The 144,179-nt window shown below is 35.5% G+C and overlaps 1 protein-coding gene and 1 non-coding gene across 13 annotated transcripts; both read left to right on the top strand.

Annotated features, from left to right (window-relative positions):
* The first annotated feature begins 19,538 nt into the window (after positions 1-19,538).
* Positions 19,539-19,645, top strand: LOC132369426 (U6 spliceosomal RNA). The gene has a single exon (XR_009504401.1). It is a non-coding gene; the product is annotated as a U6 spliceosomal RNA (small nuclear RNA).
* Positions 19,646-60,299: 40,654 nt separating this feature from the next.
* LOC132368518 (sodium channel protein type 3 subunit alpha) lies at positions 60,300-143,869 on the top strand. 12 transcript variants are annotated; one of them, XM_059927181.1, is made up of 27 exons: positions 60,300-60,563; positions 65,911-66,029; positions 67,649-67,738; positions 72,671-72,799; positions 73,481-73,572; positions 74,368-74,640; positions 74,838-74,901; positions 79,661-79,802; positions 80,882-81,088; positions 85,248-85,263; positions 87,701-87,981; positions 93,836-94,196; positions 95,204-95,359; positions 96,710-96,948; positions 104,213-104,386; positions 105,364-105,720; positions 107,548-108,018; positions 118,931-119,051; positions 120,179-120,333; positions 121,071-121,244; positions 133,024-133,146; positions 137,160-137,432; positions 138,350-138,403; positions 139,232-139,369; positions 140,426-140,530; positions 141,886-142,156; positions 142,674-143,869. In XM_059927181.1, the coding sequence occupies exons 1-27, from the start codon at positions 60,300-60,302 to the stop codon at positions 143,867-143,869; spliced, it is 6,045 nt and encodes a 2,014-aa protein (XP_059783164.1). The 12 variants fall into 12 exon arrangements, with proteins under 12 accessions (XP_059783164.1, XP_059783174.1, XP_059783167.1 ...); XM_059927191.1 differs by lacking the exon at positions 85,248-85,263 and having other exon boundaries at positions 87,691-87,981; positions 93,836-94,036; positions 95,227-95,359; XM_059927184.1 differs by lacking the exon at positions 85,248-85,263 and having other exon boundaries at positions 87,691-87,981; positions 93,836-94,183; positions 95,227-95,359.
* The last annotated feature ends 310 nt before the right edge of the window (positions 143,870-144,179 follow it).

Raw genomic sequence — 144,179 nt, 5'->3', positions numbered from 1 at the left:
GTATAGGATGATCCTCATGTTGCTGCTGTCATTTGAATAGCTGTCTTACGTGCACGCATATAAGGTTGTCTGATGGCAAATTTCATGATTAATTTCAATATTAAAACCCTGCTTTTGTCTGAGTTTGGTCATCAGTGAAATGAACAAAACCTCTTTGGCTATGCAGTAGCCTTGCTTCAACTAGTAAGAAACATGAGAAAACATAGTAAGCCATTGCTTCTAAAGAAGAAAGCAATGAGGTTAAAAACAGAATGAATGCCAACAATCACAGTGTGTCTCCAAGGGTAAAGAGCTGATTTAATGCTCCTCTTTTATAACAAGCACAAGTAAATAGTTCTAATTCATGCTTTAATTAATTATATTAATGTAAGCACTAGTTGGATGGAATAAGTGTTTGTCTTTTCCATTCTTGTGTGTTGTGATTTGCTTATTGGTGTCTCAGCTCCATTTCAGATAGCTTAGAGGAATAATTCTGCTTATTCAAGCATGCTGGCAGAGCTGGTTCCAACAAGAAATATCTCTGCATCTCAGAGTATGGCTCAAAGGTATCTGCAGAGAAAATACCATTTTTATTAAATCAGGCAAGAACATTTGTCCCAAAGAGATGAATCAAAAAAGAAATTTTTTATAAAGCTCAGACCGAATGTTTTAAGAGACTATTTTCTTATGCCATGCTATTCTTTATGGTAGAACACCTTCACCATCTCTCTTTCATCCTTTCTTTTCATCTTTTCTCTTCCATCCTCCTCCTAAGGGTCGACTCCACAGTTACCTTTTTCTGAACCTGTCCTGACTACCCCAGCCCACATCGCCTCTTTTTTATAAACAGTGCATTTTTTGCATTGATTCTGACACTTAATAGTAGAACAAGTATATGGTCAATATTTTGATATATGCCTAGGCTAGGAAAAGTGTGGGCTTTGGTGTAAGACAAGCCTTGGGTGAAATCTCAGTTCAAATATTTACTTAACCTTTCTACTATCATTTAGCTCCTCTGTGATATCCACCTGTAACTACCTGGTAAGATTGTGACTATTAAGCTAAATTTAAAAAGTAGTACACCTAGCACAGTGTAGACATTCTATAAATGTTATTGTGGTATTTATACAAATGATACATAGACTATGATAAAGAAGGTCTATTCACATTAACTGCATTTTTGGCTAGAGAAAGAAATACATTTTTAGCAAAACTTAGCAAAACTGGGATCAAAATCTATTCATTGCTGAGTCTTCCAGCAAGACTATATCCTAAATATTCCCAAATAGACCCTTCTGAAATATTAACAGATTCATTTACAGTTGACCCTTGAACAACACGGGTTTGAACTGCATGGGTCCACTTAGAAACAGAATTTTTCAACGAATATGTACTGCAATACCACACAGTCCCTGGTTGGTCGAATCCACAAATGTGGAATTGGGAATACAGAGGGCAGGAGGACCGACTGTAAAGTTATGTGGGAAGCTTTGACTGCAGGGAGGATTGGCACCCCTACTGCCCCCCACCCCACCCCATGCTATTCAAGGGTCAACTGTACTTGCCTCTTACTTAAAAGACTATCTAATGCTTTAAAACGAAAACAAAATACATACAGGAAAATCAAAGTTTGGCACATCCTCACTCTTCATTGCTTCATACAATTTCATTTCCATATCCCAGATTCTCTCTTTCCCTTTAATAAGATCACTTTCCTCATTTCAGATATTCAGTCCTCTCCTAATCATTTACTTGTTTCCTAAAGAACAAATATAGAAGATGGTTTCTAAGAATTCAGTCTCACAGTTTGTGAACAACTGAATAATTGTTCTTCAGATTGTCTTCTTTTTTAACAGATAAATCTTTATGGAATAAAGTTGTCTGTTTCATGAATAAAAAATTTAGGAACCACACACAAAACGTGGTGATATATATGGATGAAGTTACATACACATACATACAATCACAAATAAACTATATATATTCTGTAATCCCAATGAAAACTAATAAGGTCCTAACTAAGGCAGAGACAACAGAATGGAAACAAAAATAGAAGAGACATTAAAATTTTATAATTTACAATATTTAAAAACAAGATAAGGGTGCCAAGAAAATTCCAGGGCGGGTAGGGGCTGGGAGCTGAGGCTCGGGTTTCTGAGGTCAGATCCCAGGAAGGGGACTGGGGTTGGCTGCGTGAAGACAGCCTGAAGGGGGATAGTGCACCACAGCTAGCCGGGAGGGAGTTCGGGAAAAACTCTGGACCTGCCTAAGAGGCAAGAGACCATTGTTTCCGGGTGCGCCAGGAGAGGAGATTCAGAACGCCACCTGAACAAGCTGCAGAGATGGGTGCAAGCTGTGGCTATCAACGCAGACACCAGAGATGGGCATGAAATGCTAAGGCCGCTGCTGCAGCCACCAAGAATCCTGTGTGTAAGCACAGGTAACTATCCACACCTCCCCTCCCGGGAGCCTGTGCAGCGCGCCACTGCCAGGGTCCCGTGATCCAGAGACAACTTCCCCAGGAGAACACATGGCATGCCTCAGGCTGTTGCAACATCACGCTAGCTTCTGCCACTGCAGGCTCGCCCCACATTCCGTACCCCTCCTTCCTCCAGGCCTGAGTGAGCCAGAGCCCTCTAATCAGCTGCTACTTTAACCCCCTCCTGTCTGGGCGAAGAACAGATGTCAGAGAGCGACCTACATGCAAAGGCAGGGCCAAATGCAAAGCTGAACCCCAGGAGCTGAGCGAACAAAGAAGAGAAAGGGAAACTTCTCCGTGCAGCATCAGGAGCAGCAGATTAAATCTCCACAATCAACTTAATGTACCCTGCATCTGTGGAATACCTGAATAGACAACGAATCATCCTAAAATTGAGGCAGTGGGCTTTGGGAGCAACTTATAGACTTGGGGTTTGCTGTCTGCAACAGACTAGTTTCTGACATTTATGTTTATTTTAGTATAGTTTTTAGAGTTTGTTATCATTGGTGGATTTGTTTATTGCTTTGGTTGCTCTCTTCTTTTTTTTTATTACTTTTGTAAATTTTAATAATTTTTTAAATTTTTTATTTTATTAACTTTATATATTTTATTTTATTTTTCTTTCTTTTTTTTCTCCCTTTTCTTCTGAGCCGTGTGGCTGACAGGGACTTGGTGCTCCAGCTGGGTGTCAGGCCTTAGCTTCTGAGGTGGGAGAGCTGAGTTCAGGACACTGGACCACCAGAGACCTCCTGGTCCCACATAATATCAATTGGCGAGAGCTCTCCCAGAGATCTCCATCTCAGCACTAAAACCCAGCTCCACACAACGACCAGCAAGCTCCAGTGCTGGACAACCCATGCCAAGCAACTAGCAAGACAGGAATACAACCCCATCTATTAGCAGAGAGGCTGCCTAAAATCATAATAAGTTCACAGACACCCCAAAACACACCACTGGACGTGGTCCTGCCCACCAGAAAGACAAGATCCAGCCTCATCCACCAGAACACAGGCACCAGACCCTCCACCAGGAAGCCTACACAACCCACTGAACCAACCTTACCCACTGTGATCAGACACCAAAAACAACGGGAACTATGAAGCTGCAGTCTGCGAAAAGGAGACCACAAACACAGTAAGTTAAGCAAAATGAGAAGACAGAGGAATACGCAGCACATGAAGGAGCAAAATAAAAACCCACCAGACCAAAAAAATGAAGAGGAAATAAGCAGTCTACCTGAAAAAGAATTCAGAGTAATGATAGTAAAGATGATGCAAAATCTTGGAAATGGAATGGAGAAAATACAAGAAACATTTAATAAGGACCTACAAGAACTAATGAGCAAACAAACAATGATGAACAACACAATAAATGAAATTTAAAATTCTCTAGAAGCAATCAATAGCAGAATAACTGAGGCAGAAGAACGGATAAGAGACCTGGAAGATAAAACAGTGGAAATAACTACTGCAGAGCAGAATAAAGAAAAAAGAATAAAAAGAATTGAGGAGAGTCTCAGAGACCTCTGGGACAACATTAAATGAACCAATATTCAAATTATACGGGTCCCAGAAGAAGAAGAGAAAAAGAAAGGGACTGAGAAAATATTTGAAGAGATTATAGTTGAAAACTTCCCTAATATGGGAAAGGAAAAAGTCACCCAACCCCAGGAAGCACAGAGAGTCCCATACAGGATAACCCTTAGGAAAAACACACCAAGACACATATAAATCAAACTAACAAAAATTAAGTTCAAAGAAAAAATATTAAAAGCAGCAAGGGAAAAGCAACAAATAACATACAAGGGAACCCCCATAAGGTTAACAGCTGATATTTCAGCAGAAACTCTACAAGCCACAAGGGAGTGGCAGGACATATTTAAAGTGATGAAAGGGAAAAACCTACAACAAAGTTTACTGTACCCAGCAAGGATCTCATTCAGATTCTACGAAGAAATTAAAACCTTTACAGATAAGCAAAAGTTAAGAGAATTCAGCACCACAAAACCAGCTTTACAATAAATGCTAAAGGAACTTCTCTAGGCAGAAAACACAAGAGAAGGAAAAGACCTACAAAAACAAACCCAAAACAATTAAGAAAATGGTCATAGGAACATACATATCGATAATTACCTTAAACGTGAATGGATTAAACGCTCCAACCAAAAGACACAGGCTTGCTGAATGGATACAAAAACAAGACCCATATATATGCTGTCTACAAGAGACCCACTTTAGACCTAGGGACACATACAGACTGAAAGTGAGGGGATGGAAAAAGATATTCCATGCAAATGGAAATCAAAAGAAAGCTGGAGTAGCTATTCTCGTATCAGACAAAATAGACTTTAAAATAAAGACTATCACAAGAGACAAGGAAGGACACTATATAATGATCAAGGGATCAATCCAAGAAGAAGATATAACAATTGTAAATATTTATGCACCCAACATAGGAGCACCTCAGTACCTAAGGCAAAGGTTAACAGCCATGAAAGGGGAAATCAACAGTAACACAATCATAGTAGGGGACTTTAACACCCCACTTTCACCAATGGACAGATCATCCAAAATGAAAATAAATAAGGAAACACAAGCTTTAAATGATACATTAAACAAGGTGGACTTAATTGATATTAATAGGACATTCCATACAAAAACAACAGAATACACATTCTTCTCAAGTGCTCATGGAACATTCTCCAGGATAGATATATCGTGGTCACAAATCAAGCCTTGGTAAATTTAAGAAAATTGAAATCGTATCAAGTATCTTTTCTGACCACAATGCTATGAGACTAGATATCAATTAAAGGAAAAGAACTGTAAAAAATACAAACACATGGAGGCTAAACAATATGCGACTAAATAACCAAGAGTTCACTGAAGAAATCAGAGGAAATCAGAAAATACCTAGAAACAAATGACAATGAAAACACAAAGACCCAAAACCTATGGGATGCAGCAAAAGCAGTTCTAAGAGGGAAGTTTATAGCAATACAATCCAACCTCAACAAATAAGAAAAATCTCAAATAAACAACCTAACCTTACATCTAAAGCAATTAGAGAAAGAAGAACAAAAAAATCCCCAAAGTTAGCAGAAATCATAAAAATCAGACCAGAAATAAATGAAAAAGAAATGAAGGACACAATAGAAAAGATCAATAAAACTAAAAGATGGTTGTTAGAGAAGATAAACAAAATTGATAGACCATTAACCAGATTCATCAAGAAAAAGAGGGAAAAGACTCAAATCAACAAATTTGAAATGAAAAAGGAGAAGTAAAGACTGACACTGCAGAAATACAAAGGATCATGAGAGATTACCACAAGCAACTATATGCCAACAAAATGGACAACCTGGAAGAAATGAACAAATTCTTAGAAAAGCACAACCTTCTGAGACTGAACCAGGAAGAAATAGAAAATAAAAACAGACCAATCACAAGCACTGAAATTGAAACTGTGATTAAAAATCTTCCAACAAACAAAAGCTCAGTACCACACGGCTTCACACGTGCATTCTATCAAAGATCTAGAGAAGAGCTAACACCTATCCTTCTCAAACTCTTCCAAAAAATAGCAGAGGGAGGAACACTCCCAAACTCATTCCACGAGGCCACCATCACCTTGATACCAAAACCAGACAAAGATGTCACAGAAAAAGAAAACTACAGGCCAATATCACTGATGAACATAGATGCAAAAATCCTCAACAAAATACTAGCAAACAGAATCCAACAGCACATTAAAAGAATCATACACCATGATCAAGTGGGGTTTATCCCAGGAATGCAAGGATTCTTCAATATACGCAAATCAATCAATGTGATACACCATATTAACAAATTGAAGGAGAAAAATCATCTCAATAGATGCAGAAAAAGCTTTTGACAAAATTCAACACCAATTTATGATAAAAACTCTCCAAGAAAGTAGGCATAGAGGGAACTTACCTCAACATAATAAAGGCCATATATCACAAACCCACAGCCAACATCGTTCTCAATGGTGAAAAACTGAAACCATTTCCACTAAGATCAGGTACAAGACAAGGTTGCCCACTCTCACCACTATTATTCAACATAGTTTTGAAAGTTTTAGCCACAGAAATCAGAGAAGAAAAAGAAATAAAAGGAATCCAAAGCAGAAAAGAAGAAGTAAAAGTGTCACTGTTCGAAGATGACATGATCCTATATATAGAGAATCCTAAAGATGCTATCAGAAAACTACTAGAGCTAATCAATGAATTTGGTAAACTAGCAGGGTACAAAATTAATGCACAGAAATCTCTTGCATTTCTATACACTAATGATGAAAAACCTGAAAGAGAAATTAAGGAAACACTCCCATTTATCATTGCAACAAAAAGAGTAAAATACCTAGGAATAAACTTACCTAAGGAGACAAAAGACCTGTATGCAGAAAACTATAAGATACTGATGAAAGAAATTAAAGATGATACAAACAAATGGAGAGATAAACCATGTTCTTGGAGATAAACCATGTTCTTGGATTGGAAGAATCAACATTGTGAAAATGACTATACTACCCAAAGCAATCTACAGATTCAATGCAATCCCTATTAAACTACCAATGGCATTTTTCACAGAACTAGAACCAAAAAAGTTCACAATTTGTATGGAAACACAAGAGACCCCGAATAGCCAAAGCAATCTTGAGAAAGAAAAACGGAGCTGGAGGAATCAGGCTCCCTGACTTTGGACTATACTACAAAGCTACAGTAATCAAGACAGTATGGTACTGGCAGAAAAACAGAAATATAGATCAATGGAACAGGATAGAAAGCCCAGAGATAAACCCACGCACATATGGTCACCTTATCTTTGATACAGGAGGCAAGAATATACAATGGAGAAAAGACAGCCTCTTCAATAAATGGTGCTGGGAAAACTGGACAGCAACATGCTAAATAATGAAATTAGAACACTCCCTAACACCGTACACAAAAATAAACTCAAAATGGATTAAAGACCTAAATGTAAGGCCAGACACTGTAAAACTCTTAGAGGAAAACACAGGCAGAACACTCTATGACATAAATCACAGCAAGATCCTTTTTGACCCACCTCCTAGAGGAATGGAAATAAAAACAAACAAATGGGACCTAATGAAACTTAAAAGCTTTTGCACAGCAAAGGGAACCATAAACAAGATGAAAAGACAACCCTCAGAATGGGAGAAAATAATTGCAAATGAAGCAACTGACAAAGGATAATCTCCAAAATATACAAGGAGCTCATGCAGCTCAATATCAAAAAAACAAACAACCCAATCCAAAAATGGGCAGATTACCTAAATAGACATTTCTCCAAAGAAGATATACAGATTGCCAACAAACACATGAAAGGATGCTCAACACCACTAATCATTAGAGAAATGCAAAGCAAAACTACAATGAGGTATCACCTCACAGCAGTCAGAATAGCCATCATCAAAAAATCTACAAACTATAAATGCTGGAGAGGGTGTGGAGAAAAGGGAACCCTCTTGCACTGTTGGTGGGAATGTAAATTGATACAGCCCCTATGGAGAACTGTATGGAGGTTCCTTAAAAAACTAAAAATAGAACTACCATATGACCCAGCAATCCCACTACTGGGCATATACCCTGAGAGAACCATAATTCAAAAGTAGTCATGTACCACAATGTTCATTGCAGCACTATTTACAATAGCCAGGACATGGAAGCAACCTAAGTGTCCATTGAGAGATTGATGGATAAAGAAGATGTGGCACATATATACAATGGAATATTACTCAGCTGTAAAAAGAAATGAAATTGAGTTATTTGTAGTGAGGTGGATGGACCTAGAGTCTGTCATACAGAGTGAAGTAAGTCATAAAGAGAAAAATACCATATGCTAACATATATATATGGAATCTAAAAAAGAAAATGTTTCTGAAGAACCTAGGGGCAGGACAGGAATAAAGACGCAGATCTAGAGAATGGACTTGAGGACACGGAGAGGGAGAAGGGTAAGCTGGGACGAAGTGAGAGAGTGGCATTGACATATATACACTACCAAATGTAAAACAGATAGCTAGTGGGAAGCAGCTGCATTGCACAGGGAGATCAGCTCAGGGCTTTGTGACCACCTAGAGGTGTGGGAGAGGGAGTGAGGGAGGGAGATGTAAGAGGGAAGGGATATGGGGGTATATGTATACATATAGCTGATTCACTTTGTTATACAGCAGAAACTAACACAGCATTGTAAAGCAATTACACTCCAATAAAGATGTTAAAAAAAGGAAAAGAATTTTCACAAGTAAATAACTAAAAAATAAATAACCTAATTTAAAAACCAGCAAAGGATTTCAATAGACATTTCTTCAAAGAAAATATACAAATGGACAATAAGTACAGGAAAAGATGCTTAACATCATTAATCATTAGGGATATGCAAATCAAAACCACAATGAGATATCACTTCACATTCACTAGGAAGGCAGTGATAAAAATAACAACAATAGCAACAGGTAAAAAAGACAAGTGTTGGTGAGGATATGGAGAAATTGTAACCTTTTGCATGTTGATGGGAATGTAAAATGGTTCAGCCATCTTGGAAAACAATTTGGCAGTTCCGCAAAAAGTTAAACAGAGAGTTACCATATGACACAGCAATTTTACTCCTAGATATATGCTAAAGAGAAGAAAAAAGCAATACATTCACCCAAAACATTGTACATGAATGCTCATAGCAAGATTATTCAGAATAGCCAAAAAGTGGAAACAAACCAGTCTATCAGCTGTTAAACAAATAAATAAAATGTGGTTTATCTCTACAAGGAAATAGTATTTGACAACTAAAATGAATGAAATACTGACACACGCTACAGGATGGATGAATCTTGAAATCATTATGCCAAGTGAAAGAAGTCAGTCACAAAAGACCACATACTGTATGACTGCATTATATGAAACATCCAGAATAGGTAGATCAATAGAGACAGAGAGTAGATTAGTGGTTACCTAGGGCTGGGGATGCAGGGGTAAAGAGCTAGGGGAAATGGAAAGTGACTATTGATGAATATGGGATTTCTTGTTGGGATTAATTGTTCTAAAACTGATAGTGATGATACTTGCACAGTTCTGTTAATATACTAAAACCCATAGCATTGTATACTTTAAATGGGTGAATTGTATAACATGCAAATTATTTCTCAATAAAGTTGTTTAAAAGTTAAATTAAATGCTTTGGGAAATGAATATACATGAGGTCTAAGTTTAGTCTATCAGTTTCTGGCTTGGATGACTAAAGACTGAAACCAAAGACTACCAAAGTAGAAGAAGCGTCATTAAGATGAATGATCTCACCAAAGACAACAGTGAGTAGAGTTATGTGGCAAGAGAAGTCAGGAGTACAAAACAATACAGAGACATCAAGTAATGGAAGAACAGTCCTTGTATTTGGTAATTTTAGGACACTGGTAACCCCAGGGAAATTGATTTCTGAGGAATAGTAGCAGTAGCCTCAAATTGCAGTAGTCAAGGATTAAACAAGGAATTTATCACTTTTTTTTTTCTTTTTTTTACTATCTCTGGTAGTAGACTAAGAGAATACACAGGCCAAGCACAACATATAGATGACCCTTAATCTTCTTCCCTTCTTATCCAAACTTAATATCTTTGTTTCCCTTCCTCTGTCACACTGTACCCAGATGTTAAATATTTACAGGCCTTTTTCCTATGTTCTTTCCCAGTTTGCACTCACCATCTTCAACTTAGAACTGGATCATAAATCTTGGCTCCAAAATTGCTGGGGTACATGCCACTCAAGTCTGGCATTGGGGAAACCAACAGAGTAGAGAGGACTAGGGCATAGTATGAAGAAACCACTGAAGCTCCTCTTTAACCCCAAGCCATGGAAGATGGGATGGGCAGAGAAATAAGGAGAGGAGAATGTAGAGATTATAATGAGTTTATTACATGAGAAATTAGACCACAAACTATCTCAATATGTTGGAAAAATAAGTTAAATATTACAAAAACAGAATGGTTAATAGAGATAAATATAAAGCTCTGGCTTGGATATAAAAAATATAAGTTTAGGATGAGGTGAATCAGGTTTAATAAAACTGTATCTGAAAAATAAAAATGTAGAGTTCTGGCTGCTTAGACAGAATAAATTTTAAACTAAAACGCTGTAGAGATCATTCTCTTTGGCTCTCTGTGTATCACTTTTATGCAAAGGAAATTTAGTTTAGCTAATGAAATATAAAACTCTTGGGGGATATTTCAAATGACATGATAAATAGGAAAACACCTTAAAAATTGCAAGTTAAGTTTTATTGTTTTTAATCAGAGGTAGAGCAAGACTTAAGAAGACACTGCCCAACAGTGAGATTGTCTTTGAGTGAGTGTTAGCTAAACATTTATCTGAATTTGGGCTAGAAAGAAGGGTTGTCCACTTATTTGGGTGTTCAGTTGCCACAGACATATTCCTTACAAGACAGAATCTTTAAAGGAACCATTTCTGGGGAAAGCAATTTTAGTGGCCTTTAGATGTCACCACGAGACACTCTCCTTTTGCTTCACTATCCTCTTCTAGAAGTGACCAGCGGGAAAAATCTATAGCGGATACTTGCTGCACTTGCAACTCTGCACACTCTCCTCATCTGCTTACACTCACACCCCAATTTCTCTTTAGAGATCCTTCTTGACCAAACTGTTGGTACCTGTAGTCCAGGTAACTCTGTCACTGCCACTGGCTTCTGTATTTCTCTGGCCACCAAGCCTGGTTCAAGATTGGACATTAGTCTCAATCAGAACCAACGGATCAAAATATCAAAGCTTTGGAACTGGACTAGAATTGTGAGCATATAAACATGTAATTCCTAGAGGCCATCTTGGCATAAGAGAGGAGAGAATATCTATGAATAAAGCCAATAGTGAGAAAAGAAAAGGCAACAGCTGGAAGAGAGATCAGGTCCAGATGATTTCATTTGATCTCCAGGTGCAGGCTTGCCCGAAGCTATAGCATATGCTGGACTTCCCAATCCTATAAGCCAATAAACTCTCTTTCAGCTTAAGCCAATTATGGTTGAATATTTTTTTCTATTTTTTCTATTTCACATAAAAATGGAGGAATAATTTTCCTCTGACGAGCAGTTTCAGTCAGGTGTTCTACAGCCCGTGTGTACAGCCATCTGCAGATGTGCATCATGTTGAAACTGTTGTGTTGTCAGTTTCCCTCCCTAGTCTATAAACTCCTTGAGGTCGGGGACTGTGTTTTATTCTTATTCGTGTCCCACCAACCACTTTTCAAGGAACACTTGTTAAGCAAACGAATAACTCAAACTTCAGTATTTTAAAACATCTAAATTACTGTCACAAATAATTCCTTGAACTTTGAAGGTGAGTTTCCCCATCTCAATATTCCTTTAACAGTGATATTACATGATTTTCACATAAAACACACTGAGCATGTCTCTGATCCATCATAATAATCAGTTACCAAGATGAATGACACAATTCTTACCTTGAAGCTTCTACCTCTAAGAGATAGAGCTAATCAGGCTGTACACTTTTATTTATTTATGTTTACAAACCTACCCAGATCAAGGGACTTGCAGCCTTGCATTAATATGACTGTGACTTCCTCTGTTGTGTTCTTAAATATAAATTAAATAAATAAATAAAGGGGCTAGATGAAGTAAATTAGTAGTATCTACCTGAAGGCTGGGAAACTGACACTCTTGAAACAGCGAGAATAAATCAACAGCCAATGTTTATCCAAGTGCTTACAACTGTCCAGCCCATGCAGAGCACCTGCCATGGTGTTAACCAGCATTTAACTTCTGTGTGAACGGCTGCCAGGCTCTACTTACTGCTACGAATTATTTTAGATTCTGAAGTCTGTGTTTGCATTATCAGCCCTTCTATTTGGCTCCCTCCTGAGCCTACCATAGCCCGTTCCAGCCCACTCACTCAGCAAGGCTGCCTGGCACAGGAGCAAAGCACTGTGCCGAGTCCGTGTATGTCCCACAGGATAGCCCACCCTCATCACACCTGCTCCACTCGAAGCTGAACAAATGGGTCCAGGTGTGCAGTGACCCATAGCAACAGGGACCAAAGCCAAGGCCACCTGTTTTGCTGGGTAGCAGAGGGAAAGATTTTGCTACAAGACTACACATTGTCAGTTTGGGGCAAGTTAACATCTCTAGCTAGAGGAACATTTTGCAAGGGAAGTAAAGGTACTAGTCTTTCCCAGATAGAGATAACAACAACAACAACTTGTGTTGCTAGAGATAACCTATTGCAAGAAAAATAAGAATGCAGTTGCCCTCCAAAAGACTTTAAAAGATACTTAGTGTTAGTTAACCACCATATACAAAAATAAACTCAAAATGGATTAAACACCTAAATGTAAGACCAGAAACTATAAAACTCCTAGAAGAAAACATAGGTAGAACACTCTTTGACATAAATTGTAGCAATATTTTTTGGACCTGTCTCCTAAAGCAAAGAAAATAAAAGCAACAATAAATAAATGGCATCTAATTAAACTTAAATGCTTTTGCAAAGCAAAGGAAACCACCAACAAAATGCAAAGACAACCTACTAATGTGGGAGAAAATATTTGCAAATGATATGACCGATAAGGGGTTAATATCCAAAAAATATAAACAGCTCCTACAACTCAACAGCAAAATAACAAACAAACTGAATAAAAAATGGTCAGAAGACCTGAATAGAGATTTTTCCAAAGAAGACATACAGAAGGCCAACAGCACATGAAATGATGCTCAACATTGTTAATCAACAGAGAAACGCAAATCAAAATCACAATGAGATATCACTTCACACCTGTCAGAATGGCTAACATCAAAAAGACCACAAATAACAAATTTTTGACTAGGATGTGGAGAAAAAGGAACACTGTTGGTGGGAATGTAAAGTGGTGCAGCCATTGTGGAAAACAGTACGGAGGTTCCCAAAAAACTAAAAATAAAACAGCATTATTTACACTTGCCAAGATAGGGAAGCAACCTAAGTGTCTATCAACAGATGAATGGATAAAGAAGATGTGGCATATATATATACAATGGGATAATATTCAGCCATAAAAATGAATGAAATTTTGCCACTTGCAACAATGTGGATGGACTTGAAGGATATTATGCTAAGTGAAATAAGTCAAACAGAGGAAGATATCACTTATATGTGGAATCTAAAATAAATAAAACAAACTGGTGAATGTAACAAAAAAGAAACAGACTCACAGACATAGAGAGAAACCTGTGGTTACCAGTGGGGAGAGGGAGGGGGGAGAGGCAAGATAGGGGTGAGGGGTTAAGAGGTACAAACTACTGTGTATAAAATAAGCTACAGGGCTTCCCTGGTGGTACAGTGGTTAAGAATCTGCCTGCCAATGCAGGGAACACACAGGTTTAAGCCCTGGTCCGGGAAGATCCCACATGCCGCGGAGCAACTAAGCCCGTGTGCCACAACTACTGAGCCTGTGCTCTAGAGCCCGTGGGCCACAACTACTGAGGCTGCGTGCCACAACTACTGAATCCCATGCACCTAGAGCCCGTGCTCTGCAACAAGAGAAGCCACCGCAATGAGAAGTCCACTCACAGCAACGAAGAGCAGCCCCCGCTCGCCACAACTAGAGAAAGCCCATGCGCAGCAACGAAGATCCAATGCAGCCAAAAATAAAATAAAGAAATTTAAAAAAATAAGCTACAAGGATATATTGTACAATACAGGGAATATAGCCAAAATTTTATAATAACTATAAATGGAATATAACCTTTAAAAATTGTGAATCACTATGTTGTACACTTGAAACATATAATATTGTGTATCAACTATACCTCAATAAAAAAATTTTTTAAAAGGATGCTTAGTGATACTTATCAAGGGCAAGATAAAAATTGTTTAGATACATCCATACAACTGAGTAGATCTATGGTAAATTATAGTTTTCTTACACAGAACCAAACTTTGTATGTTTAAAGTTACCTCTCTGTTTTTCCATTCTCTAGACTTAAACACTATATCACAATCAGCATTTCCCTATGGGATTTGTACTCTCAACAATTGTACCATTGCTCCCTTTTTCATTTGGGTCAATTTTGAGAATCATTATTCATAAGTGTGTATCCACCATTTTGTTTATTATTTGTCTCCACACTTAGCAATTAAAAATTTCTGATATGAGCACTCCTGCTGTCCGTGGTTCTTAATTTTAGCACTTTTTTTTAAAGTTGCTTAATTAGGTCTCAGATTAGAAATGCTGCAGCATTACAAAATGCATTGCCTCTTTTGTTATCAAAGGGATAATCATTTCTCTGAGATATTTTACTGTAATTTATTATATGGTTTTGTCCAATTTTTTTCATAGTTATTTCAAACATAAACTATTGTGTACAAGAGACCACATCAGAAAATTTAGAGATTACAAGGATAAGCAAAATACTTAAGCTTTCATGAAACTTACAATCTACTAGGTGATCTAAGATATTTAACAATCATGCTACATGTCTACACATAATAAATGCTATAAAGTGAGCAAATCAGCTCTTCCACTAAATCCTCTACTGTAAGAATAAAAGCTCAGTAACCACTGACATTCCCATCCTAAATTCACCAGATATATGATCTTGGTCAAGTTACTGGACCTCTTGAAACCTCAATTTCTACATCTTTAAAATGAGGACAACACCAACGCTTAACTCATAAAGTTGTGAGAACCAAATGAAAAAAAATCCATGTGAAGCACTTAATACAGTAACAATTACTGTGCCCACTAAATATAAGCCATTACATTTTTATGGTTAAATATTTGTATGCCAAAATATCAGAGAGGTGAAAAGACAGATAGACAAACCAATGAAAAACTGAGAAGTAAACTGTTTGGATAGAAGACTAATAATGCTGGGTAAGACCTTGGAAACTTCACTTCTGGTGATGGGGGAAGGAGGAAATAAGTCCTGAAAATAACAGTTTGAATTTCCTGCCACTTCAGTGGGATGGGGCATCAAAATCTAAATAGGTTTGTAGAATGTAAGGAAATGTGGTATTTCCTGAATGCCTAGGGTGTGGACTCTCAATTAGACTTACTCATATAGTCAAGGTTGATGCCATGGAGAGCTAACTCCCTGCATTTCTGGGTTGCATCATCTAGCCACTCAGCAGCCACTCAGGAAAGTAGATTCCCACACCTTGAATATTGTGGTGTTTGCTTCTAAGTCCAAAGGAGGGAAACCTGGCCCAGGTAAACATCAGGCTAGAGAAAGAAGAGGATGTACAAGGGACTGTGAGAAAACACCCAATTCAAAACTACAAGCAACCACCCTATCAACATTTTAATCCCTTCTGCTGTGTTTTAATTTTAACTACTTTACTTAGCACTAATCATCTTCTAACATATTACAATTTACTAATTTGTTATGATCATTGTTTATTGCTTATATCTTCTCCATCGCTAAAAACATAAGCTTCATGAAAGTGGAGATCTTCGTTTTGTTTACTGATTGATATGTTTCAAGCACCAAGAACATTTCCTGGCAAACAGTAGATGCTCAGTAATATTGTTGAATAAATGAATCCTTGAACTCTTCACCTTTATCTTCTGCCTTGATCCTATACAAGAGTCTGGAACTTTGATATGATGAGTGGAGGTGCCCTAGTAATTACTGAAGTTGAAATTACTATCAATCTAAGTTTTCATACACCTGCATATAGACTAAAATTCATATATACAACGTAAGTTTTATAATATATTTCAAATCTGTATACTTTTATCTATCTCCACTTCCATTGACTTATGCATATCATCATCTTTCTCCCAGATTTACAACAATAACACGCTATTTTTCTCCCTGCCTTTCCTCTTGGCTTCTTTCTAGTAGATGGAGTACCTTAAGAATGCAGCCCCTTGCTTCCTTTGCAGTTTCTCCTTCATCAGCATCTCCCAATTCCTCCCACACCCCCTGACCTTCACATTGTTTTCAATGACCCTTCTTTCTGCCCACAGCACATTGAAACGTTTCATTAACCTATTTATCTTTGTAAACTTAGTTATTTTCTGAAATATAAACACAATAATTTCAATTGTGATTAGTTTGACTAAAAAATAATTCTAGTTTCTTTTCTCCACTAATAAAGTGAAATTTCAAACTGCGAGTTTTTTTTTCAGCTAAATTCACCTCTTAAAATCGATAAACTAAATAAAAATATATCTTACAAAACAAGCTTATAAAGGATTACACCCTTTAGACTTAGACATATAGTCTATGCATGTTTCCTATCTTATTGTGTTAGCATTAAATAATGCTAAACAGCAAAAATTTAATGTAAGTTCAAGTAAATATTTTCAAATAATAAAAAAATAGTATATTAAATCAAGAATGTAATTCTTCTTATCTTAACCTAATCCTGCATAGATTGGGGCATAGTTACTCGCATGTACCAAATTTTAGAAGATAGAATGAGAAATTGTATAAGAGAATTATCTAACTACTTGCTTATAATTAGCAACAGACGTTAAGGTCTTATGGAAGAAACAACAATGTATTTTTCCCTTTAGCTTAGGGGATCCCATAGTCTGACAGTGTCACACTAACAAAGTTTGTGTAGGAAAAAAAAGGTCTGTTGCTTAGTCACAAAGCCCTAGAGCAGAAAGCATGTGTGCATATGGTTAAACAGATTATCCAGTGATCTTTCCTGAGAGAAGCAGAGCGTATCTCCAATACCTGACCTTATCTGCTTCACATCTGTCCTTTCCCCATGAAATCCCCTGGTAAATAATGGGCATTTACAAGCGTTTAAGAATATTTAGTCATCTGAATGGATGACACATTCTCACTTCTGACAATGTGAATAACAGTATGAAAGGTAATATTGAAAGGTTATAGTTAATACTTTGCACTTAAGTATAGGTTCCCACAAGTTATTACTATTGGTGAGGTGAAGTAAATTTGCTTACCCTCTAAAAATAGAGTAGGTTCTTGTTCTAACTCTGTTATTAGATGGCAAAGCTTTTCTCATTACTGGCTTTCTAAATGAAAGAGGTAAATGATATGCCAGTTTATACATAGTGACACAATACCATCCTATGCATAACAGATACTTATTGAATACCTACTCCCTGCCAGGCATTGTGTTAAGTAACAAAGAAAAGGATATAAAAAAGTAGAGTACTTGCTCTCAAGGAACTCATAGTCTGTTTAGGAGAGTGTTGAAGAGGATGATTGGAAACAAATAAGCCAAAATTTATAGTGTAGTATGAAAAATACTACCATATAATATGACATAATATAGTACAACCATATAATATAATCTGGGGAATGCAGAGGAGGGTATATAAGTCATTTATGGGGAGAGCAGAGCAGGATATCAAGTTCATTATCCTAACTGAGTCTTCAAGAATAATAGCAACTGGGCAGGTGTTGGAAGGAAAATGGGTATGAAAAAAGCAATAATGTAAAGTAATTTCAAGCTGAGGGAATAGCAATTAAAATGGCATAGTGGCCCAAGATACTTTTAGAAAATTGTAATTACATAGCTGTATAGCGACAACATGGAGGGTAATCTATATTTGGAAACCACCTGGAAATGGAGAATTTTTTACTGCATTATTCTTTTATAATAAAGATAAAAAATATTTTAATATTCCTGAACTGAAGCACACCTAAGTAATATTTTGACGGCTGTTATATCTGGAATATTTGAGTCCTTGATATAAAATCACATTGTCTACTGAGTAGACTTGAAACTGACAATAATCCTGTTTTTTAGACCAATTTTTACCACCATGTAATTTTTGTCTTTCTGTACCAATTTTTCTCAGCTAAAAGATGTGAAAAGTATCTACACTTCTCAACTTTTAGAGACATTATAAAGAAAAAAAGATGGACCAGATGAAAGTATTTCATTATTTTCTTTCAGAACAAAGAAATTATTCCTTTGTATAATTTACAACACCTTATATATCAAGCACTGGGCAAAAGTGAGTTTGTGTCAGTATCTATCAGCAGGAGATTCTGATCTAAAATGGACTACAGAGGTGTAAAGGGACAGAAAACAAAATGTAAATTAATTTACGTTTTGATAAAATAATAATAATTAATAAAAATAAATGCAAGCACAGTTGTAGGTAACTTTACTATTAGGGTGACTAAAGACAGAAGCATGGAAGCTGAGTATCAGCATGAATAAGGCCTTTTGGAAAAAGACATATTCCAGGATCTCTTTGAATAGCAGAAAGATCTATTCTAAACTCAACTTTAAAAGGGAACAACTGAGGAATAAATAAATATAAACAGTATGAAGGTACACATTTAGTGTATTTTTAATATTTTAAATGTATTTTTAAATTGCACTACTAATGCACACATATATAATTGTACAAGGTTCAAATAGAACAGAAATATACAGAGCAAATCCTGAAATATTCATACATTTACCCTTCATTCCCTTCTTCCCCTGAGACATGACAGCTGTCAAACACTTGATGTATCTTTTTTTTTTAATTTCAGTATATCACACATAAATGTCTGGCTCAATGAATTATTATGAAGTGAATTCTTGTGTTACTGCCACCAAGGTCACAAAACAGGATCTACCAGCCTCCAGAATGGCCCCAGTCTCAACTAATCCTTGCCAAAGATTACGTTATCTCAAGAGGATTCACTATTCTTACTCCTAATATTAGTGTTCATTTTACCTGTTTTTAAATGTAATAATAAGAATCAAAATGTTTTGTTTATGTGTGTCTACCGTCTTTCTGCTCAATGTTATATTTGTGAAATTCATTAGGTTTCAGGGAGTTGCTGTGGTTCTTTCATTTTCATCTCTGTACAGTATTATAGATCAAGAACATACCGTAATTCTTTTATCCATTCTCCTATTGATGGCTCTTTGGATTCTTTCTTGTTGGAACTGTTTTCACTCATGTTGCTACAGACATTCTTGTATACCTGCACACATGTCTATCAACTATGTACCTAAGAGCAGAACTCATTAGTGTGCAGGGTATGCTTATGCTCAGCTTTAGCTGATGATGCCAAATAGGTTTTCAAAGTGGTTATACTAATTTACATTTTGGTGCTTGCTTCAGCAGCACATATACTAAAAATGGAACAATACAGAGAAGATTAGCATAGCCCCTGTGCAAGGATGACATGCAAATTTGTGAAGTGTTCCGTATTTTTACAAGATTATAGCCAAAAACTTCCTTAACCTGAGAAAAGAAACACTCAAGTCCAGGAAGCATAGAGTCCCATAAAAGACAAACCCAAGGAGGAACATACCAATACACATATTAATCAAACTGACAAAAATTAAAGACAAAGAAAACATATTAAAAGCAGCAAGGGAGCAAGAGGGAAGAGATATGGGGACATATGTATATGTATAACTGATTCACTTTGTTATAAAGCAGAAACTAACACACCATTGTAAAGCAATTATACTCCAATAAAGATGTTAAAAAAAATAAAAAATAAATAAAAGCAGCAAGGGAAAAGCAACAAATAACATACAAGGTAATGCCCATAAGGTTATCAGCTGATTTTTCAGCAGAAACTCTGCAGGCCAGAAGGGAGTGGCATGATATATTTCAAGTGATGAAAGGGAAAAACCTACAACCGAGAATACTCTACCCAACAAGGCTCGCATTCAGATTTGAAGGAGAAAACCAAAAGCTTTACAGACAAGAAAAAGCTAACAGACTTCAGCACCACCAAACCAGCTTTACAACAAATCCTAAAGGAATTTCTCTAGGTGGAAAAGAAAGGCCACAACTAGAATCACGAAAATTATGAATGGGAAAGCTCATCAGTAAAGGCAAACATAAAGTAAAGGTAGGAAATCATCCACACATAAATATGATATCAAAACCAGAACTCATGAGGAGAGTACAAATGTATGATATTGGAAATGCATTAGAAATTAAGAGACCAGGAACTTAAAACAATCTTGTACATATATAGACTGCTATCTCAAAACCTCATGGGAAACACAAGCCAAAAATCTACAATAATTTACATTCTGATCAGCAGTATATGAGAGTTTACACTCATATACTGTGAATCATATACTGCTATAATACACTAGTATTAGCAGCCTCTTAAAATTTTAGCCATTCTGGTGGGTATAGAGTAGTGCCAGCAGGACAAGAGTGTTCCTCTAAACACTGTTTTGAAAATAATGGTCTAGGAAACAGGAAAATGAGGCTTGTGTCTGTGAATTTTTTCATGAAGTTTATAGATATTATGAAAAAGCATTATTTGGCTATGATGCTTATGATATCAAATTAGAGCCAAGTAAAGTTATAGTTCCACCCACAATGTTTCCAAAGATCTCAAGGAACTAGAGGCTGAAGGAATAGAGACCAACTCAAAGGTCCTAACTGGAGGTTACAGCTCTATTCTACTCTGAATTTTTGTGATTTATGCACAGTTAATATGCACAGATAATATGTTTACAAAGCATGGTCAGATACCATTGAGGTTCCAGAAGCCCTATATTTGTAGCTAGTATCTATTTCACCTAAACCTCAAGATCCACTTCCTGAAGACCTGAAGGTCATCTGTCATTCCATCTGCAGAAGGAAAGCCCAAAAGCCACAATGAAGCTTAGAATTATAGAAAATGATATCACCCTTCTGGTCACTTTTCCTTTTTCTTTTTTGTATTTAAAATGATAAACCCTGCCCACATAAAAGAATTTCTTTAGAAACAAAAGGTAAAGGTTTCTTCGTGGATATTCATTTATTTTCTCTTTGCTATGAGGTATATTGCCACAATAATTATCCTTTTTTTTCCTCACTTTGTTCAAACCAGTCATTAAAATGTGGTCCAGATTGGTTCAACATTCAAAAATCAATTAATGCAAAATGTATTCCAATATATATTAGGTGCAGACAAATACTGTTTGATTCCACTTATATGGGGTACCCAGAATAGTCAAATTCATGGAGTCACAAAGTACATCAGTAGATGCCAGGGGCCGGGGGGTGGGGGGTGCGGGGGGAGATTTAATGTTTAAAGGGGACAGAGTTTCAGTTTAGGAAAGTGAAAAATTCGGGAGATGGATGATGGTGAGAGTTGCACAACAATGCGAATGCACTTAGTGCCACTGAACTGTATGGTTAAATATGGTTAAAATAGTATGTTTTATATTATGTGACTTTTACCACAATAAAAAAGCATTAAAAAAAAACGGTTAATGCAAGCCATCACATCAACAGGCTAACAAAAAGGAATTAATCATCCCATTTATGTTGGATACTTAAATTAGGTTTCTTTTGTGGATGTTCCTTTGTTTCCATCTTACAACATGGACTAATAGCATTTTCAGCCTCCACAAAAATGTTATCCTGGGATAGGATATTCTTACCCAACTAGGCAGATTCATGGATGTTTTCTGGATGTCATGTCTTCCTCTTCCTTGACCTTCCTTCCTTCCTTCCTTCCTTCCTTCCTTCCTTCCTTCCTCTCTTCCCTCCCTCTTTTTTTTCCTTTCTTGGCTGGAGTGTAAGTTTAAATAACTTATTAAAAAAGGATATAGAGGGGTTAAAATTTCAGAGTTTACATAATCAGAAATACCTTTTTTTTGCTTCTCATACAAGATTTATTTGATTTTTCAGCTTGGCTGGGAATAAAACTATATCCCTACATGTTTTGATGGCCTCTCTTCCTTGCTTCTTACCAACAGTTATTGTTAATAAGTCTGATGGTGATCTGATTCTTGTTTGTTCTTTTTTATCTTTGATGTTTTGAAATTTTATAATGCATCTCAATGTGTGTTCTTTTTCATCAAGTGAACATTTGGTGAGCCTTTTCATTTCTGGAAATTTGTCTTGTACTATATCTACTTGGTATTTTACTTTAGGGACTGATACTCTAACTTTTTTTTTTCTATCACATTTTTATATCTTTGTGTTTTGTTCAACTTTCTAAAAGATGTCTTTATTTTCTTCCAAACTGTCGAATGATTTTCCCCTGCTTTATCTATGATATATATAATTTATGAGCGCTCTTTATATATTTTATTATTCCCCCAAGGTATCCTACTCTCACTTCATAGATGCATCTAGGATATTAAATATAGTATTCACATATTTATCTTAGCTCCATGCACTGTCTTGACTTTTCAAATTTACTAGTTTTTATGTTTGGTCTAGGCCCAGGGAACCACCATTCCAAATAGTAAGGTAGGGGAGGAAGGTAATGAGAGGGAGATATCTAGGAAACTTTAAAAGAGAATTGCTAAATCAGGTTTGGATATTTGGAATAATAATTGTTACTCATTGACAGATCTAGTGGAGCAATTAAAAATATTAGCAATGGCTATGTGAATCAGATAAGACAAATATTTCCATGATAACGTATGAATTCTATCTGTTAAATTTAGTATAATTCATACTTATTATAATTACATAATTCTGTTAAATTTGTTATAATTCCATTTGTTTATTTGTTATAGAACTTAATTGCTTTTCTTTTTCTTCCCCCAATTTCATTCCATGATAATTTTCCCTCACTGTCCTAAGAATAGTTTATACTTTAAGGCACACACACACACACAGCCTAGAATCACCTAAAAAAATCAGTTCCCCAGAAAACACTACCAGGAACTCTCTTGAGCATATGGATACCCAAAAGTGGGCATCAGAATGAATATACTTCTAAGTATCATTACTAGTGGAGAAATTAGTATGGAGCGCTAAGGACTGGCAGAGTTAATGAGCATTTAGTGAAGGGATAATTTGGCTGGGACAAGAGAAAAAGGTAAAAGTTCCTAGAAAATAGAAATATCTTATGACAGAAAACTTGCATAGCAAAACGGTAAATCGTCTTGAATTTTCACTGAATTTGTGAGTAGCAGTGGTCTAAATTAGTAGAAGTTCATTTCCTTTATGCTCCTCGAGCACTTGGTGCATATTTGTATCACAGCAGTTATCTTACTAGATTATAATTGCCTGTGTGGTTAAGATATGTGAAGTACTAACTGACGTACTTTTACTTCCTTTGATATTTCATTGTTTCACCTGTAAAATACAAGTAATAATACCCTCTATGGGTGAGGGTTAAATGAATATATGCAAAATGCATAAAACAACATCTGGCACATAGTACTAAATTTTTTTTTACTGTTGTTATTAAATTTCTTCACTATTACCAGAGGCTCTTCCTGCAGCCCTCCCCCAAAATTCTGGCCAGATATCAAGGCTATTATTCCCTAAGTGGAATTGTCATGGGAAACAGAAAAAAGAATCATCAGATTCTTGTGTTTCAAATTTAAAAGGTCTTAATCGCCCGTGTTTATGCTGTCTACAAGAGACCCACTTCAGACCTAGGGACACATACAGACTGAAAGTGAAGGGATGGAAAAAGATATTCCATGCAAATGGAACTCAAAAGAAAGCTGGAGTAGCAATTCTCATATCAGACAAAATAGACTTTAAAACAAAGACTATTACAAGAGACAAAGAAGGACACTACATAATGATCAAGGGATCAATCCAAGAAGAAGATATAACAATTGTAAATATTTATACACCCAACAAAGGAGCACCTCAGTACCTAAGGCAACTACTAACAGCCATAAAAGGGGAAATCGACAGTAACACAATCATAGTAGGGGACTTTAACACCCCACTTTCAACAATGGACAGATCATCCAAAATGAAAATAAATAAGGAAACACAAGCTTTAAATGATACATTAAACAAGATGGACTTGGGCTTCCCTGGTGGCACAGTGGTTGAGAATCTGCCTGCCAATGCAGGGGACACGGGTTTGAGCCCTGGTCTGGGAAAATCCCACGTGCCGCGGAGCAGCTGGGCCCGTGAGCCACAATTACTCAGTCTGCGCGTCTGGAGCCTGTACTCCGCAACAAGAGAGGCCGTGATATTGAGAGGCCCGTGCACCGTGATGAAGAGTGGCCCCCGCTTGCCACAACTAGAGAAAGCCCTCGCACAGAAATGAAGACCCAACACAGCCATAAATAAATAAATAAACAAATACTTTTAAAAAAAAAAAACCAAGTTTGTGCTTTTAAAAAAAAAAAAAAAACAAGATGGACTTAATTGATATTTATAGGACATTCCATACAAAAACAATAGAATAGGGCTTCCCTGGTGGTGCAGTGGTTGAGAATCTGCCTGCCAATGCAGGGGACACGGGTTCAAGCCCTGGTCTGGGAAGATCCCACATGCCACGGAGCAACTAGGCCCATGAGCCACAACTACTGAGCCTGCGCATCTGGAGCCTGTGCTCCGCAACAAGAGAGGCCACGATAGTGAGAGGCCCGCGCACCGCGATGAAGAGTGGCCCCCGCTTGCCACAACTAGAGAAAGCCCTCACACAGAAACAAAGACCCAATACAGCCAAAAATAAATAAATAAATAAATAAAATTAAAAAAAAAAAAAAAACAAAAAGGCTGATCCCTTAGACTTTAAAAAAAAAAAACAAAAAAACAAAAAACAAAAACAACAGAATACACTTTCTCCTCAAGTGCTCACGGAACATTCTCCAGGATAGATCATATCTTGGGTCACAAATCAAACCTTGGTAAATTTCAGAAATTTGAAATCGTATCAAGTATCTTTTCCTACCGCAACGCTATGAGACTAGATATCAATTACAGGAAAAGATCTGTAAAAAATACAAACACATGGAGGCTAAACAATACACTATTTAATAACGAAGAGATCACTGAAGAAATCAAAGAGGAAATCAAAAAAGACCTAGAAACAAATGACAATGAAAACACGATGACCCAAAACCTATGGGATGCAGCAAAAGCACTTCTAAGAGGGAAGTTTATAGCAATACAATCCTACCTTAAGAAGAAACATCTCAAATAAACAACCTAACCTTACACCTAAAGCAATTACAGAAAGAAGAACAAAAAAACCCCAAAGTTAGCAGAAGGAAAGAAATCATAAAGATCAGATCAGAAATAAATGAAAAAGAAATGAAGGAAACAATAGCAAAGATCAATAAAACTAAAAGCTGGTTCTTTGAGAAGATAAACAAAATTGATAAACCATTAGCCAGACACATCAAGAAAAAAAGGGAGAAGACTCAAATCAATAGAATTAGAAATGAAAAAGGAGAAGTAACAACTGACACTGCAGAAATACAATGGATCATGAGAGATTACTACAAGCAACTATATGCCAATAAAATGGACATGGAAGAAATGGAAAAATTCTGAGAAATGCACAACCTTCTGAGACTGAACCAGGAAGAAATAGAAAATATGAACAGACCAATCACAAGCACTGAAATTGAAACTGTGATTTAAAATCTTCCAACAAAAGCCCAGGACCAGATGGCTTCACAGGCAAATTCTATCAAACATTTAGAGAAGAGCTCACACCTATCCTTCTCAAACTCTTCCAAAATATAGGAGAGGGAGGAACACTCCCAAACTCATTCTACGAGGCCACCATCACCCTGATACCAAAACCAGACAAAGATGTCACAAAGAAAGAAAACTACAGGCCAATATCACTGATGAACATAGATGCAAAAATCCTCAACAAAATACTAGCAAACAGAATCCAACAGCACATTAAAAGGATCATACACCATGATCAAGTGGGGTTTATTCCAGGAATGCAAGGATTCTTCAATATACACAAATCAATCAAGGTGATACACCATGTTAACAAACTGAAGGCGAAAAACCATATGATCACCTCAAAAGATGCAGAGAAAGCTTTTGACAAAATTCAACACCCATTTATGATAAAAACCCTCCAGAAAGTAGGCATAGAGGGAACTTACCTCAACATAATAAAGGCCATATATCACAAACCCACAGCCAACATTGGCCTCAATGGTGAAAAGCTGAAACCACTTCCACTAAGATCAGGAACAAGACAAGGTTGCCCACTCTCACCATTATTCAACATAGTTTTGGAAGTTTTAGCCACAGCAATCAGAGAAGAAAAAGAAATAAAAGGAATCCCAATCGGAAAAGAAGAAGTAAAGCTGTCACTGTTTGCAGATGACATGATACTATACATAGAGAATCCTAAAGATGCTACCAGAAAACTACTAAAGCTAATCAATGAATGTGGTAGAGTAGCAGGATACAAAATTAATGCACAGAAATCTCTTGCATTCCTATACACTAATGATGAAAAACCTGAAAGAGAAATTAAGGAAACACTCCCCTTCACCATGCAACAAAAAGAATAAAATACCTAGGAATAAACCTACCTAAGGAGACAAAAGACCTGCATGCAGAAAACTATAAGACACTGATGAAGGAAATTAAAGATGATACAAACAGATGGAGAGATATACCATGTTCTTGGATTGGAAGAATCAACATTGTGAAAATGACTATACTACCCAAAGCAATCTACAGATTCAATGCAATCCCTGTCAAACTACCACTGGCATTTTTCACAGAACTAGAACAAAAAATTGCACAATTTGTATGGCAACAAAAAAGACGCCAAATAGCCAAAGCAATCTTGAGGAAGGAAAACGGAGCTGGAGGAATCAGGCTCCCTGACTTCAAACTATACTACAAAGCTACAGTAATCAAGACAGTATGGTACCGGTACAAAAACAGAAATATAGATCAATGGAACAGACAAGAAAGCCCAGAGATAAACCCATGCACATATGGTCACCTTATCTTTGATAAAGGAGGCAAGGATATACAGTGGAGAAAAGACAGCCTCTTCAATAAGTGGTGCTGGGAAAACTGGACAGGTACATGTAAAAGAATGAAATTAGAACACTCCCTAACACCATGCACAAAAATAAACTCAAAATGAATTAAAGACCTAAATGTAAGACCAGACACTATAAAACTCTGAGAGGAAAACATAGGAAGAACACTCTATGACATAAATCACAGCAAGATCCTTTTTGACCCAGCTCCTAGAGAAATGGAAATAAAACAAAAATAAACAAATGGGACATGATGAAACTTAAAAGCTTTTGCAGAGCAAAGGAAACCATAAACAAGACAAAAAGACAACCCTCAGAATGGGAGAAAATATTTGCAAATGAAGCAACTGACAAAGGATTAATCTCCAAAATTTACAAGCAGCTCATGCAGCTCAATATCAAAAAAACAAAAAACCCAATCCAAAAATGGGCATATTACCTAAATAGACATTTCTCCAATGAAGATATATAGATTGCCAACAAACACAAAAGAATGCTCAACATCATTAATCATTAGAGAAATGCAAATCAAAACTACAATGAGATATCATCTCACACCGGTCAGAATGGCCATCATCAAAAAATCTACAAACAACAAATGCTGGAGAGAGGGTGGAGAAAGGGGAACCCTCTTGCACTGTTGGTGGGAATGTAAATTGATACAGCCACTATGGAGAACCGTATGGAGGTCCCTTAAAAAACTAAAACTAGAACTACCATATGACCCAGCAATCCCACTACTGGGCATATACCCTGAGAGAACCATAATTCAAAAAGAGTCATGTACCAAAATGTTCACTGAAGCTCTATTTACAATAGCCAGGACATGGAAGCAACCTAAGTGTCCATCGACAGATGAATGGATAAAGAAGATGTGGCACATATATACAATGGAATATTACTCAGCCATAAAAAGAAGTGAAATTGAGTTATTTGTACTGAGGTGGATAGACCTAGAGTCTGTCATACAGAGTGAAGTAAGTCAGAAAGAGAAAAACAAATACCGTATGCTAACACATATATACGGAATCTAAAAAACAAACAAAAAAATGGTCATGAAGAACCTAGGGGCAAGACGTGAATAAAGAGGCCGACCTACTAGAGAATGGACTGAGGATACGGGGAGGGGGAAGGGTAAGCTGGGACAAAGTGAGAGAGTGGCACGGACATATATACACTACCAAATGTAAAATAGCTAGCTAGCGGGAAGCAGCCGCATAGCACAGGGAGATCAGCTCGGTGCTTCGTGACCACCTAGAGGGGTGGGATAGGGAGGGTGGGAGGGAGGGAGACACAAGAGGGAAGAGATATGGGGATATATGTATATGTATAACTGATTCAGTTTGTTATAAAGCAGAAACTAACACACCACTGTAAAGCAATTATACTCCAATAAAGATGTTAAAAAAATAAATAAAAAAAAATAAAAGGTCTTAATCTAAGTGTTATGAGTTCAATTGTTTCCACACACATTCAGAAAAGAAATATGTTGAAATCCTACTCTCCAGTGACTCAAAATATGCCCTTATTTGGAAATAAGGTCTTTATATAGGTGAGCAAGTTAAAATGAAGTCATTAGGGTCAACCCTAACCCAAAATGACTTGTGTCATTATAAAAAGGAGAAATTTGGACACAGAGACAGGTGTGCACAGAGGGGGGACAATGTGAAGAGATGCAGGGAGAACACTACGGAAAGACCAGAGACAGAGATTGGAGTTATACTGTCACAAGGAATGTCTGGGCTACCAGAAGCTTGAAAGACACAAGGGAGGATCCCTACAGTTTTCAGAAGGAGCATGACCCTGTTGACACCTCGATTTAGGACTTCTAACCTCCAGAACTGTGAGACAATAAATTTCTGTTGGTCTGAGCTACCCAGTGTGATACTTATAGCAGTCCAAGCAAACTAACACATTATGTATAAGACAGGAAAGATTTCAGAGGAAAACTTGTGGATCCAGTTTACTACTGGCACAAAAGGAAGAGAGCCAAGCTAAACTCTTTGGGCGCTGCAACGGAAGCTTGTGAAGAAGCAAGGGAACCCAACCCAACTGGGGTCTCTAATAAGGAGCCCCTACATAGCTTGCCTGCTCAGTAGTAGCTAAAAAGGCAGAAAGATAAGAAGTTGAAATATTCTAATGTAGCAGGGATTGTGCCTCATTTGTCTGAAGCCCACAGAACACATTACGCTCCATGGGATGGAAACAGTAGAACAGAGATGGCCGTGTGGGGTGCCTGGGACATGGGACTTATGTCAGCCAATTACAGCCCAGAGTGACTCTGGAAAGTCGCTACTTGCTTGTTTTCCCTCTTCCCCTAAGCACAGGAACAAAAGTTACTTGAGAGAAAGAGCTGACAAAACCTGAGGTAACTAATGGTCATGAAGAGGGGATGCTGCCATGCAAAACTGAATTGATGGTGTTTCTGGGGCCAAACAGGAACGAAGGCACATTGGTAGATGTCTGCGTGGAGGGGTGAAGATGCCCAGGGATCAGACAGGATTCCACACCTCACTGGATGCCCACATAGAAAAGTGGGAGGCTGGGGATCAAACTCTGCTTTTCTCCATATGTATTCCTGGACTGAGATCAGTCTCCGTGAGAAGAGTGTAAACCTGAAATCACTGGAGAAAGCCTCAAGTGACTCAGTCCGCCTGGAATTGACAGGATTTATTTTTCTGCCATTAGGCAAAATGGGGGCTAGAATTTAAAAGCTAAGTAAATAACACTCCTTGAGCACATGGCATAAAAATACGGTATCCGCTATATTCTCTCTTCATTATACATCAGTTCCTTGATGACAGGCACTGTGTGTTTTTATCTTTGTCTTTTCAAAGCTAATATAGTGCCTGACATATACTAAGGTGCTCCATCAATATGAACATATTTAATTAATTAATGATAAACTAATAAAATTATAGTTGTTTTCTCTAAAGTAAATTGAATAGTTAAATGAAATGAATAGCACTTATAGTTAAGAAATCTCTTTTAATAAACTGATAAAATCATTTTCATTTTGCTTATGTATTGTGTGCTTCAATACCCTTATAAGCCATGTTTTCTTAAGTATTTTAACTACATAGATATAATAGTATATAACCTTTGATTGAATTATCTTATGTAAGATGAATTTCACCTGTTCCTTGTGTCATATACAGACCAAATAATCCATAAATCTAAATTACATAGGCCTCACTTAAGTTTAAAATACTTTCCCAGATATTATTTCTCGTAAATGTTTTACCAAAAAGCAATACAAAATGACTATCAGTTTTACACTGTTCTTTAAGGAGTCAGATTACTCACTCAGAAAAAGAATTCATCCTGTGCAAAGATAAAGTTTTCAGAAGGCTAGAGCAGGCCACAAGAGAGATTTTACAAAACTCTACATGTAAGGTGTAAGGTAATCTAAAAACCTAATTTTCAAACAGAAATTTGGAGGGTTTTTAATTGTAGTCATTTATGGTTGAATCAACTTTGTAAACTTATAAAATTTAGAAAAATATACAATATTAGAAAATGTGCATACTCAAGTAATTTAGTGTGCAAAAGGATATTTTTGTACATACTCATATGCAGGGGATAGGTTACATTTTACCTTATGATAAAGAATAATGGGGATGTTTTTCCTTTCGTTCAATTTTATGTGTCTGCCAGTAGATGGCGGTACCATGTTGAGCGCTGTCGGCTTTTTTTTTTTTTTTTTTTCTCCTCAAAGCTGTTTTCTGATATATGTTGGGTACCACAGAGTGAATCTCAGAACAGGAAGCGGAGGCATAAGCAGAGAGGATTCTGGAAAGGTCTCTTTGTTTTCTTGTCCACAGAGAAAGCAAAGAAAAAAAAAAATTGTAGTTAATATGTAAACCTCTGTGGCCAAAAATCTGAACAACTGCAGGAGGCTCATTATACTCTAACCATCTTGGATGCGGGCTTTGTTATGCTGTGATCCATAAGGCTCTGTTTTATCAGGTAAGCTGGCAAAACATTTAATTATCTGAACCATGGAATCTAGCCACCAGATCATTTTTCTTATTTTAAAATTATCTTCATGCTTCTATTTTTAACCTAATGTTGTTTTAATGTAAATTACAGGAACCAAAGGCATCATCTGATGTGTAGACTGCTTACTACTCCTTTATCTCAAAGGAAATAGAGCCTCTGTCTAGAAATGGTGACTTATGGTACAGACTAGGCACTACTGAGCTTGTATTTTTGAAACATGTAGATGCTTATGATTCATTGTAGTCAGAGAAAATATTTTTTTATTACACAGAGCTAGCCTAATTGATATTGTGGTTGTACCTTATCTATTTAAATGTCCAGTGTGCCAAGTATTTTTTAAACATAAATGTACCGTGAAATTGGAACTGTCATTCTTGTGCTTTGGTCTTTTTTTTTTAACAGCTTTAGAGAGGCCATGCGTATAGGAAATGATAACAATATAGAGGTATATAGCTGTTTGAAAAACATTATCATTTGTCTCTAAAATAACCTATTCTCACCAATACCAATCATTAAAATGAGATTTAACCTTCTAGTAATAAAATGATCCCTATATACTCCAGTATGTGTTGTTTCTTTATTTTAAAATATACATTTTATATTAAATATTTACCATTCTATTTATTGATGTAAAGGGTATTGTACCTTCTATGAGTTGTCTCATAAGCTTCACATATTTCTGTATTTTTTCTGTGTGTATTTAATACCTGGTTATTATTATTATCACTAATTATCAGGGAGAGCCACTTGGACAAAAAACAATTATTTACTTTATCTATAATCTGTATTTTCTGTAGTTTTCTTTAAAATATTTTATAGAATAACCATAAATGTTTTATTCAATTAGCAATCACATAGTTAGAACAGGAAATTATTGGCAGAAAATCTATAGGTATTAATTTAAAGAAGAGTTTTAAAAATCATCAAGCTTTTTAAAAAATACAACAGGTGGTGTAATGTAGCATATGAGGACAAAGATAAAGGCATACGTGCTTATAGGAATTTGCATGAAAACATTTCATCACAATCAGTCCAAGTAGTGAGTGCCCTGTGTGGAATAAAGACCTCTGATTTCAACCTGGGTTTCTAGTCAGTACTGGTCAAATCAGCCTAAAAACAGAACTTGAGGCCTCAGCTTTAAAAGCAACTGTAATCTCTAACGATATGGAAAAATATTGATTTCTCACCTAAGATTTTACCATAGGTAGCAATAATACTCCCCCTAAAAATGTTACAAAATAGCAGTTGCCTCAGAGAAAAGTCCTAGGTTTTATGTATTTCAGGAGATCTCCTACCATAGGATATAGAGAAAACTGTTTCTTTGAAAAGGGTTCCCAGAAATGGATGCTAATTGGCATGAGCATATTGTACACTCCATGTTTCTTTGCAGGTGACTGAATATAACTTTGTTCTGTGTAAACACCAGAGCTGGTCTTTCTGAACTGTTTACATTTATGAATGGATGCTTATATTTTGGCCCTGATTATTAGCAATATTTGTATCGGTATAGTTGCAAGAACCTCTTAATTTTTGTCTGTATATGTAGTCACAATGTGAAGAACAAATGTATACAGAGTTCTTCACTAAATGTGCTCTTTGAAAATTTTTAGAAATCAAACCTGTTTTGATTAAATGACATATCAAATAAGTTTGGTATCTTATTCTTTTAAAGAACTAATAGTGACTTCATTTGTAAGGTCAAGAATAATAACTATAGTTTATTTGTGTGATAGAGAAAAATAGGTTGGACACTGAGCTGGAAGTCTTGATTTCTGATGCAAGTTCTGCTACTAATAAGCTTTGTCACCTCAGAAGAGATACCTGTAGAAGATGGGAATTGGAATCAAGGATATATAAGGATACTTTTCATTCTTAAAATTCTATGATTCTAATTTATCTGGATTTTCACCAATTTATTTATCCGCTTAATTGTAATCTGATGCGTCTTTGACTTTTACTGAGTTGTTTGTTACCATTAATGGTGTGCTAAACATGAGGATAGAGAAATAGAGAGGTTTTAAAGGTCCTTGGACAGCTTCTCTGTGGTGGAAACAACCAGAAAGCAACATGGAGAAGTGGTTAAGAGAAAGGGCTGGCAGAATAAATCCTAGCTCCACTATTAACTGACAAAGATTGAAACTTTCTGAGCCTCTATTATATCACCTATAAAATAGGAATGATGATGCCTATGTTGCAGGATTGTGTAAATAAATATTGCCTGTCCAGTGTTTATTATATATCCTGGGACATGATTAAATGCCCACCCTCCCCTCCTCCCCTGTTCCCCAACCCCTGACAAAAGGAACAGATATCATTTTAATACTGGTGATGGTAATATATCTTCCACCACAACAGGAAGAATAGAGTGAAACTGCCAAGAAATTCTGTAGTTGAAAAGGGAATAATTCTCATCCTGGAAGCATGCCCTTGCTGAAACAACAACAACAAAAAATGTGTTCCCTATAATAATATCAATTAGTGTTAACATCTGGCCATTTCCTGGATTGTTTATAGAACTCTCATAATACCTTCTAGAAGACTACTCTTTTGCCCAATGATATATTATCATGGACCCCACTTCAAAGGCTTGCTTCTTTTTAACAGAAATAGGGGCAAAAGACTTTATTTCACTTGTACCTTAATAGATACACCTATTAGACAAAAGGCTTTGTGAAGATTCACAGAGAAAATCTAGATTTCACCAAGAACCACATTTATATGCCAAATAATTTCTACTATGACCATCAAATTACAGAACCTGAATCCCAGAAATGATTGCATGTGTTGGCTATGCAATCAACTCACAAACTGTCTACTGTTTAAGTCATATTGATGGTCCAATGAAAGGTGGAAAGTCAAATTGTGCCTGATGAAATTGTTGACATACGGCAAAATCCTTGCTTCCCTCCAAAGGGTTTCTCTACATACAGCTTCGTGCTCTTGACAGCTGTGTGCTACTGGGATCTTGGGGAGCTAGAGCTGGGAGGTCCTTTCAGCACCCCAGGCCTCCTAAGCCTTCCCTTCAACCACCCTGGGCCTCTTTAAACTGACTCAAATAACTGTGCTGTCAGTTTCATCTTCATGGCAGCCAAGATGACTTAATGGGCTCATGATTAGACAGATCTGAGACGGCCTTGAGTTTGAGAGTCTTAAAGACATGAGCGGAAGTTTTCTCAATTAGACAATGCTCTGCTTGGAATTTGTAACTAGTCCATCTCCCTGACTCTGGCTCACTCCCAGCTCTTCTGATTCCTTATTTTTAGGGGTTAAATGAAAGCACCCATGAGCGTAAGCATATAAAAACAAATACTTTTTTTCACCAAGGAATGAACATGTGACTAGATAGTGAAATTTCTTTGCATGGGTGGTTGTGCAGATTACTTTTTTCTCATCATCATTCATGTATAGGAACACCGTGAACTCACTGAAGGCTGGGAATTAATGTTTAATTTGTCATCTAAAAATATTCATTCCACCTTAATATTAATGGTTATTTTACCAGTTTTCCAAAACTATGAGGATTAATTTACCCACCTACCACTGAAATATAATTTAAGATATTAACAGTACACTTCTGTACTGGGGATCTGTTTTTAAATTTTTATTAACTTCAATCCTAAATTCTCTTTACTTCCACTTAAATTTTACCCATAAACACTTTTAATGGCAATTCAGTGTAGAACCTAGTATCCAAACGACTAGTTCTTGAGGTAGATTGTTCTTTGAGGTAGTTATAAAATTTGGGAAGGATAAAAGCCAATTTTATTGTCCCTTGGGTTGCAAGCTCACATATTTATCTTTGATTAGGAAGCTGCCTTTTCAGTTCAGCTTTACCTGATAATATTTTTCACACTGGGGTGAAGTTAACAGATTCTTTGGATGCATTTTAATGGGATATAACAAGCATAGATTTAAGAGCAGAATAATGTTAATTTTCTGTTAATTTTACTTGAAAAGAAGTTAATGAAGAAAATCTTGCTCTCTTGCTAAGCAAAGATGTGCTTTGCTCTGTGAACTGCCTGATGCGCATCAGCTCTTTGGATATCTGAAATTTGAATCTACATTCAGACATATGATTAGCCACAATAGAAGAGTTCTTTAAAATTTATATGCATACCTACTCAACTGGATAACAGAAGTTTTAATACGTATTTACTGAGTGATTCTTATAATACTACACCTCTTTTTTCCAGGGTTTGAAATGATAAAGGACCTTATAGAGAGAATATTAAAGAAATTTCTGCCCAAGATATATGAATAGAGAACAGCTGCAAAGTAACTTATAAGCATGCTTACAAATTAAATATACATATTAAACACAAATACAGTGCATATAACATATGCTAAGTGGTTGTATTAGGGAATTCTCAGGGGTTGTTTTAGTTCAGAGAAACCTTTTAAAAGTCTGGAGTTATTTCTGTAATAACTGAATTAGGTTTTCATCCTTTTGGAGACTGCATATAGGGAGCCCTGCATGTGATTAAGCTCTGAGGTGGAGGAAAGTGAAAGAAATGATGGTCCTTAAATTTTTAAACAGTGGTTTAATATTGTTTTATTCAATGCGTGATTTCAAAGATGGGAAGTCACTCTTTAAATAACTTCGGCCATTTTCTGCCAAGAAGCTAACTTTGGGGAATTTTAATCTCCTAATATTCAGAAGATACTTTATTCTTACTTGGGTTGTACAGAACATTTTGTCCTTTTCTTTTTCCAAGAGCTTGAACTGGAATAATTCATTAAATCCCAGTTCTTGCTGTTAAGTGACATTGTGCTTCTGAACCAGAACCCCAAATATTCTTGCACAGAGCTTATTAATAGGACACGTTTTATGGGCTCAAGCCTCTATTTGAGAACTGATGACCTGTTTGTTAGCTTCTCTTCGTCCTTGATGTTTTTGCTTGTGACATTTATTTTTCTCTTTATAGGTTACTTTTGCTGTACCCAAACAAAGTATTCTGATGAGATCAGGAGCATTCAGGGTGGTATAGCTGTAGACTAAACAAAGTATTCTAAGCAATTTCTTTTCATGGAACTTATATCATGGTTGGACCTTAAGAATAAATTCTCCAAGAAATAAGCCCAAATTCCTACATGCGCAAAGCAGGTAAGAAAAATGAGTAAAGCTAGTCAGGCTGGGACTAAGGAACTCCATAGCCCATGTGCTTTCTAAAGAGGCGCTAGGAGACTGTTGAATCAAATGATTTTTCCAATGAAGCTTAAAATCTAGATTTTTATGAGAAACCTCCCTCTTGTTAAATGTTGTCATCTATTTCAAATTATTTACAATACTGGATAGATTCAACAAAGCATACCTACAGGCAGGATATGGCCAAGTATTTTTTCCTTTTGCCAATCCAACCAGAAGTTTTACCAATGAAGGAAAATAAACTTCATGGAGAGGAAATGGCTTGACTGTATTTGGAGGAACTGCTACACTAGCGCTCAGATTTCTTGTCGGCTCCTCCAGGCTCAACCAACTGCCCACCATTTTTCTATCTCTTTCATTTCAAATCCTTGAATGTTCTACATATTCCCTCCCATATTTCTGTTTATACTGCTGCTAATTACATCACTGAACTTTGTCTTTATAGATCTTTTTTCTCCCCTTTTTTGTTGCTATTAATGCTCCCCTTGCTGTGGATATCTTGTTACTGATATGCTATTTGATGAGGTATGTGATATTCCCATTTCTGCACTGTTCTGAAATGATTGAAATTTGTAGGGCAAACATGTCCTTTAGCTATGAAAAGATAAAAATATTATTAATAGGATAGTTATATGTCCTTGAGTCCACATGGTCTCAAAGTTTTAAAATATCTTATTAAACTTTCTTTAATCATAGCCAATACTGATTACAGTCCAAGTAAATCCATTCTTAATATTATTTTTCAACAATTTTATTGGGCTCTATTATCAATCTTTATATACCTATAGCAAAAATTAAAGTATATTATTATATTAGCATTGGAAGAACAGACAAAAGTATTATTCACAAATATACTGCATTCTCTTTCATTGATATGAAACTTGGTAGTATTAGATAAGAATAAAAATCAAATACATGTGCCTAGAATGAGAACTTCTTGGCCGTTATGGAAAATCAGAAAGAAAAAGAAAAATGAAAAAATGAAAGAAATCAGATTTTTTAAACTTCCTAATAAAAATGACAGGAGGAAAAAAAAAACAGTTGAAGGGGAATAGATATGCAAACATCTGAGAGAAAACGGAAAGAGGTAAAACATGATGAGCTTATTCAGAGTGGCCCACAGCTCTGGCTGCACATTGGAATCACCTGGGAAGCTTAAAAAAAAGAGCAAAGCTGGCTCCACCTTAGGCCAATTCAATTAGATGCTCTGGGGCTAAGCCTGGGTATCCATGTTTGTTTAAAAGCTCTGCAAGCATAGTTCAAATAATGCAGCCAGGTTTGAAAAGCAATTGACTAAAGGAAGACAGAGAAAAATAAGAGAAGCTAATGAAAGCTTGGCCAGAGAAGTGAAAGACAACTGAGAAATGACTTTCAGAATAATTTCAAAATTCTAACAAGTGGGGCGCATGTTAAGTAAAAAGACTATGCAAATACTTAAAATTGCAAAAAATACATTCGTGTCCATTTCTCCCTTGGTTGAAAAGGGTGGTATTTATTCTATATGTTTAAGCAGTTTTATATTTCAAATTGTTAATTTCCTACCCTTACCTCTACTTGAAAGTTGACCCAGCTGCTGGTTATGGTATATTTTGCAAACTAACAATATAAACAATTGTGCACACTCAGAAATAAGCATCCATTAACTTCAATTTATACAACCAGAGATTTGCCCTCTTTTTATTTTGTACCTTATAAATTGCTCCTTTGAAAATTGTCTTAAAATCAAATAAGAGTGTCCATTGAAAGATACTCTTTGAATGTCCAGGTCATTCAGCTGGAAACAAAACATTGATTTGTAATTATTGAAACTTCAATTGTGGCAGACTTAGAGGAAAAGCAGATATGTAAACCAACAAATTTTTTAAAGCGAAAATTCACTTAAAAATGTATTTTCAGAAAGTGGCATTTCTGAGGGAGAAATGAATTAACCTAATAGCTAAGTGGAATTAATAATGAATTGAGTTTCCAAAAAGGAATTCCATTACTAAGATGAGTCTGCCTTTTCAACTCTTTAAGGAGACATTTGCTGGGTTAACACCACAGTTGCTTTTCCATGTTGATTTCCCACAGTCCTTTCTGCGACTAGGGAGAGACTGTGGTAGCCCCTACTAAAACAATCCTCTACATCCTTCAGAGCAGATTATATCCTAAAGTCTTTCCTCTGGAGAAACGTCCTTTAATATTACTACCGAACTATGCTTTCTTCATGACCTCTACCATTCTGTCAACCAGGTCACCACAATTATCACTATGTATGAAAGATCTGTTAAATCTCAGGATGAGAATATACATATTTTGAATCAGGAGGCTGGTGATTGCATGGTGAACAGAAGTAATACTATACTATGTTTGAGGCTAAGTTTATGATGGATGTCTATGAAATGGTGTTTGGGTTCTCAAACTGGGATTGGATCACTGACTTTCAAAAAAATTACATCCTAGCTTTATACACAAAGTACTTTGGTAGTCTACAATGAAAATATAAGTAACAAACCAGTAAAATACTAATAAGAATGAAAGCCTGAACCAAAAAGAATGTTTTTTGATGAAGGATCACCTTAATTTAGTCAGTGTAGAGAGCAAAAAATTTACTGTTGATTAAAGCATTCCCTCCACCAACACAGTGAAAACTGTGAGAACTAACTTGATTCTTTGGGGAAAAGAATTCCAACTTGTTATTCAAAAGCATTAAGTATATTTTGCAAAGGGAAAAGGTAATGCTTAGGCGTAAATGAAAAGTGGCGGAGCACATCCAAATCATGATGCAGATCTCTATGCAAATTAGCACAAGAGTTAAAATACACCACGGAAACCACAATAGCAAGCTCTCTCATACATTTGTTAGATTTGTTTACTCTGTCCCAAAATTATCCTGAGTCTTTGTAAGACACATTTCTTTTAAATATCCATTAAGTGTACTATAATGGTGCTACGTTTCAAACAACACTCTGTGAGACCAATTTAACCATAAAATAATACTCATTTTTTCCAACAATCCATATCCCTCAGGAAAGCTAAATTTCGGGAATTTTATGCATGACAAAATATTTTCTATTTATTCTCTTAATTTCTTCCTGAACAAAAATTTGAAAACTAAATATCTAAGACATAAAAAGGCACACTTGATTTGGAAACTCTTTGAACTTTTTTTTTTCTCCAACATTTGATAGATATTTTATTCTTTCTATGATTTTTTAAAATTAAAGTATAGTTGATTTACAGTGTTGTGTTAGTTTCTGGTGTAGAGCAAAGTAACTCATTTATATATATATGTATGAATGTATATATATATATTTTTCATATTCTTTTCCATTATAGATTATTACAAGATATTGAATATAGTTCCCTGTGCTATACAGTAGGACTTTGTTAGTTTATCTATTTTATATATAGTAGTTTGTGTTTGCAAACTCCTAAATTTATCCCTCCCTCCCCTTTCCCCTTTGGTAACTATAAGTTTGTTTTCTATGTCTGTGAACTTTCTAATCAAGTTTTTGGTAAACCTAGAAATGCCCTACAAAAATAAAGTCTATTAAATTTTTTTAAAAAGGGAAAGACACTTGAAGAATAACTGAATTCAGTGCTCAACTTTGCACAGGCAATTTGATCAGAATCCTAAATTATCCATGTCCTTGAGGAGTTAGTTCAGGTTGCACACATGGAACATTGTAGAAATACCACAAATTCCAGTTCTGTCCTTCCTAGCATCTTCTCTATTCAGCTCTTACTTTTCTCCTCATGATTGCTGCCCTCTCTAGTCATGGTCTTACTTGCTACATCCTCCATCCTGGGAAGGGCCAGATAGGCTATGCCTGTCTTTTCTCTAATTAGCATATCGGTTGCTGCAATCTGTCAGAAATAAAGTTTTGCATCAAATGTAATTTTCTCTTACCTGTGGCATCCTGGCTTTCCTTTAGCCTCAAAAGAATTGAGCACTGAACAACATCCCTCCTGCCTTTCCATGCAGAGACCCTTCACTGTGTGTTCCCGCTGCAATAAGTGGCAACATCTACACCTAAATCAGGGCAGTACACACAGGCCCCTGCTCTATTTTGGTGCCAGTGATGTGCTAAATGGCTAAAGGAAAAACATAGACTCTCTGAGTCCTGAATTCAGATCCTAGGGACGATATTTTCAGTTTCTTTAGTGACTGGTCATATTTCACTGAAAACTAGACTTCAAGTTTTGTCATTTTTTAAAAAAATTATTATTTGTATAGAATTTCTCAGATGAGAAGATTTTTGATATTACCAATTTCATGAAGAAATCATGTATACAGAATTGAATATCTAAAGCTAGAAAGGATTCAAGGGATAGTTCTTTTCAGAAACCAACTCTCTGGCTATGCTCTTCGCAAGCCATTCATAGTGTTGACTCATCAAAAAACATAGTTTAAATTTGAGCAAGCACATAGTTCACTGAAGTATTCTGAATATGAAGGCAGACTTTAATAGGTATAACACAGCCAACTCCAGTTACATCACTAGTCCAATATTCAATGACCCTTTTTGTTCAGAGTATAAGGCGACTGCTATACCCTTAGATCATTGTCTCTCAGAAGGGATGAATGTTGGAATACACCGAGTGCAGAGTCCCTGCGCTTCTGAGATAAAAGAGGCACTACAAATCAACTAGTCACTTTCCCCTACTCCCTCTCTATAACGGATGTGGACACTCAACAACAAAGACACTGAGTGTTCAATATGTCACAGCAAGTGATGTCAAAGATAAGCCTAGAAAACAGGTTACCTGAATCGCAGGTACATTCCCCTCTTTCTGTTTTCCTCCCTCTCTTCCTTATCTTTTCATTAAACCCTGTTTCTAAAAGGATGGGGCAGGGCATGCTTTTCCATTATGTTACACTGTCTTCTGCGGCACCACCTCAGGGTAATCAGACTCCACAGCATTATAACCATCTAGCTAGGGGAAATGCTTAACAGAGAAGCCACTCAGGTGGCTGGGTTCTGGCTGGTGAAGAATCACGTGACAGCCGAACTGCAGCCCCACCTAAATCAGTCTGTGCTCCAGTGGAGTTTACCACTAGCACTAATCTGAGAGCAGATTTTACAGCTTCCCTGCTCCAGGCTAGATAAAGCTCAATCCTCTGTATTTTAAGCCTCAAAGGAGTGCAGGTAACATGTGAAGTGAGCACCACCATTTTGAAGTAATGCAAGTTGTACCTCAAGTTCCCTCAGGTTGCCAAGTGAAAAAGGGAATCAACTCTTAATGCTCTGTTCTGAAAACAGTGCACTGTCATTTTGATTACAGTAAATAAACAGTCTGTGGTTGCTTGGAAAGAAACTGGCTAAAGCACAAGTCACCAGCAAGCAGTAGGTGAGACGTGGTTGAGGGCAACTCAGAGGGCTCTCTATTATGGCTGAAGCAAAACTGATGTTACGATAGGAATATAGATCAAGGATTGTTTATTGGGCTGAGAACTTTGCTTTCTATTTTCCATGATGCCAATTTACTTCAAAATAGAAAGCTTCCTATAATTCTGGTTATATTCTGATTTAAATGTGGTTTCTGCTCCAGAAACACGTGCATGCATTACACACACACACACACACACACACACACACACACACAAAGCTCACATTTGTTTCTCAGCCCAAAATCCTAGGAATTAAGAACAAAAACAACAATCTGACCAAGTAAAACAGGAAAATTATCAATCCAGAGAGAGCCTGCCCCTCCCTTTTAGAGCATCTCACAACAAGGGATTGCCCCCTTTCTTAATTCACGCATTTGTTTATGGGTTTGATCACTTGGGGGAGGGTGAAGGAATAGGGGAAAGGCATACACTAGACAAGCACTAGCCAATATAAATATAATGAGACACATATGTACTTTGAAAATTTCTAGATGCTAACATAAAAAAAGACAAAGAAACAAGTGAAATTAATGTTCCTAATGCTTTTTTTTCAAATAAATTTATTTAGTTATTTATGTCTGTGTTGGGTCTTCGTTGCTGCGCACAGGCTTTCTTTTTGTTGCGGCGAGCGGGGGCTACTCTTCATTGCAGTGCGTGGGCTTCTCATTGCAGTGGCTTCTCTTGTTGCGGAGCACGGGCTCTAGGCGCGCGGGCTCAGTACTTGTGGCGCACGGGCTTAGTTGCTCCGCGGCATGTGGGATCTTCCCATATCAGGGCTCAAACCCGTGACCCCTGCATTGGCAGGCGGATTCTTAACCATTGCGCCACTGGGGAAGCCCACTAATGCCTTTTTTTAAGCCAATATACCCAAAATATTATTTCTGATTTGGCACTAGCAACATTTTTAGTGCTCAATTCTTACATGTGACCAGGGCTTGGACAGGGTATTTGCAGAATTTGTTTTAGGTAATTATATTCAACAGATATCTAATAATGTCCTGCTCACTATGGTAGGTAAGCAATAAAATCCTTATCCTCAAGGAATTTAAAATGTAGAAGCAATAAGACACATCCTTAATAAAAGCAGAAGCCAGAATATTATAATTATTATATGAATTTTTAAAGCAATATGTGCATGTTGTTGGAGTTCAGAGGAAGGCAAAATCACTTCTGACTCAGAATTTGGGTATGATGAGCCTTGGAGTATAGGTAGGATTTTTTTTTTTTTTTAAATTGGAGTATAGTTGCTTTACACTGCTGTGTCAGTTTCTGCTGTACAGCAAAGTGAATCAGCCATACATATACATATATCCCCTCTGTTTTGGATTTCCTTCCCGTTTAAGTCACCATAGAGCACTGAGTAGAGTTCCCTGTGCTATACAGTAGGTTCTCCATAGCTATCTACTTTATACATGGTAGTGTATATATGTCAATCCCAGTCTCCCAATTCATCCCACCCACCCCCTTCCCCCTTGGTATCCATACATTTGTTGTCTACGTCTGTGTCTCTATTTCTGCTTTGCAAATAAGATCATCTTTACCATTTTCCTAGATTCCACATATATGCATTAATATATATTTGTTTTTCTCTGACTTATTTCACTCTGTATGACAGTCTCTAGGTCCATCCACGTCTCTGCCAATGATACAATTTTGTTCCTTTTTACAGCTGAGTAATATTCCATTGTATATATGTAACACATCTTCTTTATCCATTCATCTGTTGATGGACATTTAGGTTGCTTCCATGTCCTGACTATTGCATTGGGTTGGCCAAAAAGTTCATTCGGGTTTTCCTTAACACCTTACGGAAAAACCCAAATGAACGTTTTGGCCAACCCATAAATAGTGTTGCAATGAACATTGGAGTGCATGTGTCTTTTTGAATTATGGTTTTCTCAGGGTATGTGCCCAGTAGTGGGATTGATGGGTCATATGGTAGTTCTATTTTTAGTTGTTTAAGGAACCTCCATACTGTTCTCCATAGTGGTTGTATCAACTTACATTCCCACCAACAGTGCAAGAGGGTTCCCTTTTCTCCACACCCTCTCCAGCATTTATTGTTTGTAGATTTTTTCATGATGGCCATTCTAACTGGTGTGAGGTGATACCTCATTGTAGTTTTGATCTTCATTTCTCTATTAATTGGTGATGTTGAGCATCTTTTCATGTGTTTGTTGGCCATCTGTATGTCTTCTTTGGAGGTGAATGATATTTCAGGCAGAGGGGATGTTTTTAAAAGCCAGAGGCCAGAGACTGGGGGCTTTCAGGGAATGGCAACTAGATCCGTTTGACTACGGAGGAGCATACATGTAAGATGAAGCTGGAGAAGCAGGTTAGTAAAATATTTTTTAGAGAGAGTCTCTTATTACTTTTTCTAAAGAAAAAAAGACACTGGATTTGGTGGCATGATTTACTAGCCATGTGACCTTGGACATGTTACTTATCCTCTCTGAACCCTATTATTTCCTTACCTACAAAATGAGGACAATAATCACCATTATCTCATAGGGTTATTGTGAAGATAAAATGAGCTAATCAATGCCTGGCACAGAACAAGTGCTTAGTCAGTGTTCTCTATTATCACCACTATTACTTCTCTAAGATATTTTGAAATGGGAAAGTCTTTGAGTAAAACATTCAGTCCTCAATTTGCTTTGTTTTAAAGAGAGTCTGGTAAACTTAACTTACTTAGTCAATTATCTTTGAGGTAAACAGGAACTGAATGTATGTATTTTGGTCTAGATTAAATAGGACTACATAATTCAGAAATATTGTGCCTATAGAGAATTCAGCTTTTGTTGTTCTTTTATGTGTTATCATTTTCATGGCTGTATGATACAAAACTGAGTTACTTTATTTACCTAACCAATCCCCTATTAGTAGATATTTCAGGTTTTTCCCAGACTTTGCTGTTATAAAACATGCTGCCTTAAATAGAATACAAGACTTTCTAAAGAGTACTTGTAGGCTGAACTTCTAAATAGTAAGTCTAAGTAAAAACTTTAAATCTTTTTGAGAAACTAAAATTAAATAATTCATTTATTCAGAAAATGTCTGTTGAGCACCCAGTATGTGCTATGCACTGTTCTATGCACTTGGGATTCATTGGTGAACAAAATGGACCAAAAAAGGCAAATATTCCAGCCCCTGTAAGTCTTATGTTCTACCTAGGAGAAATAGAAAATGAACAATAAACATTATAAGTAAGTAAATTACATAGTACATAATAAGGTGATAAGTGCTTTGGAAACAATAAAGTGGGATAAGCAGCTGGAGGGGAAGCACAGTAGGTCTCTCTGAAAAGGTAAACTTTTGACCAAGACTAGAAGAAATGAGGAAGTTAGGCCAACTAGAGGAAAGAACACTCATGGGGGAGAGGGAACAGTATATGTGTGTTTGGTAGGTGCAGAGGACAGCCAGAAGCCAATTTGGCTAGGGAGGAGTGAGAAAGGAGGAGAGCACAAGATGAGTTCAGCTAGGTAACTGGAACGCCACATCATAAGATCTGAGAGGCAATTGTAAGGAGTTTGGCCTTTTCTCTGGGTGGCTCCTATAGGCTCCTGCACAGAGGAATAACTTATTTGCTTTCTGCTTTTCCCAAATCACTCTGACTGCTGGGTGAAAATAGGCTATGTGGGAATCAGGCTGGAAGCAGGGAGATGGTTAGGAAGCTATTGCAGGCTTCTGTGAAATACTGCCATAAATCATTTCAAGGTTCCAGGTTCAGAAGAATTACACCACGGGACATTAAACAAATGAACAAATGAGACTGAAGAAGCTATGACTGTCATCACTGAGAAATCATAAAAATGAGAGCAGTGTGACTGGTACATATGTTTCTAACTTCAAAACAAACAAACAAACAAAAAAGCACTTCTGGAGTCTACAAGCCAGTCGTTGTCAAAATGTGATTCCTAGGCCAGCATCATCAGCATCCTCTGTGCACTTACTAGAAACGCAGAATTTGGGGCTTCACCCATATCTACAGAATCAGCAACTCTGGGGTGGGGCCTGGCAAGCTGTGTTTTAATAAAAGCCCTACAGGTGATTCTGATGCTAAATTTTGAGGACCACTGCTATAAACTCTAATGGTGAAAACTAGATGGACTGAAAGATCCTTTTCAATTTTGGGATACTGAGCTTCCAAGCTCAGTGTTTAACATTTATTTTCATGGTAAAATTAAGTATAGTCCTTGAGAAAAATGATTTGTTTATAAGAAGCATAGACTCATGATTAAGAACAAATAAATCTTTTAAATCATGTATTTAGAGAAATTTAACTTTCATTTATTATATTCCATCTCTTTATAAAAAAGTGAAGTAAAGTGGTATATTATTTTTTCAAAATCCACATGCACTAGGCAGTTGAAGACAAGGAAAATAGAGAAAGTGTAGATGATAGACCTGTTAAAGACTGTGCATTAATGAAGTTACTGGTTTAGAATGTACATTTAGCTCTGAGCCTCCTGGGCTCAACATGTTTAGAGTAAGGCAGAAATGAATTTAATACAACTCAAAGAAGGAAATCCCAGGTATTAAGTTAACCTAACCTAGACCCCCATTTAGTCTTCTAATGGTCAAATTTGCTCCAGGAGAATCTCTGGAGTACACAGAGAAGTAGATGCATGGTTTTGCTTCCTAGACAAATTTCCAGTTTTTCACTTCACAGTATCTTGGTGATTTGACCATGTGAAGTTATTTCCTTGATAAGAGTCTCAAGACTTAAAACCAAATGAGCAGCTGGTAGGATAGGGCTATTACAGACATTGGAGAGCCAACCAGTGATCCCATCCAGATGGAAGGCTGCCCTTTCCCCATGGGGAAACGCTGCCAGGGACCTGCTGGCAAAATCTGTGAGCTACTCAGTGAGCAGCTTTGGATTTGCTTCAGCCCTTGCACAAAGAGCTGAGTCCCAGAATTTTCCAGCCTAATGCCTGCCAGAAATGGTTTTGATCTGGAAAATTCTGAAGCAGGTACATCACGTCAGCATAAAGGAAGATAAAATGGATTGAAAGGAAAGAAAATGGCATAAGTGGCCAAAAATAGCTAAAGGAGAAACTAAAGAGGCAAAATAATGGTTAAAAACAATGGAGCTGGAGTAAGACAAAAATTAAATGAACACTGGACTTTAAAGATATTAAATGATAAATCAATTGTTAGGATAAACTAACACAAAAGGAAATATAAATAAACTTATCTCTACAAAATATATTTGTTGGCATTAGTATTACAATTATTAATAGTAAAAATAGAAATGAGTTAACAAAAATAAAATTAAAGCAACTTTGTCCAAAGTTCCTCAGCTGGTGACACCTACCCTTTTCAGAGTAAAGCTTCTATTACACTCTTTGAACAAGCACTTCCTCATTTGTGGTATAAAGAACTTCCCCTTAATTTCCAAACTGCTAAAATTCTATTAAGGTAATTTCAAAGGTAGGCTATTCATTTTGGGGGGATCTCCAGGTCCAATACTTGTATTAAATAATCTGAAAGTATAGTTTCTGAATCATCTTATCTCATCACCATCTTAATGGAATTCACTGAGCTTAACTAATTTTAGCCATCAGTAGAAGTCTTATTTGATTAAACCTTGTATGGGTCTTCTGTGAAATTAAATTTAAGACATCTGCTAAGCATGTTACCTAGTGTCCCTTATGATAACAAAACTTCCCTCAGTTTAGTTCTCAGAGAAAGTATGTCTTTTTATACATAGCTTTTAAGAATTGTTTTTGGTTTTGTTTCCTAAAATAAAATCAAATACATGTGATCCAGTGTGCTTCCACTTTTTCTTACCTACTGGGAACAACAGAGCTAAATGCCGGCCTTGATTGTATAAAGTGACCATCTCATATTCATAGTAATCTCTACTCTTTTCCTTCAGGGCAAACTTCTTTACTTGTAATCCATGTGCCATCTCCACCAAATTCATTTAAGGAGCTAGATTAAAATGTAGTTCCCTGTGCCTTGCCCTAGACCAACTTTTTCAGAATCTCCAGAGGTTGAACCCAGAAATCTGCAACTTTAACAGGTAGTCCAAATGATTCTTATGCTCACTGAAGTTCAGAACTGATTTAAAGAGTCCTCATTCTCCTCTTAACTCACGTAGTCCAATTTTATCTTACGATTAATCTACAAGCCATGGTATACTTTGAAAGGTGAGTGAGATAGAGATCTTATTAGGACATAATACAACTTACAGTATGAGGCCTAAATTGGAGCATGAGGCCATATGCAGAAATCACTATTTCCCATGTGTACTTGAGACTGAAAAAATCTCTCGCATTTGGAGCCCAGGCCACGAGATATATTTTCTCTGACCCGTGAATCAGTGATTTTCATAAGGGAAGGTTAAAGAAAGAGAACTCAAGCTGGCATGCTTTCTCAAACTCCACTCTTCTGTTCCTCCTTAATTTCTTAGTTCCTCTTTGATATTCAGCCCTCCCTACCTCACCCCCTTCCTTGTCCTCAGAGAAAAGACTGCAAATACTTTGGAATATATAAATTGATATTTTGGTTATTTAATGTCAGGCTCATTATATGTCAGGCTGGAGATCAAGGTATTTAAAACCCAGTTATTTATGTGCTGTGAAGGAGAGAAGTAGCATTTATTAAGCTGTGGCTGTAAAGTAGAGGGAACTAACATTTATTTAAGGACTATAAATTTATTTAACAATTTAATGGTTCAAGCTCTGATGCACGGATCTGTCTGATGGGTATTATTAATGTAATAATAGCTATAATACTATTATTACTATTATTGCTACTTCTATTACTACTAAAACCTCCAGCTTTTAAGGAAAACCTACTTTATACCAGCTATTGTACAAGTGACTTTACATGCATGTGTGTGTGTGCACACGCATGTGTGTGTGAGATCATTTAATTCTAACAACAACCCTCTTTCACTGTGTATTATAATCTCCATTAACAGATGGGAAACTAAAAATTGGATTGGTTAGGTAACACGTTCAATATCAAACAGCCAGCAAGTGGCAGAGCCAGGTCTGTGTTGTTACCAAGTGAAAGGGAAGAGAAGAGAGGCAGAGGCCAGATCATAAAGGCACCAGCACACCTTGCTAAAGTGATGATAAGTCACTGAGAACCACTGACAAATTTTAATAAGGGTAAAATGCACATTTTAGAAAGATCACTCTGATGACAGATTAAAGATTGGTAGCTTAGGAATGAGCTCTCATCTGAAAACAAAGATTGTAAAAGACTGTGTATTAAATAAAAAGGTGACATTTAATGGTTTTTTGTCATAGTAAATTGTAAAAGGAGATTTGTTAGTGAGGATTCAGACCAGTTTGACTCGTAAGCTTTATATAAGTGAACTGAAATATTTTTTAAAATATCGATTGCTGATTTAAAAATTACATATATTTTCCTTTTAAAAATCCTGGTTTAACTGGGCTTAGCCATTGCTAATGGTTATAGCTGGAAGGAATATGACATCAGATATTATACCCAGGTTTAACATGCTGGTTTTTTCACCCCTGCTTATCTAAAATTTATTCTTAGAAGCCACTGAATAAAGTTTATTGGTCTTATCTTAGTCAGCCAATCAAATGGGGTTTTAGGTGGAGAGGAAAAGGAGCTGAAAAGGAACTGGAATAATAACCCACAACATCCATGTGGACCACATGCTCCACTGGTCTACCTCTTCGACCTTTCTGGTATTTGAAGAAAAGAAACAAAGGGGAAGTAAAGAGGGGAGAGGAAGGAAGGAAGTAGGAGGTGAAGAACAGGAAGATGCTCTAGAGCTCCAGTCTGGCTTCAGAAGGGGTGACTGAATCAGGGCTGCCAACGACGGATAGTGAGCCCCACGCCCACCCTAGGATCCTGACAGTGGCTCCAGGCTCCATCCTTCCTTGAGCACACAAGGGCATGCTTCTCACACAGGTCAAACAACCTGTTTTGTGTCAATCCTGCTTCCTTGATCTAGGACTATAAGTAAACAAAATACAAAAACCCAGACCTAGAACCAGAGCACCCACATCAATCCAAATGCCAGAGATGCTGGACTCACTTCACCTGTGTTCTCTTTCTACACAGATCATGGAGCAAGAAAGCTGATGTCAAGCCACATCAGAATTCATCAGGGATGAGATACCTGTCAAGGATTTGCGGTAGAGTGGCTTACTGGAATAAAAACACAGAATCTCTTGTAACAATAGTGTAAGAACAAATGAGATAATTCCCAGAAGCGGCCTGGAGCTTTTCCAGAAAAAGGTGCTGTGACTATCTAAGGTACCTAAACTGCTAATGGGTATAAATCTGTGTTTGTGGAAGGTAAACTAAAATCTTTATTAGCTAACAGCGGTAGCAGTTTCAGGACAAAAAGAAGGTAGAAGAGTGATTTCCTGCCGCTTTCCTAGTTTGTTCCTCCAAAGAGAAAAACACTTAGAGACATGGCAGAGATGACCTCAGGGAGTGGAATGATGATAAAGGCTATTGATGTAAGAAAGAGAAACTAACCCAGCTTTTTATTTATTTTTCTTTCAAAAGAGACAATCATCCTGTGTATTACCTAGGATTGTATTTACTTGAATTTTATTATATTTATTTGGTAATTGGTTCCATAGTTCACCTCTCTGTATAGGATAAAGGACAACAAAACATGTGGTCAGAAGTTGATTATAAGCTGGTTTCTGGACTGGCCAGGTTTTTGAACCTACTGAGGAGTGTTTATTTATTTGGTGTATCAGCTGCAACTAACTAAAAAATCTGTCTAAAATTATCTAAGTCAAGAAGGATGTTTATCGAACATAACAAGTGGTGCAGAGGTTGTTTGGGTCCAAGAGCTGAGTGATCCATCAAGAGCCCAGGGGTAGATCTGTCTCTGTGATCTGCCACCCGAAGTCTGTCAGCTTTGCCCTCACAATGGCATCCATTCCGGTTGTAAGTGCCTGCAGTAGTGCCATGTATCATACCCTGATGCTAAGGTCCAGGGGACAGAGAATTCTGTCTCCTCCTCGGTCTCTTTCTTTTGAGTGAAGAAATCTTTTACAAACACCCACTTGGCAGACTTCCCCTCATCTTTTATTAGCCAGAATTGGACCAAATGCCTAATCCTTAACCAATGATTGGCAAGGGGCTTGGAGGAGGTGTCAAAGTGGAATGGTCACTGGGGAGATGAACACAAAATTTGCTTCAGTTTGCAAACATACAGTAGAAAAACTCAGGAGCTGATGAAACCAATGATGCTGATATATCTATTACAATGTTGGCTTAATTATTGTTATTAGTTAGCAGTTGTCTCTCTGAGCTTATAGCTGTCTGATAAAGTCACAGGGAACTTCATCTCCTAGAAGATAATTATTATTTCCAAGACAAAAGTTGTTCTGAAGACAGAGATGACTTGTGCTTTCACACTCAGCTATTTTTTTCAGAGGCATGACATTAAGTCCAGGTAGAGAAAGGTAAAAATAGTTTTTTTATTAAACAGTTAGTAAATCAATAATTATATTTGTGTACGGACAATCATGTGTTTAGCTAACAGGAAAGGAACAATGGTAGAGAAAGTCTAGATTTCATTTGTATTTGGCCATGGCATAGTGATATCCATACTACAGTTACTTTCTCAGTAGGTTTGTCCAAACCAATAGGAATACTGAATTCCTTGACATCACACTAAGAACAAGAGGTACATTACACAGAAGAAGAAGCTAGCCTAAGCATTTAATTTACCTTTAAATAATTCCAAAATGCTTAACATACGTGTGAGCAGGTATCTGTTAGATGGTGGTTTTATTAATTCATTCCTGCTTGTTTTGTATTCTACTTTAAAACAAAGGTGAGGACTATATTGCTATATTTCTTAGGCTGCACCACCCCGTTCCTAACACGGGGCTCTATACATAATAACCTCCTAATAAGGTAGCTGACTCATCCTAATTCCATTTCTGAAAACATGAACTAAAATTCTTCTCATTTTGCAGGCTTGGGGCCCAGCTTTTCCTAAACTATCTGGGTTCAAATCCTGACTCCTTATTACTTTTGTAACTTGGACAAGTTATCTAACCTACCTGCACCTAGGTTTTTTGATCTGTAAAATGGGAATAATAATAATAGTACTAATCTCATAAGATTAAAATGACAATTAAATGAGTTAGTGTGCATAAATTAAATGACAGAGTGTCTGAGACATAGTAATCATTCAACAAAGGTTTATCTATTATTATTATTTAATCCTCAAAGCCACCTGGTTAGGTAGGCACACCAACAAAGTATTATTTCAAAACTCTTTTAAAACATGGAAAATAACATTTTATTCTGCCTTGGCGAGTGTCCAGTGGTTATTATTATAATGTGCTGAATGCTGTGTGTATGCCTTTGATAAAATATGCTCTTGGTCACACATGCTACCTGAGGATATATAGCAAATACTAGACAATCATTAGCCCTAAATGAAAATTCCTTTGGAAAAAATTAATAACTTTCTTTAGTAGGACAGTAGTTAATTGGTCCACTTTGTCTTCTAGATTATACTCTTCCTATAATAGTCTCTTGTTGATACCAAGAAAACACAGACAGCAACCTTTCCTTAGTAATGGACCCAGTCTTTCCTGACAACTCCCTCCCTTGTCATCAAGAACATGAAAATACATTTGGATGGGTTTTTTTCCCCTGATCTCTCAAGCTGCATGACACAGAGCAACTTTCCATCCTTGAAGATGGCAAACTTACAGCCTCTGACATAATTTTCTTTCCATGGGAATAGACCAGAACTAATCGATTTTGTCTGTAACATAATTATAAAAATCCCTACAGAGAGAGAGGCTATTGATACTAACAGGCTATAGACCAATACAATTCAACAAACTGTCTTCTGTTCTGGAAAATCAGGCAAGACGAGAATTCACGGGCTAAATGACTAATGGAAAAAATACTTTGTCTTTGCTGCAATAATGCCACAGCATATCCCAAATATTTACTGTGCCACTTTTCTTAGATTCTGATTCATTAACAATTATTAGTTTTATATTCATTTCATTTATTGGTTTCATATAGTTTCAGCAGCTTATGTTTGTATCATAGCATACAGATATGTGAGCCTGGAAAACAGAACTGAGGTATACAAATCAATTTTTCTGTAGTTATTTATATACAGCTTAGATCTTTAATATCAAATCACACAATAGTAAGATTCAAGATAAAAAATGTCAACAACAGTAGGAAAAATCCGTCAAGAACAGACTGTGTGGAAAATGTTTTGCCTCAGAGCAACAATTTGTGTTTGTCAATAGACACCTTCAGTGAAGATTACTTTGCTTCTCTGCGCCTGTTCCTCATTTATTTTAAAGGCAGGAAGTTCGACTAATTGTCAAATCCAATGCATGCCTTTTAATTAGCATCTTGGAAATTCCTCTTTTGGCATCCATATAACTCTTCTAATTTCATTGTCTAATATCCTCTGTGTTCCCTCTCCTTAAAATTGGTAGTCACAAGAGTCCTGCTCTTCATCTTCCAATTTTTTCCTAAATAATGTACTGCATATTCTTCAGTTTCAACTCGTGACTGCTTAATCAACATTTTCCCAGCCCAGGCAGCTTTCTTGAGTCTCAGACCCATATTTTAATTACACATCCAGTTGTCTCACAGGCATCTGAAACTAAATAAAACTCAAGCAGAATTTATTACTGTGCCCTATAAACCTTCTCCATGTCTCGGTTGGGTTAAATCTGTGGCTTAAACCAGAAATCTGGAAATGAACTTAACCCCATAACTCTTCTTCACCCTATCAAATCATCACAAAATCTTATTGGTCTTCTCTTCCTAATTGTGCCTTGAGTACAAGTCCTCGGGCCATGGTTTGTTTTCTCTCTAACTTATTGACTGCCTACTATTTTCCAGGCACCTGCTCACCTTTAGATGCATTTTCTCATTTAAAGGTCACATTAACTCTATGAAGTATGTGCTATCACTGCTATCATTATCTTCACTATGTAGATTGGGAAACTGAAGATTATGAAGGATAAAAAAAAATTATCCAAGGTCACATTGCTAGAATGTAGCAGAGCCAGGACTTGAATGCAGTCCTAATTGCCAAGTCCATGCCCTTAAATAATAAAGCTATAGTCAAATTCTCTTGCCCTCTGCTTTAGACCACTGGTGTCCATCTGCTTCCTTTTAGGGAAGCTGTTCTCAAAGGGTGGTTTGCAGACAATGCTGTGTTCCTGAGTCCCTTTCAGAGGGGCTCTGAAGTCGAAACAATTTTCTTAACAATACCAAGGTGTCATTTGCCTTTTCTTCACTGTTCTGACATTTGCATTGACAGTGCTAAAGTCATGGCGTAAAACTGCTAATGCCTGAGTGGGAATCAAGGCAGTGGCATCATACTGAAGGAGGAGTTCTTGTTTTCTTCACCACCAAACACTTTCAGTAAGAAAAAAAATGCCAGTTCACATAAGAACATCTTTGATGAAGCAGTAAATATTAACTTTATTAAATCTTGACCCTAAAGAACACATATTTTTAATATTCTGTATGATGATAGGGAAAGAATACATAAAGCATTTCTTCTGCATACTGAGCACCATGGTTGTCTTAAGGAAAAGCACTTGTGTGATTTGTGTCAGGAGCTGAATACGCCACTTTTTTTTTTCAAGGAACCCCATTTTCACTTGAAAGAAAGAACTGACAAACTATGGTTATTCAGACTTGGGTATTTGGCAGATATTTTCTCAAAAATGAACAAAGGAAAAACCTGTCATTTCAGAGAAAGCAAATGACAGCATTTGTTGCCAATGTTAAAATTGGAGCTTTCAAGTGGAAATTGGAATTTTGGAAAACTTTTATCTGACACTGGGAGCCTGACAGTCTCCCAATACATTATGACTTTTCTCAAGAGATCAATGGTGATATTAACAAATGTGATTTTTGAATGTTATATAATAAAATTTGTCAAAATTTGGAAAATCTGCATAATAATGTGCTGATATTTTCCAAATGATCCATGCATGATGGTACAAAATCCATCCAAAGGGCAAGATCAATCAAAAGTTCACTGATATGGTTTATGATTCCACACTGAAACTAATTTAAGAAAGTACCATTTGTAGAGTTTTGGTGTTTATCAAAGAATAATATTCCCAATTGTCTGATAAAGAAATTAAAATATTCCCAATTTTCCAGTTACATATATGTGAGAGGATTTTCTTCTTTCTTTAAAAAAATTTTTATTTTATTTTTAAATTTTATTTATTTTTGGCTGTGTTGGGTCTTCGTTGCTGCCCACGGGCTTTCCCTAGTTGCAGCGAGCGGGGGCTACTTTTTGTTGCGGTGCGCGGGCTTCTCATTGTGGTGGTTCCCTTGTTGCAGAGCACAGGACCTAGAGCACGAGGGCTTCAGTAGTTGCGGTGCACGGGCTCAGTAGTTGTGGCTCACAGGCTCTAGAGCACAGGCTCAGTAGTTGTGGCACACGGGCTTAGTTGCTCTGCAGCATGTGGGATCTATCCAGACCAGGGATCAAACCCGTGTCCCCTGCATTGGCAGACGGACTCTGTGTGTGTGTGTGTGTGTGTGTGTGTGTGTGTGTGTGTGTTTCTTGAGAAGTTTTATTTCTCATAGAAACAAGCAGTGGGAGTCGATACTCCAGGTAATTTCTAAAATGCCATGAACTTAATTTTATACTCTGCAACTTTTTGCTTTGTGTATATGAGCTCTTAAGAATAACTGCATTAGGCTTCCCTGGTGGCGCAATGGTTAAGGATCCGCCTTCCAATGCAGAGGACATGGGTCCGAGCCCTGGTCCGGGAAGATCCTACATGCTGTGGAGCAACTAAACCCGTGCACCACAACTACTGCACCTGCGCTCTAGAGCCCGCAAGCCACAACTATGGAAGCCTGTGCACCTAGAGCCTGTGCTCCGCAACAAGAGAAGGCACCGCAATGAGAAGCCCTCACACCATAACGAAGAGTAGCCCCCCATCGCTGCAAGTAGAGAAAGCCCGTGCACAGCAAAGGAAGACCCAACGCAGCCAATAAATAAATAAATAAATAAATAAATAAATAAAATCTATTTTTAAAAAAAGAAAAAGAATAACTGCATTTAGCTGAATACAACATAAAGGTAACGGTTTAAAATATCAAATTCTTAATTTCAAGATTGTTCTTGATTCTGAATTCCCATTTTCTAGCAAGAAATATTTAAATAATTCTCAATCTAAGATTTAAAGAACATAGAAATGTATCAACTGCAATTATCTGAAACAGAGCTGAACAGTAGAAGAAAAACAAGAACAAAATTACAAAATAACAAAAACCAAACCACTGGAAGCCCAGGTTTGGCAGGCGGATTCTTAACCACTGTGCCACCAGGGAAGTCCCTGGAGGATTTTCTTCTTGTACGTCAATCAAAACAACATATCTCAACAGATGGAACCCCGAAGAGGATGTGAGAATCTAGGTGTATTTCATTAAGCCAGACAGGAAAGAGATTTGCCCAAATGTAAAACAAGTTCATTCTTCTACTCAATTCTTTTCCTTTGGGATAATAAGTTATTTTCATTAAAAATCTGTTTTATATGCAAACATACAAGGGCTTGTTATTAAGTTAATTAAAGCATGTTTTTAAATTTTCTATTTTAATTCTTAATACAGTAAATATGGACAGATAAGCCTCCCCTTAAACAAAAGCTCTTTGAGGTCTTCTATAATTTTAGGCATATTAAGGGATCCTGAAACCAAAATGTGTGAAAACCATTGCTCACTCCCTACCTGTCTGTCTTTCATACTGCCACCATCTTTCCAACCTTCCAAATGATCATGCCATTCCCCACCCATAGCTTACCTTAGTGTGCTGAATGAGGCCTTTGGTGATCTATATCCTGCCTAAATTTCCGTTCCTTTCTCTTTCCACTCCCTTTTGGGCAGGTTGGTCCCCACCCATAATGAACTGCTTATAGTTCCTCCCAAACAATCCATGCTCTCTGTTATTTCTGGGTCCATATACATGCTGCCTCCCTGCCTACCTAGTAGGTCTCTACTGATATGTCTTCCTACCAACCCTCCCCCAACTACCACCACAACTAGTTGGTCAAATCACAACCAGTCTACAAAACCTACCCCAATATCACTTCTTCAGGAAAACTTGCCTGAACCATACCTCTCTGGGCAGAATAAATTGCTCCCTTTTATGGACCTCAGACAATAAGCAGTTATACATAATTGTATTATAATTATTAGTATAGAAATCTGTCTCTCTCAATGGACTATCAGTTCCTTAAGGGCAGGGACTATGGGTACCTAGTCCAAGCACAGTGTTGATACGTAGTAGCCCCTCAATAAATATTTCCTAAATAAATGATCCTAAGGTTCCTTCCAGACTTGACATTCTGTCGTCCACCCCTACAATAGGATATTTTGAACCACAGTCTTTCTTGATTAACAGAAGGATGTCTTTGTTTTACTCAAACACATTAACACACACAAACACTTTAGTTTTTAATCAAAGAGATCATCTCCTCAGATCTTTTATCTTTTTTGTCCTTCCAAGGACAGTTCTGGAGAAAATTTGGTATGTTAAATTTGATGTGTTTTAATAAATTAAAATGCACATATATTCATTAATAATATATATTCCACACCAAGGCATCAGTAGGAATTAATTTTTTAAAGTCTGGCCCTAATAGGAATATAAAATTATGTAAGAGCTCTGTATAATAAGCTCACAAAGAACAAGAAAGAAGAGGAAAAAAATTAAAATAGAACTGCCAAAGAACTATGAGAGGTTTCTAAACAGCAACGCTGTAGATGAAGCCCCGAGAAACTCTGTTCACTATAATCTTTAATGTCTCAGCCTATCCAAATGTTGAACAAACCCTAGTTCCCCTTGCAGACAAAAATCTGAGAGTCTAGAACTGGCCTGTCTTCTCAGGATTTAGAGACAGCAGCATGGGAATTTCAAAGAGACTTCTTTACTTCCTTTTGACCAAGACTCAAATTTTTTATTCTAGCCCTTGATAAGTGAACAAGAAGGTAAAGGATTATTTATTTTTAAATAAATTTTCATGATTTGTGATGGTTCCTTGTTCCATGTCATCCCAGAGAAATCAAATTCATCTGTAAAGATTACTGAAAGATTTCTACATGTTTAAACTAATTTCATTTTAAAACTTAGGAACCAGGAGACTCCAATTAAGTAAGTATAATTATTTCTTTATGGCAAAGTGTTGCCTCATACATGATAAGGTACTTCGATGACACTGAGGTTGAGGAAGGTTAAATGACAAACTTAGTAACAGACTCGATACTAATCTAGATCTCTGATACCAATTGCTGCATGGTTTTCATTCCACTGTCAGTAAAGAAACCAAAATCAGTGCAAGTAAATGCTCAAATACAAAAGAAACCTTTCTTCTCCCTTAAGAAAGCAACCACGTTCCACAGAAATTTTTAAAGATATTTTTCTCATGCTGTGTCATTTTCATTTAGCACTTGGGAAGAACCTTATCCATTTAATTCATGACAGGTGATGAGACACAGGTGGATTACACATCCCTGGGTATTTAAGGTTTGCAGTTAAGCGCAAACTCTTTCCACACTGAAAAGTATAAAATCTGTGATTATTCCACAGCAGCCTAGAGTCTGGAGTGCCTATGTCGCCATTGAAATGACATAAAATGGCTGAAACCGTTTTATTACCAAAGTAATTCTACTTTGTGCCGTCTACCATGAATTTAGAAGGCACAAAATAGATGGTTGATTGATTTTTAAATAAAACAGAATAACTGTTCCCAAACCTTCTGATTTATATACCAGTTGATGGAGCATAAAAAAAGAGCCTTGTCCCACCACAAATCAGAAGTTCATTTTCAGAACTAGTAGCAAAAATGGCACAATTTTTTGACAAGTCTGATAATTTATAACTTATCTAGAATATACCTTCATAATAGCAGGAAATATAATAACAATGTCATATTATGAGTATGAATTCTATGAAAAGACACAGGTATTAAAATACGTTTTGTTACTGGAACAGACCAGGGAACCAGTAACTCAGATATACACTCAAAAAACATATAATAACCTATATCATTTTTCTTATGTTACTATAAGATCTAGAGTTTCTCCTTCTCTGGAAGGTCAGTATACCCATGCAATCAACTGCTAAGAATTAGAAGGCCATTTAGGGATAAACTACTATGGAGACTAGAATAAGGGCAGAGACAGGTGGGTGGTTGCAGATAGGGAAAATGTCACAGATGACTTGGATGATTATTTTGATGCCAAGGTTGTAGATCATTCTACAAGATGACTGATGTACTCATTGTATTTTTGTTATTTTTTCTATTTTCTATCTTGATTTTATAATGAGATTCTTGGCACAGTGCAAAATAATATAACTGTTAACTTATGTTTCAAAATTTATGTAGCTAATTTCCAGTATTTTTGACAGCTGTGTCACATTTCCAGCAGATAGAATTTTTTCCCTTCCCTGGGAAATTGAACAGGTCCACTCCACATGTCTGCCTTATCTCCATTCCTCTCCCAGCCAGGTGGTAGGCATGAATGAATGTGCCCCTGTACTCTGCAATTCCCAGCCCATTCCTGAACCTCCACAGTCAGTTGTAGTTCCAGCAAGTTAAGACCTTATTTAAAGAAGAGTGGTTTGAATTGTGAGGATGCTTGAAACCACAACAGAGGAAATGGCTGGAGGAACTGAAGATAATTAGATGATGATAGTTGACACTAGTACAGTGCTTGCTAATTCCAGAAAATAGTCTAAACATTTAATGTAAATTAATTCATTTATTCCTTACAATAACCTGGGAGGTCAGTTCTCATATTATCCCCATTTTATAGATGAAGACTGAAGCACCGAGAGGTTACATTTTTAAAGTCATGCAGCTCATAAGTGGCAGAGCCAGGGTTTAGAACAGAAGAAGTCTAGCTCCATAGTCCATGCTTTTACCGCACTACACCAAATGGAAGATTCAGGAAGAAGATGAAAATTGTCTTGGAATACTTAAAGAGCAGCAGACTGGGAAAGGAAGTAAATATATTCTGCATTGCTTCAGAAGATACCTCAGAAGGATCCAAGGTGAAAAGCTAAACAGAAACAGTTTTGACTTCTCTGTCCCTGCTGACAGTCAGACCTTGTCTGGAGAACCAGTGGTCAATGATGCTGATAATCAGAACAGTGGCTGGGTTAGGCAAAACTTCTTTTCCTATCCTGAGATTTTATCCCTGAGTCAGGGATATATCACTGCATTGTCACCAGGATTTCTTTCTTTGGGAAGTTAGTAAGATGTGATAAAAGGAGGAGGGAGAGAAATAATGGGTCCTTGAGTAATTTTATTGACAAGCATTCTTGGCATTACTCTTTACCAAACATATACTATACATTGGTGCAAAGGTATCAGAACAGACTTTTGATGGACATATAAAGTTGGCGTATTGAAAATTAGATTGAATGATGCTTCTAAGTTAAAATTTGTAGTGCAGCATGAAAAGCACTACTTAAAGTTTATACTTAAAAAAATTACTAGAAGAAACATTAAATGACATCTTGGTTGATTTTCTTAATCCCTCTCGTTCATTTGGTTTCCTGACTCTCATGCATTTTTTAAAAATTGTAGGCTATTCTTATGCAAGAAGCTAAACGTAATTAAATGTGCAGGATGAAAAGATGGCACAGGCACTTCTGGCACCCCCAGGACCTGAAAGCTTCCGCCTTTTTACTAGAGAATCTCTTGCTGCTATCGAAAACCGTGCTGCAGAAGAGAAAGCCAAGAAACCCAAGAGAGAACAAGACAACGATGACGAGAACAAACCAAAGCCAAACAGTGACTTGGAAGCTGGAAAGAACCTTCCATTTATTTATGGAGACATCCCTCCAGGGATGGTGTCAGAGCCACTGGAGGACCTGGACCCATACTATATCAATAAGAAAGTGAGTGTTGATTTTATCCTTCCAATAAGTCTTTAATTTAACTCAACTTTAATATACTTTGCTGGGGCTCATATATATACCACATCATAATTTTTCTACTGTTAAAGATTTTATACTTTTTATTTCTACTTATTTTTAAGCATAATATAATAAGCAGAAATATTTATAAGAAATGAAGTCAAGATCTGGCCACAGTGAAGAGATATAAAGAGATGAACAATTTCTACAATTTCATAGTAATTGATACTGTCAAAATTAAAACTGACATCAACAAAGCAAAATATCTGTTATTGTTGACATACTTAAGCACACAGTAGACAACAGAATAGTAGCTATGTGAAAGAAGCGTTATGGGGTACATATACCTATTTTTTAGTTCTTATTTGGCTTGAGGTTTCTTCACAATAGATTTGTGTTCTAGAGGGCAATAAATAATCTTTTACTTAGCATCCTCCTGTAGGAAGATATACATTGAGAAGCATGTTCACCCAAGGATACATGTTTTTGGTCCACTAACCTGGAATATGATTGGGAGCTTCTCTTAACCTTAATTTGTCACAGGCTAGATTCTTTAACACTTACATATTGTTAAAAAATCACTCCAAGAAAAAAATGTCAAGAACAGAAGGCAAAAAAACCCCCCCAAAACCTCAAGTTTTTCCATCTATATATGATTTAAATCAACAGCTATGACTGTGCCTTCCTAATACTGTAATAATCACATAATTCTGTCAGAATTAGCTAGTTTTTGATGTTAAACCAGCTGTGCAGTATTTTATAGGAAATATAAAAAATGGATGATAGATTCTATGCTTTCTAATTGGGTATTTTGACATCTTACAACCACAATTTATATTTCACGTTCACAAGCATAAAAACAGGCCCAGGTAGAAACTAAAGATAAATTAATATCACCATGAGTCATTGGCTTACAGATTAAAGGAGATATTGAGCACTTTTACTAGTCGAAGCCAGCCCTTTTAAAAGGAATGGCGAAAGAAATTGCATTCTTTAAGCAGCATACAATTTATAAGATCAATGATGGTTAAAGGAACTGACAATTAACCATTCAGACATGGAACTAGCCCTACTGCTCTAAAGGAGTGCTTCTCAAACTTACACGTACATACACATCACCAGAGGATCTTGTTAAAATACGGATTCTGATTCCATCAATCTGGGGTGGGGTCACGGATCCTGCGTTTCTAACAAGCCCTCGAGTGAGACTCATGCTGCTAGTACCTGGGCCACGCTTCGAGTAGCGAGCTTTAAAATGCTTTATGTAAAGTTACAGAACAAAGTTAAATAAACAGGTCCTTTCTTCTTCCTTTTAAACTAGCTTCATGAAAGGTGGCAGATAATATATATTCATATAGTTCTAAAAATAATTTATTCCAGTACTTTACTATAGAATCGATAAAGAAAATTTTGAAATTTAGTTGCTGTATTATTACACGTGATGATGCTAGTGAGGCATTCCCCAAGAAACTAGAAGAAAATTCTCCTCTGAAAATTATTGATTCAAACTATATATTTGCAAAGATACCTTCAAGAGACAGGGGCACGACTGATACTCTGACATGATTAAAAGTATTTGTTACTTAAAGAAAGGAAGTGTCCTTAAGAAAGGGAACTGGTAAAATTAAGGGGGGAAAAGGAGAGTAATAGAGACAAACGTTAGCATTTTCCCAGGGAGACAGATCTTTAGTTAGTAGTAGCCCTGAAAGCATATTCCTCCCAGAAGGTCACTTCATTGTAAAGGGGCTACACTGTACTACCTAATCAAGATGTCATCAAACATATGTATTATTTAACTAAGTCAGCTTATTTGGACTCCACCCTCAGCAAAGAATATCTTATTATAATTTGTCTTCCCATAGATCTGCTTAAAGAACGTGCTGGTTGTGCTATGGCAATTATTTCAGCCCATGTGACAGTGATATATCTGGTTGTATATGAGTAGATTGGCATTCTGATTTTATATCGGGCTTTCAAGCTTGGTTAATGTGAGTCTGCCGCTCGGAAACAGAATTGTTCTCTGTGTGCTAACGAAGTCAGTTTTTATTGCCTTCCTGTCTGACAGCAAGACTTGAACCCTGATTTATTCATAACGGCCATGACCCATCTTGAGAGACATCGAGACTGTTTACTGTTGTCTGCACAGCTTTCCTTTATGAAGTGTCCATAAAGATAAAGATTGAGGTGCTATTGAAGAAAAAGGTAGTTTGTGGTTCTTAGGATAGAAGGAGCTAATGTAGGAAGCTAATGGAGAAGTTCTGGAATTTAAAATACGGTATAGAGCTTGTTAATTATATGAAATAATGCAAGTGAAAGGCATTTTAAAATTGTAAAGCATTATGTAACTTTGCTTCCATCAATTAATGATACAGTTTACATACCTAATTTAATCATATGAGCAACATCACAGTGTATTTTAATGGCATTCAAATTGAACAGATAAAACAAGAATAGTGACAGTGATAATAATAGCTAACATTTGTTATGCGCATACTTTGTCAGGTACTGTTTGAGTGCTTTAATTTAATATTCAAAGAACCAGTGAGGCGTGTATTATGTTAACCTCATTTTATAGATGGGAAGGTGAAGCCCAGAGAGGTTAAGTAACCTGCCCAAAGTCACATTCCATAAGTGGTGGATAAGGATTCGAACCCAGGCAGTCAGGTTCCAGAGCCAGAGCTCTTAACCACTAAGCAAAACTACATATGGTGTTTATTAATATAAGAAAAGAAATTTTTTTTTAAATTGGTTTTATAATTTTGAATTCTCTGATGTATGCGGTTCTACTCAGAGAACTTACTCCTGCCTCAAGTAGTAAAAATTTTAGTGAACCTGTAAAATGTGCATTTACCTGGAAAAAAGAAGCAAGCAGCATTCCAGAGTAGACAATAACCAGTTTAACATACTTCCGGATATAACATTCATCACCTTAGTAGCAGTAAGTAGTACTATTTTTTTAAGTCACATCAATACTTATCATTTCTTAGAGGACTGACTTTGGAATTACACTATTTATCTCTCCTCTATTTACATGTCATTCTGTCAAATAATTTTCAGTTTAGATATATCTCTCAGTAACGTAAGAGCCCCAAATTTCAAATGCCTTTCTTGAAATTTTTTCCCCATACAGGATATTAACGTTTTATTCTTAATTTCTCAGAACTCAGAGTTTTCTTTGTGTTAGGGGCTGTTCTCCAGAAATAAACTGGTATTGTGTTTTTAAGGTCTGCTTTTTCCAGAATCAGTAAATTCACCAAAGATGCCCTTGGCATGTCGTTTTTAATCCCATTAGTACTACAAAGGCCAATCTTGTGGGAAGAGAAGAGGATTCCATGTTTTAAGGGACAGTTCATTCCTGTTACTCTGTTTTTGGAGATTTTTTCAAAATAAAATCCTCTCAATGTTACAAGTGGTTTTTTCAGGGATATTGTTTCAAAAAATCATGAGTAAATGTACCTTAAACTATGGTAAATTTTACATGTTACTGCTGTCATTGAATGTTTAAATGGATCTAGATTGTTTGGCTATAATATCACATGATTTAATCCTGTGAATTCAAAAAATCCTTTAATGCATTTGTGCTTCAAGGGCACTCTTCCCAATGTCCACTGTCCCTTGTGGATAATCTCAGTGCTAGTAAAGAACAGTTTATTTGCCCTTGTCATAGAATCGTTCACATTTATAGAGTACAGTTCATGGAAAAATGGCTGGTGAGGTCCATGGTCTTGAATACAAAAGGCCAATGTGCAGAGAAGATGTTTTCTCTACCCTTTATACTTACAATATATTTTATATTTATAAAATATAAGTATTATACTCACAATATATCTATTCAAACAGAGCATGTTGTCAGTGAACATGAATGTATGGGATATAGCCCTTACTTAAAGGATAAAAACATATTATTAAGTAACTGGTTATATAGAATAGATGTCTTAAAGGTAAATGGCATTTTAAAGATAAACCCACATTTAATTAAAACAGGTGTTTATTTGCAAACCAGGCTATTAAATACTGTGGAAAAAATGGAGAAAAAGTAGCAAACAGGCTCTTTATGCTCAATGATTTATAACAACTTCTAAGCTAGTCCTCAGTGGAATGAACTCTACATGTAAATTGCTACCTGACTGTAATTACAAGCAACATGCTAATGTGCGTATATTAATGTACTAAGACTTACTGGAAAAGGGAAACAATTAGGGAGTGATCAGAAGGCAGTGTGATTTATCTGGAAAGACATGGTGGAGGAGATGATCTTGATAGCTGAGGACATTCCCAGAGAGTAGGAATTTTCAATCTTTGGCTGCATATTAGAATCACGTGAGGAAATTTTTTAACATACCATTGTTTGTGCCCATCCTCCAGAAATTGATTCAATTGTTCTCGCGTGGATCCCATATGTCGGCAATTTTAAAATCACCCCAGGAAATTCTAACATGTGGACAAGGACTAAGAACCTTTGATATAATAGTGGGTCGTTGTAGGTGGGACCTTATTGTCAGGTCTGTTACGGACCTGAAACGGGAGGAAGTTTGCATTACATGACCTTTCAGGTGCCTCCCTCCTCTAGGATTCTATGACACTCATTTTCAGAATCAGAGGGAGAAGTTGACAGTGTGTGGAATTGGCAAGTGAATTGAATCGGCTGGAACAGAGATGCTTTGGTGGGAAAAAAATAAAAGATGATCCTAGAGAGACCTACTAGGTAATCACTGGGTAGTACAACTTAAATGCTAAATTGAAGATTATAGGTTTCAGGGAATGCCCTTTGAAATGATGTAGTCCAGCCTAATTCTTAATGCAGCTGTTCCTTCTCAGTATTACCAGCAGATCTATAGAATGAGCAAAACCAGGTTATTCAGCCTGTTTGAACATTTTAAAGTAGGACAACTACCATAGGGAAAATAGCTTTCATAAACTTTGGAGTTAAAAGCCTTGATGCAATTAAAATATTTATAAAAGATTATTTTAATAGCAGTATGTACAGAATAATCTGAAAAGTTACCAAAGCTGGAGACAGATGGTAAGCCTTAGATAGACTTAGAGTCCATAAGGTTACCTTACATCTTGGTAAAAATTTTGTGTAGGATCATCAGTTGGTATCAGGAAGTTGATACCTGAGAGACAGATTAGATAATAGTATATCATATCTTTATTTGTAGCTATGTTAATTTAAGGGAGAAACATCTAACATGTTTATAGTTATGATATACAAACTGGCTTAAACAAGTTCAAACAAATCAGGTAAGAAGTTTTTTTATGTGTATAAGCTCTTCAAATAAGCCACATGTCTAATCTAGTAATTTTTTTCTCATATTTTCTTTTTCAGACTTTTATAGTATTGAATAAAGGGAAGGCAATTTTCCGATTCAGTGCCACCTCTGCCTTGTATATTTTAACTCCGCTAAACCCTGTTAGGAAAATTGCTATTAAGATTTTGGTACATTCATATCCTTTTCATGTGAATTGTCTAAATGCTGTTTCTAGTAGTTGATTTTACAAAAAATGTCATTCTTTTTTTAAAAAATATATAAAATTTCTTTGAGATTAATGGTAACATTGTTGTTTAATCTGTTTTACTCATTGATTTTCTGCTATTTATAACAAGATTATTGTAGAATGACTATTATGATTCTAGAAGTAAAAACGCTACCATGATAGTGAATGTGTAAATGAAACACATTGTGTGGTAGGAACAACAGCAAATCTACTTCAAACTTTTACTAACCTCAATTAGACCATATATAACCACCACTAAAGAAACATAGTCTATGGTGCTTAGTATTATTATCTATATAACCAAATGTTCAAACTTTTGTGCCTTAATTCGTTCTGTATTTTCATCACCTGGGCCTGTCCTCTCTCCCTCCCTCCCTCCCTCCTTCCCTCCTGCCTTCCTTTCTTCCCTCTTTCCTTCCTTTCTTCCCTCTTTCCTTCCTTTAGTAAATATTTTTTAAACTACTATGTGCCTATGTATCTGATTGATAATATATATTTAAAACTCATTGAACTTAAAACTACTTACAGTGATAGTCAAAATGTATATGTAAAATGACATAATAGGGGTGGATTTCAAGAAAATTCTCAAGACATGATAATGAAATAGAAAGGTGATCTTCAGACGCAGTGTTCAAGAATGGGCATCTTATACAGATTCAAAACAGGCTAACATAAAAACTAAAAGAGAGACAAAAGAGACAGGGTTAACCTAGAGACAGGGGAAATGGGACTGATAATCTTTTGAAATGCATTTGAATTCTCCCATTCTATGGTTTGATACTGTAAAGTATTTACATTTTAAAATAAAAGATTTACCTCAAAATATGTAATCATAAACTTCCTTAGAGTGAAGTCTGGATTGAGATCCTAAGGGAAATTACTACATCTAATTCTTAGGAAGGTTTAAAAACAGTGTTTGTTTAGGTATGGTGTGGACTAGATACAGGAAGACAGCTAGCTGGTCAAAGTTCCCACACTCTCAAGTGAAAATAGAAAGTTAGAAAATAATACTAGCTCTTTAGCAAAAAATTGCCTCTCTCTTTATTCTTACATTGTAAACGCTAAAGGAACAAGTTACATCAATATAAGACTGCTAGAGTTCCTAATTACAGTGGAATTCTCAATCAGTGTAATCCTCAAATATATGGGGCTGTACATTCTCAAGTGTATTATATTGCACTCATTAACCTTTTGTCTGTCAGTAGAAATTGTAAACGATACCTGAAGTATAACTTTTAGACTTATACTATAAACTTACCAAAGAATGGTCATTTCCCCTGCAGTGCAGTTTCACACAACTCAGTGAAATACAAAATTCCCATTTGCCTCAAATAGAGATCTCTTTCTATTGAATTCAGTTTTGTGAGAAAATTATGTAAAATAAAAAAGAATGGACCAAGAGTATATGACAAACTTTGAAGTTTCTTACTGTTTTTGCCATTGTTTTAAAAGAAATAAGTAAGGTTAATTTTACAGGTAACTTGTGTTGATTTTTTTTTTTTTTGTACTGGATCATTTTTAAGTGACCATGACATTGTACTAGCATTTATTCCTTAACTATAATCTACTTTATTCAGCATGCTTATCATGTGCACTATTTTGACCAACTGTGTATTTATGACCCTGAGTAATCCTCCAGACTGGACAAAGAATGTAGAGTAAGTAGAAATAATTTCTTGGAATGAGAAATACACACTCAAATTCTCTAGCAATCTCCTTATAGCTATGGTCTGACTCATGGTTTCCACTTTTTTGAAGTCAGGCTAAACACTTTTAAGAAAAAGTTATTTCCTTAATATGAAAAAAACAGAGGAAGTTCTTTAGGGGACTTTTTCTCCTATAAGGTAGGTATTTCTTCTGACAAAGGATAGTATCTGTTTAAGAAAGGTTATTAATTGTATATACTAGGTGGTAAACTAAACAATCATTTAGCATAAAAGTTAAGACTGAATCACAGTTATGTACTTTAGATAAAAAATAATTACCATTTGAATAATTTTATAAATAAAATTATTTTATTCTAGTATATTACCATTATTGTTATATTCTGATAAAATAGATTTAGGTGTTTAGCTCTATATTACTATATTAGGCATTTCAGTTATATGTTATATCATTACATTTAGGAAAAATACATTTAGGTATTTAAGTTACTTTGATGTTTAGTTATATTCCAACACATAGTTTATTTAGACAGAGGATGTGTGCTTAAAACACCACAGATGTGTTCTGTAAAAAGGAAATATAGAACTACCATATGACCCAGCAATCCCACAACTGGGCGTATACCCTGAGAAAACCATAATTCAAAAAGAGTCATGTACCACAATGTTCATTGCAGCTCTATTTACAATAGCCAGGACATGGAAGCAACCAAAGTGTCCATCGACAGATGAATGGATAAAGAAGATGTGGCACATATATACAATGGAATATTACTCAGCCATAAAAAGAAACAAAATTGAGTTATTTGTAGTGAGGTGGATGGACCTAGAGTCTGTCATACTGAGTGAAGTAACTCAGAAAGAGAAAAACAAATACCGTATGCTAACACATATACATGGAATCTAAAAAAAAAAAAAAAAAATTGGTTCTGAAGAACCTAGGGGCAGGACAGGAATAAAGACGCACACGTAGAGAATGGACTTGAGGACACAGGAAGGGGGAAGGGTAAGCTGGGACGAAGTGAGAGAGTGGCATGGACATATATACACTACCAAATGTAAAACAGATAGCTAGCGGGAAGCAGCTGCATAGCACAGGGAGATCAGCTCAGTGCTTTGTGACCACCTAGAGGGGTGGGATAGGGAGGGAGGGTGGGAGGGAGACGCAAGAGGGAGGAGATATGGGGATATATGTATATGTATAGCTGATTCACTTTGTTATAAAGCAGAAACTAACACACCATTGTAAAGCAATTATACTCCAATAAAGATGTTAAAAAAAAAAAAGGAAATAAAATGTCTTTGCAAAACCATGTTCAAAAAATAACAGGGCTTAAGGGGAAAACATGATTATGGACAGATCACTCAAAACTTATAAAACTTTGTAATTAGGACACTAATAAAAACAATGACAATCCTAATAAAAAGATATTGGCCCAGTTAAATCTCTATGGACATTTGTACCTAAAATCTCAGCCAGCAACCTCCCTGCAGTCTCAGACCATGGGTCTTGTCCTTTCTCCCTTGAAATGGAGACCCTGGGAACATCTGAATGATATCAAAATAAAACATTTGACTCAGTATTTTAATACAGAGGGAAATATCTAAGCACAGTAGTTTTGGGCATGTTAAACTAGACCCTGCTTGCACTAAAGAAGGAACTTCTGTTAATTTTTTCATTAAGGTCTTTTATTGCTAAGGATGTTCTTCGTAAATGTGAAGGAAAAGGTGTCCTGATTACTTCAAAGCATCAATACGCTGGGGAAAACTGTGCTTTAACTAATACAATCTCTGCATTATGACATTATTCCCCAATTTGTCCATCACATGTGAGATTATTCGTGACAAAGAAACATGCTATTTAGTGAAACAGAAGATGTTTAGATTATACAGGCTATTTATGTATGGTATAATGCAATGATCAGGTATTTGTTTCAGTGCAAAATAAAATTTTATTACGTTCTTCTTATTGGTATATTTTTTAAAGTAATGTCCAACAGGAGATAAGTTATTATGACAAATACTGCCACTTTTATTTCTGTTTTTTATAGATTTCTATGAGGATTTACAGCATCATTCTAAGCTATCATTTGTCAGTGGTTTAACACATTAGTTAAAGACTTTTTTGAGAGTAGATTGAAAATGCTCCCTAGAAATCATTTTAGTAGAGAATCCAGTTCTTATGTAGAGGCAAGCCACTTAACAGAATTCTTATGATTTGGGGATTAACAAATGGACATACCTATGTAAAACTACTCTGTATGTTCTTTTCCCTGCAGAAATTATTGACATATTTTAACATGTATGAATTCATTTGTATAACATTATTAAAAGACAGGTACGTGAGAGAGTGGCATGGACATATATACACTACCAAAATAGATAGCTAGTGGGAAGCAGCCACATAGCACAGGGAGATCAGCTCGGTGCTTTGTGACCACCTAGAGGGGTGGGAGAGGGAGGGTGGGAGGGAGACGCGAGAGGGAGGAGATATGGGGATATATGTATATGTATAGCTGATTCACTTTGTTATAAAGCAGAAACTAACACACCATTGTAAAGCAATTATACTCCAATAAAGATTTTTTAAAAAAAGAGAGAGACAGGTAAAGGGGACACTTAAATATTATTATTTGAATATGCAGTTTTCTCTTTTTAAAGTCATTTTTAGAGATGACTATATCCATTATGAAAAGTCTTAGCTTTACAAAAGCTTTTGACTTACACTGTTTAGTTGGGAAACTTTGCACAGGTTTCTGATCAATTATCTCTAGTCAGTTGACAGCAAAGCAGCAGGAAAACAAGCAAAATATTAGTGGTTACAGCCAAAAAACAAAACAAAGAAACAAACAAACAAAAAATCACACAAAAAACAGAGTCCAATGAAAAGAGAAGTCAGTTCCGACATGAAAATAGAAGTCACTGATAGCAGGAACCGTCCCTGTACAAAGAGGTGGCATACTCAGAAGGCCTGAGGACCATATTGTATAGTGAAGGTTGTTGTTATGTAAGGCAAGGCACTTCTATAGACATCAAAATTACAGGGGAAAATAAAACACCTTGTAACATGGACAGAATCAACAATATGATTAAGAGCCTAGTGGGGGTACAGCCAAGAAAAATCAAGATCCCCTTGATTCTCACTGACCTGTTCAATCTAGTGTGCTAATAGGTACATCTGAACACCCATTCTGTGCAAAGCTGTCTCAAATGTTAAGTTCTAAGACCTCTCTTCCTTGGATAGCTATCACACTCACCATACACTCCAAATGTCCCCACAAATTTTCTTCCTTTTCCAAAAACAGGAATAGGAGTAGGGACTTTAATCTTGCTCCTAGTCTGTAGATAACTTAGAATTGCTTAAGCATAAACCACAGGGCACTAACCATTAATAGGATAAACAGAACATACATTGGAGCTGTCTCTTATGCCTTTTGCAATGCCAGGTAACTCTCCAAACAGAAATGTCATGGTGATTATGTGTAATACACAAAGATCCAAACCAAAACACAAGTAACCATAAGCTTGGCATTGTAAATTATATGTCTTCCTAATAAAGTCAGCTGCTTCATAATAAGTAAAGGTAGCAGTTATACTCACTCCTCATGAAATTAATTGAATTGTTTAAAAAAGGAAGACGAATATTCTTAGGAAAACTAGACGTGAAGATTTCTGCATACATTTTCCTTTGATTTCTTTGTTCCCTCATAAGAGAGAAATTTCTACAGAAAAAGAAAATGCGAAAATAACTCTCCTAACTTTTTTCACATATAAAATACTAGTAGGCTAGAAAAGATAATGAATTTTAATGAAAGTAAATTAAATCTTTGTGGCTTGAGAGGAGTAATCTGAAGAACAAACTTAGATTGTACTTTCAAAAAGAATCTACTGTTGAAAAACAAGTACTCTCTCCCAACTATTTTTGGAAGAAACAGAAATAACTTGTATTGTCAACACTCAAAGGAGAGAGGGCTAGAAACTCACTACCAAACAACAAATGGAAAAGTCTTTCACCATTTTGGAGGCTGAAACTTGAATTTGAGCATGTTTAAATGATTTGGCCCAATTGCGTAGTAACTGATGAGAGGTTAGATTCAGGAATTTTGGTAATTTTGGTAATTGTGTAAACACATACACAGAAAATACTAATGCACGGAAAGTTTTTTGATGAATATGTATATATACATATATATATATATGTATTTGGTGAATATATGTGTGTGTGTATATATATAGAGAGAGAGAGAGAGAGAGAGAGAAAAGCAGATTTATAACTTTATGCCTGAATCTTAAGGATAAAAAGGGGAAGTACATTTTCTAGATTAGACATGTAAAATATCCCCCCAAATTATTTTAATCATTAAGAAATTTGAGTGAAATATTTTAGTATAAATAAACAAATCCAAGAAATGTTATCTCTAGAGCTATAATGTCCAATGAGCTATAATGTCCAATGAGCCACATGCAGCTATCGAAACTTGAAATTTGGCTAGTCTTAATTGTTGAAAGGATAACATTTTAGATATGTTGGTTTAAATAAAATATAATATACAAACTAAGTTTATTCATTCCTTCTTACTTTTTTATTTGGTTACTAGAAATTTAAAAACTACATACGTAGCTTGTATTATATTTCATTTGGACAGTGTTGCTCTAGCAGATCAAGCTTGATAATTATCCATAAAACACATGAAACTATTATTCTAAAACCTAAATATTTAAACAAGATCAGATTCTTTGTGGAAGGTATTATCTCTTCAGTTTAACCCTTTACTCAAACTCATAAGATTAAACTAGTAGGTTTTTTTTGTAAGTGGAAATAAGGAACAAGGTCTTAGTGAAGTGAAAAACCACAAAAGGATAGGATTTGCTATATTTTAACAGTTCAAACGAAACAGCTAATTTTTGTTTGGATGCTTTTCCTAGGTACACATTCACTGGAATCTATACCTTTGAGTCACTTATAAAAATCTTGGCAAGAGGGTTTTGCTTAGAAGATTTTACATTCCTTCGTGATCCATGGAACTGGCTGGATTTCAGTGTCATTGTGATGGCGTGAGTATTTTTGAAAACATGTTAAGCTCAAAGGAATGAAAACAGTTGCAGCATAAACCAGGTAGTTGTGACATATTTTTAAACTAGAGTTTGCTTATAAGTCAAATTAACTATATGCCTCATATATTTTGAGAATACATATTAGAATATATATTGCAAGGTAAATATATCTGGTAAATGAGCAATAAATGGAATTACCTTCATGTCATATAGCCTTCTACTTCATCAAAGTGAAGTTATTCATTGACTATAATTTAATACCACCAACTGTACTTCGATTAGTTTTGTAAACAAACTTGTTCATATTAGTGAAAACTGCATTGAAATAAAGCAGCAATATTTTATTCCGTAAAGGCAGCTGTTAGCACATGGCACCCTGAAGTCTATAGCATTTCCATAAAACTCAAGGGGCTCTAAATGCCAAACCAACCCACTTTTCATTCTTTATTTAGTATAAACTTTTCCAAAACTATCAGTAACTCTGATTTAATTCTACAGGTATGTAACAGAATTTGTAAGCCTAGGCAATGTTTCAGCCCTTCGAACTTTCAGAGTCTTGAGAGCTCTGAAAACTATTTCTGTAATCCCAGGTAAGAAGAAACTGGTGTAAGATGGTAGGCCCCTTATATCTCCAACTTTTCTTTTGTGTTATTGTGTTTGTGTGTGAACTCCCTATTACAGATATGTGACAGAGTTTGTGGACCTGGGCAATGTCTCAGCGTTGAGAACATTCAGAGTTCTCCGAGCACTGAAAACAATTTCAGTCATTCCAGGTGAGAGCTAGCTTAAACACCGAGGCTGACTTTAAATACACTGTAATAATATTGAGATTGAAATTACACTTATAACATTAGCCTTGTTGCTTATTGTTTGTCATCTTCAAGAATGCCAAATGAAATTACATGTTTATTTATAAAGTCAGCCTTTGAGTTTAACAGAGAATTGCATGAGGTGTCTATAAAAAATACTAGTTTTGCTCTCTTTCTCACCCACTTTTTTTTGCATTTACGATGCAGTGTTTTCTTTCTTACATTCTAAAAAAGTTTTGCTACCATGGCTTTACTAACTGATTTAGATTTTACCATTTACCGTGGATCTATTTTGAAAGTGGATCTCCTCTTATAAAGGAGAAAAGATTATTATTGAACAGCATGTACATGGCATGGGATTTTTATTATTTTCAAATTCTTTCCTCCTCTAAATCATTGCTACTTGGAAGCTAGTATTAAACAATGGTTGGAGAGAAACAGCCTCATGAAACACAAAATCTGAAGTGTAAAACAACTGCAAGTTTGTCTTTACATGTTCGTGGCAGCACATAAAACCACACATTAAGGAAACCTCCTGCCTAGATATTTACACTTTTATTTTAAACCTCCAGAAAGCACACTGATCATAAATAAAATCTGCTCTTCATCCATTTCCCAAACCATCTGGCTGTCCATAAAGCTTTGGTGTGTAAAGAGACAAACAACTGTTTGTGGGGAAAGAGAATGTGTATGACTATTAAGAAGACACTGTGGCTTACGACACTCTTTCTCAGCTGACCTATCCTTCTCTCTCCTCAGGTTTAAAGACCATCGTGGGTGCCCTGATCCAGTCTGTGAAGAAGCTTTCTGACGTCATGATCTTGACTGTGTTCTGTCTGAGCGTGTTTGCTCTAATTGGTCTGCAGCTGTTCATGGGCAACCTGCGGAATAAATGTTTGCAATGGCCCCCAAGCGATTCTGCTTTTGAAACCAACACCACCTCCTTCTTTAATGGCACAATGAATTCAAATGGGACATTTGTTAATGTAACAATGAGCACATTTAACTGGAAGGATTACATTGAAGATGACAGTAAGAAATATTGCTCCATTGTTAATCTCACTGTTGCTGAATGAGTCTTCAACTATAAATAGTTGAGGCTGTGGGCTTGAAGCCATCTTTGTAAATTGGTGTCCACTTTGGAAATAACGAACTAAACAAATTCTCATTTGTTCCTAATGGCAATAGGACTGATATGAAATGAAACAGTTTATTCTTTATATTAACAGGTCACTTTTATGTTTTGGATGGACAAAAAGACCCTTTACTCTGTGGAAATGGCTCAGATGCAGGGTAAGGAAAACTTTTTTCTAAAGATGTAGAACACTTTGGAAAAAAAGAAAATAGGAAAAATATACCAGGATAGCCTTACATGTGTATAATAGAGTGGTACTGCCTACCTAGGAAGTACCTTCTCTGTCTTAATTGGATTGGTATCAATTCTAAACTCACAGCCATTAAAATCATCCCTTTGGGTGAAGAACTGTCATCAAGAATTTGACAGTTAAGATGTACCTGAATTATTGCTCCAAGTGTGAAGGCCCAGCATCTGTCTTGTCTGTAAACCCATCAGAGCCATTTAAGAATTACAGGGAAGGAAGCATAAGATGGGTACATTTTGATTGATGTGAGGATGTATTGATGGGATAAGTTTTGCTGTGGCTAGAAATGATCCAGACTGTAACATGGTCTTCAGGGTGCAAACCCAGTTGGGAAACTGCTTTGAAAGACTTAGGTATTCTTGAAATAGCATGAAATCCTGTGTGCAAGGAAGCCACGAGGCAGATGTATGTCAAAGGCATGTTTGAGTCTGCATCTGCATATTTTACAGTTTTTTTTCACATTCCACAGTAAGAGATGCTGTAATGTCTTAGCTATCCTGCTAGTCTCTGATTCTTAACATATTTTGCCAAGAGTATTATAAATTAATTTTAAGTCAGGGTAGAGAGTGAATTTCTTAGAAGCCAAGGGATAGCAATAGTAAGTGACTCTTAAGATCACAGAACTTACACAGAACATATTTTGAGTCATCCTAGAAAATGGGAAACTGGTGTGGTCATAAAGGTTTAAGAGGGTTACTGAAACCATATACCAGTCACAGAGATGGAATTTGGGGGAAATTTTTTTTCCTGATAGTTTTCTCAAACTTTGGTAGGAGAGTATGGTGAATAAGAGCATAGGTTCCACAGTTTATGTATACCTGGGTTCAAATCCTACCTCCACCATTTACAAACTCTTTGACCTTGGAAAAGTGTCCAAAGCTCTCTGTATTTGAGTTTATTTATTTCTAAAATGAAGAGAGTAATATCATCTCTTCCTTGGGGTTATTATGGTGATTAATTACTTAATACACTTAAAGCACTTGGACTAGCACCCGGTCCATCAAAAACATTTATTGCATGTTAGCTATTGTTTTTATTATTATGGTTAATGTAAAAACCTAGATAAAATTTTGGATAAGGTTGGTTAATGCATACTTTATCCCTACTAAACCATACTAATCCCTTCCCTTTATAGAGTACCTGCTATGGATCAGGTAATTTACATGGTAAAATTGACAGTCACTCTATTGTTAAATGTCAAATAAAATTCTAAAGAAATCTATGTAATTTCAAGACTTCCTATAAGACTATGGTCATTAAGACAATATGGTATTGGGAAAGAGTAGATATAGATCAATGAAACAGAGCAGACAGCCAAAAAAATAGACCACAAAAAATGTAGTCAACTAGTTTTTGACAAAGAAGAAAATACAATTCAATAGAGACAGGAAAATTTTTTCCAAAAATGGTGCTAAAACAATTGGTGATCCATATGCAATAAAATGAATCTAGATACAGCTTTACACCCTACACAAAAATTAACTCAAAACTCATCATAAACCTAAATGTAAAATACAAAATTATTAAAATTCTTTAAGAAAACATAGAATAAAAGCTACATGACTTTGGATTTTGCAATGAGTTTTTAAATGCAACCCCAATAGCACAGTCCATGAAAGAAATAATTGATAAGTTGGACTTTATTAAAACTAAAAGCTTCTGCTCTGCAAAGACACTGTAAAGGGAGTGAAAAGACAAGCCATAGAGTGGGAAAAAGTATTTGCAAAACACATATCTGATAAAGGACTTGTATCCAAAATACACAAAGCACCCTTAAAACTCAAAAAAAGAAAACAAATAACCCAATCTAAAAATGGGCAAAACTCTGAACAGACACCTTACAAAAGAATATACACAGATGGCTAATATGGATATATAAAGATGCTCAACATCTTTTGTCACTAGGGAGTTGAAAGTAAAACAATAATGAGTTACTACTATATAGCTATTAGAATGACAGAAATTTTTTTAAAAAACTGAAAATACCAACTGCTGGTGAAGATGCAGAACAGGAATTCTCATTCATTCATTGCTGGTTGGAATGCAAAATAGTACGGCCACTTTAAAAGACAATTTGGCAGTTTCTTACAAAATAAACACAGTCTTACCATACAACTCAGCAACTGCCCTACTAAATATTTAGCTAATTAATTTGAAAATTTATATCCACACAAAAACCTGATATGAATATTTATTTATAGCAGCTGCATTCATAATCACAAGAAACTGGAAGCAATCAAGGTATCCCTCAAGAAGTGAGTAAACAAACTGTGGTATACTCATACAATGAAATATTACTGAGTAATAAAAAGAAATGAGCTATCAAGCCATAAAAACATTGATGAACCTTAAATGCATATTAATAAGTGAAAAAAAGCCAATCTGAAAAAGCTACATTCTGTATAATTCCAATTACATGACATTCTGAAAAAGATACACAATAGAGATGATAAAATGATCAATGTTTTCCAGGGGTTCAGGGTAGGGCCTTGACTGGTTGATGCATAGTGGATTTTTTAGGGTGGAGAAACTATTCTGTATGATTCTGAAATGGTGAACGTTAAGCATTTGTCAAATTCATAGAACTTTACAGCACAAAGACTGAACAGTATAAGCAAAAAAAAAATCTTATGTGAGGTTTAGGGATCCCAGGTTGAAACACAGAATGTGACAAAGGTATCTAAATATATTTTAAAGTATAAAATAACCTCACTGAAGGAGGGAAATAGGTGCTAATCTACGTAACTTTAGAAATGAATGGAGCCTGTAAGACTAAGGCAAAAGGAACTGTACTCTATTTAATAAAGTTGTTTTCCATGATAATATGAATTAACAATACTGAAACAATTATACATGTATACTGGTACTGAACAATTAAGTATACAGATAGCAGATGACAGAAGCCAGGTTTCTCACTTTTGGAGTGAGGGGTTACAGATAAGCAAAGGGAGGAGGATCAATCCAGAATGATCCCACAGTAATGAAATAAAGTTGGAGAAATGAGTATGACCTCATATTTAGCTTAATCTAGGCACATATAAAAATATATACATATGGTATGAGAAAGCAAGATCTGGGTGCTGTGTTTATTACCAAGGCAGTGTCATTGCTTCTAGGCCCTCAGCTGGCAGAGCGAGGAGATATATGTGTATACACAAACACATACACACATTTATCATGATTTCTAATGCTATTCTTCAATAAAAGAGCAAAGGCTCCTTGGAGAAATGACTGATTCTAGGACTGAGGCAGAAAATATAAAAGATGAGCCTGGAGCATCTTGTAGTTCCAGAATGTAAGAAAGTGCTGAAAAAGAAACAAAAACAAAACACACACCTCCATGGGTTATGGCAAAGAGATACAGGAGTCAAGTGAAAAAGCTCCCAATGGCCAAAACTGGAACAATTTGAGCAAAAAAATTACAATAATTATATTATAAATATAATTGTATTATAATTCAAAGTATAAAATGAATATCCATGAGTACATACTTATATAAAAAACTGATTGAATAAATAAATAGATAAATAAATGAGAGATAATAGATAAATCTCATGCAGAAGAATTCCAAATAATTTGTGTACATACTCCACTCTTAAGAAGGTGGATCATAACTCCCTGCTCCTTACGTGTAGGCTGCACATAATGACTTCATTCCAAAGAGTGCAGTATGGAAAAAGAAGAAAAAAACAGAGTAAATTTACAGTGGAGAAACCTGACAAACACTATCTCACCTGACAAACACTATCTCAAGTCAGGTGATGAAAGTTAGCATCAACAGTGATAAGTCATACTGATAGCATGTACCCTTGACATGATGTAAGGATAATAATATTTTACGTCTGTGGTCTTCCTCCCAAAAAAATCCATAACCTTGATATCGAATCATGAGAAAAACATCAGACAAATCCCAATTGAAAGATATTCTTCAAAATACCTGACCAGTATTCCTCAAAAATGTCAAGGTAATCAGAAACAAGGAAAAGTCTGATAAACTGTCACAGCCAAGAGGAGCCTAATGAGACACGATGACTAAATGTAATGTGGCATCCTGGATGGGATCTTGGAACATAAGAAGGATATTAGGGAAAAACAGAGAAAATATGACTAAATTATGGACTTTGGTTAATAATAATATGTCAATATTGATTGAAATGTACCACACCAACATAAGATGTTAATTATATGGGAAACTAGGCATGGGATATATGGGAAGTCTCTGTACTCTCTTTGCAATTTTTCTGCACATCTAAAATTATTCTAAAATATAAGTTTTATTTTAGGAATTTTTATAGAAGTGACTAATGAAGTAACTCATTAAGTTGTTCCCCACCTTCTGGTTGTTTTCTGACTTTTCATTTTTAATCATTGATTCTTGCCACTTTGAAAAGAAAGGTGTCAGAGGCAAAAAAAATGTGTGGTTGCTGCCTCTCTGCCACTCTAAATGTCTATAAATGATTCCTCACACCTAAGTTTTCTATTGATTTTCCTAATAAATTTCATCTGATAACAGTTTCACTGTGAGCAATTATCTAAAGTGTTCTGGAAATGAAGGCAAGCAAATTCATCACAGACAGCAACTCTAGGTTTTGACAATTCCTATAAATTAATATGGATTGAAATAGCTATAATTGCTCTGCTGACCCCAGCTCCATTTCTCTCTCTTGCAGCCAGTGTCCGGAAGGATACATCTGTGTGAAGGCTGGTCGAAACCCCAACTATGGCTACACAAGCTTCGACACTTTTAGCTGGGCTTTCTTGTCTCTATTTCGACTCATGACTCAAGACTACTGGGAGAACCTTTACCAGCTGGTAAGTGTATTAGTCCCTCTGGGTTGCTATAACAAAATGCCATAACAGAAATACATTTCTCACAGTTCTGGAGGCTGGGGAGTCCAAAATCAAGACACCAGCATGATCGCATTCTGACAAGAGCCCTCTTCCCGGTTCATAAGCTGACATCTTCTTGCTGTGTCATCACCCAGAGGAAGGGGTTAGGGATCTCTCTGGAGTCTCTTTTTATTAGGCACTAATCCCTTTCATGCGGGCTCCACTCTCATGACCTAAGCACCTCCCAGAGGCCACACCTTCTAATAGCATCACATTGGGCATTAGGAATTCAACATATGAATTTGCGGGGGGACACACATTCAGAGCACAGCAGTAAGGTTCAAACTAACATGCATGAAATTTAAATTTATGAACATATATGAAATGACTAGTATAGATATTTGTTTATAACACTCTAGAATACAGAGAAGGGTCCAGCATAAAGCAAGTGTGCCTAGGATCCCAATTGTTCATTCAGTCAGTTACATGTATATTGAGATTCTTTGATGACAAGCATTCTGCTAGGGGCTATGGAGGATGCAGAGAATGTTCATGACTTTGAGTTTATAATATAGTTGTGGATTTAACAAGAACATGTGAAAAGATTTCGAAACTCAATTATATAAAAATTTCAAATTAAACCTAAGGTTAATTGGAGCTACAAGAGGAGGGAAGAAAGATGTTATCTCTAGATGATGTGGAGAGTAGTAACTCCATTGAAAGGAATTAAAAATAGTGTACTTACTTGTAATATTGCCCCACATTACAGACTCTAAGAAAAGCATTTTAGTAGTGCTCAAATATATATCCAGTATATACTAATTTGAAATGTGTGTGCTTACATCAAATGACACTACAATCAAGCCTCAAATATTTTAACTATTATTTGTGTGTCTGTCTGTGTGTGTGTGTGTGCATTTTAACACCAAATAAAATCTTGGTCAAAATACACTGAATGCTAAAAAGCATTTGTCTTCTGACTGTCTAATGATGCTAATCCGATCTTTATTTGGGGACATTTTATAAAATATTGTTGAAATTTATCTTTTTTTTTTCCCTAGACGTTACGTGCTGCTGGAAAAACATACATGATATTTTTTGTCCTGGTGATTTTCTTGGGCTCTTTTTATTTGGTGAATTTGATCCTGGCTGTGGTAGCCATGGCCTATGAAGAACAGAATCAGGCCACCTTAGAAGAGGCAGAACAGAAAGAGGCTGAATTTCAGCAAATGCTCGAACAGATTAAAAAGCAACAGGAAGAAGCTCAGGTACTAAGTGATAATGAGCAAAGCTGCTTTATTATTATTATTATTATTATCATTGTTACCATTATTTAGTTTTAAGTAGGAATATTGTTGCACCATAGAGGTCAAACTGGAACTGGCTTTTCATTTGGCATACAGGCATTGTCATTAGAAAAGAGAAAGCTATTCAAACATAAAATTGTTTCCTAAGTTAGAGTCAGAGTAGCTTTTTAGATATTATGGATAAGGAAATTAGCTCAGGGTAGAAAGCATATTCAGAATAAGGTTAACTATACAATTGTCGCATGAAAACTCAGGGGAGATTTTGATTTTCAGTTTAACGTAGAAAAGATACATAACGGATATTTCCAACTATTCCTGTTTTACCCCTAATTACAACATTTGAAGTTTTATTCTATAGTTGATTGATCTCAAATGTGAACAAGAAAACTTTATGCATACCTAATTTTAACCGTTCTTCGGAATTTCTATAGCACAATACGATGTCAGGATATCAGGAAGGCATCTGCTATTAGATTCCAACTTTAAATTCTCATTAATATTAAAGGACGTTTGGGCTAGGGCCATAGTGAATGAGGCATTCATGTCTTGAGGAAAAGAGAGAGAAAAACAGTACTTGATTTAAAGAAAAAAACATAAATTGAAGGTAAAAGTCATGGGAAGACAAAGCGAAATCCGATTCACTTCAGTGAGAATTATAGATCCTCTACATCTTCACCAACATTCGGTACGATCAGTCTGATTAACCATTCTACTAGGTATTTCATTGATGTCTTATTTTGCATTTTCTTAATTATTAAGGAATCTGAGCATCTTTTCATGTTTTTATTTTCTATCTGTATGGCTTCTATTGTAAAGTGGATATTCAAATATTATGCCCATTTTTTAGCTGGGTTGTTTGTTTTCTTATTATTGAGTTTGAGTACTTTTAATATATAAATGAAATAAGCCCTTTAGTCCTTCATGATATCTATGCTTTGCAAATATTTTCTCCCAGTCTGTAATTTGTCTTTCATTCTCCTAACTGTACTTTTCTGAGGTAAGAGTTTTTAACTTTGATGAAGTACAGTTTATCAAACTTTTTTTTCTGTTTCTTTGATCATGCTTTTGGTGTTGCATCTAAGAAATTTCTGCCAAATCAAAACCACAAATATTTTCTCCTAATTTTTCTTCTGAAATTTTTATAGTTTTATGTTTTATATTTAGGTCAATGACCCATTTTAAGCTAATTTTTGTGTAAGGTGGTGTGATTTATGTGTTGAGTTTTTTTTTTGCATATGGATATCTAATTATCCAGCACCACTTGTTGAACGAAATATCTTTACTCCACTAAACAGCCATTGAACCTTTGTCAAAAATCAATTGTCCATATGTGAGTGAGTCTATTTCTGGATTCTATCCTATTCAATTGATTTGTTTGCTTCTCTTTATACCAAAACTGCACTCTCTTAATCACTGTAGCTATTTAATAGCTACAGTCTTGAAATCAGATAGTCTTTTTCAAGACTGTTTTGACTATTCCAGGTCAAATATATTTTAAAAATGTATAGCTTCATATGAGTTTTAGAATCAGCTTGTCAATTCAGTATGGATAGTTTCTATTGTTATGTCTTCAAATTTATCATCTTTTCTCCTGCAACACTGGATTTGCCATTAATCCCATCCACTGTATTTTTCATCTCAGACATTATAGTTTTCATCTCTAAAAGCTTGATCTGCATCTCTTTTATACCTCCCACATAGTTAACATTTTGAACATACACAATACAGTTATAATAACTGTTTAGAGTCCTAAAGTCCTTGTCTGCTAATTCTAACATCTGTGTCAGATCTTGGTCAATTTTCATAATTTATTCATTTTTGGTTATATATTCCTGATTTTTTTTTTTTTTTTTTGCATTTCTGACAATCTTCAATTAAATTCCAGACGTCTGAAACTTTACCTTTTGGGGTGCTGGATGTTGTTGTATTCCTATAAAAATTCTCGATCCTTGTTTGGGAGCATAGTTAAATTACTTATAAACAGTTTGATCCTTTCCATCTTCAAACCTTTGAAGATTTGTTAGGTAGAACTTAGAATTTTATCTAAGGCTAATTATTCCCTACTACTAAGTGAAAATCCTTCTGAAAATTCTACCCAATGGCCCATTCATATAGTGTCTTCAAAACCATTGTTACATGTATTTAGTCTGTTTTAGTGGTTGTCTCAGAGGAAGAGCAAATCTGAGCTGTTACTATATCTTGATCAGAAGCAGAAGTCCAAATAACTTTTGTGCATAGTGATTTTTTTCAGATGGATGTTTCCAAATATTTGAAGCATTATTCGAATGTCAGTAAATCCTTGGAATCTTCGTCTTACCGTTGGGCACAGAGCAGTATCATGGTTATAGTTTATTGATTTTATAAGAAAAGCCATAAACAAATTTGGTGATACTTGAAAATCTTATAAAGTATACATCATGCTTGCCATAATTTTTTTTTTTTAAAGAGATTGGAGTTTATTTATATATTTATTTATTTATTTATTTATTTATTTTTGGCTGTTTTGGGTCTTCGTTTCTGTGCGAGGGCTTTCTTTAGTTGCGGCAAGCAGGGGCCACTCTTCATCGCGGTGCGCGGGCCTCTCACTATCCGGCCTCCCTTGTTGCGGAGCACAGGCTCCAGACGCGCAGGCTCAGTAGTTGTGGTTCACGGGCCTAGTTGCTCCGTGGCATGTGGGATCTTCCCAGACCAGGGCTCGAACCCATGTCCCCTGCATTGTCAGGCAGATTCCCAACCACTGCGCCACCAGGGAAGCCCCAAAAATTTCTATATTTCAAGTATCTAAGAGTTTATTCCAGATCACTACAAATAAAACACATTTGTAAGATAATGAAATAAGATAGCTATTTGCAGGGCAAAGAATTTCTTCATTTCAAAGCTTAAATAAATGTTATAGGAAATAATATACATGTATACATATAGATAGATAGATAATGCATAGTTGTATTTTAAAGCATTGGATTATTCTATTATCATTTATAAAAACACACAAAGCGATGTGCTTGAGGATACTAAACAGACATACAGTACAGGGGTAAGAATGTACTCTGAAATTCAGCCACTTTAGGGAAAATATGGCATCAATTAAAAGAGTATAATCTTTTAAATTTAGCAGTAAAAGTGCACTATGTCTAACAGAAGTTTAAAGAACTTAATTATCTCTATCCTAATTAGGTCAGCTAAAAAAATGTCAGTTCTTTTCTCTTAAAAGTCAGTTATTGGATTACAGTGATCAAATCATGATTTGACTCAGCTTTAGCTTCATACATAAAAAAAATTTAAACTGATTCTAGGGTATCTTATCCCAGTGTTTTAATATTGACTGGGATGGCACAGGACTAAGTTAATTTTACTTCCTTATTGACAATGCAGGTGACAATGACCAATAAATAGCCAGTGTTGAAGGAGAGGAGGGAGTGGAGGCAGGGGGTGGGACTTAGTCCACCCATGAGATCACTGGTGCTCCAGTGTAATGTGAGTCTTGCTAACCACCTTTGACTCTTCAAAAGCTACTATCTAGCTAATGACTTCATGAAGCCTAGCATCATTTCCATTTTTATTTAATAACTGTTGAAGGACCTCCTAGTGCTAGTCATTATTTAGACATGAAAAAAAAATTTCGTATTCAGCTCAGTGGATTCACAAACCAAGTACAACTTTAAAAGACAGAGAGAGAAAAGTCAACAAAGAAAGAAATGTTTTGTCCTATATCATCATAATTGTGCTTGGCATTTAATTTGTGATCTTTAAACGTCTAATAGTGCCCAACATAGCATATTCCATAGCAGTATATATTGGTCCGATAGGAAAAATTTAGGAGTAAGCTTTGGGACAAAATTAGAAATAGTGGCATTTAAGAGATACAATATAATTAGGGGTAGAATTGTAATAAGTATAGTTAATGTCTTGTAGTTTTAAAATGGGATTTTAAAACTGGATCTTATGTTTACAGTGAAGTATAATCACACATAGTCATGTGGTTTTATTTTTTAAGGACACACAGATACAGTAAGTTATAGAGCCTATTTTGAATCACACAGAAATGATATAAGAAAAAGCAAATGTTATTCCCCGTGGAAATATTAGCACATATTTGTTATTTGTTACAAGAGGAATTCAGCAAGCCAGTTGTGAAAGTAACCCTATTAGTCTAAGTAAACAGGACATTGGCCATGTCACAGAGCTGGGTATAAACAGGTACACAGACATGGGAGGTGACAGGAAACATCTGCCTTTGAAAGGGAATTGGCAAATCCCTGGAAGTGGAACAAGTGACAAATTTGAGTTAACGAGTGAGACAGAAAATGTGTTGTGTTGGGAGGTTACCATTGTTGCCTTACAAATCTGTTCGGTTTTGAGTTACTCCAACTGTTACCCACAATAGGTAGGGAAATCATGTCTTATGCAAAACAAATTCCGGAAGTGATTTAAATGAACTGAGTTTCAGAATTATGGCAAGGGAATATTACCACCACTTCCACTTCCTTTGATCCTGACGACAAACAAGCCAATAAATGATTAGCACTATGTGTTGTGTGTTTCTGCCTATACAAAATGGAAAGGAGAATTGACTTTATTCGGATAAAAAGAAATATATATATATATATATATATATATATATATATATATATATATTCATTCTTTCAAGGAGTGGTGTATATTATGTATCTCCTATGTATCAAGCACTATGCAACTATATTTAACTTGCTACAGATTAGTACTTCATTTATCCACTATATTTTACACATTTATATTAAACATTCATATTTATAAAGGGCCCTTAATATTTCTCATCTTTCATTACTGATGATATTAAAAGTGATACTGATGATCAAGAATTCAATAAAATAATCTGGTTATCTGATTATATGCAATTAAAGTTTCATTTAAATGTTAGGCACTGTCCTATATCGAGTCTTAGATCTGGGTTTCCATGATGAATATAGTATTCAAAATAAACATTTTATGTGTTGCTTAGCCTAACACACATATTTAGTACTATATGTAATGCTATAGTTCCCATCCCTGGGGTCATGTTAATCTCAGAGAATTTGTATCATAGCACCTTTAGTTTTAAACCTTTTTTAAAATTTTTAGTTGAGATGAGATTCAGAAATGGAAGCTACTTAGGAAGGTTTGCTTCTCAAGAAGGAGGAAACATAAAGCACATGTTTTCAAAGCATTCAGTATGAGTTTTATCTTCTTTTCTAAAATATGTTTCTATTATACAGACCATTCTGACACATAGTTTTTATGAGATCTTAAAAAGTCAAGTCTAATTATGTCTTGTTCTTCCCCCACCCTCACTCAGTGTCTAAGACAACTGACAGCACGATGTCTTTTTTTACCTTAATTCACCAAATATTTACTGAGTCTTTTTTTATGTCAGGAGACAGAAGAGGCAATGTGCACACAGACACACACACACACACACACACACACACACACACACACACACAAATGACAGAATTCCTAACTAGCTTAGAGTCTAAGTGGAGAAGATAGAACAAAATGGTAGCTATATTAGACTTGTTTGTATTCAGTAATGACATATGTAAAGAGTTGAAGCAATATTCTCATAATTTAATCATTTATGTTTATAAACAGGAATACACTTAATGAGAACTCAGTTTTGAGTTAATGGTTAGATCAATGCCCATCTAAAACTACTATTCATATAAATAAAAATACAAAACATCTGGCATGCCATGTTTCACCTTAGGCCTCCTGTGTTTCTTTAGTAGGTACAGAAATTCAAAATGCTTACGTATATTTAGTGATGAAATATGAAAAGAAAGTATTTGAAGAAGTACCCATAATCCCTTGAATGATTATTTCAGGTACTTACTGACTGATATGTTAATCATGTTATTATTTATAATAATAATAAATAATATATAAACATTTAAAATTTAAAGTTAAAAGTGCTATCTAATAAATTAATCATGTTAAACTCTGAGATTAATATGACCCCAGGAATGGGAACAACAATACTGAATGTGATTCAAATAAAGGAAGAGGATCAACTAGCCAATACATTCCCACTACTCCCATCTAGAGGTAAAAGAGTAGACACTTTAAATGCTTTGAGTTCACAAAAAAGGAAAAGAAAAAGACTTTTGTCCTAGATTTAGAAGGAAAAAATATCACTAGTTTGTTCACAATCACAAGTGGGAGGAATGAACCTATGGATGGAATTGGAATAGTAATCAGACCAAGAACCACCACTTAGAGAACATTTGCTTTTCAAGTGTAGAAGATATTTTTAAGAGAGCAGTTGTTCCCTGAAATGAAGCTAATCTCAACAGAGTGTTTAAAAAAAGACTCTTCAGAAGATGTGCCAAACCACACTTTTCTAGTCTTCATGCATAAGCTAACATATTGCTTTATACTATTTAAAATTGTCATTATTAAGTAAACTCTCTTGTAGTAAAACACAATGAAATGACCAGAAGACATCATTTTCACGTATAGTTAATAGTCTTAAATAGCAACATTTGTATCACAGTCAACTGTTTTCCGAAGTTGTATGTTCTAAATAATGCCTGGCTTTGTTTAAACAGGCAGTTGCAGCAGCAGCAGCTGCTTCAAGAGATTTCAGTGGAATCGGTGGGTTAGGAGAGCTCTTGGAAAGCTCCTCAGAAGCATCAAAATTAAGCTCGAAAAGTGCTAAGGAGTGGAGGAACCGAAGAAAGAAAAGAAGGCAGAGGGAGCATCTTGAAGGAAACAACAAAGGAGCGGGAAACAGGTTTCCCAAATCTGAATCTGAGGACAGTGTCAAAAGAAGAAGCTTCCTTTTCTCCATGGATGGAAATCGACTGACTAGTGACAAGAAATTCTACTCCCCTCATCAGGTATGGTTTTCTACTAAGTGCTCCAGTTTGTTTTGTCATTGCTGTATTTTGGTATAATTTTTGTAATATCTGATTTAAATGAGGGATGGGGAACTAACATGTAATACAATTATTTAAATTTATACCCTAAATTGTCTTTAAAAGGGACTTTTATTAAACCATTAATAACTTTTATTTTAAGGTAATCAGTTTTAAGCATTGCACTATTTTGAGACCATTTTCTTAATCAGCTTTTTTGGGAGGTAGGGGGAGTGAAAACTGTCTATCAGACTTTTTTCTTCAGGGAGACAGTTTTGTAATCCCTTGTTTACCTTTTCCATTTTGAGACCTCAAATGAACCTACTTTTCTTGCATATGGGTTTCTGCCTTTATTATCTGAGGTTGTGATGCAAGATATGTATGAATTTCGAAAAGAAATGTCTCTGGATTTTTGCTTTTATATTTTTTTTTATTAAATTTATTTTATTTATTTATTTATTTATTTTTGGCTGCATTGGGTCTTTATTGCCACGTGTGGGCTTTCTCTTGTTGCGGCGAGCGAGAGCTGCTCTTCATTATGGCGCGTGGGCTTCTCATTGCAGTGGCTTCTCTTGTTGCGGAGCTCGGGCTCTAGGCACACGGGCTTCAGTAGTTGTGGCATGCGGGCTCAGTAGTTGTGGTGCACCAGCTTAGCTGCTCCGCAGCATGTGGGATCTTCCTGGACCAGGGCTCGAACCCGTGTCCCCTGCATTGGCAGGCAGACTCCCAACCACTGTGCCACCAGGGAAGCCCTGCTTTCATCTTTTGATATGAGAACCATACTGTCATGAGCTTCCATTATGCTGATATGGTGTCATGCCTTGATACATTAGAATGAAGTTATGACCTAAACGCTCTCAAAGAGAACTAAATTAAAGAGTCTATTTTAGCTCTGATTTAATGCCAAGTACCCAATTCTTCAGCATATTTTCAAGTCAAAGAGGGAAAATAGTTTCAACTCTTTGTTTATAAGTTTTATCAGTTGCATAATGAAGGGTAAATAGTTATGAAATCTGTGATAAGTACAATTATGGCTTTGAACCCTATCTGGTTACATTAGAATTTCACGGGCTATGAATTATTAACTCTTCTAATTATATTAATCTGGGTCAGAATTATGTCCTAAAGATAATGCTTTGAGAGACACGCTATATAATTAAGTTAAATCAAAAAACTACATCATCCAAGGGGTCTTATAAAGAACAAATATTTTTGAGAAAATGGAGTGATAAGCACAAAATTCAGTATAGTGTTTGGCTCTTGGCTGAGAGGAAAATGCATATGCTAGTTAACAATGGGTGTTTATTTTATAGTTTATACTGAATATGTAAGTAAGAATTTTAAAAAGAAATAAACTCTATATTAATAACTTATAACTTGAATTCTCATATTAGGACAAAATATATATGCACACACAAAAATTTATAAGACAAAAACCATTTCCCTACAGATAATGCCAGTATCAAGAGATCCAACTATTACCTTGCATAGTACTAATATAAAGTATGGTATTACATGAGTATAATACATTTGGGATTAACTTGAAGCTCAATAGGCCAAGTTAATTTCTCAGATTAGATTTTTTGGCTTAAACATCACTCCTGATATTTTAGCATTATTAAGACTGTTAGGAGTCATTAAGATTAGGAATATTTGACATTATAGCATAATGATTGAAGGCTTATGTTCATATCTCCACTCCAAATTAGTTCTGTGACCTTGTTCGAGTCACTTGTACTTTGCAAAATTTCTGTAAAATGGGGTAATAATGTCTACCTTAAAGAGCTGTGGGTTCTTAAAGAGTTCTATATATTAAGCAATATATAGAAACCCTATGTGACAAAGAGTAGAGCTCTTATTAAGTTAAAATGGGTCATTGAATTACAAATTAGGGAAACTAAAAATTTTTGAGTAGTTTCAGTTATCACAAATGTATACACATAGTAGTAATAATTACATGAACATATTTAGGTGTTTTGAAAATAGCACTATTTCCATCACTGTTTCATCATATAATGCTCAAATAAAAGCTTGTGGATTAGTTCACTCAGCCAAAAGCTTGTGGATTAGTTCACTCAGCCAATCCACACTGATCACCTACTATGTGGAAGAAATAGTTCTAGAAAAAAATCTCAATGAACAAAACAATATAATTCACTGACCTCATGGAACTTTATACTAAAGGAAGAGATAGACAATAAACAAGATAAGTAAGTTATAGACTATGTCAGAAAGTGATAAGTGCTATGGAAAAAAAAATAAAGTGGGAAAAGGGGATTAGGAACACTAACCGGTGGTAAAAAAAAAAAAATTTAAATAGGGTGGGTTGGGAAGCCCTCACTGTAAAGGAGAAATCTCAGCAAAGATTTCGAGGAGTCAAGGGGAGAGGCTATCTCATCAAAGAGCATTTCAGGCTCACTGAAGAGCAAGTGTAAGGCCCTGATGTGGTAATATGCCCGGAATGTTCAAGAAGCAGCTGGAAGGCCTCTGTTGAGTGAACCACAGAGAGGGAACAGCAAAGGGAAGTTAGCTGAAAGCCAGAGTTTAAATACTAAAAACATAATTGGCATATACATACGTTATATGTAGTTCATTTCATATTTGTAAATAGAGAGATAGCGACATATGTAGATAGGGAGGTAGGTAGATAGGGGGAGAGAGAAAGAGATGATAGGATGATAGATAGATAGATGAAATAGATAGATAGTAGATGTTGCAAAAGAAAAAGAAATAGCCTATTAGCATTGATAGTTACATATCCCAGTAAAGACAGGCAGAGAGCATCACCACAACTCACAAGCAATAATATACCAGAAGCACTTTACAGTGTCTGGTTGTGTAAACAAGCTCTCTAAAAGGAAAGAGAATCAGTGGAGGTAGTGGGGATAGGAGGCATAAGATGGACATGGCATAATGTTCAACACAAATATATCTTCTAACAATGTTAAGGCCAAGAAGCCATAAATAATGGGTACCCTGTCCTCTACTAACAAAAACTTTAGATGTTATTTTATATTTATTATATTATTTTATTCTTAAATAGATAATACGTGTTCCTAGAAAACATGAAAAAGTACTTAAAGGCATACAATGGAAAGTGAATCCCCTCAAAGATTTTATCTATGTTGTCTGGACATGAGGAGAGTATTTTAAACCAGAAGCTTTATAGCTAGAACCAAGTGTAGTTGTTGACTTATTGAAAACATTGATAAGCTACATATATTTAACTTGAAATGCTATTAAGTGAGTATTTCCAACAAATTCTCACTTCACATGCTTCTACTAGAATATCTTCAAATTCCCTGCATCTTCCATTTTGACATCCCAGTCCACTTCAGGTTCAGTCCCTACATGCAGGATTGTGCCTTACACACCGAAATTCTTCTATTTTCCCTTTTGTTACTGAAAATTAAGAAAAAGGGTTCAGATTTACCTTCTTGGAACAAGGCAAAACAAAATAATAAAGATGCCTGGAATTTATATTTTGGCATGCCTGAGGCAAAGAAAGATGGCCTTTAGGTCCTTAAAGCATAAAAGCTTGTTTTCCATAGAAAAAGGGCTGCCACAGCTGTGGGTATTCCCTCCACTCTGCTGCATCTTCTAGTGTGTTATTTTTGGTTTATTTTCTCTCAATACTATTTTTGCTATCTTCTTTTCTCAGTCTCTGTTGCCTTGAAAGCTGTGCTCACACCCATTATTATACTTTCCAAAGAGTGAATAGAAGTTTCAAATAAACCCAAGGATCTGGAACGCCTTTGAAAACACCCTGACATAAAAACATGCAAATTAAAGGCATGTACCAGATACGTTATGGATGTACACACATACCACATACTCCCAACCAATACTGTGTATACAGATTTTCAGTTTCCAAAGACAGTATTCTAACACAGGTACATTAAGATGATTGTATTGAACCATCCTAGGAATTAGTGTAAGACAAAGTTGGTATTCTTCTGAGTGTAGGGTGAGGTCCACCTACATTAGAATTACCTAGAATGTATGTTGAATACTCAGATTCCAGAGTCCTACCCCCTGCTTACTGAATCCCAATTCCAAAAAGCTGGGACCTAAAAAAACACACTAAGGTTTCAAATATGAGTCTGAACATACAAATATTATATTGATAATTTAAATTGAGTCTGAAGAGATTAAAAACATTACCATTCCTTATTACTGAGGGCTGAATTAATGTCTTCACAATGTCTAATTTCTTGATCACTTTGATGACTGGAAAATCAGCCTAACTACCGTCTGACATTGGGTAAACAAACCTGCTGCATGAACTATCACATACACACAGTCTTAGGCTGGATAAGCTGGGCAGTCAATAATTCCTGTGACTGTTTCTAACCAAATCCAAAGCAATAGCACATTTCTCAATGAATAGTATCTTTCCAGAACATCACTGAGACACAGGGCAAAAAGATTATTCTAGTGCTTTGCAGGCAGGGAAAAGCCATAAAAATAAAACTAAAAATGGAGCCTAAGAAAATCAGCATGACCTAATTAGGCAGAGGGACCAAAAATAAATTTGAGGGGGTCTGCCTTTCTTACGTTTTTTTCCACTAGAATTATTTTCTTTGGTTTTACACCGAAGCTTGGAGGAAGAAAGGGAAAGTCCAGGCATGTTTCCTGCTGGCATATGGATATGTATGCATATGTATGTGTATGTATGTATATATGTTACCCTGGCTATGCAGAGAGATAGAACAGGCCATGAGAAACCGCTGGGGGTGGGAGGGGAATATTGGAAATGTCATTGTTAATGAGGAAGGTAGCAAACAAAGATTCTGCAGGAGAATAGAGATGTTTTTGAAAACTCACCAAGGCTAAAGTAAACACAGAATTATTTGGTGCTGCTGATTTAAAGTCCATTGAAAAAGTGAAAGAAGGGGCTTCATGCTAAATCCTCATTTTCCAGTACCAGAAACTGTTTGCTTGATTTATTCACAAACAAATATAGTTTTAAAAGTTTCTGAATCATCCAGTTCCTTTTAATAAAATTAAATTGAGATTAGAAGGATAAGCTGTCTTCTACATCACCCTTATTGGTAAAGTCATGTATAAATGTGTTACTTTTTTAAGGCAGTGTTAAATTTTAAGTAAGAATAGTAATTTATACAGCAATTTAGGCATTCTCTCTGTTGTGTTTGCTATGACATATATTCTCTCCAAACAGGTGAATCATTAGTAGCCATTTGGGAAACTGTTAGCAAATTTAGAAGATAGCATCATAGGTTACGTTTTGTGACTTTTATGCCCATGTGGATAGAGACAAGCAAGTCCAGAAAAAAAAGAGTAATTTCCTTTTAGAACTCAAAATTGGAGAATGGAGAGATAATGGTTTTGTTTTTAAATCATTATCCAAAAGTAACATATTTGGTACAAATATTTTAAATTTAAGCCAACAGTCTCACTTGAACCATAACTTGTTTTCCAAATTGTGTGCCCTTTCAGACCATAGCATTTAGGAGTGAAAGCCACCTACCAAAAAGAATCATTTGTCCTCTCCAGCATCAGGTTCTGCTCCTAGAACATTACGGTAACAAAATCCACCTCACAGTACTAGAGTGAAGATTAACGGAAGTGGTCATGCACTTAGTAAATTGCATATCAGAATTCTTAATCAGAAAAACTACTCTTTTATACTTAAATTTGCATTGTGGTCTTTAGTAAAAATATCAAAACATATGTGTTCTCTGTAAACTTGATTACCTGTGTTTAAGAGCAAGACTATTCGAACCCAAAAGCAAATAGATTCTGTAATATTAAGACTTTTATTATATAGTTGTGTCCCCCATCCCAATTCTTTTCTTCCTTGCTCTCTCCTCAGTCTCTATTAAGTATCCGTGGCTCCCTGTTTTCCCCACGACGCAATAGCAAAACAAGTATTTTCAGCTTCAGAGGTCGGGCAAAGGATATTGGTTCTGAAAATGACTTTGCTGATGATGAACACAGTACATTTGAAGACAGCGAGAGCAGGAGAGACTCACTGTTTGTGCCATACAGACACGGAGAGCGACGCAACAGTAACGTTAGTCAGGCCAGTATGTCATCCAGGATGGTGCCAGGGCTTCCAGCAAATGGGAAGATGCACAGCACTGTGGATTGCAATGGTGTGGTTTCCTTGGTGGGTGGACCATCAGCTCTAACCTCACCTACTGGACAACTTCCGCCAGAGGTGATAATAGATAATAAATTAGCTCTACTGACATTATACACCAATTTAAAATAACCAAGGCCTGGGCATTTTAGCCTGTTATACCATCCTGCTTCCCCAAAATCAAAGTCCTTAAAAATAATATATGATTTATTGAATGGAAAACAATAGGATCTTTAGAACCAACTGAATTGTGTGGGACCATTAACTTTGAAATGCTTTAGGTTAAAAGAGCCCAGTTTTTAGAGACTGGGATGAAACTCGTATCTGCAAATTCAGTAGACCTACCAGCACAAAATAATGGGCACTTTGACAACCAATTTGCTATTATAGATGTTTGTCGACCCAGAATTGTATAATAATCTATTCATATTCTGGAAATTTCATATACTTAAAATTAAATATTGTAATGACCAATATATTGATAATGGGCACTTTTCATACAACTGTCAATATTACAGTGACTCTAAAATGTTTTGATGTCTATTAAATGACTCTAAAGTGTTTTGATTTCTTATAGGATGGCATATAGAAATAATTAAAGAAATCTCAGGAAAGCACACACATTTCATTGTACATCTGTGTTTGTGCATGGAAAAAAATTGGCCCATATATGTCAATATTTTCAATATAGCCTCAAAGATAATAATTCAGCCTTAAGACTATATAATACTATTATTTGTTTTGGGGGAAGATTGATCTGATTATTAATCATTGAGATAAGTTAAAATACCTTGCATTTGAATGAAATGGAATAATATATGACTTTGGCAGGCTTATGAAAATTTTCCCTGAAAATTCCAACAGGTAAACTAAAATATTTCTGCAACATAACTGCCTTATATAATTGCATCCAACTGGTAAATTCTTGTTTTAACCCTTCAGGGTATCACCTGTGATTGTTTTAAGTATTTATAACTAAATAACAAATTTAGTATTTTACTATTACTTGAAAACTGTTACTTGGGAAAACTGCATGTAGCATGCCTTTCCATAGAAATGCTATGTTGTGTTGTATTATTCATTGAAAAGTGTGGTTTGAGCCAGCAGTGTTTGGTTTGCAGGGTACCACCACTGAAACAGAAATCAGAAAGAGAAGGCTAAGTTCTTACCAGATTTCAATGGAGATGCTAGAGGATTCCTCCGGAAGACAAAGAGCCATGAGCATAGCCAGCATCCTGACTAACACAATGGAGGGTAAGAAGAAGGTCATGGGATAGTCAGCTTCCTATGATTATATACTTTATGGAACTATTACTTATTCCCATAGAATTACGCAAGTCAGTTACCCAAGATCAAAACTGTATAATAGACCTAAGTAGATAATATATGGAATACACTATTATCACATTGATTACAAAAATTAATATTGTCCTTATTTCTTTTTGATTCTGGTTCTCATCTGAAGAGTGATATTTCACCACTTGATACCTCATCAGTGAGGATTTATCCTTATGTTATATTATCCTTAAGCAATTAGAGTAAAAACTTGCCTTTTTAAGTTTTGGTGTGTAGAAGCACAAGGAAACATCTCTTTCAAGCTTCAATCTGTTGTCCAGGCATGGAGGTAGTGATGGGTTGGGGAGGCATATGAGTTGGAGAAATCAAAACCTGTGCTCCACTTCGACAGGGACACTAAAAAAAGATTTTTTCCTCCATCTTCCAAATACACAGAAACCATTACGTTCCTCCAATGAACAGCTGACACAAATATTTGTTGATTTTGATACACAGGAATGGGCAGCAACTATTACTTCCTTGTTCATTCATTAAGTCCCCATTTCTTCAAGTTTGGAGGAATATTATATTAGTACTGCTATTTTATAAATCATTTATAAGTCATATCTAATATGAATTCTTTAGAAAACTTCAATTACATTTTGTATCTTATCCCACTGGTGTACTGGATATACAAATGGGCATATAATAATTATAATAGGTTTCACCCATTAAATTACTAGTGCCTTTTTAATATATTAAGCTAAAATTCTGAAAAATATGAGTAACTATGAATAACAGAACTAGATTTGGGTCTAAATCTATATTAAAAAGAAGGACATACTACATTCTCAGTGTGTGGAAGATCAGTGCTGATGTGGAGACAGAGAGAGGAAAGAATGGGTCACACATATTAATAAGGATCACAGCTTTAGACAGTATTCTTAAAAAGGTCTTTCAAAAGAAACAATAATTGTTTGATATATTTAATAGTTCTATAAAGCTTACTTTAAAATTCTGTTTTGATGAAGAAAATATAGCAATTTAATGACCCATTACCTATTTAATAGGTAATTAAGTTAGACACAAAATATTAAATTCAAAGAATTTATTTTCTGTTTAATTAAAGGAGAAAGTCTATTTACTTGACATTTTTAATGAATATATTGTGAAAATATTTAATGGGATTGTCTTCTCAAGTTTGTTAAACTAATATGAACTTCCAACCCCAAGCAGAAGCATCAATTTTATCAAATAATGTATAATCTACAACAACAATAATTTGTTTTTATTGTTATTTACTACTCTTACTCTTTATTGTTCCTCCAGAGCTTGAAGAATCTAGGCAGAAATGTCCACCATGCTGGTATAGATTTGCCAATGTGTTCTTGATCTGGGACTGCTGTGATCCGTGGTTAAAAGTAAAGCATCTTGTGAATTTAATTGTTATGGATCCATTTGTTGATCTTGCCATCACTATTTGCATTGTCTTAAATACCCTCTTCATGGCCATGGAGCACTACCCAATGACTGGTCAATTCAGTAGTGTGTTGACTGTAGGAAACCTGGTGAGTTCATCTGATGTTTACTTATTTACTTTGTCAGGGATGGGGCAGATAGACCAAAGAAGAAATCCATTTGTGCTGTGTGGAACCCCCAAATTATACCCTCTTTCTTCACAGGAAGAAATATCTAAAGGAATATTGAAGGTATTCTCAGTGATAAGGTCTAGAATTCTGGTATAAATGCTGACTATTGAGACCAACATCTGTGCTGACTGATCATGGTGTCTTACCCTTTGTAAACTTGTTAAAATCTTTACTGTCATTCTTGCTGGAATTATAGGTCCAGAGAAACAATGACGTCTAATTCTGGCTCCACAAGCATGCAGTTTTAGCACACATAGCTTCTGAAGAAATCATGTTCTTTGAAGGGAATACATAAGGATTGATTTCTGTGCAAAAGAGGGCATAGTTGTTTCAAATTGAACTTCTTAATAAAATGCTTCAGTAGAATTCACAGAAGAGAAGAAATAGTTGATAAAAATGCATTTGTAATTTAGCCACATTTTTGGTTCAAGTTACTTGGGCAGACATCTGTGTATGTGTATGCTGACATGTACATTTCCTCCTAAATGTACATGAAGAATCTGAAATGGATGAACAAGTAAGAAAAGAATTTACATAGTTTATTAATCAAGACCTTCTTTTTTGGCACAAGACAGAAACAGAACTCAAACTAGCTTAAGAGGAAAGTAAAAAGACTGACTCATGGAATGGAAAGAAAAAGATGAACTACCAAACCATATGAAGGGTAATTTTGCAATTGGGCTTCAGGATATCCTTTAACCAAGGGACTGGATATAGCCCAAACATTCATTGCATCTTTTATTTATTTATTTATTTTTGGCTGTGTTGGGTCTTCGTTTCTGTGCGAGGGCTTTCTCTAGTTGCGGCAAGCGGGGGCCACTCCTCATCGCGGTGCGCGGGCCTCTCACTATCGTGGCCTCTCTTGTTGCGGAGCACAGGCTCCAGACGCGCAGGCTCAGTAGGTGTGGCTCACGGGCTTAGTCGCTCCGTGGCATGTGGGATCTTCCCAGACCAGGGCTCGAACCCGTGTCCCCTGCATTAGCAGGCAGATTCTCAACCACTGCGCCACCAGGGAAGCCCTCATTGCATCTTTTGTCTGTAGGTCAGCAACATGATCAGCCATAGCTCACTGGTTTTACATCATGTAACCTCTGCACTGGAAAAAGACTGGATCTCTTTTTCAGTTCCAGCTCAGACTCTCGTGATAGGACTCTATTCGGCATAACCTGGGTCAGATGCTCACCTGTGGTTTCATCAACATGGGCGAGGGTGGAGTCATGTGAAAATGGCAGTCCTTAGGAATTACACAGGTGGAGGAACTATTCCCAACAGAAAGAAGAAAGCGAATACTGGGCAGACAGTTGCATAAATGTCTACTCCAATAAGAGAACTCAACTTCACTGCATTATAGAACACCCACCGGATTCTTGACACTTTCTTCGTCTTTGACACCTGTGATACTGATTTTTTGGTCTAATTTCTCCTTCATAGGAAGGAGATGATTTCTCCTTCATCTTTCCAATCACTCTATCTCTGCTTCCTTGTCTGGACTTCTCTTCTTTTGCCTATTAAGGCTATGTTTTTCACTCAATATTAATATGTACTCAACAACTCTAGGTATTATCTACAATTATGGTGTAAGTTGTGTTCCATTCCTGTATTTCCAACAGTTACGGATCATTGCTCCAGGATAACTTTAAACACAGTATGTGACATCTGAAATATCATCTTTCTCACAATTTACTGAAAGCCCTAAAAATCTCAGTTTAGTCTTGTATTACCTCTAGTAGTAGCCTTCCAACTTCAAAGAGCCTTCCAGCTTCAAAGATAGCCATTTGACTTACTTTCTCTTTATTTCTTATATATTTATACAATTTTATATGAAGACCCATTATTTCTTTTTTTCAAGGTATCAACTTTTTCACTCCTATAACTACTATTAAAATCATATTTCTAGTACTCTGCACTCAGTATGCTTTCATCTTGCTAAAGTATCTATTGCCTATATTTGTGGTTCAACACTCTTACCTGGTTTTCAAAACTCCCTATCTGATTCCATCCTTCCTATACCAGCTTATTTTCCTTTGGTTCCTAACCAACCACCACCAGCCTTATCAGAACAGCCTTGTCACTATAACACACAAATGTTTATATGCTTATATATGGGATAGTATTTCACTGTTCTCTACCTTCACATTTAAAGTATTCCAACTCAAATCACTTCATCTCAATTCTTCATATTCTTCAAGGTCCAACTGAAGCCTCATCTCCTCTGATACTCAGCCCATATCAAACACACTTTTTCTTAATTCCTAATGCATTTGTGAATAGAACATGGTTGAATATTAAACAAAATCTACTATAAATTACTCCATTGCAGAGCTCACATCCCATTTTTCTTTTGTGTCTTGCAGAGTGTTTACATGGTTGTAGCTCGATAAATAACCAACTGGTTGTTTCCTACCCAAAAAGGCATCATGCAGCATCTTTTCATAAAAGAACATGGGTTTGGAGTCAGGTGGAACTGGGTTTGACCTTACTAATAATGAAGCATCTGGACAAGTCTGATAAAAAATCTGAGTCTTTGTTTTCTATTATTGAAATGGATATAATAATACTCATCTCCCAGAGTTGTTGTGAAGGTCTAATGAGATAATGTGAAAACACGTAGCACTGTGCCTGGCATCTAGCGTGTGCTCAATAAACAATTTCCTTCCTCTTCTGTATGCTATTAACCTTTCTTTGAAATACTGACGGAAAATAGTTCTGCTCTAGCTGCTGTATTTTTCCCAGGATATTAGACAGTTAGGGAAGTTGAACAGTTAGGGAAAATTTTGGAAATTTGTCAGAGTGAAGCAGGAAACTGAGGTTTTATAGAATTTCAATGTTGAAGCAACTGAGTATGGAGGGACAGGATAAGAGACATTGGATTATAGGACAATCAAATGGAAAAGCACTAGACTAAAGCACCAAATCTGGGTCCAAATCCAGTTGTCCATGCTAAATATCTGGGTGGTCTTTAAAAAGTCACAAGTATTTCCTTCTCATGAGCACAGTGTGTTGGACTAGATGTCCCTCATTCTAAAATCTGTAACTTTGAGTAGTGATGGAGATAATGAAGTAGGGAAGTGGGTTTCTACCACTGGTTGACTGTTTGTGGTAGAACCATGCATAAGCTGAGCTTAGTGTTGGGAAAACAAGACTCTTGAAGACAGAGTGTAGATGACAAAGAACAGACTTAACTATTTCTAACCTTAGGAATAAGAGAATGTGTAAACTGACTGTTACTATTGGCTAAAAGCTCATTATTATTAGTAGTAATAATGTTGTATATCTGTAAAGTATTTCATAGTTTTGCATATCTTATTTTATACCCATAACAAGCTTTATAATAAATATTTATATATGAAAAATTATATATATATATATAGATATAGATATACACACACACATAGAGAAAAAGAGAGAATATGTTCCTTATAGCATGGGTACTTAGCTGAATTTGGATTTATATTATACTCCATAGATGGATGTTACATTGCATATTTTGTGGGGAGTTTACAGTTTGCTCATTAAAATAAATTTAAAATTTCTATGGACTAGTTTATTACTACTCAAATGACTGCATACTGCCTTACAAATAAGGACATCGAGTTTTTTGGCTGAACTGATAACAAAAGAATGTTCCATAAAAGAGTTGTGGAACTTCCAGTCTTTACTTAGATCAATGTGCCTTTTTGTTTCCTCTTTCTGGAGCATATAAAAATTACATCACTTCCTGTTGATTGGATTGATCAGATGTGAGTATCAAGAGACCTCAAATCTCTATTGAGTTTCTCTAAGATGCTCTGTTTTGCTTTTGTTTTTAAATTTTGTTTTAACCATTATAAAACCCATGCACTCATCTTAGGGATTCTATAAGCAAGGAATCTTCCATCAATCATAGTAGGTTAGATAACCTCTTCATCATACAAACATTTCCAACTAACCTGTAACTTTTTCTTCAGGGAATAGCGATAGAGATCTGTAGCTCCTACACTAATTATTTTTCTTACTATAACTCTCCTAACCAGTGATTAGAAGTCCATGATATCCCTTTATTCTGCTAGACCTAGATGGGAACTTAGAAAATGGTACCTGTTCTAAAAATCTTACAGGCTATTTGCAAATAAAAGTCTAAAGAAACATAATTAGCAAAATTATTTTAATTAAATGGTGTGGTGTAGGATATGAATTCAAAATCTCAGGAAAGGGGCATGATAACTTTTTGAAGGAAAAAAATGGCTCATTTATTGAAAGATAAAACCCATGGGAGCCAAATTCTAGACCTCACCTATGGAGCCTCTCGCATCAATGAAGAAGTGCTATTTGGCCATCTAACTCCTCTCCTAGTGTAATATAAAACTGCCTTCTCGCCTCTTTCTAACAACTACTAATAAAGCTCTTGTGTAAAAATAATTGTGTGTACACTACAGTTTGTAATAAAATTTGCTAAGCAATATAATACTGATAGAAATCCAAGAATGTTAAACACAGACCTGATGAATCATCTCACTATCCTCATTTGACAGATAAGATAAAAGAAAATCATAAATGTTAAATGATGTCCCACCATTTTTCTTTAAATATACTTCAATTTCATCCTCTAAAAAAGAATCAACAACAACAACAAATATTTAAAGATACAAATCCAAAAGGCATGGGGATGATAAAACTAAAACCATTAAAACAAGAAGCTAATAGTAATGGAGTGAACGGCGGCTACAGTTATGTCAAATTCACTACAAAAGAGTGGAATGTCAGTCTGGACAAGAAGAGGTTCTGTGGAGCAAACTGATCAATATTCAAACTTGAGCCTTTAGAACTAACATTTCTATCTTTTTAATGTATGTACCAACAGAACTTTCCTCTCTAAGTAAATACTCAGTAAGGAAACTTTCTTATCCCTGAACTGAGACTTTAAGCCCTAACATCTGATCATCCAAGCCCAGTGTGCCCCAAAACAAAATGCTCGAAATTTGTTTACTCTTGGTCCAGACTCCCAGGCTGATTCTCATCCCCATCTTTAGCACTTACACTTTTGCTGACTGTCCTGTGTCATCACATACAATAGGTTAGAAACTTTTCACTGAACTTATCTCCTCATTAAAGAAGCTGGCTTAGGAAGCCTATAGGTGTATTGCCCATTAGAAATTTATCAGCCTAAATGAATTAGGTTTATGCAATCTCAGTTTGTATATCCTAATTAGTACTGCATTTTCAAAGCCTAGTACAACGTCTAGTAAGTACTCAGCAATTTTTTATTAATGAATGAATGGCTACAGAAACATATAATCCAAAATTTCAAAAAACAAAAATCTTCTTCAGAAGACAAGATATATTATAATTAGGCTAAGTCCAAACAATAAACATTCAGTATGTTTTTATTAATTGTCTTAGTCTTAAAAATTCTTCATGATAAAGAAATTCAAAGGTAGCAGAATGTATGTTTATAAACCATACACGGATTTATGTACATAACCATATACATATCCAGGGGTTGCAGTTGTCTGTGTTCTTAGCATTTTTTGATGGAGTTTTAAAATTTTATAAACATAAGCATCATGATCAATAGCCTTAGTTGACCTTTGCTAGAATGAGAAAGATTTTTTCAAAACTCTTAATCACTGACAATGCTAAACTAGACTAAAATGTACCTAAAACAATCCCAATGATTTTTAGGGCCTAAATTGAAAGCATTTAAAGAGATAAATAGCTATGACATTAAACTGCAAATTGAAATTAAAATGTTATTTTTAAAGAGAATTTCATGCTGGGATTAAATTTTAGATGAAAGAATGTAAGTTTAAGGTATGGGTATTTAAAATGCAGGACATCATCTAGTCATTTCAGAATATCTGAAAAGTTCACCTTATGATTTTCTGTAGGAAGAGATATTTGTAGATCATTTACCTGGATTGTTTCTAACTCAATTTAACTAATATATTTCTATAATCAGGCTGTTTATTTCAAATAGTAGCTGCTCCTAAAACTTTATATAAGAAATAAAATTCATATAAATCAGAACTTATTTTACATTCATCAGGGAAAAAATACCCCAGGATAAGTCCTTCTATAAATGAAAAAAATCACTTTTTAATGTGCATTCCAGCATATCTGGATTTTCATGTACTAAGCTTGCTTGAATTACATTTTACTTCTATTTGAGTGAATGAATGATGAACTGAAGTTAAGCTTTTTTTTCTGGTATGAGTATTTCCCTTAGGTCTTTCTGTGATTGGGAAAATGAGATGTTAGCTGCAATTACACTTTGTAAGAGTAGAACAAGATTTCCTTTAATTAATATGATATTTTATTTTGACAAAGTTTATTTTATTTTGACAAAGTTCCTTAAAGGTAAAGGCTCATTTACCTTGGTAAGTGGTAAGCTTGACTTTATAGTCATAATATGCAGCTTTTACCTATAGTTAATTAATATAATTGCTTTCAAAGATTTTTCGCAAGAGTAATTTCATAGCTCTTCATGTCCTTGGGCATCTTAGCCTGTGGTTTTGAATTAAAAAAAAAACCATTTTCAAATAGACATTCATCTAGCCACTCAAATAATTTATTAAGCCTAACTGTGGGTGTATGCATACTGAGAATGTTCTCCTGATGCTTTCAATTAAATCTGCAGTTCCTTGCTCTGCTTATCCATTAACCTTAATTCTGAGGCATAAATCCAGAGATAATTATTATAAAACATTTGTGGCAAACTCACTCTTATTTCAGGAATGTTTATAAAATTATAGAAATAAGATGGTGTCCCTTAAAAAATAATAAAAATCAAGAACAAAATATGGTTTTTACCAACTTGAAGTAATTTTTGAGTGACTTCCAATAATACATAAATTGTTCTTAATGCAATACTTAAAAAAAATTGGTTATGATTATGGTAGAAGCATAGGGTACCAAAAAGGGCAATAATTCAGTAGCTATTATTTAGTATCAGATTTCAAATGTGGACAATGAAATGTTTTCCAATCAGCATTGTCTTGGAAATCTAGCAGATTCATTAACTAACACAAATCCACTTAAAATATTCCCCTGAAAAAAAATACTAAACTTGTATATCCACTTGTCACATTTCTTCACTTTAAATTTTAGATATTTTTACTCATAACTATTTAACCTTCCTTACAAATTCTTAGAGTGTCAAAACTTTTTCAATGCTTGTGAAGTACTGATCTCTATTTTACTTTAGGTCTTCACTGGAATCTTCACAGCAGAAATGGTCCTCAAGATCATTGCCATGGATCCATATTATTATTTCCAAGAGGGCTGGAATATCTTTGATGGAATTATTGTCAGCCTTAGTTTAATGGAACTTGGCCTGGCAAATGTGGAGGGACTGTCTGTACTGAGATCGTTCAGACTGGTATCTGCATAGACTATGTTTATATTCTATCTTTCATTGGCAAAATACTTATTTCAAAAATGAATCAATGTGTATAGTTTTTTACCTCTAATGATATTTTAAACTTAAACCAATATGTGTGATATTCTAAGAAAATATATAAATGTTCTCTTTAAAGCTGAGTGTGACTGTTTATCAAGAATGATGAAAAATGGTTGAAACACTTCATAATAATTAACTATGTAAGGCACATTTAAAAACACACATGTGCTTCTAAAATTATGTTTTAAATTCATTAAAAAAATTTTTTTGCTTTAAAGTCTATAAAGAAATATAAATAAAAACTTTACACCCAATTAATCTTATCTTTTTATCAACCTTACTTATATTAGTAGTAACTACTTTAAAGGAATATGTGGGAAAATATTTGATCCCATTAGCACTTCAGACAATGGTATAACAAATTTTTTTGAATTTAGCAAAAAAAATTATTTAAAAATATGCAAAATTTTATTGGAAATTAAGTAAAATGTGTATTTTTCAAATTGAAAAGAAGCTTTTCCTTAAGTTTATCAAATTAGTTTATTTTACTTTTATATTATAAATGTCCATTGAAAATATATAACTCATACTTTTAATATTTCTTTTTACTCTCTAAAATACAGTTGGAGGTGACATTAGCTTGCTAAATTCACAAATGTCTGTAATCAAAGTATTAATTTGTTTTCATGGATATATCTGTTGATGAATCAGAAATGTTTTATCATTTCTAAAATATTTTCCCTCTCTTATATTGCATTTAAATGATATTATGATTTGATTTACAATTCCAGTATTAGTAACACTTTTTTCTGGATTTGAATTTTAGTACAGTTTGAGATTTTATATTCCTCAGAGGTGGGACTACAATATAGTATCATACTGATAAAATGATGTCTAACTAACTTTTTAAATTATATTGTGACTACTACTAAGAGTATATTTTCACTTGATTACAGCTTCGAGTTTTCAAGCTGGCAAAATCCTGGCCCACCCTGAATATGCTAATTAAGATCATTGGCAATTCAGTGGGGGCTCTAGGTAACCTCACCTTGGTGTTGGCCATCATCGTCTTCATTTTTGCCGTGGTCGGCATGCAGCTCTTTGGTAAGAGCTACAAAGAATGTGTCTGCAAGATCTCTAGTGACTGTCAGCTCCCACGCTGGCACATGAATGACTTCTTCCACTCCTTCCTGATTGTGTTCCGAGTGCTGTGTGGAGAGTGGATAGAGACCATGTGGGACTGCATGGAGGTCGCCGGTCAAGCCATGTGCCTTATTGTTTTCATGTTGGTCATGGTCATTGGAAACCTTGTGGTACGTATGTATTACAAACGCTTATAATTAAGAACAAGATCAGACAGTGGCTAAGAAGGTGGCCTGATGCAGCAGACACATCTGGTTTTATCATCAACAACCTAGACTCAAATCCCAGCACTAGCACTCTGTGCATGGGCAAGTTGCTTAACTTCTCTCAGCCTAAAATTCCCCGACTATGAAACTGGAATAACAAAACTGAAATTTTATGGTTTATGTTAGGATTACATGAGGTATACCTGTGACAGTCCAGGGACAAAAATATTAGTTTTTAGTTTTCCTTCTTCAAAAAAAATGTTTTTATCAAGATTAACTTTGTCCTAATATTATTTTTTATGGCCTGAATTATTTTTTATTCTATTATTATTTTGATGAGATAATGATCTCCAGTAATTCTAAACAAAAAAGACTATTGAAACTGTATTGAAACTGTTCTTTACACATAGATAGTTCATATTGTTTGCTTACTCAGAGGCATAAGTTGCATATTACCAAATTTTGAAGGCAAATTTCAATGAAATAGTGCATTATATTTTAGCTATGTATTGTAATTATCCAAACAACTTGGAAATATATTCTTCCCTGAATTTGCTTTATTAAAGGAAAATAAATTATTGCGGTTTAAGTTATGCACATGTATAAACACTGACCAGATATAAAAGACTTACTTTTAGCTCTGACTTAAAAGCACTAATATAGAAGCACAATTTGTATGTTTATGTGTTTTAATGCTTACATTTTTCAATCATGTGTGGTCAGAGTGTTTCTTTACGCTATCATACTGAACCTTTCCTTTGAGAACTACATTTCAAATGAGATTGCTTAAAAGAATGTTTGTGGGATATCTGTGGACATGCAATTTTTTTCAGAATAGTAAATAAGGAAGCTCTAGATTCTGAACAAATCTGATATAAAAATAAGGCAACAAACTGGGGTTCTGGCTTAGCATGAGTCTTCCTACCATGTAACATTTTTTGAAACTCAGTAACTACATTTCAAGCTAAAAATATTCCTATAAATAAATTTTCTTTTGCATCAGCTATAATGAATTCTTCTATTATTCATATTTTATCAGTTAATTGGGTAATATTTTCCCCATGTATCCAAATGATACTCTGAGATTTCTTCATATTTTCTGCAAAAAAAAAAAAAAAAAAGGAAAAAGAAAAGTAATTTACATTATATGGGTCCAGCCTAAACCCTGGAATAATTTTAGACTTCTCTCCATCTGTTGAACTATTTGGACACATATATTTCAGAGTATACTAATGAGAAATGTGTTAAACCTTTTATAATTCGCCTTTAGTAATTTCTGCTGCTATAAAAGTTTGTGGTCATTGGACAATGGAATTTGTATTTCAAGTATGTTGTTTTAACACATATCCATCAGGCTATTAAATAAATAAATTCATTATTTACACACATGAAGCTAAACATTCCCTAGACAAACTGGTAAAATGCAGTAAAATGACTAAAATGAAAATATCTCTTTTTTTCTCATTGGCCAAAACCACAAAAATGGGATTTTTGTCTTTTCACTGGCAACCCTGAGTACACACAATTTAAATCTTAGAACCTCCAGTTTCCTGTTATCCTTCTCGGTTTGAAAGGAAGGGTGCTTGTTTTACCATTTTGTCCTTAGAGCAGGTAGAAGATTTCAGGTTCTTTAAATGGTGTGTGATTAAGACAAGGTTTCTGAAATACAGTAAGCATTTAAGAAGCAGTTGTTGAATTAATTTTAGCAAAGATCTATGAGTTCCCTGTTTAAGCTATTATGTTTATGCATACTTCAATATTAATAGAGCAAATTTTCTTTTTTTCTTTTAGGTTCTGAACCTCTTTCTGGCCTTATTGTTGAGTTCATTTAGCTCAGACAATCTTGCTGCCACTGATGATGATAATGAAATGAACAATCTCCAGATTGCAGTAGGAAGGATGCAAAAGGGAATTGATTATGTGAAAAATAAGATACAGGAGTGTTTCCAAAAAACCTTTTGCAGAAAGCCAAAAGTTATCGAAGTCCATGAAGGCAACAAAATAGAAAGATGTGTGTCCAACAATACTGGAATTGAAATAAGCAAAGAGCTTAATTATCTTAAGGATGGGAATGGAACCACCAGTGGTGTAGGTACTGGAAGCAGTGTTGAAAAATATGTAATTGATGAAAATGATTATATGTCGTTCATAAATAATCCCAGCCTCACTGTAACAGTGCCAATTGCTGTTGGAGAGTCTGACTTTGAAAACTTAAATACTGAAGAGTTCAGCAGTGAGTCAGAACTAGAAGAAAGCAAAGAGGTAAGGATGCTTTTAAAGTTTTTCTTGCATTTCCTATAAAAACCATGCACCACACTTACTTAGTAGTTTTATTGTGCTTATATGCATTATTAAAAAGTGTACTGAAAGTCATATATACAGTAATGTTGGAAAATTATGAGATATTCTTTTTTGAGAATTCCATCCATTGAAATTCCAACTTTCCACAGAAAATCATCATTCTGAATAATTAGTATATTCATCTTCTTGATAGTTTGAAAGTCTGATTAAAAAATGTGGCCTTCCAAAAAACAGATTTTATTTAATGCATTCTATTCTACATTAGATTATGCTCTTTAGAAAAAAAACAATGAACCATATTTTACTGATCATTGTTAAAGTGTTATCTCCTTACTTTCTATAATATATTAAGTTTTGCTATGATTTTTTTTAATGTGAAAGTTTCGTGTAGTTTTTGTTCTCCTCTAAACCTTTTATTGCCTATGATAAGAGTATTATTCATTTATTAAAATTTTACACATATTAAGAAATTAAAAGTAGTACTGATTACATTTTGCCCAGTCAAGGATGAGCAAATCTATAAGGTCTTCCAGATTAACTTGGAAATAGTAAGAACTATTTAGAAAAACTCTACTTAAGGATTACAGTTAAACTGTAGACTGGAAAGCTGTTCTTACTGTCATATTACTACTTATTTAAATGAAAAGAAAGGAAATTGTTCCTCCTGTAGGATTAAAATTCATAGGATCCTATGATAGTAGCTTAGTGGTATTAATTCTGCAATTCTGCATTGTGAAGAACAGGATTAAATTTTTTACTATTACTTATTTATAGACTTCTGATATACCAGTAGGAAGTTAAGTCTAGCACAGGGTTATAAAAGACAGGTTTTAGCATGAGGGTATAAATATTGACATCATAGGAATCAGACAAATGATGTCTGATTCTGTGAGCATATTTGCATATTTTGGAACCTTCTTTTTTTACTCATGTGTCAACAGAATTTGTATAAGTAGTAAGTAGCTGACAGTGTCACAACTGATAGCCTCCTGATCCTTTTTTTCAGGCATTTCAGAGCTTCTGAGATATATTATAATAGTAAATTTGAAAATATTTTGAAAAAGGTAAAAATACATACAAAATGAGGTATAACATTCTTTCTCTGAAATTCTACTCAAAGTCTACTTAGAGAGTTCAATTCTAATTTATGTGTTTCTCATTCTGGTAAAATAAGAATTCAATTCTAATTTTATTTTCCATCACTTGACATAGATTTATTTAAGAAAATCATCAATTAATTAACAAGCATTTATTGAGGACTTTTGTAAATTCAGCACTCTGCTGGATACTAAGGGTAAGGAAGAGTTAAAGGAGAGATTCATAACATAACCCCCTTCAGGGAAATCTCAACATCTTTGAGGAAGCTAATACTAACTCACAAAATTATTAAAAACCTATTAAAAAGGTTAATCCTGTAGGACTGAATACAAGATTATACAAGTATTGAGAACAGCAAGAATATAGCAAATTGTTAAACGGAAGAGATAAAATTGAAGTAGGCCTCAAAATGTGGGTCAAATACATGAACAGAAAGCAAAAAGCAGAAATTTACTAAACAAAAGCCAGAGTTAGAGTGAGCTTAGTATTAAGGTGAAGCAGTGAAATAATCAGCATGTATAAAGTATTGGTTGAAAAGACTGGAAAAATATGTATGGGTGAGTAAGGTAGTTTCAGATTATACAGTCTTTGAAGTTAAGTCAAAGAGCTTGGAATTGGCTGCATAGTGAATAACGTGCTATTTGTTCTGAAGCAGGTGAAAAGCAATAGGAAAGTGATGTTTTATGAAAATTTATTCAATAGCAATAAGTAAAACCGTTTAGAGTGAAAACTGTTACCTTGGGGAATGTGGTAACAATCATTTGATAATAATGAGGTGACAGAATTCTGGGCTAGGGTAGTAAGTATGGGAACTGAGACTAACTGGCTTTTGACCAACCTAGTAAAGAATCTGAGAAATTGGGAAAAGGGTAATGCAACTGTCTGAAATGGCCTTTTTAAGAAGGTTACCAGGTTTATGGGGGAAGAGAAAGAATTCAATTGGGAAATACTGAATTAGAAGTGGGATATAGTGGGAACGAGAGACTGGATGAGCAGTCAGGGTTTAAAAATAGATTTAATAACGCAGATTTCATAATTATCTGATTCCTTGAAAATAGAGGAGTTCCCCAAAGAAGTAATTACAAAGAGAAAATAAGGGAAGACTAGGGACAAGACTAGCTTGGGGTCAAGAAGAGACAGAAAAGCCAAAGAGGTAGAGAAACATTTGCTATGTTAACATCATAGGTTTCATCTCACTGCACTCATGGAAATGATATATCTTAATTTCTTTTTACCAAAAAGTTGGTTTCCAGAATACTTCAAAAACTCACTTTGTTACACAGCAGAAACTAACACAACATTATAAAGCAGTTATACTCCAATAAAGATGTTTAAAAAAAAAAAAACTCTATGATGTCCACAGATATTTCAAATTATTGCTTTAGGAGAATACCACCTAATTGTCATGTCTTTTTTTTAATGACTAAAAAATCATAAATTTGGAACAATGAGATACAATGTCTTCATTTTCAAGTCCTTGAAAACATTTTATTATCTGAACAAAAATTCTTTATTGGGTGATTTTTTTTTTTATAATCATCTGTCCTCTTCCAAGCTAGTTTTGGATACACGGAATCCAATTACAGAATGTAATAAAATTGTTTAAAGTGTACAGATATATTAGAGGGAAAATACTTAAAAGTAAATATAAAATTAAAACTTTTATAAAGCTAGGATAAAATTTCAGATTATTTTGCACAGTAAAGTTAAATTCAGCAATAAGTTTTATGTGGATGATTTTTTAAATTAGTACCAGAAAAACCTTGAAAGAATAATAGGGCAATTCTCACGTATGCTCACACAAAGTTTAAAAGTACATTTGACCCTTGAACAACACAGGAGTTAGGGGTGTCAACCCTACATCCAGTTGAAAATCCGAGTATAATTTACAGTTGCCCCTCCATATACATGATTTCGTATCTGCACTCCCACATCTGCAAATTCAGCCAACTGAGGATCCTGTAGTACCGTAGTATTTACTATTGAAAAAAATCTATGTGTAAGTGGACCTGCGCAGTTCAAACCTGTGTCATCCAAGGGTCAACTGTACACTGTTTTTTAAAATAAAAGCAAAAATCAGCATTATAGAATAGATTTAAATAAATTCCAGCAAAGTTCAGTCTTGATCTGAAATTTCTGAAAACTGCTGGCATTGAACACAGGTCACATATCAGATTCACATTTATGTTGGCTGGTTGTTCTTTTTTATTAGCTATTGCACACACACACTCATACACACACACACATACAAATTAAAAATAACGTATCCATAAAGTGGCATTTTGGTTCGCGCTTCTTAGTTTTTTGAACACAAATAGAAAAATAACATTGGCCTGTGCTTTGGGGGACACAAAATATCCTTTCTCTTTGCTGAGAAAGTGAAAAATCATACAAGTTAAACCTAACAGAACGATACATTTCAAAAGAAAGAAAGAAAGGAAGAAAGAAAAGAAAAAAAAATTTGCAACACATTTCTGCTTTAAGAAGAGGCAGTAAATTAATCATTAATTTAGATAGTATTTGAAAACTCTAGCTGCTCTATTCCTTCCATTCATTTTCAAAATATCTAGCTATACCACAGTTGGGGAGAAATGATCTCTAGAAGTTTTTAGAGATAAAAATATGATTTGCTGTTATTATATTATGTAATACATATTTTATATATGTGTATCTATTATATGCACCAGTAACATAAACAGACTGGTATGGAAACGAACATAAAGTTTTGCATGAAAAAAATTTTAAGGAAATTGAAGGCATGGATTTCAAACTAGTGATCCTTTTATTTTGGAAAAACTTGGAATTATACATATCTTGTGACAAGATATAATGTAGAATTTTGTTTTTATATAAACATGATTTCTTGACATTTTTATATAATTATGGATTTTTACAATTTAGTTCTTAAAAGGTTTCATTGTCTTCCCAGGTGAAGGATATAGAATAAATGCTCTTAAGAAGCATATTTGAAATTGAATTCCAAAGCTCAATCTAGGAATATCATACTGTGACCTTCACTGCTTACCATTCTTACTTCTCACAGGGGTAAAATCAAGCTGGAGCCTTCAAGAATGAAACTCTGGTGTTTTTTAACCAGCCAGAGGCTCGTGCCACCACTTTTACCCAGGTTACCCAAGCAAGTTGTACATGTACAATCACTTTCTAAATAAATTTTGACTGGCCTGCATGCTACTCAGCTACGTTCCTTCCCCTGCCATGGCAAGGAAGTGCTAGACGTGCCCAGCTGCTCTCTGCTGAATCGTGTGACACATCACAGCATGGTCAGGCAAGACGGGCAGTCCCAACACCATATTTGATTCTGTTAATGACTTTCCAGTTTAGTCTGTTTAGGCTTTTAAAAGCAATAATTGCATGCTCTATAGGATTTATATCTATTTTAAAACATGATAGAAATGTTTAAAGTTCTAAATAGTTAAGAACTTGAGAGGATGAATATTTTTCTGCTTTTATTTCATTAAAATAAGACCACAACTTTTTGTTGTTGTTGATTCAGCCCTTATAAGTAAACTGTATTACCAAAATGAGCCTCACAGGGTTTGTTTGATAGTGTTGCCATTTTCAGATCATTATATTCAGATCTGTGAATATAATTTTCAACCCATCCAATTCATGTGCTCCAGATAGAAATGTCTGCTTTCATGTTTTGGGGGAAAGCCTCCGTTAAAAAAAAACAGTAAGGTGATCATGAGATTTTGGATATGAAGGGCCATAGTCTGTATACATTTGGGCACCACATATCTTGGATTTTCATGTAGTTTGGGGAAGTTGTTAAGTCATGTGTCTGCCAAACCCTAAGTGATCACTGTAATTAAAAAATGAAAAGCATCATGATACAGGGTAGGAAAAGTTCACTGCATCTTAATATTAAGTAATTGGTTCAGTGTACCCATTTTTTAAAATTTCCCTGATCTACATTAATTTCTCCCTAAATGTTCTACCCAAAACTGAGCAGGCAAAAAAGAGACTTGGAAAATTTCCTACTTTGGATTATTAATTATTGATTATAGTTTTATGAGGAGTAAAGGATATCTCCAAAACTTGCTGTAGGTTTGTGGATGAAATAAATCATTAGTTTATTCTCTTGACTCAACTTTCTCCTGTTACTGGAATCACAGCCAGAGTGAATGTTCTTGTTTGTTTGTTTTTGGGCACACCACATGGCTTGTTGGATCTTAGTTCCCTGACCAGGTATTGAACCCGGGTCCACAGCAGTGAAAGTCCGAGTCTTAACCACTGGACCGCCAGGGAATTCCCCAGAGTGAGTGTTCTTGAAGGCAAATTAAAAAGCAAAAGTGAAAAGTTCATGAGTATTAGCAGTTTTCAAGGCTTTTGGTGAAAAAGAAAAAAACCTAATTAGAGCTTGGGGTTTGTCTGTAGGTTTAATTTATATATACTCTCTTCTTCTTTAGGGATAACTGAGAATTAGTTGTAAAATGAAACCAAAGTCAGACATAAAATTATAAATAAAAAATTTTTTAAAATACAGCCCCTGGTGATTTATGTAATTTTACTTAAAATGACTTTTTAGTTTTAGGAGTAAAACAAGATTATTAGTCATTGAAGAAAATCTGATTATTTTTTCTTCACAAGCAGGGCAGAATTAAATGGTACTGGAAAATTATCTTTTACACCATGTTTATAACAGGATTCCCTCTTTTTCAAAGCCGTTATGGAAACTTTGAAAATGATGCTTGACTAAGGTCCCAAGCACGTACCCTTCTAGAAAAGGCCCTGTGGTCTGTTTTCAGAATCTGGAGAGCAATGGGAGAATACCTCTAGCTTCCCATTTCTGTTAACGTTCTCAGTGTCTTCCAAATGCTCTCTGTGAAACTGAATGTGACGCAACTCTTTCAGAGGCACAGATGGGAGTGTGAATAGCCATTTTAAACCTATCTTGACCTTTAGAGAATGGTTTTGGTGCTTCAGTGTACTTCTGCTGAAATAAAAATTAAGGCAAGTTTAGATGGAAATTTTTGTATTATCTTCTTAACATAAATCAGCTTTTTCTTTTGCCTGCTGGATGCCCTTTTACCTTATTCTTCAACTACCATATAATTATTGTCAGTTTCCTATATTATGTTCTTAATAAGACTCTTTTAAAATAAAAGGTGCATCAGGGGTGTTACACATTTAAAATATGTTAAGGCCAAACAAAACAGAGATGGTTTATATTTTTAACCATTCAATAAGTGGTCCAGAAAAAAAAGAGCCATTGGTTTTAGTCGTGTTCTTCCTGCCTTGGATATGCAGCCCAGTGACCTCACTGTGTGGCTACCTGTCCTTCAAATGAAATATAATAAGTCAAGATATGGATATGCATATCCAAAAGATCAGACTAAGGCCCTGATAGATTGTGTAACCAAAAGATTTTCTTCTTTTACTTTCAAGACAAAACCCAGAAGTTTTGAAAGAAATGGCTAGATTTTAAAGGCAGTCTGTAATGGCTGAATCTTTTATTTTTGCCTTTTGAATTATACAGCAGTTTGTGAGAGTCAAACATCTGATAGGTGACTGAAAATAAATGAAATGTGAGCGCATTTCGGTGGAAGTAGGCCAGTTGCTAACATTCTCTTCTATTTCTGAAAGTTAAATTTCACTATTTAATTGGATAAAAATTGAGCAATATTCGCCATAAGGGGGGATTTCTATATAAGTTCATGTTATCGGGGGAAAATGGCCTTTTTGGGTGCTGATTCTGTCACTTCTTACAAGTAGTATTTGCAGCTAACCTTGAAAACTTCACATTCAGGTGCCATGTCTTTGAGAATATGGCCCTTAGACCAGTGTGCGGCTTCCACAGCATTGCGCCGGGCTTCTGCTACAGCCAGGCATGCTTCCTGTGGCTGAATTAGGCCTGGAGAATGTTGCATCTTCAAACCTGCTTTCCAGTGTGCGTTTGTAGAGCATAAGTCATCATCCCTCTGTAGGCTCAGTAGTTTCTACAAGGGATGGAAGAATCTAGCCTTAAGTGCCATAAAATACTGGACGGATAGGGAGAAAACAGTACAAGAAAACAAGTGATGAGCTTGTAGTATGTGGTTTTCTATGGAAGCTTTCTACTGTTATGCCTATATACCTAATTACATGTTTATAACTACTTCAGAACAAGTATTAATTTTAGTTATTTAGTATAGTCATCAAGTTCCTTAATGTGGAAAATTTCATTTCAGGTTTCTTTTTTTTTTTTTATCATTTTAGTAGCACAGCTATGGCAATTTAAAGAAAGTAAGTTATTCTTTGTATTTATCATCAGTCACCTGCTTTTAAATCAGTTATGTGTTTTTAAATAAAATTTGGAAGTCATTTTGGTATGGCTATGATAAAATGTATGACAAACTACCCTCTACCAGAGTATGAATGCCAAAGTGTTGAACTTAATTAGAAATGTTTAGATTATGAAGATAGTATTATATCCATGTATAGAATTTTAAATGCTTAAGTAGTTTTCTAGGATATAAATTTCAAAATTTAAAAACACAGCAGTATAATTCTTTATGTTTCCAGTGACTAAAGCTTATCAGGCAGTATATCTGAATTGGTAAGTTGTTGTAACTTAATAAGAACACAGCCTAAGCTTTAATTTATAAATGTAGGTAAATTCACAACTTTAAAATGTTTATGTAGTTGATACAATATTTTTATAACTTCATAGGATAAAGTATATGTACTTTCTTATGACAAAAATGTGGCCTATGAAGATTACACCATGAATAAGCCTGACTCTCCAACTAGCAGGAATTAACTTTATGCCAACTTTCATAGGAAAAGGAGCCTCCCACAAAACACTTTTTAGTGGCAGAAACACTAGCCTACCAACTATTTTTTAAACCTTGGTTCATTAAGTCTCTGTCTAAACATTCCTTAAGGAGTTTTGCAGAGCATAAGGTTAATGAGCTTATCCTTATAATCAGAAAAACTCTTGGATAACGGTGAAGCAATTCTGCATGTAAAATGGGTTCTGCTCATTTGAGAAGAGCAGAATACATGCAGAGTTTTTTTCTTTGTCTGTTTTCAAAAGACATGCTATGCTTCATAACGCCAGGCAGATAGAGGTAAACTAACTCACACACAGACCCTCTCTGCTTTACAATGTACATAACCTCCATAGCCATTTAGAAAATTGAAATTATTTGTATTTTAACATACTAACCACATTCACAAACGTTTACCATCTAAAGACAGTACCAATAACAAAGACACATCCAGAGGTCAATACTTGGTAAACGGTGGATACAATTGTCATTCAGATTAATGGCCACCATTACTTGTGCTGTGAAGGATTTGCTTTAAATATTTGTATTTAAATATAAGACACTTGTGTAATACATGGCAGAGAATTATAATGCAAAAAATCGAACATTTCACAACTCTATTAACAGTGGTAAAATAAGAAGTGAAGGGTGAGTATATTTTCTAAAGTTTTCAAATGGAAAAGTATATGTGTATTTGCGTGTGTATACATATATACTTATTACTTTCTTCCTTCAGATTTCTTTATTGAATGTTTGCCAATATTTTAGAGAAACATTTTGGAAATATGTGTTTTTATCACTAAAATATCATTAATAATTCCTATTCATTAAAAAATGCATTTTCTAATACAATTAAACAGACTTCTATAAAGGCCACAATTGAGTTACATATCAAAATGAAGAGATCAAATTATCTAAACACTATAATTCTCTCTATAAGAGTAACAACAAAATTCATTCAATCATTCATTTATTCATTTTTCATAAATTCAACATAACCATTTAGTGTCTATTTTATGCTTGGATCTTTCGGTGTATAGATGTATATTTGTGTATGTGTGTACATTTTAATATATATGCACATAAATATACAATTTTATGTATATATATAATTCATATACATATATTTATGAGAATATTTGGTCAAAGCAAACAAGTATTATGGGCAAAACGTTCTATAAAATTTAGCATGGAGAAATCATAAGAAAGAAAGGCTTCATGGAAAAGGTGGATTGTGACCAGGCTCAGAAGAAATTATTCAGCTTGGATTGGCCAAGAGGAAGAAGAAACATGAAGCTTTTTATAACTAACCTCAAAATAATTTGGTTTCTTACTGGTTTTATTTATACAGTGGATATTATTGCTGCCACTCATCAAATGTCATAGTGTCCAACCCATAAACCACCAATGAAATTGGAAGGGAAGAATTATCTAGTATTTTCTTGGTTATACCAGAAGCTGCTGCAATTCTATCCAGCAGTAGCTTTCCTGGGATTTTCTTAAAAGAATAAAGATATTCTGGCTGTAAGAAGCAGAAAAATGCTGAGAGAAGAAAATATGTCTTGACCTTCCACCTCTCCAAAAAGTAGAGGATTTTAATGGTAAAAATTCTTGTACTCTAATGATCCTAAGAACCATCGGCCATAATCGATGGCCTAGTCTCTCTTTAGCATACTCCAGACTAGGAGATATTTTATTATAGAACTATATTTGACTTAGGGTAACTTTCATAATATATTTAATTGGACATGGTTAACATCACCCTCAAAGTAATACCACAGAAAATATCATCTGGATACTACTCTTCCATGTTCACATTATAAAGTATTAAACTACATTTGCATGGTGATTTCAAAAAATCAAGAATTTTGAGCCAAATTTCCTCCGATATGACTGATGCTTAGGGAGTTATCCAGGTATTTTTCAGTAACACATTAACTCTTCCAGAGGGTTAGGGCAGAGTGACCCTATCACTCAGCTACTAAAGTTAATGGGGCCTTTGAAACCATTAACATGTCCATGTTCTTTCATTCTAAAAGTTTTACATTCCCTGGGTTGTGCTGTATGTCATGTCTTTGCATCACTTTTCATAAAGCATTGTATAACCATAACGTCTTCCCAAGTGGTATCAGAGTACTTATTAGATATTTATTCTTGCAACACTAAAGTGGCTCTTCCTAGACATGTGGCATGTCACAATAATTTTTTTAAAGGAAAAATTCACAGCCTGATCACATGTTGAATTCGGAATGTGCTCCTAATGAAAGTCTATACAGATTTTGAACAATATCATTTATGAAGAAATTTCCATTTCGTTTAGAATTCTTTGGCAAGTATTGAATTCATTTAAGCAGTTCAAAAAAGGGAGAGAAAGAGAAAGACAGATCTATCATTTTTCTGCTAGTAAAGTAAAAAGAAAATTATGTAAGCCAGAGAAAAATATAGCTCAAAGTTGAACTATAATGACTGTGACTAATGTTAATGTGCCACTCTTCCTTTCTAAAATTACAGAAACATGGACAGTAGTTACAGACAACTGGTAATGTTCTTTGCCCTATGAAAATTTCCATTGAAGAGTGGAAATTACAATTTGATTTGAAGCATTTTAATTAATATAATCAATAGTGAATGTCAGCATACCAAACTTTTATTAAACTATTCTTGATTTGGCCTGAGTGTTGATGTATTAAATTATTTTCATATAGCATCCATAGACAAACAGAGATCATAAACAAGTTAATCAGTATAATCACTCCCTTCCAAATCACCCACACTGAATGCTGTCTAACCATTTTTTGTCTGATTCAACTTAGTATTTACATTGTTTTAAACAATAGGACTTCAAGTATGTTAAATTATTAGTACATAATTATCAGTACTGTTAACAGAGTCAAATGCTATCACTACCACCACCATTTTTTCACACCATCACAGAGCATTTCCAAATTAGCTGAATAAAAGGGGAGAAAAATCACATCTTTGCAATGGGGTTTTGTTTCCAGAAATTAAATGCAACCAGCTCATCTGAAGGAAGTACAGTTGATGTTGCTCCGCCCCGAGAAGGTGAACAAGCTGAAATGGAACCCGAGGAAGACCTTAAGCCAGAAGCTTGTTTTACTGAAGGTAAACAAGCTCTAATATGGTTAAATGCAATCTCCCTTCTTTCCTTACAGAGACTAAATATACCTCATTTGAAGGAAATATTTCAAAGAAATGGTGAAGGCATATTTATCTTTGTTTTCCTCTTTTCTTCTAAAAAGTTAATTTATCTGTATTTCCTGATTATACTATAGCAGCTACTGTGCCTGGACAATTAAGATAATTTGACATGTCCTTTCTTTCATCCTCCAGAATGTGGAGAAGTGAACCCTAGAAGATAAATGGCATTCTGGAACATCATCTCATTATTGATAAAGCAATCCCTTCAGACCTCATTGGCAATGTTGTGATTTGATTTATAGATGCTGCAATAATTACATTCCATCTCTTACAGTTTCAAATGTGGTGAACTTGGGCTGTGACCAGAGCTGTTTGGGGATATAGATGTGCTCTAGAGCCTTGTCAGGGAGACTAGCAGTTATTCTCACAGTGACCAGTGCAGTGGCTAGCACACAAATCAATAAAGTTTGCTGATTCAGTGTGATTGGATTGAATCCCATAAGTAGTAACTCAGAGCAGAAGAGTGGATGGAAGTTAGAAATAACATGAAAGCTAAGAGCAGGAGGACAAAGGAAGAGAGATACTGACTGACAAGATGAGTCATAGGTGTGACTAAGAAAAGCACTGAGGCTGGAAATAAATAGCTTGGGAAAACTGACAGTGGATGATACCTAGGGAGACAGGGGAATTTTCTGTGTGAAAAGAAGTGTGTAAAATTCCAGGATCACATCCAAAAATGAATAAACAATTTGAATATGCAGTTTCTCCCCAAACCTGAGAGATGTTCTTGTCCATGATTGGCCTTGAGGCAAAGAGAGATCCTAAGCAGTGTTAAAGAATGGAACCATTTATACTCAAGCAGCTCTTGGTAAAGTAATTCTTTGATTCTAGGTAGCTGGCTGATATGTAAGTCTGAGAATGATTCACTATACAGGAGGGATGCTGAAGATAACTAAGGAATGAAGTAGCCAGCTGCTGTATAAAATGATGATCTGAGACTAGGATTGGGGAGGGAGCAACAAAGTTTATTTCTTCCTATTTAAGATTGAAATATATTTTTCTAATGTATTATATTTAATGTTATCTTTTAGGATGTATTAAAAAGTTTCCATTCTGTCAAGTAAGTATAGAAGAAGGCAAAGGAAAAGTCTGGTGGAATCTTCGGAAAACCTGCTATAGCATTGTTGAACACAACTGGTTTGAGACTTTCATTGTCTTCATGATCCTTCTCAGTAGTGGTGCTTTGGTAAGTGTAACACATTATTGGCAAGCATCAGGTTCTAGTGAAATAGCTTATCTCCAAAAATACTAGAAGCATACACTTAGTTTAAGGAGCAAAACAAGAGGTATATTTGTACCTTGCAGAGCTTGGCACCCAGGGTTTAACTATGCAAAATTCATTACAGAATAAATTAGAACCATGAGCAGCCAGATGGAATTTCTCATCTGGTGCTTTTCTAACAGATGTTTTCCTTATTGAGACAACCATTTCCAGGGACATTCTGTAACTACATTACCTTCCATGTCAAATCCCATCCAGTTCTCCCAAATAATCATAGTAATATTTATGGACTAAAAGTGTATTTTTTTTATGTCTAATCAATTTATTCTTTCAAAATGAGCCAGATCATTCAGAGAATTGATGAAAGTAAGGTTGGAATAGGCCAAGTCTATCCCTCGTTAACAGAACTTCTAGATATTTTCTGAGTTCATATTACTTCTCTAAAAGCATGTCTTTGTAGAAGTAATTGACATACAGATTTTGGGGTGAGAGGCAGAGAAGAAAGCACAAACTAAATCAGTAAAGATATTGACATTTTCCATTAGTTTTAGTCTTTAGATTTTGTCTGGTTCCACATTTGTCTGATATTAGCCAATATTTATCAAATTAGTGCTTTGTGCCAAGCATTCTACTAAGAATTTTATCAAGTATTTGGTGGAGGCAAGCCATTCAAATAAAATAAAAGCATTCTTGATTCACAGGCTTTTGAAGATATATACATTGAACAACGAAAAACTATCAAAACCATGCTAGAATATGCTGACAAGGTCTTCACTTATATATTCATCCTGGAAATGCTTCTCAAATGGGTAGCTTATGGATTTCAAACCTATTTCACTAATGCCTGGTGCTGGCTAGATTTCTTGATTGTTGATGTAAGTATCCTAAGTGATTTTTATGAAATTATTCTTAAAAGAGGCAAGTTTGACATTTCATATATTTCTATAATTAAAACCTTGACTTTAATTAGACCCTAGTTTCACTAATTCTGACACAATTATGCAATTATCTTTTCAAAAAACTACAAAAAAATGCAAAAATGAGGTAAGTCTCATGGGAAAGCAGTAGAAAAGGTCCTAAAAATGTGGACAGTGGTAAGAGAAAACACAGAGAGAGTTGTTCTATGCCACAAGCAAATAGCTCTTCTTTTTCTGAAAATTAAGGATCTCAAGGTAAGGAATACCTAAAAATCTGTTAATTGACAGATTATTATCTAGCTTATTAACAGTTCAATTGAAAAAAAATATCTCCAGGAGGTAAAATCAAGACAGATTTGGGGCCAGGAATTGTCAGAATTGCACTCTAATCCCTTACTAGAGTGTACGTTACTAAATAATGTTAAAATAACCTATTCACTGTATTCATTCAGCCACAAACCCACAGAGACAATAAAATGTATTTCCATTCTTAAATCAGTAGTTAGATATCTCAGTAGCTAATGAAATATTTACCATGCAAAGAGATAGGTGTAGAAGCCCTGTTCTGAATCTGATTACCCTGAGGTGGGTAGTCACAGGAACATTGCCAATAACGAGACCTGACTTGCAGCCTACTTTTTTATTCCAAGTAATGGAGAGGCACTGGGGCAAAATGAGAGTCAACTGGTCCTTTGCAGTCTGTGATGTTCCATTGCACAAGGCTTCTCAGCCTCCTCCACCTCAAAAAGGTGCTTTAAGCACTATCTCTAGCTGTTTCCCAGCAATCATAAAGCACTTTATTTTTAGTTGTAACGCTTGCCACTATGAATCAATGATTGTCATTATGTGTGCATTCATTCTTTTTATCGTCTTTGACAAGTGTGGGCTTATCTAAATTCTACTCCCCTTTCTTCCATACATACATACTCATAGTTCTATAACCAAAATGTGTTTAACCCTTTGAGTTGAGAAGAAATCTGGTGCCAAGTCACTATTAATAGATCAGAAATGACTTCCAACTTCCCGTGTCTGGTCTTTAATGAATAATAGAGATGAATCTCAATACTGTCCTGAAAAGTCTCCAAACAGGGAAGTTTAATATTTTCATATTCTGCAGCTTGAATGGACCTTAAAGAATATCTAGGCTCTATTCTACCCAGTCTTCTAAACAATTTATTGTAAACTAAAGCCTCAGTTTAAAGAATTTTCCTTAGATAGCACAACTACTTAGTAACAAAGTTGAGATTAGTGTCCTAATTTCGTAATTCTCAATTCAGTGCTCCTTTACCTTATAGATTTCTTATCTAACTGGTACAAATGTTACATTTATATTTTCATACTGGCTTTGGAATTCAGCATTTATGATCTCCAGCTTTTCCCTGAAATGATGGAACACGAAATACATAATATTCTCTGGTTCAAAAAAATTTTGTCATGTATGAAGATCACTTACAAATGTGATAGAACTTCTCCAGAAAATTCTGAAATTTACTAAAATATTTTCATTTACTGAAAAATTTACATTCACTGAAACACTTACTACATTGTACTTAAGTCCGTGTATTTCCCTCATATAGAAGAAATAAATATGATGCAAAAATCTGTCAAGGTTTTGTATCATGTTTGAATCCTTAGAAACCTAATATAGACACTTAGTTAGCTACAGAATAATGTCAAAGAATGGTGCCCCCCAAATTACTTCCCTTTTAGTAAGTTTAATTTAGTAAAATGGAACTGGGTACCTTTGGGTAAGTTATGTAATTAAATGGGTCTATCTTCTTCTTTTCCCAAAGCAGGGACTAAAATGTGTGAATTCATGTAACCTCAACTAACAACTTGTTCTCAGACCACTGGGTCCAATAAGCTAAAGTAAACATAGAGTTAAAACAGTTTTTGAAAGTACAAGTAAAACATACTTAAAAGGGTTTCACAGTCCATAAGATATATTGCTATACCAACTAAGCAGTCACAGAAAGCTCAAAACAAAACAAAGCAAAACCCCAAAAACTGAAGTATAAGTGAAGTAACTTCAAACCAGAAGAAATACACTTTCAAACCTGGAGAAATTTATCTATGTAAAATTTATCTATCTTCAATTCTCTACCTAAAAATAAAAGTATTGGGTTATCTCTCCAACCTCCGTTAACATTCATTCATTGATCTAATAAATATTTTGAGCACCTAATAAGGGCCACATGCTATTTTAGATAAAGGAGATATGAACAAGACAAATCAAGCCCTGTTAGATCTACAGGATCTAACACTCTAGGAGAGAGTGGAACAGACAGTAAAGATGTAAACAAATAAAATCCAAAAATAAGATAAAAGCAGATGGTGATCACTGCTATGAAAGAAAACAGGATAACAGGATAGAGAATGACTGCAGAGTGGGGAGCAGGAGAGTTTTACCCAGAGTCTCTATGGAAGGTGTCTTTGATGAGGTAAATGATGAGAAGGTAAATGATGAGAAAGAGTGTCTCAGTCCATTTGGGCTGCTGTAACAGAATACCATAGACTTAGTGACCTATAAACAACAGAATTTATTTCTCACAGTTCTGGAGGCTGCAAAGTCCCAGAATAAAGCGCCAGCAGATTCAATGTCTGGTGAGAGCCTGCTTCCTGATTCATAGGCAGCAGTTTTCACATACAGGAAGGGGGCAAGCAAGCTCTCTGGGGTGTCTTTTATAAATAAGGGCACTAATCCCATTCATGAGGGCTCTGCCTTCATGACCTAATACCCTCCCAAAGACCCCACCTCCAAATACCTTCACACTGGGGATTAGGTTTCAAATATGAACTTTGGGGGGGACATAAACATTCAGTCTATAACAATGGGACAGTTATTTGAAGACCTGAGGGAATAGAAAAGAACAATCTCAAGGCGCCGAAGTATGAGCCAGGGACACTCAAGAGACAGAAGAAAAACTGTTGTGCTTGTGTGCGATGAAACACAGGCAAGAGTAATAGACACTGAATTCAGAAAGGCACCTAGAGGCCATGGTAAGAAGTTCATGTTTTACTGTAATTTAATGTATATTGTACATATTATGTAATTTAATGTATATTGATTACAGTTACAATGGGAAACTCAAGGGAGAAAGGGTGAGCAGGGATCTGTTCTACTGTTTTTAAATTATCGCATCTGGCTACGGGGAAGGAACAGCAAAAAAGTCAAAGCAGGGAGACCAATTAGGGAGCTGTGTTAATAATCTAGGAAAGAGAGACTATGTCTTAGACTAAGGTGATGAGACTTACTGATGAACTGGATGTATGATATGAAGAAAAGGGAGAATTCAATGAACAGAGTTTCTTTCAATCTGAACAAATGGGTAGAAGATGAAACCATTAACTGGAATGGGTAAGATCAGAAAACAGGCTTGACAGGGCAAGCAGATGGTAGGTGGAAGAGGGATGTACTAAGTTTGAGATGCCAATTAGACATTCAAGAGTACACGGTGAGTTTTACACAAGTCTCGAGTTCTGAAGAGAATCTAACACCTGATTATGGATTTAGCAGTCATCAGGAAAGAGATGACATTTGAAATCATGAACCTGGATTAGCTCACCTAGGCAGAGAATGCAAGTTGACAAACAAAAGAGCCCAGACCAAACTCTGGAGACACTTCAACATTTAGAAGTTGGGCAAAAGAGAAGGAACCAGTAAATTAGATTGAGAAGTAGCAATTAGAAGAAAAAGGAAAACAGAATATACATGGTATCACAGAAGCCCAGAGAAGGATAGCTGGTTTTTTCCAAAGGAGAGGTGATCAGTTTTGTCAAAGGCTGCAAGGAGGTCAAGTGACATGAGTACTGAGAAATGACACTTAGATTTGGCAGAATAGACGTCACTGCTGTCATGGCTAAGAGATGTCTCATGGAAGTATGGGGATAAAGTACTAGAAATATTGGTAAGATTGAGGAAAGAATGGAGGCGAGGAGATAGAGAGAGCAAGTATGATCATTCAGGTTGGAATAAAGTAGGACAACTTAACCCATGCCTTTGTTGTCAGAATACCACACTAGATGGACCACTTTTTCTAACTCTGTATAATTATTTTCCCCTATCCAAAGGCAAAAGATACTATCTTCATATGAAAACCAAACTATCCTGTATTATAACTATACAAGCTATACTTTAGATGCTATTATTATCCACAGAATGAATTAAACATGTGATCATAATTTATTGAAAAAAATTCACATTTCTTGTGGTCCTTATGGATTTTTGCATAAGTGTCATTCCTAAGAAAATTCATTGAGCATCTATCATGACAACTTCAAATTTGGTTCTAAATTATCCTAAGGTGCTAATGTGTCCAAAACACACTCTTGGTAAAGATTCAACCATCATGAAATATTTATTGTCCACAAGTGATTTCCACTTTACAGACAGCACAGGTTGCTGATGTGGTTGAAATGAGATGCTTGATGTCTGCTACTCAGACATCCTGCTTGCTCAAGGGCTCCTTAGAATCCTCATCAGCTGCTCTGCTGAAGTGAATAAAAGCAGAATAGGGACATTTTCTGATTCTAATATGTATTTACAGTTGCCATCAACCTCTAGAATCTGGTGATCCTGGCCATTCTTGACATTTATTCTTGACATATCAGCATCCTCAATAATGAAGCCAGAATTGTTATTAATATTAGTAGCCACAATAAGATGCCTAGGACTTCCTGAGCACTTACTGTGGGAATAGCACTAATTCAGAGCCTTACCTAATAATAAAGAAAATTGGTAACCCTGATTTAATGCTTACTGTGTACAATTGCTGCTAAAATCACTTTACATATGTTAATTCATCTAATCTTCAAAACTCTATGAGTTAGAAACCATAATTATTCTCATTTTGCAGATGGGGAAACTAAGACAAAGAAAAGTTGTTACTTGTAAACACAGTAAGTAAGAAAGAGGCTAAGCTGGATTTTGTAACCAAGGAATCTGGCTCTAATGACCGTGCTTCCTAACCCCTACATTACCAACCTCATTATCAATATCTCTTTAATTATACAGTATTTATTAATCTCTTAACAATAAGATGTAATTCTTATTATTATCTCTATTTTGCTACTGATAAAATGAGGTTTAGAGATGTCACACAGCTATTAGGTCAGAGCTACCTCTGTCTAGCACTGTGCTCTTTCTTTGCCCCATATTTTGCAACAGAGCACAGATATATGTAAAATGTCATGTTGCACTAGTCAAAGAGTTCCCACATTACACTCTGAAGGTGGCTGCCTTTGGTGGTGGTGAATGAAAACAATAAGATGCCTTGCTAATATGGACACACCTGCCTTGAATTTCACCTGGAGCTCTTGTGGAAATATTTGATTAAATTAAGAACTTTGAGGTAAAGGAACTGAAAAGCTATAAATTATTATCATTTCATATCAATTTCTGATCTCTCTTCAAACATACTTCCATGTAAACAGTCTAGTATGTGCTTTGGCTTTTTCTACAAATGTCTCCTAATAGGAATGACTCACTTTCTTCCTTTTCAGGAAGAATTTAATTCTTTTAGCATTATCAATTTATTAATAAGAACATTTTTTCACTGGTTAGTTTTAAAGAGATAATCCTGTTAATTTAACAGCATAAATTCTATATTCCAGTTTTTAAAAGATTATGACTTTTAGCCAATACTGGTCTTTCCTTAAACCCCAATTCACATTTCTAATTGCTTCCTAGATAATACCTACTGATACTCCTCCTGACTGAGTACATTCATTATTTTTTCCCTCCAGTCATGAATTTCTTCCTGAATGTCCTGTTAAGTCTGGTAGTGGTATATTTATGAAGCTAAGCTAAATGTCATCTTCAGCCTCTCCCTTTCTTTCACCCCTCACAGTCAATCAATCAGCAAATTCTACTTCAAATTACCAACTAAAAAATGAATTGGAGGTCTGGACCCTCCTCTTCAACAACACACCAACATCACAATGACTAACTGGACCAAGCAATGGCTTTTTTTTTCTTTTTAACATCTTTATTGGGGTATAATTGCTTTAAAATGGTGTGCTAGTTTCTGCTTTATAACAAAGTGAATCAGATATACATATACATATATACCCATATGTCCTCCCTCTTGCGTCTCCCTCCCACCCTCCCTATCCCACCCCTCTAGGTGGTCACAAAGCACTGAGCTGCTTTATAAATGTTCTCCCTGCCTCTAATCATGACCTCGTTAAATACCTCCCTTCGGAAGATCCACGTGGCTCTTTCTTTTTCTAAAAGCCTTCCCATGGGATATCGTACCAGCTCATCACTGCTATGATTCTAAGCAGTGACAGTAAAGGCAGATAAGGGCTCTCATGGATAATATTAATAACGATTAACCTTTGCTTTAATTCATTTAATCATCACAACAACCACTGAGGTATCCACTGTTATGATCCCAATTTTGTAGATGAGGAAACTGAGACACGGAGTAATTACTTAGCTATTAAGTGACTATATAACATATGTTCATTATGTAAAATGTCAAAAACAACTCCTATTTTCCTAGAAAAAAACAATAATTAAACCTAAGCACAGATTCACAATTACATACCCCATAAGTAATCATGCTCACTATCAATCAGACTAGCACTTTTACCAGTATTTTACCAGTAGAGTACTTGATTAAAGATGAAGCCTCCATTAGTAAAGATACTGTGATTTATCTTCTCAACATGAATAACATGTAGCGTTATATTGCTTTAATCATCTTGAAATTACTGAATTATGGAATTCCAGGAAGGAAGTAAACTTAGAAATCACCTGATTCAAAGTCCTCGTTTTTAAAAAAATGGTGTTTGGAATATTTCAGTGAAATTCCTATGGAACCCATGGTGTCTACATGACACAGTGCAGTCCCCAGCGATGCACCACCAGAATTTACTCATCCATTCCCCAGGAATGAGCACTTAGATTATCTCGTTTCCCTCTGCCACAAACAATACCATAATTACCAAGATGCTCACTTTTACATGTCTGGTGAACATTATGAATTTTCTAATCATGTAAAAAGTTATAGACAAATAAATAAACTATAAAAGCCTAAGATAAAAGTAGAAGAATGTCAAAAGCAAAGAGGCAGCCTTGAGTTACAGACTTCCCTTACATAAAAGTGTAAGGACTTTCATTCCTGACTGACACTGCATACGAACTGTTCTTCAGTTCTCAGACACTGGATGGTCTTCACTCCATTCCTACCATAAACCTTACCCATCCCAGCTGATCCAATCCTGCCATCTCCAGTATTCCCAACCTCCCATCTTCGTTAAGAGCCCTCTGCCACCACTTCCATGGAAGATTTGTACCTGTTCCCTCACCATCACCTGAGCCCCTTTTTAGAAGCTGCTTAGCCGACTGTTCTGGAGTAGAAGGAAGGAGGTATGCACTTAGCAATCTGAAACTCTAGGTGCCCTTCTCTAGGAAATACTGAGTTAGTCCACATGCTATTTAAACCCTATGGTACTATTAACGGAAAACCCTCCATTGCATGATGTATCAAAGAGGCTTTTGTCGTCTCACAAGGAAACCCAACCACAATGCGGATTATTGTTGCTACGTTCTGACCTCTGTAACAAATACAGATTTTACTTTGTAAGCCGTGAAGGAGTATTACTCCATTCTGCTCTCTGGCAGGGCTGGAGAGGGGTGGGTGAAGGGACTCAAGAATGTCCAGCTTCCCTATATAGAGACTTTCAATCGATTCTGTTTTCAGTGCCATCCATTAACCCCCTGTTTCAGAAGAACACAGGGCCTCCATGTCCAGAGCCTTTTCAGAGTCCATTGGAACAATTTGACTTACTTCTTCAGGCACTTGGGTTTCTGCTGCTGCTTTTGCTCTGCTGAGAAAGTAATCATTCCGGTGTGCTTTATTTTTTCAAACTCCAGAAATTTTTTAAAACTCTCTTCCTTCTTGTCTCTTCTTGCATTCTCTTTGTATTGTTTTGCTTTCCTTCGAATTAAATTTCAATAAGGAGTATAAATAAATATGTTGTTCAAACAAATATATTAAAATGAAAGTTTAGAGGGAATTTGTATGTTATACTATTTGGTTAATGACCTTTTTTTTTTTTTTTTTTTTTTAATGACCTTTTTGTTACTGATTTGTAGGACCTCTTTTTACATTAAGGAAATTTACTATTTTGTCACATGTGGTATGACTATTTTGCTGATTTGGGCTTTTGTCTCTTGAGCTTTTTTTGTCATGTGAAAATGTTTTCATATTGGTTTAGTCAAATTTATCAGCCTTTTTCTCCCTTTTTGGTTTTTCTCATGCTTAGAAGACCATTTGCTTTAAAGATTATTAAAACATTTTGTCATGCTTTTTCCCTCAGCTTTACTGTTTGAGTTTTGTTTCTTCATCCATTTTTATGTTTTAATTTTTTATTTATTTTTTTTTTATTTATTTATGGCTGTGTCGGGTCTTCGTTTCTGTGCGAGGGCCCTCTCCAGTTGCGGCAAGTGGAGGCCACTCTTCATCGCAGTGCGCAGGCCTCTCATTATCGTGGCCTCTCTTGTTGCGGAGCACAGGCTCCAGACGCGCAGGCTCAGTAATTGTGGCTCACGGGCTTAGTTGCTCCGCGGCATGTGGGATCTTCCCAGACCAGGGCTCGAACCCGTGGCCCCTGCATTGGCAGGCAGATTCTCAACCACTGCGCCACCAGGGAAGCCCTGTTTTAATTTTTGATCAGTCTGGAACTTATTTTGGTGTAAGGTGTGAGGTGAGACTCCAATTCTATCTTCCTCAAAATGGTTTCTCATTTTAGTTGTTTCTTTCACCTCTCATTTAAAATGCTACCCTTTTCTATATGCTAAATCTTGGTATGCCAGTATGCCTTGGGTCTAATTTGGGTTTGTTTAATTCACTTCTTTGTCTACTAATATGACAGCTTTAATTTTTGCAGATCTATAATTAGCTTTAATATCAGGTGGAATTTGTCCTTTCTGATTGCTCTTCTTCTTAAAACAATATTTTAGATTATTCTTATACTTTTATTTTTCCTTGTTAATATTTTAAAGTTTGTGTAGTTTCAAAAGACACATATAAACATTAAAAAATTAATATGAAAAAATATACTAGAACCAAAAATAATTATATTATTGTTTATAATAGTTTTTCACTTTATTCCCCTGATTTTTTGAGGTCAACAATAACATATATGTAAATAATGGCTTCTTCCACTTTTCTAATTGTTATAGCTCTTATTTCTTTTTCCAGAAAGTGTTAAATAATAATGTTGCTAGTGGACATATTTTTTTATTTCTGGTTTTAATGAGAATGCTTCTAAATTTCTCCATCAAAAATTAAGCAAGGCTTTGCATTGAAATGTATCATCTCAATGTACGGAGGTGATCATATGGTGTTAATCTTTTAACTGCTTATACTGAATTTAAAAAATTATCTTTAGCCATTCTAAGGGAAATAAATTCATATCACTTAGTTCATTAAACAATCACAGGACTTCCAGGGTCTTCTTCAGAACCGTCAACCCCCTCCTGCATTATTCCCTTCCTTCTCAGTCTCAACTGCCACAGGACCGTGGAAGGGTGTGGATGACAACTAAACCACCCCCTGTGGTTTCATATATTTTCTGGGTAGTAAGGTATCTAGAATCACGTAAATTTGTACTAAAAATTCAGTTTTTGGCAAAGAGTTTCTGTTACACTTTGCACACATTAGGAAGAATGCCTTTTGTGTTTAGCATAAGAGACTAAGATTAAAACACTGTGTATTGAAAGGTCGAGGACAAAGTTGCTGAGATGGGAAACACACTGGACTTGAAAACAGAAATTCCAATTATGTGCTTGCCCCTTGCTTCCTTTTCTTGGACTAGTCATTTGACTACTCTGAGACACAGATAATGAGTGAAAAAGATCACTGTAAGTTTTAAAGCACCCTACCAACATAAGGCATCATCTTCCAATTTTAAGTATGTTGAAAATCTTTAAAATTATTTATTTCAAAATTGCCTTTAAAGCATATTAAGTTTTTCACAATACTTAATAAAATGAGTTTTTGTCCTACACAAAATGACATGAAGTCCATTAAAAGAGGGCAGTTTACTACGATGCAGCTTCTCTAGCAACACACAGAGCCGCCCCAGTGTGCAAGTGGTACCTCTCAGCTTTGAACCCACAACTTGCTATTCTTCCAGAACCTCCTGGTTCTGACCATTACCTTTCGTTTCCTTTCAAAGCGTGGGCTTCCTTACATCAGGGTCTTGAGAAATTTGCAGCCACTTCCCTTTAAATGCACAAGTCTCAGGACTTGGTTGGGAAGATGAGGGAAGTCTTCAGAAAGCAGCTCCAGAAACTTAAAGAAGCTGTGAATGCTTCCAGAGGCAAATGAGCCCAGAATATAGAAGCCTGTGGGTTCTCTAATAATAACCTTCCCCATCTTTCCACTCTTCTGTAGCAGCGAACACTAGACAGAAATGAATAGCTTGATAAATTATACTGCCACTAGTGAAGTTTAACATTCAAGTCATTTATTTTTCTGTTCAATTCTGCGAGATGTATGTTAAATTAAACAATGAGGGGACAGTGGCTCCATTTGCCTGTAAAGTCTCGGTTCTGGTTTTGGTGTCACCTTTACACCATGACCCATCCAGTGGATGTAGTAAATTAACCTCTCTCCGATGCATCAAGAAGAGGATAGTTATATACAATCCTTGCAAGAATTGAGAAGATAATCATACAAGTCATTTTCTGTGTTCTGTGGTTCAGATTAAGAATGAATTTTTGATAATGAGGAAAAAGGTTAAGATATGGTTTTGAAGTCAGATCACTTGGATTCTAACTTCACCTCTTTCTACCTGTACATCCTTTTTTTTTTTGAAGGGGGGAGTGTGGGGGAAACTCAACTTCCTCACTGGTGAAAAGGCAAAAGTAATAGTACCTACTTCTTGAGATTTATACATGTAAGACACTCAGAACAGAACCTAACATATAGTAAATTTTCAATAAATGTTATTATATTGAAAGAAAATAAAAGCAATAAAGTCTCTTCCTCCGAAAAAAGACATGTCTTCTTTAACCTTTCATATATTTAAGTAAAATTTAGCATTTGTGTAAATATCAGAAAGATGTATTATCATTCTGAATGAGAGGTACTGTATTCTAAATTGTAAGTCCAGTAGTTTAGATAAAATATTTTTCATTACTATGAAACTATGTGGTCGATAAAATGTTTTTCCAGGTTATAGTTTCTTCTTTTTTTATTTATCCAACATATATTGACTAAAACACATTCAACCAGACATTATTAGGAACGTTAAAAGAAAAATGCTTCATCTCAGCCCATAAAAAGTTAATGTGACCTGGAAGGGGAGAGAAGATATCTAACGTATTGACTCTATTACATGGTCAATGCCTCCAATACACATAACCGAGATATTACATAAATTTGGAAGCAAAGCATGATTTCTAATCAATGATATTAAGCACAGATACGTGGAGCATATGGCTTTTGAATCAAATCCAGAATCATCAGTGGTGTACGCACAGGTTGAAAAGGGCTCCATGGGTAAAATATCTAACTGGAGAGGTTTACAGATGTTTATATAAATGGGCAAAGACTCCAGTTTCACTGATAAGCAATAATATGATATGAGGCTGGCAATGTAAGATGATCGCACTATGTGGAATATGAAGGCTGCCAAGGTATGTCTGAAGTTTTATTTGGTTGGCACTAAAGAATAGATATTTTCTTGGTGGACTGATTGATATTTGTTTCTTCTTTAGGTTTCTTTGGTTAGCTTGGTAGCCAATGCTCTCGGTTACTCAGAACTTGGTGCCATCAAATCCCTACGGACATTAAGAGCTTTAAGACCACTGAGGGCTTTATCCCGGTTTGAAGGCATGAGGGTAAGAAAAATAAAGGCTCTCTGATGATTCATGTCAAAATTAAATGTAGAGACTTCCCTGGCAGTCCAGTGGTTAAGACTCCGGGTCCCAACGCAGGGGGCACAGGTTCAATCCCTGGTCAGGGAACTAAGATCCCACATGCCACACAGCGTGGCCAAAAAATAAATAAATAAATAAAATAAAACGTGTTGTTGAAAAAAAAATTAAGTGTAGGTAATGATTTAGATACAGAGGGCTGCCATACTTTTTTTTTTTTTAGTTATTTCTGAGATACACATTTTAAATAACTAGAATTATGACTTACAACATTATACCAGAACATATAAGATTTTTAGAAATTTCATGTAATGTCTGAAACATTTATATTAACATATTTCCATACAAATAACCCAAAGAAAGTTTAGTATTAGCTGTTTTTCTGGTTTTTTTTTTTTATACTGCAGATTCTTATTAGTCATCAATTTTATACACATCAGTGTATACATGTCAATCCCAATCGCCCATTTCAGCACACCACCATCCCCACCCCACCGCGGTTTTCCCCCCTTGGTGTCCATACGTTTGCTCTCTAATCTGTGTCTCAAATTCTGCCCTGCAAACCAGTTCATCTGTACCATTTTTCTAGGTTTCACATACATACATACATCCATAATATACGATATTTGTTTTTCTCTTTCTGACTTACTTCACTCTGTATGACAGTCTCTAGATCCATCCACGTCTCAACAAATGACTCAATTTCATTCCTTTTAATGGCTGAGTAATATTCCATTGTACCACATCTTCTTTATCCATTCGTCTGTCGATGGGCAGTTAGGTTGCTTCCATGACCTGGCTATTGTAAATAGTGCTGCAATGAACATTGGGATGCATGTGACTTGTTGAATTATGGTTTTCTCTGGGTATATGCCCAGTAGTGGGATTGCTGGATCATATGGTAATTCTATTTTTAGTTTTTTAAGGAACCTCCATACTGTTCTCCATAGTGGCTGTATCAATTTACATTCCCACCAACAGTGCAAGAGGGTTCCCTTTTCTCCGCATCCTCTCCAGCATTTGTTGTTTGCAGATTTTCTGATGATGGCCATTCTAACTGGTGTGAGGCGATACCTCATTGTAGTTTTGATTTGCATTTCTCTAATAATTAGTGATGTTGAGCAGCTTTTCATGTGCTTCTTGGCCATCTGTATGTCTTCTTTGGAGAAATGTCTATTTAGGTCTTCTGCCCATTTTTGGATTGGGTTGTTTGTTTCTTTAATGTTGAGCTGCATGAGCTGTTTATATATTTTGGAGATTAATCCTTTGTCCATTGATTCGTTTGCAAATATTTTCTCCCATTCTGAGGGTTGTCTTTTCGTCTTGTTTATGGTTTCCTTTGCTATGCAAAAGCTTTGAAGTTTCATGAGGTCCCATTTGTTTATTTTTGTTTTTATTTCCATTACTCTAGGAGGTGGATCAAAAAAGATCTTGCTGTGATTTATGTCAAAGAGTGTTCTTCCTATGTTTTCCTCTAAGAGTTTTATAGTGTTCGGTCTTACATTTAGGTCTCTGATCCATTTTGAGTTTATTTTTGTGTATGGTGTTAGGGAGTGTTCTAATTTCATTCTTTTACATGTAGCTGTACAGTTTTCCCAGCACCACTTATTAAAGAGACTGTCTTTTCTCCATTGTATATCTTTGCCTCCTTTGTCATAGATTAGTTGACCATAGGTGCGTGGGTTTATCTCTGGGCTTTCTATCTTGTTCCATTGATCTATGTTTCTGTTTTTGTGCCAGTACCATATTGTCTTGATTGCCATACTCTTCTGATATTTATTTCATAGAATTACAAAATTTCAAAGCAGAAATCCTAAGGATCACTAAGCCTAGTCTCCTGAAACTAAAACAGGCCCTCAAAAATTGTTTGTGGCAGAACTAGAATTAGAATCCAAGTCTTCTGGTGACAGTTAAAGGATATTTCCACAACAAGTATAAACTATGTGTTGCCATTTATTTCTTTTCATTGCTTATGCATTTTATAATGACTATTTACTACTGACATTCATCCTAGGAGGAGATTTTTCTTCCTCTCAATAGGTAGTTTGATTTCTCAAAAATTACAGTAATGAATGACAGATAGAATGGTTTTTGTATGCTCTACTTCTTCAATTAATATCAGTAATAAAAGTTGTTGTACAAGAAAACAACACTAAATTGTAGCCTCTGACAAAATCTATATATCCTAAGCAACCAAAGTAGGGGTTAGGATAATTAACTAAGCATTGAAGGCAACCCCTGGGGTTTGTTTCATAGATCTCCCTTTTAAGTGAGCATTCTGAATGAGGTTCACTTTTTCCATTAGCACTTGTATTTTCCTCTGCAGCTCTCTTCCTTAATGTATATTTTATGCATCTAAACATAAAGTACACACTTATATACATATCTACTTGCCACGCCCCTCAAAATATTATTTAGCACAAAGGCCAGCTTTGTTTAATCCAGCTTGCAGATGCACATGGATATTGAATTTCTTCTAGGCCACGGGCTTTTATGTTAGGAGGTGGTTTGTTTAAGCGATAAAAACACTTCAGTCTTGACTTTGAGATTCACTCACCAAGAAGAATGAAACCACTCTCCAGATGCACTGTAAGCAAAGAAATACTTGCTTTTACATTATAATTTTCTTTCATTGCTGCTTGATAAATAAAGTCACAAGACAAGATAAAATTAATAAAAATGATTATGTAATTTCAAGTTTTTTCCACACCAGTCTTTTACCATTACTCACATTATTTAAGCCTTCGTCTGGTTGCATGGTTTCATATTAATAATTCATTTTTGAGGGGAGATAGCAATTGAACAAAATAGAAAACTTCCAAGTTTGCTCTAATCTGAAAACTATTCTAAGTTTGGCATTTTTAATTTTGTCATATGGCAGAATTAACATTCTAGGTATAAAACATGGTAAAAAGTATGCGTTTATTTGATGATAAGAGAACTTGTGGGAGGTCATTTTACACAAATTTTAGAGCCAAGAAAACCTGGTTTCAGTATAATATATATGACAATTTCTAAAAGAAGTAAGATTCAAGTAGCATAAGAAATTTTTACAGTTTTGGATTTCAGGTTTTGATATTAATTTAAAGTTCTTTGGTGTTGATTTCTAAAATAATGTTTCAGTATTTTAAAATAAAACAATCGTTTCATTTAATATAAGTGCTTAACAAAATAGTCCCAGTATGAGCTAGATTAATTAGATAACAAAAGATACAAATCACTAGAGATTTGAAAATACACATTAATCTCTTCTGAATTTAGAGGAAAGATGACTGAATTTCTCCTTCATGAAATAGGTTGGCCTGGGTTGGTGAAGTAACATGTGCCCTGAAGTGAACATTTAAGAGATTTGGATCAATAATAATGGGAATACATTCAGTAATTTATGTCCAGAGATGAATTCCATCTCATTTCCTAATTTAATATACTTTTTTAAAATTAGGAATTATCAATATGGGGAAAAAGGACCTTGTAAATTCCTTATACCATTCTTCATCTTCATCAAAAGTTAACTTGATCTGGTGATACAGATTTAAGGCATTATTAATACTTTGTTTATTTGTAATGGGTTTGTTTAACCATGTTTTCAAATCATCAGTCATTCATGAACACTCTTGAAAGTTAACATGTATTGTTGAATGATGATTATTTCTTGTTGGTATTTAATACAACTTTTTTTTTCTTTTTTTCCCCAGCATACAAACATTTTCTGACTCCATCTTACTATATCAGGTTTTTGTTTATTTCTTTTCACACTTTGGCATATTTTGCTTTCTTTAAATCCTTTAGCTCTTTAGTGTGTCACTGTTTGTTTTCCCCTACCGACTATGTCCTAGAAAATATCAGAAGAAACAAACTTGTCCACATAGATTTTTATTTAACTCGCTTCACACCCATTTTATATTGAATAAATAACGGAAGAAATGGTTTCCATTTTAACGATTTGTAAGCTGCCTTATCCTTATCTCCTCTTCTAGGTGGTTGTGAATGCTCTTGTTGGAGCAATTCCCTCTATCATGAACGTGCTGTTGGTTTGCCTCATCTTCTGGCTGATCTTTAGCATCATGGGTGTGAATTTGTTTGCTGGCAAGTTCTACCACTGTGTAAACACGACAACTGGTAACATGTTTGAAGTTAGTGAAGTTAACAATTTGAGTGATTGTCAGGCTCTTGGCAAGAAAGCTCGGTGGAAAAACGTGAAAGTAAACTTTGATAATGTTGGCGCTGGCTATCTCGCATTGCTTCAAGTGGTAAGTGCCTACTGCATGAGTTTTGAATACATTTTCAAAATGTTTCAAGTAAGATGATTTCTCTGATGTTCTTTGAGTGATTAATATCTGATAGCACGAAAGTAGTTGATGATAACACCTGTACTATTAGCATGACTTGACTGTAAAGAAGATGTTTTGCAGTGATTTTAAAATGTATTTTCCCCAGTGTTCAGTTGTTAATATGTTTTAATGTGATTTCTGCTCTCTGTCTTTTCTTATTCTATTATTGAGTGTTACTGTGCTATTACCATTTTTAATTTTCTGTAGCAATAAATGCCAAAGAAGCAATTATATGTATTAAAATAATAACATATATAATGTAGTGATTAAATGTATAGATTATTAATCTATGTATTAATCAATTAATACACAGGTACAGATAATGTACAGATAATGTACAGATTAATGTACAGATAATTAATTGTACCAACATCTAAGGAGTATAGTTCTACTATGTGTGGAAATGCAAATCTTATGGAGTGGATTTCAAAATGTGTAATATTTAATTATTTTGACTTAACTGACAGTATATTAACTAATCAAGAATTTAATGAAAACAGTTGAGTGTTTAAACACACCAGAGGTTTGAATCATAGAGCTTACCTTTTGAAAGGGATTTGAGACTGAGATGAGAGTTTCACCTAGTTACATGTTAGTGTAGAAAAAAATAGAATACCTTCCAAGACAAACAAAGAAAAAGAGTTCCAGTTTTGAAATAAAATCTTGTTCTATTTCAATTTCATTTCTTCATTCAATCCATTTCAATCTCTTTGTAGAATATTTCATAATATTGTACAAAAAAATTATATTTAATAACACTATCATATTTTCATATGGTAAAATGCATATTCTTGGATTAGGTTTTTATGCAGAATTCAAATATATGTTGTTTACAGGCCACATTTAAAGGCTGGATGGATATTATGTATGCAGCTGTTGATTCACGAGATGTAAGTTTCACTCAAATACTATTTATAGCTACTAGATTTTTCCATAGTGATAATTTAACTGAAAGGCCCAGAATTTTATATTAGAAGCAATCAGAACATTTATAACTGCATATAGAAATTCTCTTTTTAAGCCAATTCACTTCAATGTAAATGATATTTTGGTTAACATATGTCTATTATAGATCTAATATGAAAGGATATCTAACAGCATGGATTAGAAGAATCAGATTGGTCCAGTAAATGAGACTCTTAAGATTGGGAAAGCTGATCAGTGGGGAAGTAACTTGTCTCTCCCTATCCCTGGAGATTATGATAAACCAGAGTCTGTGAAGCAGCTTCCAAAAATATCATGATAAAAGCAAGCAAGTTTCAGGGAAACTCAATTTAGAAATCAGGAATAAAAATAGTTCCTCAGAACATATCTGTTTATGCTGAATTTTCCTCTTAGAATTCGATGTTCTGTTATTAAAGCCTTATCTCCAAGAGCTAGCATTTCCAAACCCAAGGAGAAAATATTGCAAAAAAATTTATAGTAAGACTAATAACAGGTTCAAAATGTTTGCCTTGTTTATACCACTGCTATTTACTCTAAAGAATACGTACAGGTAAGCCACAAAGGGAAAACAGATTTAAGAACAATTGTAAAATTACAAATTTTCATTATACTAGGTCATACTAATTTGAAAAAAGAATTGCTTTTGCAGAACAGTATCTCAGGTCAAGGCAAAAATAACTCTATAGTAAGTAACAACAGTCACCAAATTTTTAATTTAGCTCAAGTATTTATTGTGTTTTTAAATATTATTTAATATTTTCAATATTATTTAGGTTAAACTTCAGCCTGTATATGAAGAAAATCTGTATATGTACTTATACTTTGTCATCTTTATCATCTTTGGGTCATTCTTCACTCTGAATCTATTCATTGGTGTCATCATAGATAACTTCAACCAACAGAAAAAGAAGATAAGTATTCCTCAGCTCTCACCTTTCTCCATTCTGAGGTTCTGTCTGTTTTACATTCAAATAACCAGGACACTTATAGTCATGACAGAGTTAGATCATTTTTAAATTGCCTTCCATTCACTATGTGATCAGTTCAGCTGCAGAGGAGTCCAGCCTCTAACTGGTGGCTCCTCTCCAGATTCATCCTCTGCAGATCTGCTGTAGTGTCTTTCTGACTCAAAAATATGACCACTGCTTCAAAACATCCAGTGGGCCTCAATGCTTTACCCTTGCTTACAGAGCCTTTCAGGAATTATCTCCACCCAGTCTTCCTGCTTCATCTTCTCCCACACCACACTTTCTATATGCACTTCCCTACTCCTCAGGTCACCACCCACCCACCATTAACACTATCACTTGCTACATACACAGCTACATGGATTTTCTGCCCTTTTCTGAACAAGGCATGCTCTTCTCCCTCCATGACTTTACATAGGATTTTCTCTTCCTAAAATGCTTTGCCTAGCAAACCCTTAATCATCCTTTAAGGTCTAGCTTAAGGGTACTCCCCTATATAAAGCCTGTTTCTGAATCTTGGAACAGATTCAGAAACAGATTATTGTTATCTCTGCAGTACTGGGTTGTTTTCATTTGTTGGCATATAGACACTGTGTCTTATATATCTATGTAGTTCTGATACTGGGTACATTGTCTAAGACACAGGAAGTGCTCAAAAAGTGCTGAATAAAGAAGTAAAATTGTCAACACTGAAATGGACTAAGATTTTTTTTTCTTTCATGAAAATATATTTGAGACTCCTGAGCCTCCTTCTAAACGTAATATAATCAAATTAGAATCCTGTGCTAATCAGAGTTTTATGTGATTATGGGTTTTACATAATGTTAAGGTACTCAGAATTTCACATAAAAGGGAAAAGCAGGATAAATCTATATGAAGTAGGATAATATCCATTTAAAAACTGAAAAAAAGGATTAAAGGAAAGACTCAGAAATACTTTTGTAAAAGTACTGTTGTAATACAGGTTGGATTGTAACCAGTTTTATACTATGTCTTTACTTTGGAGGTCAAGACATATTTATGACAGAGGAACAAAAAAAATATTACAATGCAATGAAGAAACTTGGGTCCAAGAAACCTCAGAAACCCATACCTCGGCCTGCAGTAAGAATTACTCATCTTCTTTAACATTCCAAAGCCCTATTTCCATATGATGAAATTGGGCAGTGCTCTGGATCAGAACATATTAGGTGATATCACCAATATATAATATGACCTAATTGTAAAGTACATACTGTGTAACACAATTAGCAACTACTACACTTGTAAGAATTACTAAGTTCTTAAAAATGAGGCAATGTTCTTTAGTTTGTCAGTTGAAAACCTCCAAGTCAGGGTTCCCAATAACTGCTTCCAAAGCAAGGTTCATGCTCCTGCTGCCACCTACTGCTTCCAACAACGCACCTGGTCCCAGCTCCTCTGATCTTGTTACATGGCACCCTCTTGTCCTTTTAAGTAGATGGAGTTTTCCAGACTTCCCATTCTACACCCATGGGCTCCCTCTATGCTGTTTTTTCTCTCCATTGTTATGACTAGAAAATATTTTTAACGTTTTTAGAAAGGAAAAGGGTATCATCAAAATAGTTTGTTTCAGCAAATACACCCACACACAAAAGATTTATTCAGAAGGCGTACTCTGTGGAGCTTCATTATAGTGGAAAGTCGTAAAGATGGTGGATTATGTTCACAGAGCTGTATTCTCAATCACCTATCCTCTTAGATGGGTAAGGAATAAGGAACTGAGACCCAAAGAAGGTAAATACTGTACGTAAAGTCACAAAGCCTGTAATCACCAGAACTGGGACTTGACAAGGTCTCATGAATCCTATAAATGACTTCACTTTGCATTATTTTTAAGAGTAGTTGGAGTAGGTGCAGGCGGGGGGGGGGGGGGGGGGGAAGCAGGGTGGAGGGAGGAGGTAAGGCAGGGAACACAAAAGGGCATATACCTGCTTTACTGAATGTCATTTAAATATTATAGTTAGAAGAGGCAGAATTAAATAGAAAAAAACTGACATATTTTGAGGGATGGACAGACAGAAATAAGCTATAATTCAAAATCCCTAAAGCACTGATAAATGAATTGGCATATTCATCCATCTAAAAGTCTGTCTATATTAACCTACTTTGTAAATCTTCATTATTAGTTGTCATTATTTTTTGTAAAAATTATCATAGTTATTAAAATCAAGCAAAGCCCATGCACATTATCAACCAGTTGCCACCAATTTATGTTTTATTCAGCTTTGTCTTCCCATGAGACCTAAATAAAACAATTATATTTTGGTTTTGTCATATGACATTTTTCATTTATTTCTCTTTTTTTAAACAAATTTGTTTGCGATAATGTGAGAAGGGTGCACATCCCATGGGCCATACATAGAAGGACTGCATCTGCAATTTTATGGATCAATATTTATGAAATATGCATATTAACCTTCTCCTTCCTCTCTTTCTAGAACAAATTCCAAGGAATGGTCTTTGATTTTGTAACCAGACAAGTTTTTGATATCAGCATCATGATCCTTATCTGCCTCAATATGGTCACCATGATGGTAGAAACTGATGACCAGAGCAAATATATGACTCTAGTCTTGTCCCGGATCAACCTTGTGTTCATTATCCTGTTTACTGGAGAATTTGTGCTGAAACTTGTCTCCCTCAGATACTACTACTTCACCATAGGCTGGAACATCTTTGATTTTGTGGTGGTGATTCTCTCCATTGTAGGTAAGAATGGTTTATTTACAGAGAAGTGCTGTTGTTGGAAAAGTCCCCAAAGCCTATCACCTGTGTAACATGGAAATTAGATCTAAGAATCATAATGTGTATAGATCTAAAGTTCAACACTCTTGTTCATCTTCCACTAACTGAAGAATTTAACTATTTGAAAAAAGAAAACAACATATTTGAAGATTTCAGAAATAGTCTTTGTTTGCTGTTGGCACATTTCATATGTGAGGATAACTATTCATAGTAATTGGGTGTATATAATCTTAAAATGCCATACCACTACGTGAGATTATTTAACTTATAGGATTTTGCAAGAGTCCATATTGGTTTATGACATTATAGAATTATTAAATAAAACTCTATAATCTTTCACTGGTAATATTAGGAAGTGGATCCAAACAGTAAAGGTTTATACTCATAACAAATTTGTTGTTTTCATTAACCTTGCAAAGGAAAAGCATTCATATAAGCATAAGATACTCACTGTTTAGCTGTTTTCTGTATTGTTCCATAGGTATGTTTCTCGCTGAGCTGATAGAGAAATATTTTGTGTCCCCTACCCTGTTCCGAGTGATCCGTCTTGCCAGGATTGGCCGAATCCTGCGTCTGATCAAAGGGGCCAAGGGGATCCGCACGCTGCTCTTTGCTTTGATGATGTCCCTTCCTGCGTTGTTTAACATCGGCCTCCTGCTCTTCCTGGTCATGTTCATCTACGCCATCTTTGGAATGTCCAACTTCGCCTATGTTAAAAAGGAAGCTGGAATTGATGACATGTTCAATTTTGAAACTTTTGGCAACAGCATGATCTGCCTGTTCCAGATTACCACCTCTGCTGGCTGGGATGGATTGCTAGCACCTATTCTCAACAGTGCACCACCTGACTGTGACCCTGACACAATTCACCCTGGCAGCTCTGTTAAGGGAGATTGTGGGAACCCATCTGTGGGGATCTTCTTTTTTGTCAGTTACATCATCATATCATTTCTGGTCGTAGTGAACATGTACATTGCTGTCATCCTGGAGAACTTCAGTGTTGCTACTGAAGAAAGTGCAGAGCCCCTGAGTGAGGATGACTTTGAGATGTTCTATGAGGTCTGGGAGAAGTTTGATCCCGATGCCACCCAGTTCATAGAGTTCTCCAAGCTCTCTGATTTTGCGGCCGCCCTGGATCCTCCTCTTCTCATAGCAAAACCAAACAAAGTCCAGCTCATTGCTATGGATCTGCCCATGGTCAGTGGGGACAGGATCCACTGCCTCGACATTTTATTTGCCTTTACAAAGCGTGTTTTGGGTGAAAGTGGAGAGATGGATGCCCTTCGAATACAAATGGAAGATCGGTTCATGGCATCGAACCCCTCCAAAGTCTCCTATGAGCCCATTACAACCACTTTGAAACGCAAACAAGAGGAGGTATCTGCTGCTATCATTCAGCGTAATTTCAGATGTTATCTTTTAAGGCAAAGGTTAAAGACGGTATTAAGTGAGTATAACAAAGAGGCAATCAAAGGGAGGATTGATTTACCTATAAAAGACAACATGATTATTGACAAATTAAATGGGAACTCCACCCCAGAAAAAACAGATGGAAGTTCCTCTACCACCTCTCCTCCTTCCTATGATAGTGTAACAAAGCCAGACAATGAAAAGTTTGAGAAAGACAAACCAGAAAAAGAAAGCAAAGGGAAAGAGGTGAGGGAAAATCAAAAGTAAAAAGAGACAAAGAATTATCTTTGTGATCAATTGTTTACAGCCTAAGAAGGTAAAGTTTATGTGTCAACTGGACTCCCAGAGGAGGTCTATGCCAAACTGACTGTTTTAACAAATATTCATGGTCAGTGCCTATAACAAGACAGTGACCTCTCCATCACTACAACTCTGTGAGTCAGGGTATCAACACTGACAAGAGGTTGCTGTTTTCATTACCAGCTGACACTGCTGAGGAGAAACTCAATGGCTACCTAGACTGTAGGGATAGTTGTGCAAAGTGATCATTGTAACTACACCAAACACTTTTAGTACA

Source organism: Balaenoptera ricei, chromosome 7 (assembly GCF_028023285.1).
Source record: "Balaenoptera ricei isolate mBalRic1 chromosome 7, mBalRic1.hap2, whole genome shotgun sequence".
NCBI classification, from domain to species: domain Eukaryota; kingdom Metazoa; phylum Chordata; class Mammalia; order Artiodactyla; family Balaenopteridae; genus Balaenoptera; species Balaenoptera ricei.
The sequence above is the reverse complement of the archived record's forward strand: the minus strand, read 5'-3'. Positions and strand labels throughout refer to the sequence as shown.

What these genes read in the sequence shown, in the direction of transcription:
- LOC132368518 (XM_059927181.1), top strand. Translation starts at nt 60,300, where the DNA reads ATGGCACAGGCACTTCTGGCACCCCCAGGACCTGAAAGCTTCCGCCTT. An exon ending in TTCAGTGTCATTGTGATGGC is followed by an intron (nt 72,800 to 73,480) that starts GTGAGTATTTTT and finishes TCCCTATTACAG; the next exon opens with ATATGTGACAGAGTTTGTGG. An exon ending in AATTCTACTCCCCTCATCAG is followed by an intron (nt 87,982 to 93,835) that starts GTATGGTTTTCT and finishes CTCTCTCCTCAG; the next exon opens with TCTCTATTAAGTATCCGTGG.